General features: G+C 52.2%; 3 protein-coding genes and 1 pseudogene across 5 annotated transcripts; 2 read left to right on the top strand and 2 right to left on the bottom strand.

Annotated features, from left to right (window-relative positions):
- Positions 1-551: 551 nt before the first annotated feature.
- On the top strand, positions 552-70,569 carry PARD6G (par-6 family cell polarity regulator gamma; the record flags this gene model as incomplete). The annotated part of the gene is made up of 4 exons (XM_032311107.1): positions 552-671; positions 1,409-1,522; positions 12,695-12,917; positions 68,134-70,569. Coding segments are annotated over 4 exons (1,254 nt in total), but the record flags the coding sequence as incomplete, so codon positions are not given.
- On the bottom strand, positions 53,718-60,349 carry LOC116572486. The gene is made up of 2 exons (XM_032311601.1): positions 58,367-60,349; positions 53,718-58,327 (listed from the first exon to the last, which is right to left on the bottom strand). Exons 1-2 carry the CDS (start codon positions 58,720-58,722, stop codon positions 57,658-57,660), a joined length of 1,026 nt encoding a protein of 341 aa, XP_032167492.1. The 5' UTR covers positions 58,723-60,349; the 3' UTR covers positions 53,718-57,657.
- Positions 70,570-93,500: 22,931 nt separating the features above from the next.
- ADNP2 (ADNP homeobox 2) lies at positions 93,501-119,764 on the bottom strand. Of its 3 annotated transcripts, none has more exons than XM_032311599.1 (4): positions 119,702-119,764; positions 113,843-113,964; positions 101,343-101,432; positions 93,501-97,004 (listed from the first exon to the last, which is right to left on the bottom strand). In XM_032311599.1, exons 2-4 carry the CDS (start codon positions 113,948-113,950, stop codon positions 93,765-93,767), a joined length of 3,438 nt encoding a protein of 1,145 aa, XP_032167490.1. In that variant the 5' UTR covers positions 113,951-113,964; positions 119,702-119,764; the 3' UTR covers positions 93,501-93,764. The 3 variants fall into 3 exon arrangements, with proteins under 3 accessions (XP_032167490.1, XP_032167489.1, XP_032167491.1); XM_032311598.1 differs by lacking the exon at positions 119,702-119,764 and adding an exon at positions 117,721-118,979; XM_032311600.1 differs by lacking the exons at positions 113,843-113,964; positions 119,702-119,764 and adding an exon at positions 97,719-97,853 and having other exon boundaries at positions 101,343-101,430.
- On the top strand, positions 106,375-108,021 carry LOC116572487 (annotated as a pseudogene).
- Positions 119,765-141,930: the final 22,166 nt, after the last annotated feature.

Raw genomic sequence — 141,930 nt, forward strand, 5'->3', positions numbered from 1 at the left:
TTCTCCCCACGAGCTTAGCGTCTCCGGCCCTGTCTCTCCACCACACAGGCTGGGAGCAGTCTCCCCGGGGCGTGGCCCCATGGCTTGTCGGTCAGTGATGCCTCTCCTCAGCCCAGGCAGCGGAGGACTAGTCACGGCACGGCCCGGAGAGTGGCCCAGGGCTGTGCCACCGTGGACGCCCCACACTTGGCCTTGATTGTGTTTCTGGGAGGCACGTAGTCTCTGGGCTCCCTCCCAGCCCTGGGAGCCTCCACTAGCCCGGTGGGAGCAGCTGCCACTCGGTCACCACCCGGAGGAGAGTCCAGGCAGTGTGACCTGTGTTGAGCTACAGTGAGGTCTCGCGGTTACGGCCCCCTTTCCTGGAGCACCGGCTGTGTGCGGCTTCCTGCCAGCATGTGCACGGGCTGGGGAGAAGAGGACCCCGGGGACTCGCCCAGCCTGTCAGGTCACCTGACCAAGGGCCCGCCTTTAAGTGGCAAAACCAGGTCTTAAACCCTCAGTTGCTTCCGATGTCTTTCATGTCATTCCCTGACTCCACCTCTGGAAAACAGACACCACCTGCCTGCCCGGCCGCACTCGCAAGTCATATCCTCCACCCTGCACCCCCGGCCCCGCACCTCCTGGACACTGGCTGGGGGCTGTGCGACGCCCTCAGCGTCCAGCGCGGACCTGTGAGATCCCCTCTCCCAGGCGGCCCTGTGGGTTCCGACTTGTGCTGCGGAGACAGCAGGGACGGGGTGAACCTGACCAGCTCTCCCACGTCCTCCTCTTTGGGGCTGTGAGCAGAGTAGCGTGGCGACTCCCCTGCTCCCTGGCACACCCGGACATGTCCCTCAGCAGATGCCCCTTGAGTGGTATGACTACGGGTGCACAGTGAAAGGGCTGCCTTACTGTGTTGGCAAGTTTTGGTCTTTGAGAAGGGCTGAGACCACAGCCCTGTGAACGCCCATGTGTGATGCGTGTCTCCAGGCACTCTGGTGAGCAGCGGCCCCTCTGCTTGGGACCGCACTCGCTCAGCATGCACATTTTTGAGTCTCACAAAAACCCTATGAAAAATGTGTTTTTGTCCCTTTTTTTTTTGAAGGAGGAAATATGCTCAGAGAAGTTTAAATTATCCAGAGGCACAGAGCCAGAAAGGGACAGTTGGGAATTTGCCCCTGCAGGGCCTTGTGCCTCCTGACTCTGTTCTCCCATCTCTGTGGGTGAGACATCACTGGTCCAGACCACATCCCACCTCAGCCCATCCCCGTCCCTGGAAACGGCCCCGTTTTGTAACTCTTGAGGTCATACTAGGATGTCACCTCACTTCCGTAAGGGGCTTCCACTGGAGTGGATTTCCGCATCCAATAAGTCCCATGGAGGCAGGGACAGGTGAGAAACCTGGCCTTCCCCTCCTCCGTGCCTCCAGCCTGCCAGCTCCACCTCTCAAAGCTGCCAGGTCTCCTGCACCGTGACCCTCAGCTCCGGAGCAGCCAGACCCGCCCTCACGGTTCGCACCTGCCGGCAGCCCTTCTTCGGCCTGGTGGGCTCAGGCACCGCTTCCTACCTGGGGAGTCTGCTCCCAGTGGGGTGTCCCGGGGCTTGACTTCCGCCATGGAGTCCTCAGCTTACCACTGGAGCTCGGTAGCTCTTACTGCATTCTCTCCGGCATCAGCCCCAGTTCTTCTGTTCACTCCCCTTGTGACTGTGGTCAGGGACCAAATCCTTCCAGGTCTCAGTCTCCTGGCCTTTAAAATGGGACCAGCGACACTCCTGGACGGCGGTTAGGGTTAAAGAGAGCTTGCACAGAAGGCATGGCACTGACCACGCCTGCTCGACCATACTGGAAGTCCCTGCCGGACAGAAACCATGGACCCTGTCCCTAGATCTCTGTGTCTTCCACTCACAGCCCTGCCCCACATCTCTGTTACGCAGGGCTGGGTCCATAGACACAGATCATGTGTGTGAGCAGAGGAGCACACGTGTGACCTGTAGCACACACACGTGCTCACTGAGGTGACCCAGGGGCATTGGGTTCTCCGTCCCCAGCGCCCTCACAGGGATATTCCCCTGAGCCGTCCTGTGGCTACCGGCAGCTGGGCCATCATCCCTGCAGGTTGGGGTAGGTGGATGGGGCCCAGGAAGGGGCCAGGCTCTGCTGTCGGCTACACCCCATCTGACTCACAGGTCTGTGGCCTGATTTTAAACTGTTCCAACACGTCAGCTCAGGAAGTCATCCCACGGGAGGTCCCACGCTCCAACAACTGCCACATGAGAATAACAGCCTTTGCTTCCGGATCATTTTGTGAATGGAAGTCTTCCACCATTTTCTCTGGGGCAGACGCACGCACTCCTGCTCCCTGGCCCTGTCCCCAGCGGCCTGCTACGGCTGCGTCACTGTACAGACAGGCGTCTGAGGTCTGTGGCGTCTGGGGCTGCCTGTGCTCTTTCCACCTGTGCTGCAGCCAAGCCGCTCCGTGCCTCTCTTCACCTGGGTGTTTCTTTTCCTGAGACACACAGTTCGAATCAGGGCCTGCATCCTATAGTTTCCTTGTGTGCATTTCTCAGTTTGTAACTACACATCCACATGTGTGATCACCGCCCAGCACTGGGCTCTCAAACAGCCGTCAGCCCCATGAAGGCCCTCGGCCCTGGCACCAGGTACCACGCACACCTGGCATTCAGTAAGGGTTTGTTCAGGGCACCAACCCTAAACAGCAGCCCCTAGCAGTGACTGGCGAGATGCCCCCTGGGATGGGTACAGCCCTGCTTTCCAGACTGATGTGTGCCTGAGTCACTGGGAGTCTAGTGACTCCCTTCTTAAGCCTGGGGCCTGAGGTCACGCATCTGCAGCCGTTCCCAGGTGGCAATGATGCTGCTGGCTCAGGCACACATGTTGGGGAGGTCCAGCCCCAGAGAGCCTGGCTTCACTGGCGACAGGTAGGCCCGGAGTGCTTGGCTCCCTGGGCTCTCTTGGCTTAGGCAGGAGTCACAGCTCTGGGCTGGGCCTTGTGGCTTTGCTCCATGCTGCGCCCTAAGGATCACGCTAGATTCAGCAGGGCTGGAACTCAGGACCCTGGGATCCTGACCTGAGCTGAAGGCAGAGGCTTCACGGACTGAGACACCCAGGCGCCCCTCTAAGACAGCATTTCTGTTGGCTTAATTACATTTCATCCTGGGAAGGTGCTTCCTCTGGTGAAAATTTAACATTTTTGACAACTAAATATTTTGGTGAATGTTTTCCCTGAACATCTTTCTGATGGCTTCCCCCTTTGCTCTCACCTGAGGGGCCTGGAGGCGGGGCCTCCAGGGTGTGGTGGGGGCGGGGCCTCACTGGTCACCGCGGGGAGTCTCCGTTGGTGTTGGGGGGGAGGTGCGGTGCTGGCCTAGGTCACCGGGTCCCTAACGCTGGGCCGGGAGGTGCCCCGCGGAGAGAGCTCGGGCGCCGCGGGGGGAACGGGGTGGATAACCAGGGAGGCGGCGGTGCGTCAGCTTAAGTCTGCGCTTGTCGTGCGCCAGAGGACAAAGAAGTGTCTTTTACCCAAGACCGCACGTCCCTCCGGGAAACGACCCTAGGGACCCTGGGGCTTCGGCCTCGGGCCCTGGTCAGCGGGAGCGGGGGTCCGAATGAGGCTCAGTGTCCAGGACCCTCCCGGACCCCTCAAGGTGACAGCAGTTTCAGGGTAACTGAGGCGTCTAGGCCTGGAGGGCATTTTTTAGGTAAAGCAAGTCCTCGTTGGTCAGTGCCGCGATCAGGAGCGGAGCGGGTGTGCGGGAGCCTCCCCGCGCGCTGCTTCCTACAGCCTCCCAGCGGCCGGTCCTGCGGGCTGCGGGGGTCGCCCTGTCCCCAAGCCCGGCCGCAGCGGTGCGGCCGCCCCCTCCCCGGGCTGTGTGCGGGAGACTCCGCGGTGACCCGCCGGGGCCGCGGGGAGACAGCAGGGGTGACCCGCGGGGGCCGCGGGGAGACAGCAGGGGTGACCCGCCGGGGCCGTGGGGAGAGACCCGCCGGCTGCCTTCCCCGGGTGCGTGGCACCGACCGACGCGGGCGCTCCGGCAGGTACCACGCGCCCCGGCTCCCTGCGGCCGGTCCTCCCGCCCGCGCGGTTTCGGGGCCTCTTCTGGGCTGGGCTCCCCCGCCGCCTGGTGCCCAGAGCCGCCCCGCGAGCACGGACCCGCCGGGACGCTTGTTACTCCGTAGGTGGGTCTGGGGCTGCGGGACTGCGGGACCTGGGGGCGGCGCGGCACCACCACAGACCCGGTTCTTTGCCTGGCGTGAGGCCCAGTGCAGGAGCGCGTCTGCGACGGGGACACCAGCCGCTTCCGCGCGCGCCTTCGGGCGAGCCCCGGGTCTCCAGCACCGGCGCGGACCGCGGCACCGTGGGACGTGGGGTCACAGGCTGCTTCCCGCACAGACGGCCCACATGGTTGGGGACCCTTCCGGGTCGCCTGTCCCCCGCCTGCGTGCAGATAGTCGTCGGGACACCGCCTCCTTGGGTCTGAAGGTGACCACGCCGCTTCGCAGTGACACCCGGCGTGGGGAAGGGGCGCGTGATGCTGCGGTTCGGCCTCAGATCTAACCCGCAGGCCTGGGCATGGGACCCGGCTTATGACTTCATGCTACCTCTCCTCCTGTGCTCCTGTTTTGATTTAATTAAAACTCTAGAATTTTATTTTAAAACCAGTTAATAGAGGTTTAATTCCTCAACTGAGTGAAGACTTGCGTGCAGGAGCAATACTGGTCTAGAACAACCAGGCCTGCTCTGGGGCTGGTACCCCAGGCCGGAGCGGTGCTAGTTTGCTGCTTTCACTCGAGGGTAATTACAGATCGGTGGCTGCATCGGGTTTGGGAGGCATCTTAGAAGTGACTCGGTTACTAAACAAACTTCAGCTGGTAAGGACTCTACCTTAATGCCTGGCTCCCATGGCCTTGCGGGGTGAGTCTGACGACACCCCATCATGTCCCTGTGGGCCCAGTGACTTACCCTTCCTCACTCAGGGGCCTCTGACAGCTGGAGATACCTCCTCCACAAGACCGCAAGCATCCAGAGAAGGAATGTTTTCAGATAAGTGAAAAAAAGCACAGAGAGGGCCAGTGTAGAGCGTGTATTACTGTTTGTTTAGAAAAGGACTGTGGATAGAGTTCACATACAATGCCTTCACATGGCTTTGAAGGGCACAGACAGCTGAAATCACTGGTTCCTGTAGGGAGGGGGCTGGGTGGCTGGGAGACTTTTTACTGAAAACCTTTTGAATTTTGAGCTATGTGGTTCTATCCCTATTCAAACCATAAAGAAAAACATACCAAGCAGTGTGGTTCCAATTCTTACTTAAAGCATGCGTGTTGGAAGTATGCAAGTACACATCCTCACACACGGCTCAGGTCTCAGTCAGATGTCCCTACAAGGGCTCTCACGAGCCGGCCCGGGTGCTGGACCAGCCCCAGAGTGGGTGAGCTGCGGGCTCCAGCTGGCACCCCATGCCTCATACCAGATGCTAGACCCCGATTTTCCTCCTTTTTTTTTTTTTTTTTTTTGGTCTTGCATGAATCTTGCTGGTTTCCCCATGGTGACTGTGTTCACAGGCATGTATGGCCAACTTCTGTGCTATTTCAGAGCAAAGACTATCTTGCTTAAAATGCATAAGAAGGAAGAATGCTTTTTTTAAAAAAAAACAGCCAGTTTTTTAAGGAAATGACGAAAGAGAGTAGACCTTGAGAACTAGAGAACTTGCCCTTCGATTCCCGTTTCTGTGAAAACCACCTGAAGAGGGAGACGAGCCGGGGGCAATCGAGTCGGACGCTGTGGCAAAGAGAGACCATGAACCCGCAATCGCACCCCCAGGATTTGAGCTGCCTGCCTCCGCGAAGGGATAAGACCTCTCTCCCAGGCGGCTGGAGATTAAAAATGGTGTATGCGCCTCCCCACGAAACTGTTAGAAGCACAAATATGTGTGAGGCTTTAGTCTTCGAGTGAAGGAAACAGAGATGAGTCAGCCCTCCCCGTCCTCGCTGAGCATGCAGGGACCTCACGCGGGGTTCAAGCCCCTAAACACTGCCCGGAGCTGGAAAGACAGCCGTGGAGACGGCCTCAGTGAGAAGATGGTGCTCAGCTTGGTTTTCCTCCTCTTCCCTGTGACTTCAGCCCTCGCAGGAGGGATGACAATGAGCCAGAGCTGCCTCTCAGTCATCAAAAAATGTGCCATTTTAGAGTTTTAAGGGAAACAGCACCTGAGCGAGTTTAAGAGGAAACCTGGGGACCATGTTTTCCATCGTAGGAAGAATGACTTTTCGGTTAGCTTGGAGTGGTAGCCGCTTAGTGCTGCAGATGTGAACTGAATCAGAGTCAGGAAATGGAGTCTTTTTTCCAGCCTGGAATCCAGGTGCTCCGTGACCTTGGGCAGACGTCTCACCCTCTCTGAGGCCCTCAGTATGGAAGTTGGAGGGACACTTCCAGTGGGGAAGCTTAAAATTTAATTGTGCACGTGAAGACAGGCAATGCCAACATGTGCTCCGCCATGTTCTACAGAAACAGATTTTTCTGTAACATACAGAAAGTGTACAGAGATCTCATTAGCTATCAAGAAAAAGAAAATTTTACATTTTTAGTATTTTTAACCTGGAAAATAAGAAATAATCCTGGTAGCGCTCCTGGAGTCCCGTGACACTGAACCATGAGAACAGACTGGTACTGTCTCTTGTGACTCCAGAAGTACCATCTGAACGGAGTTTTAGTTTCCGAAGAGAAGAGGGACTGAGGGCCCTTTGCAGTTTGGAGCAAGGGAGGAGACGGGTGTGAAGGAAGGCAAGTTCTACCCTGCTCCGAATGCCCGCCCTCTGTCCTTACCAGTTCAACACCGCGGGACCGATCCAAACTGGAAAATCCTGCCCTACCAGCTTGGACTGTGTCTCACATCCTGTTTCTGTTCTGCAAACCCAGCAATGATGGGGAGGGGGCTTCTCTGAGTTCTTAAGTCTTTATTTTCTAAACTGGTGTAGGCTGACAACACATGCCTGGACACTTGGTCCCTTAGGGTTTCCTGTGTGCCAAGAGCAAAAGCAGGGTCCGCATTGAACCCGTCTGATGTCACTCTCTGGGCTTTCTGTGTTTCCGAATACAGCTTCCAATCAGCCTTCAATTGGCTATTTTAAAAAATCATTCTTTGAGGTGAAACTTAAAAAAAAAAGGCTCTATAAGCTATAACTCACGTGAAATAAAATTCACAACTTCAAAGTATAAATTTAGAAGTTTTTAGTATATTGACAGAGTTGTGCAGTCATTACCACTATCTAATTTGGGAACATTTTCCTCACCCCAAAAATAACCCTCCTACCCATTGGCAGCCATTCTCAATCCCGTCTCTCCCCAGCCCCGGGCAACCAGGAGTCAGTTTGCTCTCTGACTCTGCCTATCCGGTACCTTGCACGTAAACAGGCTCATACGTGAAAACACCTGTATCTGGTCTTTTGTGTCTGGCATCTTTCACTTAGCATGTTTTCAGGGTTCATCTTTATTGTAGGACATGTCAGTACTGCGTTTTGGGGGACAGTGTAAGGCCAGGAGAGCCTGGCACTGTCCAGGGAAAGCCTGCGGCCCCATACCAAATGTCACTGCTTCAGACCCTAGTCTTGCTGCAGGGTCAGCGTGCCTGGTGTAGACCATAGAGGCTCGCAGCAGGTAGGAAAGCTGACTGCCTCTGGAGTTGTCTTTTAATCAGAAGAAACAAGTTACAAGCAAGCAAAAATACACTCGGACTCCCATTTATGTCCACCTCCGTAGTTCCATTCAGCAGTGCTCCTTGTTTTTACCGTGGATTCAAGTTCACGGGTAGTGTGCTCCTATTGCAGCCTGAAACACAGCTTTAGTATTCTTACAAGACAAGTCTGCTGGTGGCAAATTCTCTATTTTTGTGTGTTTCAGACTATCTCATTTCTCCCTCATTTGTGAAGGACGGTGTTGCTGGGTACAGAGTTCTCACTTGACATTCTCTCCCCCAACCCCCAACGTGACATCCCACAACAGTTTAGCCTCCATGATTTCAGACAGGACGTCATTCATACACTTGCGGACCCTTTCTATGTAATGAATTGTTTTCCTGCTTTTAAGATTCTCTCTCGGACTTTGGATTTTGACAGTTTGCCTATGGTACATCCAGGTGTGATCACATTGAGTTTATCTTAATTATAGATTGGACTTTTCGGTATGTAGATTAAATCAGATTTGGGAAGTTATGGACTTTGTTTCTTCAAATATTCCTTCTGCCTTTTTCACTCTAGGTAACCATCCAAAGTAAAGACTTAAAAAATCTTTCACTGAATGAAAACTGTTTAACACTCCACGAGGCAAGTGTGGCGTTGGCTCTTTCGCTCCTTCTTGCCATGAATGTCCACACTGGGAAGGCTTCCCTGGGCAGTGAGTTGATGCAACTGAGGGCTCTGAAGGCACACCAGACCCCAGCTCTTGGACTCTTACCAGGTCGTGTCTTCCTTGGGATGCATGGTAGCCGGCCACAGATCTCTGAGACTCTGTTCATTTTTCTCTTTCTGCTCTGTAGACAGTACAGTCTCAAACGACCCATCCTCACATTTGCCAATTCTTTCTTCAGCCGCGTCTAACAGTCTGTTGAGTCCCTCTAGGGAATGTCTTCACTTCAGTTATTATATTCTTCAATTCCAGAATTTCCATCCGGTTCTCTTTTTTTTAATGATTTTCATCTCTTTGTTTATAACGTGTTCCTTGCTTTCATGGTTTCTGTGAGCTCTGTAGACGTGGTTTCCTTCAGTTATTTGAACATAATTATAATAACTGATCTCAGACCTCTGTCTTGTGAGCACAGCCTCTGGGACCCTAAATGACTGTTTGCTGCTCACTTTCCTCTGCATGGAGGCCATTTTTTTCTGTCTCTTTATAGATCACATAAATTTGTTGAAAACTCAACATTTTAAATAATATGATGTGGAAATCAAACCCTTTCCTCTGAAGGATTTGTGTTTGTTGCTACTTTTTATTTAATGACTTCCCTAGAGTAATTCTGTAAAGTATATTATTGTCATGTGTGACCACTGTTAGGATCCTGGTCAGCTGGTAATTGAACCAAGATTTCATGGAAGGATTTGAACTAGAGGCTGTGCTCTGAGGCTCTTGGGGCACACCTTTAACACTGCAGCTGCTTACAATTCGCCTTAAAAGCCTTCACTCCTGACTCACAGAACCCCAAGATCGGAGAGATTAGAGCCTTCTCGGGGCTTTCCTGATCACACTGACAGCCCTGCCTATGTGAGTGGCTGTCCGTATCATAGGGATGAATCAGAGCTTGTCACAGCCTCCTGCAGAAATCTCATCCCCCTCCATTTCTTTTACTGTAGTAAAACACACATCACATAAGATTTGCCACCCAATCATTTTATGCATGCAGTTCAGTGTCCCTAAGTACATTCACGATGCCGCGCAGCTGTCCCCACCATCTCCAGAACTCCTTTGTCCTGTGAAACCCAAAGTCTGCCAGTTAAGCAGTGACTTTCCAGTTCTTTGCGCCCACCACCTGCTTTCTGTCTCCGGGATCTGACGGGTCCAGTGACCTCATCCGCGAGGATCACACGGCCTGGAGTGCTCCAGGCTCGTCTGTGCAGTAGCAGGGCCAGAACAGCCCTCCTGTTTGAGGCTCAGTAACATGTGTTAACCCGCTGTGTGGGCGCATGCCGCGTCACACTTAGCAGTTCCATACATTCTGAGCATTCTCCCTTTTTACAGGTTTTTATACTCCGTGGATCGTGTCCTTTTTTTTTTTTTCTTAAGACTTTATTTATGAGAGAGCGAGCAAGTTGCAGGAAGGAGCAGAGGGAGAGGGACAAGCAGACTCCATGCTGAGAGCAGAGCCCGATGTGGGCATGACCTCAGGACCCTGAGATCATGACCTGAGCTAGAACCAAGAGTTGGACGCTTCACTGACTGAGCCCCCCTCTGTGGACAATGTCTTTTGATGCAGGAAAGGCAGATTTCCCTAAGTACAATGTCTGTTTCTTCTTTTGCTACCTGTGCCTTTGGTGTCATATCCAAGAAACCATTGCCAGACCCAGTGTCCTAAAGCTTTTGCCCTAAGTTTTCATCTAACCATTTATAGTTTTAGGTCCTACATTTAGGTCATTTATCCATTTTGAAAGACTTCTGGTAATGGTGTTGCCCAAGAATCCAACTTCATTGTGATAAAAGCATCTTATTTAAAAAACTAAACGCATGGAGTACAAATCTTATATTTTTCCTTGCCATTTATATCAGATCACACAGGTTTCCTCTAGACGTAATAATTAGCAGGTAGGATTCATTGTTATGTAATTCTTGGTGTCCTTACCAGAAATTGAGAAAGTGAATTGTACCAAGGGTTTGGATAAGAAATCATACAAGCCAGTTTTTTCTAGTGCTTTGCTTCTAGCAGCATTCAAAGTTGTCCTAATTAAATTGTCAGCTAATAGATTATCAAAAGTAACTTTAATGATAGAGCACTCTGTGATTATTTATCTTTGGCACACGACCTGGTGAGAGTCCGAGGGCTGGGGTCTGGCGTACCTTCGGAGCCCTCAGTGCCATCTCCTGGCACAGATGGTCAGTTTTATGTTATGTGTATTTTGCCACAATAAAAATGTAGGGGAAATGCTAATATCCCATTTCATACCTCTTTTTGTTAAACTTGGAGGTTCGTTCCACATGTGAAGCATGTTTGCCATTCTGCGGGACCAACAAAGCCTCGTTATCAAACAGGTCAGAGTAGCTTTATCTGCAGTTTCATTTCACGTCAGCACAGTAGGAAGTATTTTGAAGGAAACTACTAGAAGTGAGAAGCAGCTTAGCTGTGTCTAGACCACACGGGCTTGTCCAACGTGCTGACTCTCCCTGCTCACGCTGGGATGTGGCCTGGGCCCCACAGGGGTGACAGGAGGAGAGGCAGCCCGAGTGGCTCAGAGCACGTGCGTGGCATCCGGTCTGGGGATGAGGCGCGAACGTCGCAGGTGCTCACTGCTCTCATCAGACGGAAGCCAACTCCCTTGACGTGTTTACTGAACGGGGGCGCATAGGGTTTCGGGCCGCTCTGCAAGTTAACTGGTGTCGGGCCCCGAGGTGGCACGCGGGGGCAACTGCTGTTCAGACACACGTTCGTGATGGGACGGCATAACCCAAGCTGAGAAGGACCCCCCGCAGCGCACGTCATAGGCTCGGCCCTGGGTGTCCTGATGAGTCTCGTGGCCGCCGGCTGCTGTCCCCATGTGCAGAGGCCAGCCCGTGCAGCGTGCGGGGACAAATACGAAATCACACCTGTCTTTAAAGAACGCGGGGTGGGACTTTCAGGTTTGCTGGGCTGTGCACCCCGTGGCAGCAAGGGGGGAGCCCCGCCGCACCCGCTTCGCCCCGCGTGTGGGAGGCAGACCGGAGGAGCCGTGCTTCCTCACGGAGGGTGGCCGTTCCCAGACCGACGTTTTCCGATGTCCCGCTGTTGTGTGCCTGGAAGTGTTTTATTCCTGGGGCAGTGCGGGGTGGGTGAGGACCTTGTTTCCTTTGGTTTTTTGCTTTTGCTTTGATTCTCAGAGATCTGTGGGTGGGGAGATTGGGAGACGGACTCCCCTAAAATCGTGGGTTCCGTGTGTGCAGTCCCCAGCCCGACAGCACCCGCTTCTCCCGGGAACTTGTTAAAAATGCAGGTCTTGGGCTGGCCTCCAGGTCAGCACAGTCGTGACCTCGGGGGGCCTCCAGATGGTTCTGACGCCCACCCGGTTTGAGAGCCACACAGACCCATGCGGTGGGAGCGATTTGCCCTGATGGCTTGACATAATGTCTAGATGACGTAACGACTCGTTCAGTCTAAACTTCATTGACCGTTTTGTTTATGTGTATTTTGGAATCACTGTAATGAGTTTTCAGTTACGTTGGAGAGCACTCGTCTGTCCTGCCTGATGAATAAAGGCCTCTGTGGCCAAGTGAGGGACAGCAACCCACCCTAATCCGGAAAACCGTGGGCCCGACTGGCGGTGTCCTCAGAGGCCAACACGGTGCATCTGTGGGAGGTGACCTGCGGTCCTCTCCCCCGAGAGCTGCGTGGGCACCTGAGCCAAGGCCAGGGACAGTCAGGTGTTCCCCAGAGCACACGGCGAATACCAGCGTTTCTGGGGACAGACCTGCTCTGTCCTTCTGGCCAGTGCCAGGCCCCCCTCCCGAGACTTCTGAACCCTTTTTACCACCTTCCTCCCTCCCTTCACCTTGGCTTCCGGCCTAACCCTTTTGAGGCACAGTCATTTGGTCCTTTAGAAATGCAAACCCTATCTAGTCTGTTCCTAGCCTAAAGTCCTTGCAGGACTACCCGCTGCCCTCAGGCGAATGCAGAGCTTCCAGGGGGCTCTTGCTTCCCTCCTGCCCCGAGGGTCTGACCCTGCCTCAGGGCTGTCCAGACCCTACCCTGGGCCTGCAGGGCAGCCGTGGGTGGAGGCCCTCACCGAGGCTCCTGTCACTTCAGCCACCGTCCTGTGATTAGTTTTGACGTTGCTCTTCCCGTCAAGACGGAGCCCCAGCGCCCATCCTGCCCACAGCGCTGGTGGAGCTGCTCCCCACACTCTTGTCTTTGCGCAAGCTCCGTGAGGACAGGGATACTGTCACGTGCTTGTCTTCCAGGGAACAAGCCTTATTTCGGGCACCCTTCCCCACCACTCATTTACTCCCTGTCTCTCGCGCTGTAGTTTGGGGCTGAGTTCCGGAGGTTCTCCTTGGACCGCCACAAGCCGGGGAAGTTTGAAGACTTCTACAAGCTGGTCGTGCACACACACCACATCTCCAACACGGACGTGACCATCGGCTACGCAGACGTGCACGGGGACCTGCTGCCCATCAACAACGACGACAACTTCTGCAAGGCCGTGTCCAGTGCAAACCCTCTGCTCCGGGTCTTCATCCAGAAACGAGGTACGGGGCGGGGGTGCTGCCTACAGCACCTACACCTACACCTACACTGGTGCAGCACCCACTGTCGTCTGTCAGGACAGAACCACATGCTTCTCGTGTCTAGCCCCTGGGCAGTTGAAAGAAAGTGATGTTTGTTTGGTCAATGTTAATTTGTTACACAATTCAAAGATTTTTTTTTTAAGATTTTATTTATTTATTTGACAAAGATCACAAGTAGGCAGAGGCAGACAGAGAGAGAGAGGAAGGGAAGCAGGCTCCCCGCTGAGCAGAGAGCCTGATGTGGGGCTCGATCCCAGGACCCTGAGATCATGACCTGAGTCGAAGGCAGAGGCTTTAACCCACTGAGCCACCCAGGTGCCCCTTGTTAGACAATTTAAAATGCATTTTCCGTCTTCACTAGTGTTGACTTCTGACGTCCAAATACTGAGGAAGGAATAATATTGACGCTGTCATATTTAACTGGAAGCAAGGAGTTCACTAACAAACAGGCTTTAGCCGTAGCGCGAGAGTGAAGCTGTGGCTGCCGGTGTGTTCTCCACCGTCTTCTCAGAGTGGGAAAATGATGCGAGCTGTAAATTGTAACTTTGGTTAACTTTTCGGGCTCAGGGCCTAGCTTTGCTGTAACAGTATCATTTTATGGGAAAACAGCTGCTCGTGTAGGTTTCTGGTTGGGAGGGAGGAGCCCCTCGGCCGAGTCCCAGCGCGTCCCTGAGCCACTCCCAGCTGCATTTTAGATGTTTGTTTCCATCTCAAACCTGGGAGAAACTTCCCATTTCCCAGTGAAATACTGAGGAGAACCCCTGCAGGTGAGGCTCGACATTTGGAAAACGGTGCTTCCTGGGCGACTTGGTCATGACCGGACCTTCTGTGCCCCCAGCGAGCACCTCGGGGACCCCGCTGGCCGCCTGCACAGGGCAGAGCACCTCGGGGACCCTTGCAGGGGGACAATAGCAGCTCGCAGTGGGGACGGGGGCTGGGCACACCCTGTAGCCGTCACAGGGTTGGGGGCAGGAGGAGGCCGGGACCCTGGGCCGTGTGTGGGGCCAGGAGCCCGGCTCTGAAGGCAGGCAGGGTCCCCGCGGCGCGGACGGCCGTCAGGACATAGGTGCCGTCAAGCGGCCACACATCCAGGTGCCTGAGTGTGCTGGCCGGCAGCCCGTGCTCCGTGAGGACTCGCTGGGGCCGACTGGTTTGTGGGCTGGAAGGGAGCACACAGAGGGGGAACCACAGGAGATCTGCCGACCTCCCTTTCCTACGGGCCCTCTGGCATGAGATCACACAGCTTTGCCTCTGCCGTCTTGCTGAGCTGAGCGTCCTGCTGATGGTTCCCAGAAGCCCTCACAACTGTCACTTCCTCATGATGATGTCAGCTCCGTCCCAGCCCCCAGCGTGCTGGGCCCCCAGCTCAGCCGCAGCCTCCGGGGTCCTCCTGCTCTCATCCCCTTCCCTGGGACCACACCTGCCCCCCCCCCCCCCCCCCCCGCCTGGCAGCCTGTGCCGCCCGTGTTGCCCTGCGGCTCCCTCACGCCACCCTCTGCCAGCGGCCCGAGCTGCTCTGCCTCATTCCCGCACGTCCCCCAGCTTCCCTGTGTGGCGGGTGGCGTCGGTCAGCTGTTCTCTGAAGGCCACACTCCACACCCCACGGCTCTGCCCTGGCCGCCCCAGGTCAGGGTGGGTGTGCGAGCTGCAGATCTGCACACGGCCCCGTCAGCCACCACACAGGCTGCCCTCCAGCGCGCGCGGGCCTGGGGACCGAGGCCCCGCAGAGAGTACCCTTCTGGGCTGAGGGCTGGTGGCGCCCGGCGCCCCGTGCTGCTGATTCACTGAGGCTGAGATGACGCGGGAAGCCCCGGGGCTTGTGTGTTTGCAGCTGGGCACGCGTCCGCTTCCCGAGGGAAGCTCCTATTTCTTTGAGGCCCTCCATCCTGTCTTAATTGTTTACTGTTCCTTCTCCACTGTCCTCGGACAAATAGCCCAAAGTTTAACCCCGCTGGCTTCAGGTTTCTGAGCCCCTGGGTTTGCAGTGTGAGCACGTTCCCTGCAAGCCTGACTTCCTCTGTCGGGTGACAGCAAGGAGCATGGGGGACCTCAGTTCAGACCCTTGTCACCGGCTCTGTGACTAACTGGTCCTCAATGTTGTTTCTGGTCTGTAAACTGGACAGCTGTGCCCACCTCACATAGCTGTCAGACTTGAGTAGGAACGTGCCCCTAACATTCACTCAGCCCAGCCTCGTGGTCCCGTCTGTGGGGACACTAGGGCTCCATTCTTACCATCCTCAGTGGACGGTCACTGTGAGCACTGTGTCCCGGTGGGAGAGGCAGGGAGCTTGGGTTTTTGTGAACGGCAGGAAGCAGGAGCCATCTTCATGCCCTGCGTGTTCAGGATGGACTTGATGACCGGGGGAGTGTCCATCCGTGGGCAGGGCCTTGCTGAGGCTACCCTGCGAGGGACATCCAAGTCCCCTGTCCTTTCCCTGCAGCAAGGGTTCCAAGATGTCCGTCACATACGCTGTTCTCATGGCTGGGCTGTGGCCACACACTCTGTCCGTCACATCCTGACCTTATGAACCTGGATGCGTCCTGTAAGAAAAAGCTCATTACTGTCCCGCGTGAAAAGTCCTCAGTTTTCCAACAGGTGTTGAAGTGAACCCACAGTTCGGTTTGGGAAAACTGCTTTGCCACTTAATAATCTCTTCCCCCAAACCTACACAGATGTCACAGTAAAACTCCAGACCCGTGTCCCTTCACCAAAGCCCCAGGGTGTGGGACTCACCTTCCCACACCAGAACTTGTGGGGGGCTGCTCACGGCAGCTGTGAGTGGACAGCCTGGATGTGCCATGGGACAGGACAGAGGGGCCGAGGGGTCACGGACACAACACACAGGCACCTTGGAGAGAACGGGAGGCGAGAGCAGCCGGGCGTCCAGGCTGCTGTCCTGGGGCTCTCCCACCCTCCTCCCGGTGAGTTCGCCCACATTCAGCACTCAGGGCACCCGTGGGGCCGTTCGCAGACGTGCAGAGCAGGGAGCAGTCGGCGGCCGACGCGGCTGACGTCGGAAGGGCTCCGCTCGACCTTCCTGCATCTGCTCTCAGGCGGGAAAACGTCCTCCCGTGGTCCACGCAGTGTCCTCTTTGTCACTTTCTTCTGCGTTTTCTCTTCTCTAATTGTGGCAAAATCCATATGACGTAAAATTTGCCATCGACCCGTTCAGGGACTTTAAAACATTCCCAGTGATGTACAACCATCGCCGCCCTCTGTCTCCATGATTTCCATCTTGTAGGACTGAGTCAGTCTGTCTTCTAACGAACTCCCCAAGCTGCCCTCCCTCAACCCCCAGCACCCGCCACCCTGCTTTGTGTCTGTACGGTTGTGACCCTCCGAGAACCTCGTAGAAGTGGAATCCCACAGCATTTGTCTCTGCGACTGGCTCATGTCGCTGAACACAGTGTCCTCAAGATTCATCCACATTGTGTCATGTTGCACAATTTCCTTCCTTTGTGAGGTTGGGTACCGTTCTTCCGTGCGGACAGAGCACATTTCGTTCGTCAGTCATCCGTCAGCAAACGTGGGCTTTCCTCAGTGTTCTGGCTTTGTGAATAATGCAGCTATGAATGTGACACAACATCTCTTTGAGACCCTCCTTTCGATCCTTCTGGGAACACACTCTGTACTACGTATGCTGCTGCTTCGTGTGGTAGCTCTAGTTCTGATATTTTGAGGAACTGCCCTACGGTTCTCCACAGGGGCTGCCCCAACTTGCATTCCCACCAGCAGTGCACAGGGGTCCAGTTTATCCACATCCTCTCCAATACCTCTTGTTTTTAGGATTTTCTTTTTATCTTTTTTCTCCCCCCCTCCCCCACAATGCTGGGCTTGAACTCACAACCCCCAGATCAAGACCTGAGCTGAGATCAAGAGTGAGCCACCTAACCGACTGAGCCACCCAGGTGCCCCTCCGATTTCTCAAGAGCAGCCATCCCAATGGGTATGAGGTGGGATCTCGTACTTTTGACTCCTAAGTCCCCATTATTTAGGGATGTTGAGTATATTTTCAGTGCCTAATGGCCACTTGTCCATCTTCTTTGGAGAGATGTCTGTTCAGGTCCTTTGCCCATTTTTGCACCAGATTCTCTTTGGTTGGCGAGCTTCAGGCGTTGTTCATATTCTGGATGATCATCCCTTATCAGATGTATAACTGGCAAGTATTTTCTCTCATTCTGTGGGCTGCCTCTTTCCCCTGTGGGATTATGTCTTTTGATGTACGACATTTGTAATTTGTACGAAGTCAAATTTGTCAATTTTTTCTTTCAGTAACTGTGCCTTTGCTGTCAAATCCAAGAAATCACTGCCAAATCCAACGTTCTAAGGCATTTGTCCTAAGTATTCTTCCAAGACTTTTACAGTTTTAGGTCTTACATTTAGGTTTTTAGCTTTTATAACTGGCCACGTGTTAGCCTTCCCTGAGACCTTCCTCCATGCACAGCTTCCCAGGACTGTCTCCTGTCCTTCCCTTGCGCCCGTCCGACTCCCAGGAGCAGCTCTTGTAGGAGAGGCTCAGTGGGCACCCGACAGCCACTGCTTTGTCTGTCTGGCCACATCTTGGTTTCTCTCTCACTTTGCTGCATGGTTTTGCTGGATAGAGGGTTCTCTGCTGACCGGTTTTTCTTCTTACAGCTTTGACCATATTGGTACACCTTCGCTGAAACCGAAGTTTCTGATGAAAGGTCTGCAGATAATCTTACTGGGTGTCCTCTCTTAGATGTGAGGACTCTGTTGTCTCTCGCTGCTTTCACGGCTCTCTCTTTGTCTTGAAAGTCTGGGTGTAAAGTATCTCCAAGTGGGTCTCTCTGACTTCATCTGACTTGGAATTTGCTGACCATCTGGAATTTTATATACATGTCTTTCTGACAGTTAGGAAGGCTTTCTGCAGCCATTATTTCTTCAAATACTCTCTCTGCCCTTTTCTCCTCCTTAGATTCCCACAGTGTGTACACTGGTCCTCTTGATGGTGTCCCATGGGTCCCTTGGGCTCTGTTTAGTGTTTTTTTTACATGGACTTTCCATTCCACAGTGTTAATCATTTCCACTGTCCCCAAAGATGTCCTGTCTTCGAGTTCACTGATATTTCTTCCGTCAGCTCAAATCTGTTCTGCGTCCCTCTAGTGAGCTTTTCATCTCAGTTACTATACAGCTCCAGACCTTTTTTTTATGTTCATTCAGCCAGCATATGGTACATCATTAGTTTTTGATGTAGTTTCGTTAATTTCTTATAACACCCAGACTTGTTTGGGTTTCTTTTCTGATTTTTCAACTTCTTTATTTATATTTCCATTTTGTTCATACTTTTTCTTTAATGATTTTACCTACATCTTCCTTTAGTTCTTTGAACATCTTGAAGACGGTTGTTTTAAAGCCTGTCTAGTAGATCTGACTCAGGTCTTTTTCAGGGACCGATTCTGTTGACTTCTCCTTTTCCTTTCAGTGGGCCAGACTCTCCTGTTGCCTTGTGTGTCCTGTGATTTCTTGGCTGACTGACCACTGGACGTTCAAGTCTCATGATGTGGTGACTCTGGAAATCAGATTCTCCCCCTTCCCCAGGGTTTGCTGTTTTGCTCTCGAAGTTCTCTGGATTGTCGGTGGGCTGTCTCTGTGCCGAGAACCAGCCTGAGGTGTAAGCTGCTGTCTCCTCGGGTCTCGTCTGAGCCTTTCCGTGGGCACGCACAGTCCCTCCTGATTCCCACCTGTGCAGCTGTTTCTGAATGTCCTAATGTGTGGCTCCCAAAAGGGGGCCAAGGGGGCCCTTGCCCTTTCAATGCCCTTGGCGTCGCTGGAGCTGGAGCTGGAGGGGTGACAGCGATGGCCGCCAGGCTCGGTGTCGGCACCTGTGTGATGGGAAGCCACCGTCCGTGTCAGAGCGTAGACCCTGCTACTGGGAGGACAGGTCCTTGCCCACCTGGCGTCTGCAGGCTGTTCCAGAAATACGTGCACAGCTGCCTGCGGCGTGGCTGGGTGGCTGCGACCGTGCTGAGAGCTCGGAGAGACCCACACTGACGACTTCCCCTGGACAGTTGCAGGCCTTCGGCAGACCCCACAGTCCCCAAAGAGTCCCATCAGACAGTCTGCCCCTGGGGTCGTTGCCTGGGTGGGGAGAGATTCCTGGTGCTCCCTGCTCTGCCCTCTTCCCAGCATCCTCCTGTACTTTTCTTATGATGTCCCTGTTGAAAATGACCCCAGGCATAGTGCAGGAGTGCTGTTGAGTCTTCCTCAGTGCAAGAGGGATAGCGTGTTCTCTATGTAGAAAGTGCTCTTGGCTGTGAGCTCAGCATTGTGAGTTGGTGACATACAATGAATTTGTGTCTTTAAACAGACACACACATAGCACAAGGATTTGTGTTGCTCAGTGGATAAAGACATGATCAAGAGGTTCACAGGAACCTACCCCTGTATTTTCCCAGGAGTCATGGTTCCATGTTCCAGAGACTTTATAGAACATAACTACCGTGAATAATGAGAATCAACTCTATACGAGAAGTCCAGAACGGGACGATCCACAGAGACAGACACAGATTCGTGGTGCTGGCGGAAGGGGTATTGGGAAGGTTAGGGTTTCTTTACTGGACACTGGAAATATTCTGGAATTCAGCAGTGATGTTGACTGCTGGGCTTGTAAATATACTCAGGACCATTGAATTTTACTCTTTAAGTGGGTAGATATATGGTACATAAATTAAGCTTCAATAAATATATCTCAGTATCTCTGTTTGAAAAGTATGAGATTTAAACCAGACTCTCCTGGGTCTGAGCTTGGACCCTGGGTGATGTCTTTAGCCTTTGTTTCCAAAATTCAGCCATTTTCAATAGGTGTGAATACTTGCACTTTGTGATTAATTTCTGTGGCATCAAAACTCAAGACAGTGCTCAGGACCCTCCAGTTGGCTCCTGAGGGGCATGTGTTTTGGGCCCATTGGTAAACTTAATAGGAACGTGACCAACCCTGGGCAAGGTCAGCCAGACCTGCCATGGTTGCCCGTAGAAATCTTGTTCGTTGTAGCCGATGTCTGAATGTGACTTGCAGTGATTGTCATTTTGAAGGAGTGGTACAGGTTGTTATTTAACACATTAAATAAGTAAGAAGGCACATATAGTGTTGTATCACCTATTTGCTGTCGGATTTTTATCATCTTCAAAATAACTTATTTCCTTTGTAAATACATGTGTTTTACTTACTGCTTTTAAGAACGTGATTCTGAGAAGCAGTTTCCCAGCACTGTCAGATTCCTGAGGGCCCATGGAGCGCTCAGGGTTTAGAACCCAGTTGTGCATAGTCTGCCCTTGGGAGCTCAAATGACAGGCCAGGAATGACTCGGACTTTGCCCCCCTGGGACTGAGTTGGGGACATCTTCCTTAGGGTGTGAGATGGCGTTTCTACCCTGCCTGCGAAACCTGCCTGTGGCCTTCACGTGCACAGGCTTCTCTCTCCCAGTATTTACCAGACGTCTGCAGTCCTCTGTGTGGGGCTGGACTCCTGCTAGAAACTGGGGCTTCTCCCCATGGGTATATAACAGATGTCCTTACGACTTTCACTTGAACGCTTTGCCCATTAAATCGGTTACAGAATCAAGAGGGCACAGTGGGAGAATCTGAGCTCAGGTTTGGGTAGCACACTCAATGTTGAGGAGCCACTTTCTCTGTCCCTGTGTGCTCCTCTGGCCCTCCCTGAGGTCGCAGGAACATTTTGGAAAGCTGGCCCAAACCAGAGAACACGGACAAAACCCGCAGAGATCCTCAGAGTATCTCTATTTTTAGCAGAACAAACAGGAAGTGCAAACACTAACTTTTTACCACTTTCCATCACATAAACCCCCAACACCAGCATTCCTAGCACTCTCATTATTTGAGAGATGGGCCTTTTGCCTCCCAGGCCCCAGCCCAGATCTAGAGCTGGAAGCCTTGTTGGATTTGGGGGCTCCTTTGTGCCGCAGGTGACTAGCTTCTGCAGACGCCACGGGAGGCTTGTGCAGACTCCATCGTGCCACAAGATTTTCAGCATGATTGGAGTGTTCTGAAATATCTACTTTTAAAGTACACGTAAACACTGCACATTTCCATGTGTCTGGTAACTGTATCTGGCCTTCTGGCCTTCTCCTCGGTTTCTGGAATGCGGAAGACATGCACGTCTCATCTGTCAGAAGTCGCACACATGGGGGTGGCGGGAGGTACTTGCTCATGATTTCGCTTAAGTGAGTTGCTGGAGAAAGGACCTACAGGATGTTCTTCAAAGTAAGATGTATTTAATCATTGCGCATTCGGTTATACGCACTGGCAGAATCTTAAAGTGTTGGGCATAGGAGTCCTGCTTGGGATTGCTTCTCTCCACTTCTTCGTGAAGTAGTAGGAGGCACGTGCGGTTTCTCGGCTGCGGCTCACGGCTCAGCAGGAGGCACTCAGTGTCTCCCGCTTTTTCCGATGCTGTAGTTCTCCTTCCGCAGACACTGCCCAGGGTTTGAGGCTGTACGTGGTGAGGGCAAGTGTGGTTTTGCTGAGTTAACGTCATCATGTCCTTGTGCTCCTAGGAAGGGACTGACACGCTCCCACTGTGGAAGCTTTCTCATGAGACACATTTGCTTCTTTAATTGCCACTGATTTCTCCAAGTTTGCATATTTGGAGAATTTCCTTTTTTTTCTTTTCTTTTTTCTTTTTTTTAACTAAAAGAGGGCACACACTCTCCCACTGCTCCACCGTGGGAACATGCAGAAAACAAAATGCCTGGAGCCCGCATTCACCCCCGGAGTGGGAGGGGGTGGGGGAGAGAATGTGCTGATGTAGCTCATTAAAAAGAAAACAAAGCCAGAGCCACCCACCATCCAGAAGAATCCAGGGCTGGTCCTGGCAAGGCTAACCGTCCATGCAGGGAGTCAGAGAGCATGCGGTCGTCGGCGTCCCCAGACGCGGCCGGCGGGGAGCACCTGGGCCCTGGGCCCGCCTCTCCCCCAGCTGAGCCTTGGGAGAGAGGCGGACGCCCTGTCCCAGAGAACCTTGTACGTGAATGGTGAGAGGGAACCGGATTCCGCTCTCTTGTTTGTTGTCTGGTCCCGTTTACTTTTACACACTCAAGCCCACGGTGTGCTTGTGATTTGGACTCATGCGTTTAAAACTCTAAGATGTCATAAGCGTACCCTCTCATTAAACTCTTTGTAAGCCTTTTTGTTTTTAAAAAGACTTTTCTGCTTATAACACACTTGTAAAAGATATGTCAGACAAGGTGGAAACAAACACCACCGGCACCCCCAAGGAACCTGCAGTATGTTCCGGTGAGACCCTTCCAGACTGCTACATCTAGCTAAACCAGCGCGTTTGTCTCATAAATCAGCTCGTAATACACAAATGCTTTTAAAGTAATTTCAATGTTTAAATACTATTTTAAGGTAGTGTTGTATTTTTTACTTTTTTGTGGGTGTGTGTAGATACACACTAGCCTTTTAACAGGAGATATCAGCTATATAAATATAACAAAACATAACCAGTCCCTTATTTTATATTTAAACTGTTCCAACTTTCTATTCTTAGAAACTGTGTTGTGCATTTTTACTTTGTGCTGAATTCTCTCTGTGGGGTAAATTAGGGGAAATGTCTCACCAGGTTAAAGGCGTGCATACTCTGAACAAAGGTACCTCATGCCTGCGGTCTTCTTGTTAGCAGGGCGTTCGATGGACATGTGAATGGAATCTTTTCATACACATCTTTAAAAACTGTCCTTTTGTGGCATGAAAACTCGTGAGCTTTGACTCTACCCTCTTGAAGGCTACAGTGAAGGCCAGTGAGGGTCTGGCCAAAAGTGTGGGCTGTGGGCTGCTCTCCCATTAGGACAGCACCCAGGTGGGGACCCTGCAAGTCTGGGACCTCAGCTGGGACCTCGTGGGGCAGTTACCCTACTCCACACACCTGGTGTGCCCCTCTCAGCCTGGCCTTGCTGGGTGGGAGTGGCAGACCCCTGGGCCTGGCGCTGAAAGTGGAGAGCGTGGTAGGTGCTCGGGCCCCACCGTGCCTGCTAGAGCCTCCGTGCCCAAGTGGGGTCTGGCCGAGGGAGACTGTCTCCCTGGTTCTGATCTGTCATATCCCAGGGCTGGTCAGAGGATGACCAACATGTTTATATCTCAGCCAGTTCTCAAAGAGGGCGAGCTCACAGATGGCCCACGTGAGGCGGGAACGGCCAACCGTGGAGGCACAGCATGGGGCTTTCTTTGCAGGGTTAGGCTGACAGGCCTGAGCCGAGTGACTGGCTGCCTATGTTAGCAGGATTTCTCTTTGAAACAGATCTTTTTAAACAAAAAGCAGCAAACTCCTCAATTAATAGAGCAAGACTATTTCTGTTTCCAGGGTGGCACAAGGTTCTGTGCCATCGTCTAGGGTTAGAAGAAAGGGGTTCTTTGGCACTTTGGATGGCCTCCCGCTAAGCTGCACACCCTGACCCAGCCCTGTCTGGGTGCCTTTTTGGAAGTTGTCAAAGCTAGGAACTTAAGCACTTCCCATGGGAGGTGCCCCCGACCACAAAGGCCCACACTCCAGTCTCCCCAACCTGGATTCACCAGATCTCAGGCTTCCCTCTAGCCCCGTGGCAAGCAAACTGGAGACTCTTCCCAGTGGCTGAGGGCAGGTGTCTCCTGGAGCCTGTGGGCCGTGTAACAGAGCCCGAGAAAAAGGCCTGGCCCCGTGGCAGCCTGCAGGTTGTGTTGGGTGATGGAGAGCCGAGGGAAGGGTCAGCAGGGCCTCTGTGGGGCCGGACCCAGGTGTTGCTCTCGGGGGTGGTTTACGGGAAATCTGCCTAGCTGCCTTCTCCGAAGCTCGGGGATAACCACACGCACCTGCTTGTCTTGGACCACACACACTCTGGGAGACAGAGGTGTTCTGGGAAGTGTCTCCCACATTAGGACCTAAGTTCACTTGGAACCTGCTTGTCTGGAATGGATAGAATCGAAACCTGATGGACTGTGTTAGGAAACGTAGCCAAAGGCTGACCGAATGAACTGCCAACTCCCTCGAGGCTTTGTGAGCAAGGGGTTAAGTCTGAGCTTTCTCGTCCGTGTTCAGGGGTTGGCTACCGAGGGATAACCTGGCCTCTAGTCCCTCCTGAAAGTGAGGTCCTTGCTACTCCCCTTTGACCATGACAACGGTACCGGGGGAAGTCAGCCAGCCCCAAGTTTTCAGCATGACTTACAGAGCCTTGCACTGAAGACTCACTTCCCGAACGTCACTCACAGCATCCCAGAACGACCAGCCCTTTCCAGCTAGCCGGTGTACGGACAGGCTCACCTCACTTATGGGCTTCTGCAACCCCACGTCCTGTCCAGGGACACAGGGACCACTCAGGGGAGCGTGCTGCGCAAGCCGGAACAGAAGGTCCAGGGGCTACGCGAGGAGGTGGTGACAGGCCAGGCATCGGTGGGCACACCGAAAAGTCTTTGTGCAGCCCCGGGAGAAGCACGAGGCTGGGGCTCGGTCCAGAAGTGCCAGGCTCAGTGAGCAATGGAAGAGAGGGTGGGAGGGCCCCAGGGGCTGACGTGCCCCCAGAGAGCCTGGTGATAGTTTCCTCACCTGCACACACACTAAGGAGCTGGGGAGCCCCCGGCAGAGGGCACCGTCGGCCACGAGGCCCTGCCCAGGACGGGCGGGCAGGCGTGGAGGACACACAGGGAGAGCACCCAAAGTGATGGGCAAATTCTGTGACCAGCGGCACGTCCCACGGGGACTCGGTGCCCGGATTACCGTGAGCTGAGACGTGTTTCAGCGTGTTTACGAAGTGGCTGCCCCGAGCATCTTGCATAAGCGAGCGGATGCTGGTGTCCGTGTTAACTTGTCTTCTCTTCAGCACTTTGCATTTTGCACTGGAAGCATCTTTGCTGGAAAAAGGCACCAGGGTACTGAACACAGTGAAGCTCTTCTTCGTAGCCAAAGGCCAGCCCGGTGGGTCTGCCCCCAGATTGTGGTCTGATGCTCACAGCCCTGTACAAGTCCTTTTGAACCCAACCAAATGCCGTCCATTGGGACAAAACCTTCTTGGGAAGGAGTGAAGTTCCTGAAGGGAGTCGCTGTTGGCCCCGGAGGGCCCCAAGGAAGGGACCAGACCGGGACGTGGTCCGCCCAGAGGTGCGCACGGACGCTCTGGGGACTGGCAGCCCCCACTCGGGGTCACGGTGTCTTTTTCCAGGGTTTTCTCCTCGCGGGGGCAGGTGTGGGAGGCCAGGAGCCGGTGGAAATCCAGGTGGGCTTGTCAAAGCCACACTCCCACTGAGATGTGGCCTCGGCAAGGTTCGCACGGGAGAAGAGGGAGTAGTCTCCCATCGGTGGTTAAACAGGGAAGGTTGTGTTTTTAAAAATGGTTTCCAAAGCCCGGAATGAAACGACAGGGACCCGCCGCCCAGGCCCTTGGACTCCCAGCTTGGAGCGGGCTGCCTGCTTCATTCCTTTCTTACTTTCCTCTCTTTGTTACTCTTTCTGAACGCTGGCCTGTTTCCCTGCTTCCCACACCGGCAAGTGGCCTCAGCCCTTCTGTGTCCGCAGCCCCGCTGGACGGGCCGTCAAGCAACAACTTACCTGCCCTGGCTGCGACGCCAGAGATAAAAATTTCCACTGTGAACTTTTCTCTCCCAGAAGCGTAAGCAAGACTTGGATTTCCTCCTGCACAGTGGTCTGTCTTCCTGTTTTTGCCCGGTATCTCTATTTTCCAGCTCGTCCTGTGGGAAGGTGACTCAGCATGGAGGCCAGCAGCCCCAGGGCACCCCCGGCACCCCAGTCTCACTCCGGGCCCCGAGCCGTTTCATGGCACCTGACCCTTGCAGACAGAGCTGGGGCGAGGCTGGTGGTTGGACTGGGGAGCGCCGGAGCAGAAGAGCCCCTCGGGCTGCCCAGCCCGTCCCCTGCCAGGCCGCGCCTCGTTAGACCAGGAAGGGGCTGATACCACAGCACATGCTGACCGATGACAAAGGCTAATCTTTTATTCTGGAAAAACATACATAAAATAAAATTGACCATTTTAACCACGTGTAAGTGGGCAGTGCAGTGGAGTCCAGGGTGTTCCCACTGCTGTGGTCACCGCCCGCCCCCCGAGCTCCCCAGCCCCCGCTGAAACTACACCCGTCAGAGCCTCATGTGTTGGCCAAGTTCAGCTCACACTCTGCCAGGGTACATTCCTGTAACACGTCCACGGATGTCTGATGTCTGTCTGTCATCTGGTCAGAAATTTCAGGTCACAGGCCGAGAAAGGATACTTTTACCAAAGCAGCTTGCCACGTGCTGCTGGGCCACCACATCCTGCAGAGGCCCAGGGCCTTCCCAGGCCAGTGTCTGGGGCCCACCCTCCTCACACCTGGGTCTCAGGCACAGACATGCCAGGACCGGAGGCCGGCAGGGACAGCCGTGTTTCTTGGACTCTCAATGGCATGTTGTGAGTCTCAAGTCCCCCCAGGAGGAAGCACCTCCCGGACTCCCCGGACATACGGGGCATCGCAGGTCACTCAGAAGGGTTGGTCATCCTATCCCCGTCGGCTACCTGCTCGCGACCCCAACGGCGCTGGGCTTTCTCTGCCTCCTCCAACAACACGCTGCCCGCGTGCTTCCCTCCGGACATGTGTCCTTCCGCCTCCCAGACGCGGGGGCAGGGACCTCGAGGCGGCCAGCTCCCTCCCTGCCCCTAACAAGCCCAGAGGCTGTGCTGACAGACATCAGTGCAGGAAAACGGTGTGGTTTGGGACCAGAGACCGTCCTTGCCTCCATCCTGCCTCCTGCCCAGCCTCCTGCCATCCATCCAGCCTCCTGCCCTGGCATTGCTGACCGCCGTTTGTCCGAGCAGCTTGGGTCTGCTCTCCCCTTGGTCCTGACCCACTCCGGGCTCCAGGTAGGTCCTCTCTGTGGGCCTCGGCCCACCCCTGTGTGACCTCAGCGGAGAGGTCAGCTTCTTCGGCCACCGGGAAAGCATGTGTTAATGCCCCTTGCCGGCAGGAGCACCTGGCCTGGGACAAGGCGCGTCATCCTCTCTGTGCTTAGAGGGCCATCTCCCCTGGGACCCGAACCCCTCCTAGGAACCCTGTCTTCCCCCAGCAATTGCACAGAGGGGCTCGGTCCCAGAAAATGCACTTTCAGGTTCTGAGTCAGCAGCAAAAGCGGACAGCTTTGACCACCTTTAGGGTTCGGGCTTTGGGTGCTGGTTTCTCAGCATGAGGAGGGGACCCTGCCTGGAGCAAGGGGTCCAGTGTAAACTGTGCCTCCGGCGAACGACTCTTCCGGTGACCTAGCGAGCACTCACAGAGCACTCACAGGGCTTCGACATTGCCGTGGGCCCCGGGGCGGGTGGTCCAGCCCCTGACCTCCGGGTGAAGACACACAGCCCCGTTATGCTGCGGGTCCTACAGAGCCGATTCCGCAGAAGAGTTCTTGAGGGGACAAGTCTCCTGCAGATGCCCAGGTGCTTCTGGAGTTAGAGTATGTCCTCTCTACCCTCTGTTGCTGCAGACCCAACCGGATGTCCCCGTGCTGCCAGGCCTGCGTGGGGCCTGGTAAGTACTCCCAGGACGGCGGGACAGGGCCTGCAGAATGCCACGTGGTTCACGGGAATCAGGGGTCTCTGATCGGCGGCACAGTATGCACACCCGGGCCCTGGTTCCCGCACGCGGATGGCGTTTTTGGTGGGTGGGCTGCAGGGGACAATGAGCGTCCCAGAGTTGTGCTGCTGTCACAGAAGCATCGGGCTGTCCTGGTCCACAGACCCTACAGCACCCTGTCCCCCTGCCCGCTGCCCCCCAAGCCCAGGAAGGCAGGGATGGACTGTCCCTTTCACAGAGGACAAACCTGAGCCCCAGGGAGCCACCAGGGTCAGGGTCCAGCCTGTGCCCAAGTCTGCCGCCAACGTCTTTGTGCTGGCGCGTCCACCCACAGCCCGAGTTGTGGGTGAAGCCGAGGGATGGCCTGCGGGTCAGAGTTCCCTCTCGCCCGAGGCGGAAACATCAGGAAGTGGCCAGGGCAGCACACTCCTTCAGACGGTGACGTCTGGATGGCCAGCGGACGCACAGGGTGGTTCCGGCCTGCAGAGCTCTGCCCACCGTGGGTGACCTACCCGGGACCCAAGGAGTGTCCCGGCCCCAGTGGCTGTTCCTGTGCTGGGACAGTGTCTCGGAAATGCCAGGAAGATGACGAGTTCTGTGCTTAAAATCCAGGGTCTTCAAGACGTCGTAAGTGGAAGACACTGGATATGGAGGAGCATGTGTGCCCCATTCCCGTCTGGGGTAGAACGAGAGGGCGAGAGCCTGCATCCGCATTTGCTCATTTTTCCATAAAGAGACTCTAGACACATAACCTACATGAAACAGCGCAAACCACAACCTTGGGTGGAGAGGGAGAGTGGCTCTGGGTTTGGGGTTTCCTTTCGGGTGACGGAATGTTCTGGAATTCGGCAGTAGTGGTGCTGGTCACACAGCTAGGCGAAGGCACCGGGAGCTGTCGATTTGCCCACGGGGAGCACTCTGGGAGATACACCGCGCCGCGAGTGATGTCAGTCCGGCCGTTGGAAACGTCTCCGGAAGCAGCAGAGCGTCTGGCTCAGAGCCAGGGGCAGTCATTTAACTCCAGCTGGGTTCTTGGTGCTTTGTCCCCCCAGAAGGAGACAGAGGTGAGAGGCGAGCCCCAGGATAGAGGGGACCCCCGGGAAGCCGCGTCTCTGCGGGAAAGGGTGCGGGCAGGGGCTGTACCCTGAGCACAGTGAGGACGGGGTGCCGAGCGGGGGTGCTGGGGTCCTGCTAGTATTTGCGTGCGGGGGCGGGGGGGGACTCCAGGGACTGTCTCGGAGGAACGGAGGCGTTGGCGCAGGGGCTGTATTGAGGAGGGCTGGGCCTTGGTGGGGGCTTTGCCCACTGGCCTCCCTGGGGTTCCTGTCAGCTTCTCCGAGCGGAAGGAGGTTGGTCGGCCGGCGCGCCAGCCAAGCCTGGGCCGTGGGACCCCGGCCACGAGACGCACAGAGGAGGTCCGCCCTAAGTACAGGCTTCCCTGCCAGTGGCTATTCTGGGCCCTTTGGATTATAGCTCTTGTCTCTGGTAACTGCCACCGTGTCCTGTAAATACAGCAGCCAGGCCCAGAGGGAGGACGCGGGGACAGCCCCACCCCTCCATGGACATGGTGACCCTGTGAGGCTTTTGGTGGCATCTCAGAGAAGGTGGAGGGGAGCGCTTGGCGCAGCGCAGCAGAGCGCCTGACACGGATCCCCGCCCCTCCCCCGCTCCACGATCTGTGGGTGCGCCGCGGCACGCAGCCCTGACTCCCAGGACAGCCCCGCCAGGCCTGGACGGGCGTCCGATAAGCAGGCTCTCAGCCCTGGCGGTCCCAGCATGGACGCCATTCTCCTCCTGAGCCGGGCTCGGAGAGGCTGTAGGAAGCCTGTCCCGCCCTCTCGCTGGAGACGGGTTTCTTCTTTCCTTTCGGTTTTCCCAGCTCCTTTCTCCGCCACCACAAACCAGATTTCAGCGTGAGGGGTGGAAAACAGGGTGCTCCTTCTTGGAGAGGGGCGGGGGCCAGACGGGAGCCACTTCAGCCCCCAGCAGGGTTTGGTGGTCCTGGGGGGCCAGACCATGCTCTCGGTCCCTATCCCCACTGACCACAGGCCAGCGGCCCTTTACCTGCCCTGGTTGGAACGGAGCTCCGGAGGGTGGTGTCCCAGCCGGGCTGGGGGTCACATGTCCAGCTCTGTGTCCTGGTGCCCCCAAGTTGTGCCAGTCCAGCCGGGCCCCCAGAGGCCGTGGGAGCCCGCACACCCACTTCTCTGTGGGTTCTGAGTCTGGGTCGGGTGTAGGATCAGACAGTGCGCTGTGAGACAGCAGCCCTCTGCAGGGGGAGGGACAGACGGAGTCCAGGATACCCGCTTCGGGTTCTCGTACCTTTTGTGAGGTCTCTTGTCTGAGGTCAGCTGCCAGAACGCGAGTTTTTCTGAGTCTCGCTCCCTGGGAACGCCTGTCCTCCACCTCCTGGCCCAGCCGTGGTCCTCGGAGGCGAAGGGGAGCCCCAGCCTCTCAGCCCGGAGCCACGCAACCCTGGGTGGCTCTCGTTTCTCCCATACCTTAGCGTCCTCACCCATCTGACCTCACAGGACAGCGCACCGGGGGGCGTCATGAGGGGCAGCCACGCTCCTTCCTCTCCCCGTGGCCTCTCGGGCAGTTGGGGCAGGGCTGTGGGTGCAGGAGGAGGGGTGCAGGCACCCCAGGACCTCCCTGAGTACAAGCAAGCCACACCCCTGCCACAGCTGGTCCCCGGGCCTGCAACATGTGCCCTGTTGGGACCCAGGGTCTCTGGTTGTGTCTGGAGTGACTGCGTCAGGATGGCCCGACGTTCAGGTAACTAGCTGTACGTTCAGCAAGATAGGAAAGACAAAGTTCGTTTACTTTAATTAATATTTGTTTTTAAATCACTCCTTCCTAACTTCTGACTTCTCAAATCCTAACTTCCTGTTGGAAGTTAAAACACCTTCTGGGACTGTCCCTGGCCCCGTGAGTAGAAACTCCATGCGTTTGCCCCTTTGGGCCCGAGGGAACTCCCTAGCCCAGGTCATTGCCGGAAGCTGTCGGCTGCGCAGCGGAAGCAGGCAGGACCTTCCAGCCGGGTGATTTTCTAGTGACAGTTCGGAAGCAGCCGTTTCCTTGGGTCCGAGCAGCCCCTGGGAGGGAGTGAGCTGGCCTGGTGTAGGCTCCCGTGCAGCCTGCGCTGGGTCCTGTGGTGTGACTCAGTAGCAGTGACTGTTGTCCACTTGGGAAGGACCAGAGATGACCACTCGGGGAGCGTCAGCATCACTGGCAATCTCGTATGGCCAGGAGGCGCCCTGCCCAGGCCGCAGCGGGGGAGGACGCCCTGTTAGGCCAGTGGGGCCTGCGGTCCCCGGAGCAGGAAGGGACCGTCTCATCTCTCAGTACAGGTTGTTGAATAAAGACGCTACTGAGGTGTAACTTATGTATCACAGAACTTACCGCTTTCAAAGGTGCAAGTCAGCGGCTTTCAGGGTGTTCACAGAGCGGGGCGACCTCGAGCAGGTCAGCAAGACGCCTCTTCTCACCCCAAAACAGGCTCTGCAGCTGTTCTGTCGTCCTGCCAGCCCCAGGAGCCCCAGCCCGCGCTCTACGGGTTGGCCTGTCCTGGGCGGAGCACGTTACTGGAGTCCTGCACCCTGTGGGCTTTCGTGACGGCGGCTTCCCCTCCCCACCGTGTTCCTCCAGGGGAGCCGCATGGCCCTGCATGTCCGTGCCACGGTCCTTCTGTGGCGGGTACGTTCCGTTCCGTACGTTCCGTTGTGTGGATGGGCCAGTCTGTTTGTCCATTCCTTAGCTGATGGACACGTGGGGGGTCCCACCTTCCAGCTGCCGTGAACATTTGCGAACAAGCGTCTGCGGACGTGTGGGTTCCGTTCATTCCGGCTGCTCTCAGACGGGTAGACCCGCACTCTCCACGTGGCCCAGAAGCCCAGCTTGAGGGTTAGGGTCACTTTTCTGTCCCATGCTGCTTCGGTCCTTTTCTCAGCTACCCGCCTGCTAGAAACCCCCGTGGGGCATCCTTGTTCTGTTCTGAGCTGGAGTGGGGGGCACTGTGGGCTCATCTGGCTGCACACCTAGCGTTTCTTCCTTATTCGGGGGCTAAATGCCCTGGGGGCAGTCTCTTGATTTCATCTTGTTTGAGAAATAAAATGACCAAGGAAGACAGAGCTACAGGCACTAATGTTTACCCAAAACATGACCATAAAAGCAGGAGTTAAAGCTCTGAGTGTTGACGCCCCTGGTGTTAGAGCTTGAATCCGAGTCTGCACCTGTGGTGCTGTCCTCTGTGTGCTCAGCTCAGACCAGGATGTGTGAGCGGATTTCCTGACTTGGAGAACTTTAACTTTATGCCATAGCTTTATTTACAGGAGTTTGATTTGGGGGGGGCGGTATTTTCTTTTCTTTTTTACTTAAAAGTTATGTAAGGAGTCATCGAGGCTGGTTTTGATACAGAAAGCTCACTGTGACTGGTTTGCTAAATTCGGCTTCTGCGGCCTGGGCACCAGCAGGAGCTAAGCCAAAGGAATGTCTGCGGAAGAGCGCGGGTTCCTGTGTGTGATTCACAGCACGGGGACGGGGCACAGGATCTCAGGGTTTGTGTGTGAGTGGGGCTTCCCTGGGGTCGCTGTCCCATGTCCGCAGCCCCATGAGAATTGTCCAAAGGATGCTGGCTCTTGTTCGCCTTAGTTTTTATGGGAACCTTTGGGGACCCATGGCTTTGCCCCACGCTCATTCACATCTGGTTTCCCAGAAAGTCCTCAGCGCCACATCTTACCGACTGCCTGTCCTGCCAACAAATCCATGTGTATATTATGTCCAAGTGTGGATCCGGAGCCCATAGCTCCAGAGGCAGAGGCCCCTGGCCCTTTCCTCCAGGGCAAGCGGGAATGGGAAGCAGGGCTGCTATTTCTCGGAGCTGCTCTGCACGGGCTCCGAGGGGCCCAGGCGTTGCGGGAGGGACGCAGCCATGCAGGGTCAAGGGCAGTGTCGCGGTGTGGACGCAGAAGGACCTCCCGCCTCAGTTTCCCTCCTAGCGTGGGTGAGGATGAGGGAGGCGCACAGGGGTGTGTGAGAGCTCCGGGCTGCATGTGGGCCTCCCCCCTGCAGCGTGCACACGGCCTGCTTAGATGGCAGGTCCCCCTCCCTGGACAGCTTCACAGACGGGCACACCCAGCACAACCCCAGTGCTCCCCCAGGGCTTGCTTCGCGCATTTGTTCCACCCGGGGTGGGGGAGACCAGACAGGCAGGAAGGCCAAGGGCAGAAGGCAGCTCCCAATAGAGGCCACACCAGAACAAGGAGAACGGCCCAACCTCCTGCCCTGTCCTGCTGTGGGCCTGGGCCCTGGTCCGACCCCAGTGAGAACACCAGGGTGAGAGAAGGGAGCCTCTCCGGGATGCTCAGCAGGTGCTCTGGGACCCCCGTCAGAAGTAGGGTGGCTGGGGGTCCATGCTCACAGAGGCTCCAGGCTCCGGGCTGTCCTGAAGGCGGCCTCCTGCCCAGGTGTGCGTGTCCCACTGTGTGTCATGGGACTCCCACAGGCCAGCCAGGGCAGAGGCCAGCCACGCCCGCACCTGTCCCTGGCCGAAGCCGGCCCATGCTTCGCGGACCGCATGCAGGCCGGCCCATTTCTGGCCGAGCTCACACGTATCCTGTGGTGGCAACGCTGTCGCAGGTTCCACCATCATGGGGACGTCCTGTCTCAGGGGAGGACTGTCAGGACAGGCTGCCTGCTTCCCACCTCCCACCCCACAACTTGGTATCTCCAGCGTCCGCGGTAACCTGTCCGATCTTCTGGCCCTGGCCGGGCGTGTGGCCTGCAGTTCCTGCCCAGCCTGAGACGGGCCTCCGCGCCAGCCGCCAGAGGCGGTGCTGGGCGTGCAGGGGGAGGAGGGAGCATCTCCAGGTGTGGTTCAGGTCGGACACTGTGGAACTTAGGGAAAGGGGGTGTGCTCACGTACTCTTTGGGAGCAGAGAGAGGTAGTGGAGACCTTCCGCGGCGGCCTGCGGGCTCCCTGGGGCTCACGGCAGCATTTCACCCAGTTCCCTGGGGCCCTGGCAGGCCATCCTCCTTGGGTACATGCAGGACATAGCCAGGGTGAGGACTTGAGCCCGTGACACCCCAAAGCTGAAGCCCACACCAAGTCCCGGAGGGGCTGCCCCTGCAGGACCCAGAGTGCCCGCCTGCATGGGGCCCTCAGAGCGGCCCAGCCCCACGTGGGTGCTGTGGGCCCACGCCATCCCCGCAGGGCCCTGGTGCACATAGCAGCACCTCCCCCGGGTTCAGGCCAGCCTCTGGGCAGCTGTGTCTGCGGGGGCCGCACTCTAGCCCCAGGAGTGTGTGTGTTAGGCACTGCCCCCTGAGTACTCCTGACTCCTGAGGAGGCACAGTTCTGTGCCTTATGGTCTGTTGGTCGGCACCCCTCACTGTGACAACCACGGGTGTCCCCTCTTCACATGTCCCCTGGATGTCATTCTGCGTGCTGTGGGGAGGCTAGGGCTAGGCTGGCTGCCGAGGGGCTTGCTTCCCCAGGAGAGGCCCGGCCCCGGGTCTCAGGCACATGCCGCTGTGCTGGGGGACAGGCCAGAGCTAAAACTAGCCCGGTCTTGCTCTTACAGAGACCAAGAGTCCCCACCACACAGCACCCGTCAGTGCAGCGCGGCGGAGGCAGGAGGCTACAGAAATGAGGTGGAACCTCGGCCGCAGGCTCTGCTGCACGTGAGCCTCACAGGGCCGCTGGAGGAGGACAGGGACCTCGTGTGCTGGGGAGGCTGGCCCACTCAGTGTCCCAAGGGCCCAGCGTCTGTGTCTCTGGAGAGCGCCCGGCCAGGCCTGGGTGGCCCTGGAACAGACGGTGGTGTGGCACAGGGGTTCCTCCCACTCTCTGGACCCCTGGGGAGCCCATGTGAGGCCAGAGCCCTGTTCCCCGGGTAGAGAGCTGAGCAGGGCCCAGGCAGCCTGCTGCCCCTGTACCTCCCTGCAGGTCCGCCCCACACCCCACCAGGGGCTCCCTGCACAGGAGCAGGAGGCCAGTGGGCCAGCTGGGACCATACCTCCCAAAGCCCAGATTGTGGGACCACCACCCTGGGCCTTCGGGTCCCTTACGCATGGGCTCTGCACTCTCCCTTCTCAAGCATGACATCTGTCCCTGCCGAAGTCACAGCAGGCACTGTGCTCAGACATCGGCCCCCATCCACAGGGAGACAGCCAGCCCCGCCCTGACCTGGTTTGTCCCAGGGTTGTTAGGTGGGGGCCAGGAAACCTGCCTCCACTCTGACCGTGGGAGCATCTGCGTCAGAGCCGCATTCCTAACCCTAACTCGCCGTGTGTAACATTGTTTCAGAATCTGTGTTGTCCCAGGCGTGGGCTCTAACGGGGTAGCACCTGGGCTTGGCAGGCTCCCAAAGGCGTACACCTTGTGGTAGCAAGACCACCGGACTTCCGCCACTGAACACGCAGGGCGACCCTGCGTTGGTGTTTGACCCTGGACTTGTTTACCCAGTGGGAAAGCGTGGCCTTGAGGGGGAAGCAGAGGCCGCCCTTTGGGGCCGCAGCTGCGTTGAACCCCAAGCCCCTGGGGCGCCCTGCGCTCCTCTCCAGCCACACCACAACCAACCCAGGCTCTGCTCCCTGCTGCTGGCTGGCTTCCCCCTAGATCTAAGCCCTGCTGGGAGCTGTGGCCAGCACAGCCACTGAGGAGACCAGAGCCATACCTGTCTCTGTGGACAGTGGAGGGGAAGCACAGGGCCTGTGGCCCTTGGCAGGGGGTGTTGGGGCTACGACCCACTAACAGCAGGACACAGCCCTGGCGAGGAGAGGAATCCCCCTGCGCCGGGCGACCGGGCTGGGGCGTGTTGCTGCAGCTTGAGGCCTGTGCCTGAATGATGTCATCCCGCCCCAGCCCAGCTGTGGTCTCGGCTGCTTCCCTGAGACACACCTGAGTGCCGCCAGCTCCCAGGGATTACCGTGTCAACACGTTCCCCTCTACTTAACAAACATGGCCCTAGTCCTCCTGCAGGCCTCCCTTTCAGAGGCCCGTGGGCTGCATGCCTCGAGGTTTGGCGAGAAATTCTCCCACATGGGCTTGAGGCGGGAACAGCCAGTTCCAAGTGGGGCTTTGTAATCAGCCTTTGTGGCTTCTGCAAAAATGTAGGAAATTGGGTGGTTGACTCTTTCCCTTGACTCTGCATGTTCTTACCGAACAGTCGGCCCAGACTGGACTCTTCCTTTGGCCTCTGGGTCTACCACACCTTCCCAGGGGGAGGGCAAGCAATGTGAACCTTGAAGGCTCTTTGGGGACCTGAGAGAAGACACTGCCCTGTTCGCGGCATTGGCAGGCCTGGCTCAGGGAAAGACGCTGAAGGAAAGCATGGTGAACGCCCAGAAGGCCCCGGAACCGGTGCCCCTCACCCCCTTGGTCTCAGATCCATGTCCCTCTGAGCAGCACAGAGAAGCCAGTCCCCAGCACCTTCCCACAGACACCTCTCTCCAAGGCCAGCTTCTGTTTTCTGCCATGAGCTCCCTGTAAATAAAGACCCTTGGGTTTTCCAGAAGGGCGTGACCAGAGAGCCCCACTCCTGGAGCAGCGCTGGCTGGGGCCTGTGTGTCCCTGCCGTGGGAGAGGCCCCAGGGCCGCCTGTAGGGCCAGTGGGGAATCTGTGTGTGGGCTTACCAGTATCCCTGGAACCCAAGGCTCTGGAGTCTTCCTGCCTAAATGCAGCCCCAGGGAGGGGTGGGGCCCCCAGACCACGGAGCTTGCAGACAGGCTCTACCACCCTGACTCCGGGGCAGGCCCGGGGACTCTGCAATGTTGGGGTTTGTACCCACATGAGCAGTAACGTGGAGGAGATCGCCTGTGCTCAGCCCAGGCTCCCCAGCGGGGACGTCCTAGGGGACTGCAGCAGGACAGGACACCTTAACGCTGTCTGCCCACCTTGCTCAGCCCCTGACTCCACTCACAAGTGTGTGCCCTGTGGTTTCTTACTGCAAGTCTCAGTGCTATCTGGTCAGATCCCACACACAGAAAAATCACCGTTGACCCTCAGTGGCGAAACGTGCTGTGGCCTTGGACGGTGACTTACCCTGTGCCGGCTTCCTGGGCTCCTGGACCCCGGGGCAGGGCCGCATGCTTAGATCATGGTTCGCCTACGGCCTGTATCTGACACCTGTCAACACTTGCTCCGCCCTGGGGAGCTACTCTGGGGCCTGGCTCCCCCAGTGAGTGGGATCCGCCTACCCAAGGGAAGTGTCAGCCTGGGCCGCGGGCCTGTGCTTCCCTGCCAGTCTCCTGCCAGTCTCCTCCCGTTTCCTCCCGCCCAGGCCCCTGGAACCGGCCCTCTTCAGGCCGCAGCCCAGACCAGCCGCGGCGTGTGCTCTGGGGCTTTGCCGCCTTGTGCTCTCAGTGTCGATGGGAGCGGCAAATACACTTTATACGGAGGATAACTGCTTCTGGAGAATTCTTCCATTTTCTGCATTCAGACTTAACCTATCGGGTGTGTCCATGAGTGTCTTCTCGGTTTGTGGGATTTTTCCAGGTGGAGATGTTAGGAAAAACTTGATGTATTTAGGCACACACTTCACTTTTTTATTATTATTGATTAAATCATCAGCCATTGGTGATTATACTCAATCTCCAGGCCTGCTGCCCTCACTGGGTGGGGGTTGGGAGACGGTCCAACCTGCTGGGCACATGGTTGGCTTCCCTGGCAACCAGTCCCCACCTTTACAATACCTAAAGGCTTTCTTACCTTTCTTTTTTCATTTTCATTTTTTTTTTACATTTTTTAAATTGAGCTGGTTAACGTATAATGTATTGTTCGTTTCAAGGGCACGGGTCCGTGATTCCCAGGGCTCATTACAACACAAACCCGCCCCCTCCGTCCCCCCGGTTCCCCCAGTTCCCCACACCCTCCCCTCAACAGCCCTCAGGTTGTTTCCTAAGACTAAGAGTCCCTATGGTTCATCTCCTCCTCTGGTTTCCTCGATGATGCTTTTCCTCTTTTCCCATATGATCGTCCGCCTTGTTTCTTAAATCCCACGTATCGGTGAGCCCGTATGGTAATCGATTTCTCTGACTGACTTATCTCGCTCCGTAAATGTCCTGTAGCTCCATCCACATCGGTGCATACGGAAGACTGCTTTCTGACAGCGCATGCACACACTTTCAGTCTAGTCAGCCGCCTGCTCTCATATCCGCTTCTCCTGTCCCTTTGGCCTTTCCCTCCTGCTTCCCGAACTTCTCTCTGTTAGATTCTTTCCAGGTGAACTGTGAGTTCCAACACTTGTAAGACGTGTCTCTTGGGCCCCCACGTCCCTCTCCCCCAACCTTCTGTCTTCGTCATGACATGTGGCCCCTCTGTGTCCTCCAGCTTTTAGGCCATTCCTTCCCACAGACCCTCAGGGTAAAACAACAACAACCTGTCCTTCCCGAACACCTCCTCCAGGAAGCCTGTTGGGATATGCTGTCCTCTTATCAGAACAACATCACAGCAGGCTGCTGGTGCGGCTGGGCTGTGGGGACACTGGAATCAGGTACATGGACTGTGGAGCCTTCAGGGAAACAGGCTGGAGAGCAGCGTACCGTCTGCGGGCTCAGAGCTCAGCTTCACCCCCTTCTAGGTAAACATGGATGCTCAGGGGAGAGCGGTTTTAGGGTCAAACGGAGAAACAGAGGCACATCCCTTCTAAGTGAGGTCGAAACCGCTATGGAGTTAAGAGGGGTCTGTCCCAGGCAGACGGCAGAATAAGGGAGCCAGCTGTGGCCATGGGCATGGGCCGGGACGGCACTGCACCCCAGCTCCACACAGTGAAGACCTAAGCCCAGCGGGTGGGACTGTAGGAGGCAGTTAAGGCAAACTGTGGTTGGGGGCGGTCCTGGTCCTCACGGGATGAGGGGGAGCGCCATCTCCCTGACCAGAGCCCCTCCTCTGCACGAGCATCTCGGGCAATCTCCAGAACAGACCAGCAGGTGTGTCAGCGGACCCAGGGCACAGATGCCCTCCCCGTGGGTGGGCATCGATTCTTCTCTCTCTGTGAGCTGGAGTGACCCTCTCTTCCCTTCAGACGTCAGAGCTCCTGCTTCTCGGGCCTTCAGACTTAGACTGAATCTCCCCACCCTCTACCCTGGGTCTCCAGCTCCCCTGTGGTCAAGGCTAGAGCCAGTTCCCAAGTGAAGCTCCACTTCCCCATGAGAACCCGTTCCTGGGGTCTGTTTTTCTGGGATCACAGACTCTTGACACACAGGCTCCCTGCACCAGACAGTCTGGGGAACCAGGCACTGGACTGTGACAGGGGCTGGGTGACAGAGTGTGACGGGGCAGGATGACGTCCCCTTTGTGTACATGACCCCTGACCCGTTCTGAGAGCACATGGTTGAGCTCTCCCTCTGCAGGTTGGTTGTTTGTTTTCATGAGCAAACAGCAGAGCGGAAGGTAAGGGATTTTCAGCGAGGTCTTCTCTCTAGCACAGGCGCAGGTCTGACCCGGTGCTGGTGGCCTCAGTCGAAGGAGGCGGTCACTGGCTCCAAGGGCAAGGAGGACCCTGGAGAAAAGCTTAGGAATCTCTTGTTTGGGCCCAACTTTCAGGAAGGGGTGTTCTTGGCCAGTGTGGCCCGTGGAGGCCTCAGGAGAGTCCCCCAGGTGTGGCTGCCTGGCCCACCGAGTCTGCCCTTTGTCTATGGCCCTCAGGGATGCCGGGTTTGAGGGACTGGCCCTAGCACAAGGCCAGGCAACCCCAGCAGGCATGAGGACAGCCTTGGCACTGAACTGCCTTCAGGCACGGTGTGTGCAGCCCTCTTTGTGTCCCCTGCTCAGGGTCCCGGGGAGATGTGGGCCAGGGCTCAGGAAGGGAAGATAACGCGCCCTCGGTTCCCAGGGCTGGGCTGTGGGCCGGCGACTCTCCCTGTACCCTGAAGCCATGAAATGGAATCAGACCCAGCGATGCACTCGTTACCCACTCCATGGCCGCATTAGTAACCAGGACCCTGAAATCACCAGAGGGTGTCGGGGGCTGCCCAGAACTAAGGAAACAGGGGCTTCAGCATCCCTCACTAGGGGCTTTGAAAGTCCAGAAACCCCCCCAAAATGTAGACGTGGCAAGTTATTTCAGAGCTGACTTAACTTTTACTTTGAGATGCTTTCCAGAATGATCTGTTGTTTGAGGAAACTTTTAGCAGGGAAAAAAAAGTTGCTTCGTGCTTTCCCTCCCCACTTTTCTTTTTTAATTTCATTTGTTTATTTGAGAGAGAGCATGAGCAAGGAGGGAGGGCCAGGGGTCAGGGTCCTTGCTGAGCAGGGAGCCTGATGTGGGACTCGATCCGAGGACCCCAGGATCATGACCTGAACCGAAGGCAGACGCTTCACTGAGCTCCCCAGTCACCCCACTTTCTCTCCCTTTTGCTCTGGGCATCTGCCAGAGCCAGGCCACCTTTTTCCAGGCAGGTCCAGTTCTTGTTAGTCTGGTCTGCGTCTTCTGCTCTCCTCCATGATAGAATTCTCCAGCATCTCAGAGCAATGCATTTCCTGGCACACATCACATTCCTGTGAACTTGGGGAACCTGGTAGCTGAGCTCAATGGTACTTAATTCCTTAAATGAGGACTGAGCACACCGCATAGCTGGTTGGTTCATTTCTACATCGTGCCGGTTCCAGACAGCTGCTCTAACAGCCTGGTGTCCGGGGTTGGACCTCCGCTCCAGGGCAGACGGAAAGAGCTTGTAAGACCAGACCCCAAGCACAGGGCTTTATCTGTGTTTCTGTTCGTCTGAACTAGGGCCCTAGCTGCCTTGCTTAGAAGTGACCTGGGGAGGGATGCCTGGGTGGCTCAGTTGGTTAAGCGGCTGCCTTCGGCTCAGGTCATGATCCCAGCGTCCTGGGATCAAGTCTCACATCGGGCTCCTTGCTCAGCGAGGAGCCTGCTTCTCCCTCTGCCTTTGCTGCCACTCTGTCTGCCTGTGCTCGCGCGCTCTCTCTCTCTCTCTCTCTCTAACAAATAAATAAAATATTTAAAAAAAAAAAAAGAAGAAGAAGAAGAAGAAGAAGAAGAAGAAGTGACCTGGGGAGCAAAGAGGGACATGACTTTGGATTAAGTGATGACTTCCTAAATAGGACACCAAAAATGACCAAAAAATAGGTAAAATGGATTTCATCAGAATTTGAAACTTTTGCATCAGAAGGTACTACCAAGAAAACGAAAACAGCCAGCAGAGTGGAGGAAGATATTTCCGAGTCACATATCAGAGACTTCTATCTAGACACATAGCGAACACTCACATGAGTATAAAAAGGCAGTCCAAGTGGAAATGGGCGAGAGGTCTGGATCGACATTTCTCCAGAGAAGACATATGGATGGTCCACAAGCCCAGGGAAAGGGGAAAGGCCGGTGAAGGCCGAGGAGGAGAAATGCCAAGACGGTGCAGCCCCTGGGGAGAAGAGTCTGGACTTTCAGACGTGACACACGGAGCTTCCATCTGACCGGTGACTCCGTCCTGGGGAAACACCTGAGAAAAGCGAACACACAGCCCCACACCGATGTCCACGCAGCGTTCTTCACCATCGCCGCGAAGTGGGAACAACCCAGCCCGTGGTGCCACGGGGTGAAACGTGGAACGTGGCCCGTCCACGCGGCAGGCGCGGTCACTACAGCGTAGATGAGTCGTGGGGACACGGCACCGAGAGGTCAGACGCGAGAGCCCCGAGTGGTGTGAATATTCAGTGGGCAAAGCTGTCGAGACAGGAAGTGGTGTTTGCTCGGGGACGGAGAGAGGAGGGTGTGTAACACGTGGGTGTCTTTTGGGGATGGTGGAGGTGATTATTGTGACGGTCCCACAACGTTGCTAATGCATTAAAGACCGGAGCTTCTGCGGGGCTCAGTTGTCAAGCGTCTGCCTTCAGCTCGGGTCATGACCGTGGGGTCCTGGGGTCAGGGGCTGTGATGGGCTCTGCACTCAGGGGGAGCCAGCTTGAGATTGTCTCTTCCCCTGCCCCTCCCTGGCCTGCGCACGTGTCCTCTCTCTCTAAAAATGAATTTATTTATATATATATGTGTTTGTATGTATACACACACACCAAAAACCATTGAACCATACAGTTTAAAATCGTGTGAATGGTGAATTTTACGTTGCGTGAATTTTATCTCAGTAAGTCTTGAAGGCAGATGCAGGAGGGTGCATGTGGGCTGGTGTGCTGACCTCCCCCCTGGCTAGGGCCGGGAGGGGGCCTGCACGTCCTCTGCCACAGTGGTCTTCTGGGGAGCTGGAGACTCACACTTTCCAGCAGGGGAACTGGGAGGAGGGGGCGGGAGCAGGGGGGCGGGGGGGGGGGGCGTGATCTTCCCGGGGAACCCAGCGTGAAGGGATAGAGCAAAACGCTGATGGTGGTAACCTTGGGTGCAGCTTTTAGATATTCTAATTTGTTTTTGTAGTAAATATGGATCCACAGGAAGTGGGGATCCTTTGAGTTAACTTTTTTAATAGAGGGAAATAATAGAGGATCAGAACCAAAACAAGTTGCTTCTTAAATGCTCCGCTTCCTTCCCTATGTGTCCTTGCCTCGGGCTGGGGGGGGCGGGGGCGCATTCCAGAAAGAGCACCCAGGGGCTATAGCTCAGGACTAGAGCATTTGATTGCAGGAACAGGACCCTAATGTAAGTCAGGAATTTCGTGCCCTGAAATAAAGTGTTCTTTAGAAGTTACAGAAAACACTCTCTAGGTGAAAACTGGTATTGTGTGGGTTTTGTTTTCTTTTGTCAAAAGGAAAGCTTGTCCTCAGGCCCCAGCCGTGAGGAGAGTTTATCTTGAAAGACTGTGTTTGAAAGTGAGTGGGAAGGAAGGCTCCAGGACGGGATCTCAGTGGTGGGTTCACCCTTTGTGACAACAGGGGCAGAGCTGCCTCCCCTCCGTCCAGCTTGGGGACGATCTCAGTGGTGGGTTCACCCTTTGTGACAACAGGGGCAGAGCTGCCTCCCCTCCGTCCAGCTTGGGAGTCCCCGGAGCACACCTGCATCCCAGCCTGGGGTCAGGTGCCCTTTGCTGTTTGGGCAGACAGGTGTGTCTCAGCCCAGCTGCCGAGCCGTTCCCTGCTGAGTCCCGCCTGGCACCCTGCGTTCCACCCGCTGGGCACACGGCAGACCCCGGGCCCCCGTCCACTGCGACATCACAGCTGCTAGTAGTAAAGAACTAAAGGTTGTGATGATACCATGCACCCAGAAGGGGGACCTCAGAGAAGCTCGTAAGCGCTCACTTGCTCCTGGCCAGCCCCTGGGGAGGAGGCACACTGCCTGAGGCCGCTGGCCTTCTCACTGCCCAGGCTGGGGCAGAGTCAGCAGCCCTGCCCGGCCAGTGCCGCCCCCTCCCGGGCTGACTGGGCCCCGCTGCAGGCCAGGGGGAGCACTCGGGACCACACCCCGCTCACCGGCCTGAGCTTCCTTGTCCACCCAGAACCAGCCTCTGGGTGGGATGTGCTGCCAGGACCAGCGAGAGTCTGTCTGGAAGGTGCTGGGGAGGCGGGACCCAGAGGAAGGCCGGGAGAGGGAGGAGGAGTAAAAGAGCACCTGGAAACAGAGACCAGTTCGGAAGCTCGCAGGGGGTGGTCCCAACCAGCTCTGGTCATCTGAGAAGTAGAAGCCCCAAGAGGCAAGTCCAGGGAGCCTGTCCAGGGACGCACCCCGCCCACCCCGGGGACACAGGCGCTCACGGCCAAGGCACCCCGCCTCCAGGGAGCTCTGCGGGTGTCCGCGGGCCCTGGCCTCTGGGCACTGTCCTTCAGGGTCTGTGACACCCGCAGGCCCGCCCTGGGCTCAGAGTGGACCCGCCTCCCCTCACCCCACAGGCGGGCCTTGGTGACCCAGAGCCACCTGCTCCCTCCCAGATGGGGGTGGTGAGCTGACGGACTTTCACGTCTGCTGAGCGGCCCTCTGGGGCCCTGTGGCTGTGCCGCCGAGGGCAGCAGGTGTCCTGGGCTGAGAGCCCTCCGTGTCCAGCCTGTGGCGCACACCCTGAAGCCTTGTGTTTGCCTTCAGCAATGGCCTCCATCACTCTGGACAGGGTCCTGGGACCACAGCGACAAGGACCCCGGTGGGCCTGCATCACAGGACCTGAGGGAGAGGTAGGCTAAGGGGTGTGCAGGGAGAAGTAGGCTGCCCTGTGAGCGCCAGGCCCCCAGCTCCCGGCTGCCGCCACCGCACATCTCCTTCACTTTGAGTTGTTTTGTGAAAATGAATCTGGCTCCGAGCGCAGGGCCAGCCCTGACGAAGACCAGCACCGGGCCGGGACAGGTGCCAGAGCACACAGGCCACTGGGGGCAACGCGGCACCCGGACCCTTCTGGCAGCCCGGGCTGGGGGCTGGGAGAGGACACAGCTGGCAGGAGGACCCTGTGCCCCGGGGCTGGGAGGGCGAGGGACTGACCCCAGGAGCAGGGCGGTCCCCTGGAGCACAGGGTAAGCTGGGGGGGACCGGAGTCCAAGTCGGGCCCAGAGCCTCAAGGGGAAGTCTGGAGAAGGAGCCCTGCTGGGAGTCGTGGGTTCCTCTGTAACGTGGGCCACGTTTGTTTGGCAACTTAGGTAGCAGACGTTAACAATGCTGACGTTTCCGGTACCTTCAAGCATGAAGCCTTGTTCTCACTTGTTTCTTGATCCAGTGGCGCAGTTCTCCGGAGTGTTTTTTGTGTCTGCATGTTTGTTTCATTATGGAAAGGGGAGCTCTTTGGTCTTAGCTACCCTTGGGCAAGCGGGGACCGGAAGAGCTGTTTGCGCACAGCTGTGCGATGGCTGGTTAAAGTCACCCCCGCGTGTGCGTCTGTCCCCACCCAGAGCGAGAATCCCTCGTCCTGCCCCCGCCTCCCCTCCTTCACCGTTTATTTCTAGAAGCTTTCACCCTGAAGCCAGCAGTGCTTGTGCCTCCTCCATGACAAGTGGGGTTAGGGTTGGTGGCTTGTCCTGTGATCCTGGTATCAAGTCAGGCTGGTCAGTGAGCGCTTCGGGAAAGAGCTTGTAGGGACTCCGAGCCAGCAGCAGCACAAGGTTCAGCTGCGGTAGGAAAAGCCTTGGTTTCTGCGTCTGTCTGAGCATGGCTGGAGGCCCCATGGGCCCAACCCCAGCCCTCACCCTGGCCGGTCCGTGCTTGCCCACGGCGTCCGTCCTGCTGCACGAGACCCTGAAGACATTCACTGCCCGGGGGCTGCTTGGCAGTGAGGCCTGTGCATAGGCCACAACCCTAACTGCTGCCGGCAGCTGCCCTGGGGCGTTGGCCCACGTTTCTGTGCCTGTGTTTGGCTGTGAGACCTGAGTGAGTAGGGTTATGCTGGGCACAGACACAGTCTCCGGCCCCTGACCCCACAGGCCCTTGAGACGCGCCCACCCTGTAGGTCCAGCGCGGGAATCTGCCTTGAGGAACAGAGATGCGCGCCGTGTCTCCTCCCCCCCCCACCCCCGGCCATTTGTGAGACCGGGAAGGAAGAGCAGACGTCCGCCTGCAAGGGAGTGGCTTCAGTGAACTCCGTAACGTCTTGCGTTGAACCTTCTGTCATCTTGAAAAGTATCTCAAAGCAGCGTATTCACTGCAGATGTTTCTAAGCCATGACGTTAAGGAGAAAACCATCACCCCAGACCCAAGGTGTGAGCCCCCCCACACACACAGAAGGCAAACAACAAAGGTCAGAAAAATCACCCCAAATTGTGGGGCAGATGATCTCGTGAGGTCATGTACCCACCCAGCGTGGAAACCCAGCAGCGAGCCCGCGCTGCCTGCCCTCAGGAGGAGACGTGCCCCCCGAGAAGCAAGGCCTCATGCCAGTGGGGGAGACGTGCCCCCGAGAAGCAAGGCCTCACGCCAGTGGGGGAGATGTGCCCCCCGAGAAGCAAGGTCTCACACCAGTGGGGGAGACGTGCCCCCGAGAAGCAAGGCCTCACGCCAGTGGGGGAGACGTGCCCCCTGAGAAGCAAGGCCTCACGCCAGTGGGGAGACGTGCCCCCCGAGAAGCAAGGCCTCACGCCCTTCGTGCGGCTGGAGCCGGGCGTGTGACCTGCCAGCTGCTCCCCTCAGGCGTCCTTCCACGTGATGGGGGGGCTCACACGGTGACAGCACCGGGCAGCTGTGGGGGTGCAGGGCGCGCACGGGCGTGGGAGCCCAGCCCCAGGTCCCCTGTACACCAACAGCGCTCGGGCTGTCCGAGCCCGGCTCTGACGGGGGGACACGGCCACTCAGAGGCCTTTCTGGGTGCCAACACCCAGGCCCTGCTCTTGGCCGCTGTGTCATCCCGACGGGGGGCTCTTCTGGACCACACATCCCCCTGGGGCCGCGGGAATGGCTGAGGTACCTTCTGAGGGCACCAGGCTCTTCCTCCTCAAGTGCAGGAGAGCCCAGCTGCTTTGCCCTGTTATCTCCTTCCTCTAGATTGTGGGCGTCCCTGCTTCTAGGGACGCCCAGAGCAGCCGAAGCTGAGTGGGTCGCACACGTGCTGGTTACGTGGAGCGTGGCTTTATTTTTGAGGATGACCAGCAAGACTGGTCACATTCACTTTGTCTGGCAGCCTTTCCGCCACTGCCTGCTGCCGGGGCCGACGACAGATGGGAGGCCCGTGTGGGTCCTCCGGGGAGCGGGTGCAAAGGGTAGGACTGCCCGGGGGCCGTGGCCGCGGCCCCACCATCATCTGGGGCTGGGAGGCAGGTGGACGGGCCCTGCGGTCCCAGGCAGGGTGGAGGGTGGGCAGGACGCTAAGGTAAGAAGCTGCCTGGCTGGACCCGGGCCGGTCTGCGCCCCAGGCCTGCTGCCCCGGAGGCTGTCCCTGTTTGCAGGGACACCCTGTGCCCACCGTGTCCTGTCCACACCTCCAGGCTCTTCCCACCCTGGCACTGACCCTTGCTCAGCTTCTCTGCCCCCTGCAGACCCTAAAATCACCTTGTGGGGCCTGAACAGGTGGCCAGGATGCGAACGGCATGTTTTATCGTTCTAGGCTCACAGATTTATTGATGGGGATTCAACAAGCGATTACTCTGTTTTGTAAAGTTCAAACTTTGACTTTCCAGTGAGGTCCTGCTGTCGCTGATTATGAGATAAATTAATTAAGCGTGCCCAAAGGGGCTGTATGACGGATAGCTGGAGAGGTGGGTCTCCAGGTTCTGTGGTGGCTGAAGGGTGTATTGAGGGCCGAGGGCCCCCGGCAGACAGCTGTCCCTGCCCTCGGGGGACGAGCTCAAGGCAACTCCTTCCTGGGCCCCAAGGTAGCTGCTTCGTGGGTGAGGGGAGCAAGGTGCTTTCCCTGGACACCCCCCAGCTGTCCCGTGTGTGCCCGTGTGTGCGGAGTCCGCCGTGCTGGGCAGAGGGAAACACGGAGTGGCGGGAGCAGCTGGGAACTCTTCAGGGGCCCAGGGACTGAGCCACCTGGGAGGGAAGGCCACCAGGATGCACTGCTGGGGAGGGGCTGGGCGCAGGGTAGTGACGGGACAAGATTCAGGGGCTCCCTCGAGGGACCGTAAAAAGTGTATGGTGACTTCTGGGCCCTCCCAGAGTCTCTGTCTGTCTGTCCCCTGCCCTCCCACATCCTGGAGGACCACTGCGTGTTACGGAAGGAGGAAGACAGGCCGTTGGGTTGGCCTGTCTCCAGAAGCACTGAAGTGTATTCGTCTCGCGGTGCTGCCGGGCCCTCGGCTGTTCCCCGTCCGCTCCTGGCACGTGGGAGCTCTGGTCCCTCCCCAGGGCACGGGCTGCTCACTGCTGCTGCTGGCTGCGGGTCTGAGGCGGAGGCCCCGCCTGTCCCGGGCACGGTGGCCACAGAGGGGCAGGTGCTGGTGTGAGTGACCATCCTCGGGCCTCTGGAGCGCCCTACAGCCCCCAGACAAGTCCCTGAGGTCCTGAGAGCCCGCACCCGGCCTGCTGCTTCCCGGCTCCTGTGTGGGGAGCTCGCCGGCATGGGCGGGTGTGCAGGGTGACACGTGGGGGCTGCGGAGACCTTCCTGCGGTTCCTCCCGCCGCTCTAGGGTGTGTGGCCGTTGGCGCCGCGTTAGTTACACTAAGGGGATCGTTTGTTGTGTGTTCGTACCGTTTCGTGATCTTAGCCTTTTATGTTTTCAGGTATTTTAAAATTCTGTAGACTTAACTTTTTCAGCGCAGTTTTAATTTTATAGAAAAAATTGAGCAGAAATCACAGCAGGCCCAGTTCACCCCCGTCCTGCGCACACGCTGCTGCTCTCCTGCGACATCTCGCGTCCGTGTGTGACCTCCTTGAGTCGATGAGCCCACACTGATGCATTAACTAAAGTTCGTCGGTGCTGCGCGTGCGTGCGGGCTTTCCCGAGTGCACGAGGTCACGCGTGCCCCGTAACTCTGCGGACGGCCCTGGAGACTGTCCGTGCTCGGCCCGCGCGGCCCCCCTTCCCCTCCAGCTCCCGGCCACCACGGGTCCCCACGGACTCCATGGCTCCGTCTTCCCCACAACGTCTTAGAGCTGGAGTCCTGGAGGACGTCGCCTCGTCAGACCGGTCCCTGCACTTACGCTACGCGTGCAAGCTTTCGGTGGCTGGCACTCGTTTCTGCTCGGTGCCGAGCGACACCCCGTCGTCTGGGTGGAGCCCCGTGCGTGACCCCCGCCTTCCGGGGGACCTGTGGGGTGCTTCCGGGGTCTGGCAATTAGGAACAAAGTGGCTGTAAACATCCCTCTGCAGGTTTCTGTGTGGACGTGGGTTTTCAGTTATTTGGGTAAAACCAGGAAACGGGCTTGCTGGACCGTACGGCGACAGTCTGTCTAGCCTCACCAGAAACCGCGAGCAGTCTCCACCGAAAACGGTCTCCCTTCCTCGGCCTCTCTGTTCGCCGTCTCATGGCTCTAGGTGACTGCGCGCACCGGGACATCCCTGCCACGCGTTTCCCAGCACACGTGTCCCTTGTCCCCTGGGAGGGTGCACCCCTACCACAGCGCTGCTTCAGGATACATCTCAGTTGAATGGAAAGGACCCCCCCTCCGCCCTGCCGGTCCAGGGGATGCCTCCTCTCGCAGGTGCCCCGGACAGGGTCCTAAGCCGACCTGCATCCTCCTTGCGAGGTCCCCAGGGTCTGCAGAAAAAGGGATCCCCACACTCTGCTGCTGCCTTTCCACCCCCTGTGACCAGGGAGGGGGCGGGGGACACTGACTCAAACAGCATTTTTGCAATAGTCTTTCTGTAATAGCAAGGAGAGAGCGAGTCTGCTTGTCGGCCAGTGATTCTCAGGCGGGCGTCTGACTTCATCTCCTGGATGCAGCAGGGAGCTCCTTCCCCGCGGCCAGTGGCTCGCCCAGCGGCTCCAGGTTGTATCCTGGTCGTGGTGTCGGCGTGTGTCTGTGGCCATGCTGGGCTTCCTTGGCCACGGCTGCTGGGCTCACCTGCCTGATGTGCCTCCCAGGAGTCAGGCCCTGGCAGGAGCGAGTGCGTGCCTCTCGGCTTGCCTCACTTGCACTCATCCCTCAAAAGCTGTGACATCAGGGCTCTTGTCCACCTGCGGGGCTCAGTGGGTTAAGCCTCTGCCTTCAGCTCAGGTCATGGTCTCAGGGTCCTGGGATCGAGCCCCGCATCGGGCTCTCTGCTCAGCGGGGAGCCTGCTTCCTCCTCTCTCTGCCTGCCTCTCTGCCTACTTGTGATCTCTGTCTGACAAATAAATTTTAAAAAATAATAAAATCTTAAAAAAAAAAAAGCAGTGACATCAGACATTTTCAAACTAAAGATGATTTCTGAGAAGCCTCTTCTCCCAGAGGAGTCCCCATGTGTGATGTATGTGTGTTCCACGTGGGTTGAAGCAATCCTGGCTCTGAGCTTGTCTCCTCGCCTGCGAGGGGGGCTGGGAAGTGGCGAAAACCTGACTCTTCCAAGGTTTTTGGTGCCGTCCTCACGACAGAACCTGTCGAGCCAGCCCTGGGCAGCGGGAGAGAGACGGGCAGGAAGGAAAGCCAGCACCTGCGCCCATCTTCCCGCTCTGGCCTGCTCGGGAGATCAGGGCCAACGTCTCTTTCTCCTTCTGCCGAAGATCTCTGGAAATAGAAGTAGACAAAAGAGTGTAGTTTTGGTGGAAACGTGGATTACAATGGCGGGGTGGACATTTACCTGAATCTGTGGACGCCCTTCGTTGTCGCTTTGTGGAAACCGGACGAGATACTGCTTGACAGAAAGAAGCTGTGGCACTTCTGCTCTTGGAAGAGGAGTTTCAGGGACGGGGTATTCTTTGTAATGAATTCTGTTCTTAAGATCCTGGGAATTCTTGACCAATGAAGTGCAGATGCGATGGTCTTTGTGTGAAAAGGGGACGTCCGCACGGAGCTGGACGCCTCCTGACCGCGGCTCGTTGGAAAGCGGACGGACAGTCTGTCCCTTGGTGCTGAGAAAGGGGCCCAGGAGAAGCTGCAACCGGCCCACCCCTCGATCCCGCGCTCTGTCCCCCCCTCTTCTCCAGAGGCCGCCTGCATGTTTGCACCGTAGGACCCTCACTCTCTGACCAACGCCCAGAGGCTCATCAGCTCTCGGTTTTAACCATGGTTTGCCTACCGTGGAGGCACTCCTGACGGCATCAGCTCCCTTGTTACTCCGAATCAGCCAGTGAACTGAGAGCCGCAGCCACCCGAGGGCTGAGGGCTGCATCCCAGACCCTGTGGGCAGACTTGCACGAGGCCCAGGCTCAGTGGGAAACACTGCATCGGCCCATTTACAAAGCAGGTGCTTGAAAATGCTCTGAACAGCCTCATCCTGGGCCACACGCCGGTACTCCTCACCTCTGCATCCAGGTCGCAAATGAGCCGCATCCTGAGAAAGAAGGTGGGAGCCCCTGAGCCCCAGGAGCCTTGTGGCGGCTGACCGACTGCCTGAGCGGCCTCCGATGCAGGCAGCTGCAAAGCACCTTTCTGGGCATGTGTGCCAGGGTGCTTCTGGAAGACCGAGTCGAGCAGACGTCCCTCTCCCGTGCGCGTCGCCTCACCGGTCCCCGTCCGCCGGGGACCTGAATGAACAGGAAGACGGAGGAAGGGCACACTCCCTTTCCGCGTGCCCTGGGACATCAGTGCCCCGGTTCTTGGGTTTTGGGGCTTGGTCCGCTGTTGGCTCTGCCCGGTCCGCAGCGCACCAGCGCAACTTGTGCGTGACCCGGTGCTTGGTAAACCTGTGTATCTGTGACCTCCCCGCGACGCACTTGGGGCCCTGCCCCCGACACGTGCTTAGGGAGAGATGCCTCCCTTCCAGAGGGGGGCTCACGCTGGGTGAGGTGTGCAGGTGGCCACCACCCATCGTGGGGGCCGCTCTCGGGGTGCTGTCCCACCGCAAGGAGCATTCCCAGGTCTCTGGACCCGTGCTCGCTGCTCACACATGTTTCCCGGGCAACGGGGCACTCCTGGAAGGGGAACCATAGCAGAGAACCCACAACACGGTAAGGGCCGCTGCTGGATCTGGGTCTTGCCAGCGTGATCAAGGTCAGAGGTAAGGAGGCCACCATGTGTCAGGAAAGAACCCCCGTCCGCCACTCTGCATATGTGACCAGGAGGATCAGTCTGGCTGGAGCGAGCACAGCCTCTGGCTGAGAGTTTTCAAGCCTGGCGCCCGCGTCCCAGACCTGCGCTTGTGCACAGCCCTGCTCCCCGAAGGTCACTGAGGACAGAGACGCGTTTTGTAAATGGGCAGGTGCCTGGGGGGCTGCAAGAAGCAGACACAGGCTGAAACGGGCAGGAGTCTTCCCCAGTCCTGGGCAACCTCCACTGAGGACATTTAACAGAACGTTTGGTTTTTAATTACTAAGCTGGCGCTGAGCCGTTGTGTTTTCTCGTCCAGCAGCTAATGACATCTCGTGATCAAGGGGCGGGGACCAGGGTCCCGCCTGGAACAGGGGGGCTCTAATTAATCGCTTACTGTAGGAACCCACTGGTCTTCAGACTGGAACGGAGGAGCAAGTATGTGTAAGTGCGCGTGTAATTGGATAATTAATACCAACGTTCAGTTTGAACATTCACCTGGTGGGGCTGGAGGACGTCACCATTGAAAACAGGTTAAAACACTGCAGTGTACGAGAAGCTGTTCAAGGAAAAGTGTCAAAACCAAAATTGTGCCTAAAGAAGGATTAGAAACTGCCAACTTCATGCTGATTAATAGTATTCTGAACAAAAAACTATGTGTATTATTTGGAAGTACAAGTTGGGTTTTGTGAAAGTAACTTTCTGACTGGCAGTCAGGTGAATATGAGAAATGGTTGGTATTTCTGTGCAGGAAGTGCTAGAAAGAGCAGCTCTCACCGACGGGCAAGTCTCCCGCTGATGGACAACGCCACATGGCTCCAGACCGTGGACACGCTAGTGACTGCCCGTGCTGAGACCGCACGGTGCCCTCGGCCTTCCTGCCCATCTCAATAAAACCCAATGCCAGAACTTCCCACCGAGATGAGGAGTCGTCCGGGTGCCCCCCAGGCTGAGGGGTGGGTCCGTTCAGCAGCATCTGCCACACTCAGGTCCCCCAGACAGCGCTGTCTCAACGGCAGAAGGAAGCAGGGTTTCCCACACTCGGGGCAGGGACCGCCGGGCGCACGTCACTTGAGTGGGGGAGTGCGGCGGGTGGCAGAAGCACAGGAGTTAGTGACCAGGGCCAAATGAGCAGATGGCCTCGGGGAGCCGGGCAGGGCCTTGTGGGAGCACTGTCGGCAGGTCTGTCTTCATTTCAGAGCAGAAACACACCAGAAGACTCAGGATTTGTTTACAAGTCCAGATGGTGACAGGGCGGTGGCTCTGTCACTCAGGAAGTAAGTGGGAATAAATGGTCATGTTTTCTGGCAGCTTCCTAGAGGGTTAGCAGTTCAACACCACTTTTTAAAAAGCACTTATTAAAATGTGAAGTTGGCTGGCGTTATACTTCGTATTGTTGTCAGGTGCATAAGCAGCTCCCACCCAGTCACCTGTTAGCATCCAAGAAGGCCCAGGGCTCCCCACTCAGGCACAAGGCTAGTGAAGGACAATATGGACCCAAAAGTATCCAAATACGGAAGTTCCATAAGCTGTATAGCCCTTGAGACGAGGAAACATCATGGAGGGGATGCCGCTTGACGTTTGACAGGTGTCCACTCCCAGGACGAGAGAACACGTGTCAGCAGTCTCGGACGTCATGCGGCAGGGAGTTGGGGTGGCTCCGTGAGCGCGTAAGGCAGATGGGGAGGAGAAGCCCCGGTGGAGCCGGAAGACGCGCCTTGCAGGGTTAGTGCTGGAGCAGCAGAGATGGTGCGCCCCAGTGGGCCAGGGGCACAGATGGAAGCACAGCAGAGCAGCAGGGGCCCAGGACTCAGGGGAGGGACCAGGGGCCCAGGACTCAGGGGAGGACCAGGGGCCCAGGACTCAGGGGAGGGACCAGGGGCCCAGGACTCAGGGGAGGGACCAGGGGCCCAGGACTCAGGGGAGGGACCAGGGGCCCAGGACTCAGTGGAGGGACCAGGGGCCCAGGACTCAGGGGAGGGACCAGGGGCCCAGGACTCAGGGAAGGGACCAGGGGCCCAGAACTCAGGGGAGGGACCAGGGGCCCAGGACTCAGGGGAGGGACCAGGGGCCCAGGACTCAGGGGAGGGACCAGGGGCCCAGGACTCAGGGGAGGGACCAGGGGCCCAGGACTCAGGGAAGGACCAGGGGCCCAGGACTCAGGGGAGGGACCAGGGGCCCAGGAATCAGGGGAAGCACCAGGGGCCCAGGACTCAGGGGAGGGACCAGGGGCCCAGGACTCAGGGGAAGCACCAGGGGCCCAGGACTCAGGGGAGGGACCAGGGGCCCAGGACTCAGGGGAGGGACCAGGGGCCCAGGACTCAGGGGAAGGACCAGGGGCCCAGGACTCAGGGAAGGACCAGGGGCCCAGGACTCAGGGGAAGCACCAGGGGCCCAGGACTCAGGGGAGGGACCAGGGGCCCAGGACTCAGGGAAGGACCAGGGGCCCAGGACTCAGGGGAGGGACCAGGGGCCCAGGACTCAGGGAAGGACCAGGGGCCCAGGACTCAGGGGAAGCACCAGGGGCCCAGGACTCAGGGGAGGGACCAGGGGCCCAGGACTCAGGGGAGGGACCAGGGGCCACTGGAGAAGGACCAGGGGCCAACGACCCAATGGAAAAGGACCATGGACCCAGTGGAGAAGGACCACGGACCCAGTGGAGAAGGAGCAGGGGCCATGGACCCCGTGAAGACAGACCCAGTGGAGAAGGATGAGGGGCCATGCACCACTGGAGAAGGACCAGGGGCCGTGGACCCAGTGGAGAAGGACCAGGGACCAAGGGCCAAGGACCCGGTGGAGAACGGCCACGGGATGACTGCGCCCCCATGAGACTGTAACAGGAAGACCAAGGTCTTAATTTCACTGATTTTTTTTCTGTTGTTTCCCTTTCACGGAATCACTTCCTGTCTGTATTATTTCCTCCTTTCTGTCTCTCCTGGGCCTGCTCTGCTCTCTGGGCCAGCGAGGCGAGATGATCGCACCTGGGACACTGCCCCCCGCAAGGGTGTCCCACACCCTGTCTAGTGCTGTTTCATTCTCACGCTGGTCAGTGGGGGTCTTTCCCTTGGAGATCATGTAGAAGAGTGTTATTTTCCACGTGTCCGGAGAGTCTCCTGTGGTCTCTCCGTATGGATCTCGCGTTTGAGCTCAGGAATCCGAAACGCAGTCAGAAAACAGCACAATTTCGGTTTGCAGGCGTGTGTTGCTGTGCGCCAGGGTGGGAGCGGGTCTGCCCTGGCGTGTGTCCTGCAGGCACTTAGGAGGAGCCCCACTCCTTGGCTGCTCTGGAAATGCCTGCCCCGTCGGCCAGTGGCCCTGTGGGGTCACACCATGTGGCTGGTCTGCTGCGGACTCGGGACGTCAGCCGCACATGAGGGTGGCGGTGTTCCCCCGACTCTCCTTCTGGCGCTGGCGCGTTTGCTTGGTCGTTAACTGGGTTGTGCGGCTCTGCGGTGCACGCGTCCAGCCCGTCCCGGGGGGTTGCCATTCGGGGGTGGGCCGCCCTCTGCACGACTCCTCTCTCTGACATCAGCGCAGCTTCCCCTGCCTGCTCGTGCCAAACGGCCGTGTGGTCTCACCTCTGCACTGTTACTCTTGTGACCAAGGCCTCGTGACCACCGGCCAGAAGGGGGCTCCCATGGGTCCAGGGAACTTTCCCATCACGGCCTTCACTGACCCCACAGGGGTCCTCCCGCAGCCTCTGCTGTGGAGCGTGGCTGTGGCTGTTTCTCCGCTGCATCTGGATGGCAGGGGTGCGCGGGGTCGGAAAGTCTCCCTTTCCAGATGCCCTTTCCTGGCCTCTGAGAGCAGGCTCGTGTGGGTTCTCGTCTGCAGCGGCTGGTACCCACGCCCAGAAGCCGGGGCTTGGGCTCTGCAGGGCTCCCCGGGCCCCCCCAGCCTGCCGTCCTGTCCCTGGGCGTCTTCTCACACTGGAGTCCTATGTGCAGCCCAGGGTTTCGGTGGAACTCAGCAGCAGGGGTGGGGAGATACACCCCCTCTTCTGGGAGCAGAGGTCCACGCTGGCTTTTTGCTGTCAGGAGGCCTTGTCTGCCTAAGTGGGGAGCCCTGTTTGCCCCCCTCTGTACCCCGACATCCATGCTGGCGCTGGACGTACAGGTGAGGGGTCTGCGAGCCTCAGTCTGGTCAGCCACACACCACACCCAGAGTGTCCACACGCCATGGGCCCAGCCCTGGTGACAGACCCTGAGCAGGCCACATAGGGGGGATGTGCCCGTCCATGGGAGTCGGGTCAGCAGGGGCCCAAAGACAAGCAGCTTTGAGGGAGTGGGGGCTGCTACAGCTCTCACTCTGCCCGTGTTTGTGCTTAAACCCTCCACACACACAGATGCAGAGCTGTCGGGTGTCCTGGTCAGAGCTGGCCGCTCCTCCCTGCAGCTGGGGCCGGCCAGCATCCCAGCGAGGGCTTGGCCTCCAGTGCCAGGGTCCTGGGCAGCACCGGGGTCCTGGGCAACACCAGGCCCTGCTCCCAGCTCCCCAGCAGCTGGGGCCCCCACAGGAAGGGACGCGGGCCAGTGAGCCTGGGCAGCACGCAGCCCCCCAGAAGTGTTTCTGGAGCCCCCCCACCGGCAAGATGCTCTGATCCGTTGTCCATGGAGATGCAGTCCGAGCCCCCGTCCATGGGAGCTGCTGTGTCCGCTGCGTGGTCGCCAGGAGCTGCCGTGAGGGTGAGCTGAGGCCCGCACTGGGGCTCAGGTCTTAGTCTGGGGGAGCACACCCTGTCCCAGGCCCGGAGCCACACCCCAGCAGCAGCTTCGGGGCCCCCTGTGCTCCCAGCTGCATGTCCACCCCTACATCCCCCCAACCCCACCCGCCGCTGCCCTGGGAGCCGTGGCCGGGCTCTTCTCAGGCGCTTATGGAGCAGTTGTGCGTGGGGTCCCGCCGGCCTCACTAGTTCCACGGTTTCCTCAGGGCAAGCAGTTCCCTGAGCATCTGCTGACAGCGTCAGGTTCAGACAGGCCAGGTGCCAGTGGGGACACACGCTGCCCGTGAGAGCAGCCGAGACCCTGCCACACGACGACAGAGTCCAGGGCAGTGTGTGCAGCGGGACCCTTTCTATCAGACCCCAACCGCACAGACGGCACAGGTGTGCCCCTGCGATGGGGGCCCCAGCCGTCGGTCCCGTCTGCAGCGGACAGCACTACAGATCCAGCCTTTACAAATATGACTGCAAACTCTCCTTTTCTCGGAAATCCTGGCCCTTGGCATATCAGTGTGGGTAAGAAATGACAGTAACTCGAGTGACTGACGGACTTGGCCATCCAGCTGGTGCCTGCCATGGCCTGGCGGAGGGCTGTCCCTGCTCAGAGGGCCCGGGCCTGTCCCTGCCCAGGTCCTGTGCCTGCAGCTCCGTGAGGGGCGCCGTGCCTGCCGACCACTGGGGTCCAGCTTGGAAGAACTGTCCCAAGCCGTCCGCCAGTGTCCGTGGCCCCCGGAAGATGTCACAGGGTGCGTGCGGGCACTCAGCAGAGCCACCGTGAGGACCGTGCGGACCATGTGGGCCTGTGAGCAGGCAGCCGAGCATGAGGGGGCCTGCCGTATGCTCTGGGGCACCTGGCAAGGGGTGTGGTGGGCTCCTGTAAATTAAGAGAAGAACTGCCCATGAAGAGAAGCGGTTTGACAGGCACGTACAGGCGCTCTGCTGTCAGCTCCCACGGCTGATGCTGCCCCTTCCTCGGTTTCTCTGACCCGGCTTTTCCACTCAGGTTCCTGGGCTGATTTCCTTCTGATCGGTCCGTATTCTGTTTCGCAGCCACGTGCAGGAGGAAGGGCCCGGGTTGACGTGCGGACTGTTGCGTGGGTGCCGTTGAGAGTCCTCACCACCACGGCGGGGAGGGGGCACCCAGCGGGGGAAGCAGCGGCCTTCTGCCAGGGGAGGGGTGTGGAGACGTTAGGGGAGCAGTGGCGCCCGCCCCCAGCCTGAGCGGCCGGACTGTCGGGTGCCGCAGAGCCCCGGGGATCAGGGTGCCCAGCGCGGACACAGCTGTGTGGACAACAGCTGGGAAGAGATACCACTTCCCTCTGGTCCCAGAAACACTTGCCTTGTGGAGCCCCACGTCAGAAACAGAGAGGCCTGGTGTGTGTGTCCGCGTGTGTGTAAGAGAGAAAGAAAAAGCAAATGAACCAAGCTGTCTGACAGGAGGAAACACTTCCTTCAGGGTTTCCGAATGCCACCTGCCTGCTTCCTTCCTGTTCTTTCCACTTCTAGAACCTTTCCTGGCGGGTGAGCCCCTTACTGCATCTCCCTGGCTGAGGAACCACCCCTCGGCCTTCGCCGTGGCTGCCACGACCTCCTTAGGGTAAAGCACGACCCTACTCGGGCCGACCCGGCAGGTGCGTGCGGCCAGGTGGCCCCGGGGGGCCTGACCGCACACGCAGCCCTGGGGGCCGCGGGAAGGAGTGAGGCAGAGCACCCGGGCGGGCAGGAATCTGCCTCCACCTCCACGCAGGCCTGCAGGACTGCCGAGAGGAACAGACTTTTCCTGCTGGTGCTGCTCCCTCTGCCCCCACCTCGCCCGTCAGTCAGTCCCCGGAGCGAGGAAGGGCGGGTCACGGGCTCTGCCGACTGCGGACTCCATCTGCAGTCCCACCGAGCTGCTGGCTGGCCAACGCCTCCGTCCTTGGGTGCTTGTTTCTGACACCCCAGAAAGAGGACGGAGTCTCTGATTCCCAGGTGAAAGACAGGACGGACATAGAATGTTTTCAGGGACTCAACTGGGTAAGTTCAGGGAGTCCTCGGGGCCAGCCTCCTGCCCCCGCGGCGGAAGCTCCTGGTGCCAGAAGCCCTGCTGGGGTCGACGCCGTCCTCTGCGGGAGCAGTGGGAACCCGGAGGCTTGAGTGGGGTCCGTTCAGAGCGTCCCTGCGCCCCAGAGGCCCCCCACCCCGCCCCAGACGCTCCTGGACGTGCTCCTGCAGCCAGGCCTGGGGGACGCCTCACAGCACAGACAGCCGCAGGGCTCCCCGTTCCCGGCACACGTGGCTCACGGCACAGACAGAGCCCTTCCCGGGTCGTGTGCAACCAGTGATAAAAACCCATACTGCGTAAGAGCAAAGGGAGTCGTGGCCACTGGCTGCCCCCCTGTAAGCCCACCCAGGGGACTCTAGGGGCCCAGGCTGGAAAGCAGTGACATGTACCGCTGCCATGCAGGAGAATTTTGTGGATTTTATTCAGGTTTTCTTGTTGTGGTAAAATGCCCAGAAAATTTACCATCTTCACCGTCTTTTGGTGCAGGAGGGAGTGGACTCCTGATTGTGCCACTGTCGTCACCACACCCCTGCTCTTTTCCTCTGGAAAAACTAAAACTCCGTCCCCGTGAAGCCCTAAGCCGCCTGCCCCAGCACCCCCTCCTGGCTGTCTGTGTGACTTGGACTCTCCTCCACCCCCTCCTGGCTGTCTGTGTGACTTGGACTCTCCTCCAAGGGCTTCATCCACGTGGTACCTGCCATCTCTGTCTTTCTGTGACGGGCTCGTTGCCCAGAGCACAGGGTCCTCCAGGCTCAGCCGCGGTGTAACAGGTGTCAGAATGGCCGTCCTTGTACAGGCTGAGGGCTTGTCCCTCTCCTGGCTGCAGCACAGGTCAGGGTGCTTCCACTCTTTGGCTATTGTGAACAATGACACAAGGAACATTTCCCTAATTATTAGTGATGTTGCGTGCTTTGTGGCCATTGGTGTGTCCTGTTTGGAGAAGTGTATTTCCCAACCCTTTGCCTTTTGTTGTTCCTGCCGTAGCCACGGCTGTGTCTTTCCGAGTCTGGAGTGCTCACCGTGACACATGGAACTGCCGCAGCTGTGCTTTTCATTGAGCAACAGTCGACATACGTTTTATTAGTTCAGTTATACAGCTGGTGCACCATATGTGCATACTAGGTATACAAGAGTTCTTTGGTATTTGTACAGATTACAAACTTTGCTTATTCCTGAATTGGGACCCTGTGACTGAGTTTTAGGAGTTTTCTGTATTCTGGATATAGATCCTGGTCACACGTGCGATTTGCAAACGTTACCTCCCATTCTGCAGGTTACCTTTTTTTACTCTGTTAATCGCACTTTCGATGCACAGAATTTTAAAAATTTTTGTGGTGTTCAGTTTGTCTTCTTACTCTTGTTACATGTGCCTTTGGTGTCGCATTCAGGAAACCACCGCCAAATCCAGTGTCCTGAAGCTTTTCTGTGCATTTTCTCTTGAGTTTCAGAGTTCCAGGTCCTACATTTAGGTTGAGAGTTTCGATCCATTTTGAGCTAAGTTTCGTGTGTGGCATCAAGTGGGCGTCCAACTTCACTTTTTGCCTGGGGATACCCAGTTTTCCTGGCACTGTTAATTGAGAAGGTGCTCCTCTCCCCGCTGACCACAGCCGTGAGGGCTTCCCTGTGGGCTCTCCGTCCCCTTCCACTGGCGAGTCTGGCTCTACCCCGAGGGTCTGCTGTGTTGATTAACAGAGATTCGTGGTTAGTTCTAAAACCAGGAAGTGTAAGTCCTCCAGTGTTTCTCTTCATCTAGGGAATTATTTTGCCTGTTTTGAGTTTTCTCGAGATTCAGTATGAATTTTAGGGTGGGTTTTACTGTTTCTACAAAAAAAAAAAAAAAGTCATTGGATTTTGATGAGGTTCCCCTGAATCTGCAGGCAATTAGGGTAGTCCTGATGCAGAGCCATGTAAGTCTCCAATCTCGGGCCATAGGATGTTTCCACTTATTCATGTCTTAATTTCTTTCAGCTCTGCTCTGTAGCTCTCCTGGCACAAGCCTTCACCTCCTTGCTTGAGTTCATTCCTGAGTCTTCTGTTCTTTTTGGTGATATCTTAAATGGAATTATTTTTGTGATTTCTTTTTCAGATAATTCTGTTCCTAGTGTGTCGGCTTTGTACCCTGCTGCTCTGCAGAATTCATTTATTGGATCTAACACCTTTTTTATGGGGTCTTTAGCATTTTCTACATGTAAGATCATATCACCTACAAACAGAAATGATGATTTTACTTCTTCCTTTCCAGTTTCAATGTGTTTTATTTCTTTTCCTTGCCTAATGGCTCTGGCTAGGAATTCCAGTACTGTGTTGAGTAGATGTCATAAAAGGAAGAGTCTGTGTCTTCTTTCTGCTCGTAGAGGAGAAGCTTTTTTTCACCATCGAGTATTGTGTTTGCTACATATGTTTCATACGTAGATGTAGATTTTTAATGTGGAGATAGTTTCCTTCTACTCCTATTTTGTTGAGTGTTTTTATAATGAAAGGGTGTTGTATTTTGTCAAATGCTTTTTCTGCATCAATTGAGATGGTCGTGTGTTTTTCCCTTCATATTGTTGATGTGGTGTGTCACCTTGATTTTCACATTTAGAACCATCCTTGCTTTCCGGGGGGACATCCCACTTGGTCACATCCTTTTAATATACAGCTAAACGCTAAGTATTTTTTTTTTAAAGATTTTATTTATTTATTTGACAGAGAGAAATCACAAGTAGATGGAGAGGCAGGCAGAGAGAGAGAGAGAGGGAAGCAGGCTCCCTGCCAAGCAGAAAGCCCGATGTGGGACTCGATCCCAGGACCCTGAGATCATGACCTGAGCCGAAGGCAGCGGCTTAACCCACTGAGCCACCCAGGCGCCCCTTCGCTAAGTATTTTGTTGAGTATTTATGCATCAGTGATCAAAGGAATATTGGTCTGTGGCGTTTTCTCCCTTGTGGGATCTTTGTCTGGCTTTGGGATCCGGGTAATGCTGGCCTTAGAATTAATTAGAAAGTGCTCTCTCTTCCTTGAATTTTTGGAAAAGTCTGGGAAGGATTGGTATTATTTCTTCTTTAAATGTTTGGTTAAATTCACAGTGAAGCCCTCAGTCTAGGGTTGTTCTTTGTTAAGAGACTACTGATCACGGATTCAATCTCCTCACTAGTCACAGAGCTATCCAGTTTTTCACTTCTTCGTGAATAGGTGGTGGTAGGTTTTGTGCTTCTAAAAATTTGTCCATTTCATCTAGATTATCCAATTTATTGGCATGCAGCTATACATAGTGCTTTCTTAAAATCCATTTTATTTGTGTAGAAATGGTAGTGATGTCCCCACTTTTATTTTTGATATTATTAACTTGCGTCTTCTCTTTTTCTTAGTTCATTTAGTTAAAGGTTTGTCAATACTGTTGATCTTTTTTGAAGAACCAACTTTTTGTGTCACTGATTTTTCTCTACTGCTTTTCTGTTCTGTTCTTCATATATCTCTGGCCTAATCTTCACTATCCCCTTCCTTATGGGAGCTTTTACTTTAGTTTGTTCTTATTTTTCTAGTTCCTTAAGTTGTAAAGTTGGGTTGTTGATTTGATCTTTCTTGGTTTTAATGCAAGCACGTATCACTGTAAATTTCCTTCTTAGGACTGCTTTTGCTCCATTCCCTAAGTTTTGGTATGTTGTGATTTTGTTTCATTCATCTTTCAGTATTTTCTGATTTCCCTGTGACCGCTTCTTTGATCCACTCATGACAAAGTTGTGTTCGGTTCTCACATTTTATTTTTTTTTTTTAAGATTTTATTTATTTATTTGACAGAGATCACAGTAGGCAGAGAGGCAGGCAGAGAGAGAGGAAGGGAAGCAGGCCCCCTGCTGAGCAGAGAGCCCGATGCGGGACTCGATCCCAGGACCCTGAGATCATGACCTGAGCCGAAGGCAGCGGCTTAACCCACTGAGCCACCCAGGCGCCCCGGTTCTCACATTTTAGAGAATTTTCCAGTTCTGCTCATGCTCCTTATCTCTACCTCATCATGTTGTGGACCAAGAAGATACTTTGCATATAAGATATCTAGCTGTTAACGTCTGTTGAGGCTTAATTTGTGGCCTAACATTCGGTCTATTTTGGAGCATGTCCCATGTGCCCTTGAGAAGATCACGCGTGCTCGTCTGGCTGCGTGCACTGTTCTGTATTTCTCTACTAAATCTACTTGGCTTTACTGTGTGAAGCCCTCCTTCTGCCGACTTCTCTTGTCTGGTCTTTCTCTCCATTCCTGGGAGAGGAGTACTAAAGTCCCAGCTGTTACTGTAGAACCATTTCTGCCTCCAGTTCTGACAGGTTCTCCTTCGTATATTTTAATGGTCTGTCACTAGGTGTGTCAATGTTTGTAACTGTTCGATCTTGCTCTGTTGAACACTTTGTTAATCTATAATTCCTTTGTTTCTTGTCTCACGTGAGGGTTTGTTTGGAGTCTGTTTCGTCTGGCGCTAGCGGAGCCGGCTGTCGTTGGCGTGGAGCCTCTTTCCATCTGTCACTTTCCACCTGCCTGTGTCATTGGGTCAGAGGTGAGCCTCTGGTTGATAGCATATTGTTGGCTCCTGTGTTTTTACTCATTCTGCCAATCTGTTCTTTGATTTGAGAGTAAAATTCATTTACATATAAAGTAACTGCTGATAAGAAGGGACTGACTTCTGTCCCTGTGCCTTTTGGTCTCTATATGCCCTGCAGCTTTTTTGTCCCTGAGTGACTGCATTTCTCTCTTCTTTCCCGTTAAATCTTCTGCAGTGTTAAGTCCCTTCCTAATCTCCTTCCTCTCTGTTCTGTAACTGTTTTCTGGTTACCAAGGGGATTCCATCTCACTTCCCATGGAAATAACATTTGAATATTAATTTATAACAGCAGAACTTCAGTAACAAAATAAAACAGTTCTACCCCTTCTCTTTGAGTTGTTGGTGTCCCAGAATTACATCTTTATACATTGTGTGACCAAGAACATAAACTGATAATTCTGGTAAATGCGTGAGTCTTTGACATTATGTAGAAGACAAGATTTGAAGTCACAAACCAAAGTCACAGTAATGCCAGCTTTGAGACGATGTTTCTCCTTAAATGTGTGAGACTCGAAGTCATGGAGAAGGAAGGAGGGCAGACTGGCCGGTTATTAGTGCAGAGAAACAAATAGATTCCTGCATATTAGTTTTGTTCCTTGCACTTTTATTGACTTCATTTATTCTAATAGTTTTTTGGTGGGGTCTTTTGGGTTTTCTATATATATGATCTTGTGATCTGCAAACTGTGACCGTTTTACGTCTTGCTTCACTACTTGGATGTCCCTTACTTCATCTTCTCGTCCGAATGCTCCATCTGGGGCTTCCAGTACCGTGTTGAATGAAACTGGTAACTGGACATCCTTGACTTGTCTCCTACCTTACAGGGAAAGTGAAAATGGGACGTGAGCTGTGGGTTGTCATATCTAACCTTCATTAGCTTAAGGTATATCCCCTCTCCGCCCACTTGGTTGAGTTTTTATCATAAGCAGAAGTTGAATTTTGTCAGATGCTCTTTCTGCATCCATTAAGGTGATCATATGGCTTTTCTCCTTCATGTTGTTAATGCGGCCATCACACGGATTGATTTGCAGATACTGAACCTTCCATGCATCCCTGAAACAAAACTTGATCCTTTTCATGTATTGTTGAATTTGGTTTGCTAATATTTTGTTGAAGACTCTCACATCTATGTTCGTCAGAGACATCTGTCTCTAATATTTTTGTTTGTAGTGTCTTTGATTTTGGTATTAGGGTAATGCTGGCCTCAAGAATGAATTTTGAAGTTTTCCTTCCTTTTCCGTTTTTTGGAAGAGATTGCAAAGGACAGGTATTCACTCTTCCTTAAATGCTTAGTAGAATTCACCTGTGCCATCTGGTCCTGGACTTACCTGTTTGTCAGGAGTTTGGTCATCAATTCAATTTCATTACTAGTAATCTTTCTGTTCAGATTTTCTATTTCTTCCTGATTCAGTCTTAGAAGATTACATGTTTCTAGGAATTTATCCATTTCTTCTAGGTTTTCCAATTTGTTGAAATATAATTTTTCATAACAATCTCTTATAATCTTCTGGATTTCTGTGATGTCAGTTTTAAATTCTCTCATTTACGATATTATGTATTTGAGTCTCTTTTTTTCTTGAAGAGTTTGACTAAAGGTTTGTCGATTTTGTTTATCTTATCAAAGAACCAGATCATAGTTTATTGATCTTTTCTATTGTCTTTTTGGTGTCTAATTCATTTATTTTCACTCTGATCTTTATTACTTCCTTCCTTATACTAACTTTGGGCTTTTTTTTAATAGTTCTTTTGGTTTTGGGTGGTTTTTTTTTGTTTTGTTTTGTTTTGTTTTGTTTTTTGGTGTACATTTAGATTATTTGAGACTTTTCTTGTTTCTTGAGGTAGGGACTTCCCACATAGAACTGCGGGAACAGGGGCGCCTGAGTGGCTCAGTGGGTTAAAGCCTCTGCCTTTGGCTCAGGTCATGGTCTCAGGGTCCTGGGATCGAGCCCCGCATCGGGCTCTCTGCTCAGTGGGGAGCCTGCTTCCTCCCTCTCCCTCTGCCTGCCTCTGCCTGCTTGTGATCTCTGTCTGTCAGACATTTCTCATTAGACCAGTTTAGTGATTAGGAACTCTTACTTCTCCTTTGTCTGGGAAACTCTCTCTCTCCTTTAGTTCTGAATGATAACCTTGCTGGATGGAGTATTCTTGTTGTAGGTTTCTTTTTTTTCCCTTTCAGCACTCTTACTCTGTCATGTTACTCCCTTCTGACCTACAAAGTTTCTGCAGAAATATCCCTTGTATGTAGCCAGTAGTTTTTCTCTTGCTACTATTAAGATTCTCTCTTCAACACTGTCATTTTAATTATCACATGTCCTGGTGTGCACCTCCTTGGGCCCATCTTGTCTGGGGCTCCCTGTGCTTTCTGGACCTGGATCTCTTTCCTTCCTAATTAGGGAAGTGTTTTGTACTATTTCTTCAGATAGGTTTTCCGTCCCTTTCTCTAGCTCCTCTCCCTCTAAGACCCCATACTGTGAATTTTAACGTTGTTGCAGAGGTCCCTTAACCAGTCTTATCTTTGTTTGTTTATTTATTTAAAATTATTTTTATTAACATATAATGTATTATTTGTCCCAGGGGTACAGGTCCATGAACCATCAGGCTTACACATTTCACAGCACTCACCATAGTACATACCCTCCCCAATGTCCATCACCCAGCCACCCTATCCCAACCCTCTCCAGCAACCCTGTTTGTTTTATGAGATTAAGAATCTTTTATGGTTTATCTCCCTCCCGATCCCATCTTGTTTAATTTTTTCTTCCCTACCCTCCATGACCCTTCCTGATATGAGGAATCTGAGAGGCCCCGCCGGCCTCCCAGATTCCTCATATCAGAGAGATCATATGACAGTTGTCTTTCTCTGACTTATTTCGCTCAGCATAATACCTTCTAATTCCATCCACGTTGTTGAAAATGGCAAGATTTCATTTCTTTTGATGGCTGCATAGTATTCCATTGTGTATATGGATCACATTTTTTTTATTTTTATTATTTTTAATTTTTTTTATTTTTTTATCTTTTATCTTTTATTTTTTACTTATCTTTGACCAGTCTCATCTTCCAGTTCTTTATTCTTGTTGTTTTTCAGCATGGGTACTTTCCATGTCTGTCTTCCAGACCAGTGAACCATTCTGCATCCTCTAATCTCATTCATTTTCTGTGATATCATTTTCATTATACTTTTCATATTCATTATATGATGTAATTTTCTATCTCATTATTGAAGTTCTCAGAGCTTATCCACTCTTCTTTAAAGTCTAGTGAGTATCTTTATGACAATTACTTTGAATTCTTTATCAGGCAGGTTCTTTATCGCCATTTCTTTAGGTCTTTTTCTTTTTCTTTTTTTTTAAGATTTTATTTATTTATTTGACAGAAATCACAAGCAGGCGGAGAGGCAGGCAGAGAGAGAGAGAGAGGAGGAAGCAGGCTCCCCGCAGAGAGCCCGATGCAGGGCTCGATCCCAGAACTCTGGGATCATGACCTGAGCCAAAGGCAGAGGCTTTAACCGGCTGAGCCACCCAGACGCCCCTCTTTAGGTCTTTTTCTAAGGCTTTGTCTGATTCTGTGTTTATTTCTATGTGTTGGGGTCCACCAGCTACATCTTCTGGTCTTGAAAGTAGTAGCCTCACATAAAATGCATCCTTTAGGGCCACAGTCCCCTCTGGTCACCAGAACCATGTGCTTCAAGGCTGTCCCCCGTGTGGCCTGCGTACCCCCTCCTGTTTCGATGGGGCCCTGACTGCTGGGAGTCTGCTGGTAGGTGGAGCTGAACCCCCTCCTTGGGGCAAGAGTCCCTCTGGAGGGCTGTCAGTTCCAGCTGGTGACTCCCCCTGAGGTGTAGCAGGTGGGGGCTGCTTGGTGGGGCAGGGGGGCCTGCCAGGGCAGAGGAGACAGAGCCGGCAGGTTAGACGGAGAGTGCTGGAAGTGGTGCCTGGCAAGCCATGTGGAAGGAGGCAAGCACAGTGGGGCCCGTCAGCACGTCCGTTCCCAGAGCAAGCACCCGCAGATCCCCGCCCCTGCGGTACATGCCCTAGAACTCGTCCATGAAGCTCCTTCATGTGTGCTCCATGCACTTTTCAAACTGCTGTCTCTGCGCTGGCACCCAGTGACCTAGGGCACTAACCCTTTCAGGGCAGTGGCTCGGCATCCTCTAGCTCTTGTTCTCCTGGAATGAGGCCCCACTTGTTTTCAAAGCTCCCAGGGCAGGGTTAAGCCTCGCTGGTTTTCAGAGCTGGGCATTATGGGGCCTTCCTTCCTAGTGCAGGTCCCTAGTGCCAGGGGTGCCCCTGGGGCTTGATGCCCTCCGTCCTCAGAGACGAACCCTTCCGCCATGCTCTTCCTCACATTGGTGGGTCACGTGCCAGGAATCGGTTTCCTGGTCTGCCCTTCTTGGTGTGTCTTCTTCCTTCCGTCCTTGGCTATGGAAGAGCCCTTCTGTCAGCCTCCAGTGGTTCTCAGGGTGAGTCGCCGTCTGTGTGGTGGATGCTCTGGTGTGTCCCTGGGAGGAGGTGAGCTCAGGGTCCTCCTACTCTACCGTCTTACCCCATTGTCCCAGGGCATTTGTGTTAGAATCTGTCTAGTAGATCTGACTCAGGTCTTTTTCAGGGACCGATTCTGTTGACTTCTCCTTTTCCTTTCAGTGGGCCAGACTCTCCTGTTGCCTTGTGTGTCCTGTGATTTCTTGGCTGACTGACCACTGGACGTTCAAGTCTCATGATGTGGTGACTCTGGAAATCAGATTCTCCCCCTTCCCCAGGGTTTGCTGTTTTGCTCTCGAAGTTCTCTGGATTGTCGGTGGGCTGTCTCTGTGCCGAGAACCAGCCTGAGGTGTAAGCTGCTGTCTCCTCGGGTCTCGTCTGAGCCTTTCCGTGGGCACGCACAGTCCCTCCTGATTCCCACCTGTGCAGCTGTTTCTGAATGTCCTAATGTGTGGCTCCCAAAAGGGGGCCAAGGGGGCCCTTGCCCTTTCAATGCCCTTGGCGTCGCTGGAGCTGGAGCTGGAGGGGTGACAGCGATGGCCGCCAGGCTCGGTGTCGGCACCTGTGTGATGGGAAGCCACCGTCCGTGTCAGAGCGTAGACCCTGCTACTGGGAGGACAGGTCCTTGCCCACCTGGCGTCTGCAGGCTGTTCCAGAAATACGTGCACAGCTGCCTGCGGCGTGGCTGGGTGGCTGCGACCGTGCTGAGAGCTCGGAGAGACCCACACTGACGACTTCCCCTGGACAGTTGCAGGCCTTCGGCAGACCCCACAGTCCCCAAAGAGTCCCATCAGACAGTCTGCCCCTGGGGTCGTTGCCTGGGTGGGGAGAGATTCCTGGTGCTCCCTGCTCTGCCCTCTTCCCAGCATCCAATCGGGCACCTTTAAGCTTCCATCTATTGTCAGTTCTCCTGACTGCAGTTTCTTATTTCTGCTTCTAAGCCTTTCAGTCATTTTGTTGGTTTCCTGTGGGTGGTTTTGGAGAGTTCCAGAGAGCTAACTGTAGGGAGGCGATGGGACTTGAACCCTTGGGGCCAGCTCAGCAGATGCCAGGATTATTTGTGGACTCCGTGAAACAACTCAAAACATGACCCCAGCGTACCATCCTGGAGGTTGAGGCTTCCCCAAAAAGTGAGGTTTGGTGACACAAACTGGCACCCCGTAGGCAGGGGTTGAGCACCGCAGGGAGTTAGCAGACGGGACCGGATTGTGGCACGCTCCGCTCAGCGCTCGGCGGGGCCACAAGGCCGGTGCGGGAGCCGCCGTCGGGTCCGCGGCGGAGGCCGGCCCTGCCGGGCACAGGCGGCCCCTGCGCGCAGGCGTCGCGGTGGCCCTGGGGGCTTCCCCACCCCTGTGGCCCCGTCCTGACCGCCCCGTCCGCCGTTGCAGAGGAGGCCGAGCACGGCAGCTTCGGGGCTGGCTCGCTGTCCCGCAGGAGGAAGGCGCTGGCGCTGCGCGAGGACGGCCCCCGCCGGCGCGCGCACCTGCACATCGGCCTGCCGCACGACTTCCGCCCCGTGTCGTCCATCATCGACGTGGACATCCTGCCCGAGACGCACCGCCGCGTGAGGCTGTACCGGCACGGCTGCCAGAAGCCGCTGGGCTTCTACATCCGCGACGGCACGAGCGTGCGCGTCGCCCCGCAGGGGCTGGAGAAGGTGCCGGGCATCTTCATCTCGCGCATGGTGCCGGGCGGCCTGGCCGAGAGCACGGGGCTGCTGGCCGTGGACGACGAGGTCCTGGAGGTGAACGGCATCGAGGTGGCCGGGAAGACGCTGGACCAGGTCACGGACATGATGATCGCCAACAGCCACAACCTCATCGTCACGGTCAAGCCGGCCAACCAGCGCAACAACGTGGTGCGCGGCAGCCGCGCGTCGGGCAGCTCGGGCCGCTCATCGGACAGCGCGGCCAGCCGCCACAGCCTGCCCGCCACCCCCGCGCTGCTGCCCCTGCAGCCGGACGACGCCGACAGCGACGACGAGCCCGACGTGGTGCTCGAGGGCGTCCTGGAGCCGCCGCGGCCGGCGCCCCGGCCCCCGGTCAACGGCGCAGGCCCGGCGTCCGCGCGGGACGGCCCCGCGCACCGGCTGCTCAGCTCCCTGCGCGCCGACCCGCGCCACAGCCTGGCGCTGCCGCTGCCCCCGGGCGCCGTGGAGGAGCATGGCCCGGCCGTGACGCTGTAGGCCCCGGACGGGCTCGGGGCGCGCGCGGCCGCTGTGCTCCAGGGGCGGGATCCGGACCCGACCGCAGGCCGCGGCGCTTCTCCCGCAGCCGGCGCGGCCCCAACCCCTGCAGAGAACCGACAAAGGCTGTTTTCCTGCGGTTTCTCCGCAGACCACGGGAGGCCAGAGGCGGGGCCCGGCTCCCCTGGCCGCACGCAGGAGGGATTTCAGCGGAAGCTGTCGAGCGACTTTCATAAATGAAGCTTTAAAATGACCTTTTTTAAAGAAGAGTAAATCCGCGGTTTCCGTGTGACTCTGCAGACACAGCCCGGAGGTCAGCCCTGGGGGCCCGGAGCAGGCCGGTGCGTGTGGGTGGTCGCAGGCGGCCGGTGTCCAGCCTCGGGCCGCGCCAGCACCGCAGGACGAAAACGCTTGTGTGGCCTTTCCCTGCGCCCCGACGGAGCCTGAGGCCGTTGTGAGGTGTTGGCCGCGGGCAGGACGGACGCGCCCCCACGCGCCTCCAGGAGCCCGGGAAGCTCGCGGTCATCTGGATGTACAGTCTCTGTTGTCTCTGTTTTTAAATAACAAGCCGCTTAGAACCTGATTTTTACGCAGATTAAATTCATTGTCACTTCGCTTTGATCTTCAGCAATATTTATAAATTTAGTCATTGTAAAGGTTTCCTCATTTGATCTAGTTTTATACGAACTCGGTTTGTTCGAGTCCAATGTCCAGGAAGAAACAGGACACCTTCACTTGGAGAACCGGGCTCGGGCCCAAGAAAGCTTTCCTACAGATAACGTGTTTTTCTAGGAGCCTCCGGGTGGAGACGCAGCGGCTCCTCCTGTGGTCCGGCACCACCTGCTGCTCGGTGGCAACTGTCCTGCCTCGGGAGGCTCAGGCCACCAACTGGAAAACACAATCTCACCATCTTCATTTCTGCTGAATCCATTAAGTGTAAAAGCCAATTATTTTTCTTTTGGAAACTATTTATTGGGCAGAAATACTTTTTATTGAGTAATTTTGGTCTGCCACGCCTATATTTGATTTTGCTATTTGTGCGCTTTTGTTCCTAAACCCAGGAAAGACCAAAGGTGCTCTCTCTTTGTGGTCTGGGGCAAGAGCTCAGATACACCCAGATTGATGGGCGCCAGTGAACGTGGGAGCATCTTTCCTGGCACCCAAGCAGTCAGAAGTGTTTTTGTGGTTTTGGTTGTTTTGTTCTTTTGGTTTTGGTTTTTTGTTTTTTGTTTTTTGTTTTTTTACTACAGTAAGTATTATAGAACCAAAAACCTAATGCTACTTACTATCACAATGAAATGTTCTTTTACTAAGTTATTGCTGGTTATTGAATATCTTGTTGAGTACTGGGATCTGTTACCAAGAAGGAAATTACGTTTCTTACCATGTTTGAGCTAAGCAAATGTGAATAATTTTTTAAAGAAAGAAAAAAAAAGAAGCCTCCTCTGAGACTTGTATTCTGCTGTTCATAATTTTAGGAGTTCTGAATTTCTTGGAACAGCTGCTTGAGTGTATTTTTGTACCCATATCTTCACTTCTGCCTTTTTCTTCTTAAATAAAAAAAAAAACTATGATGTATTACACATTAAAGTTTTCTTGGTTTTATATATCAAAGAATAAAAACTTTTTCATTACATTTAATATTTTTCACTTGTGTTCTAAGTACTGGAGAGATTATTAGTGTTAGTGATGAGGAGATACTTGCCCCTCAGAATGGAATTCCTCTAGTATTTACCAAGTGCCTGTCATGTGCCCTCACATGTGCTTCATGAGCCAAGCAGCATTACAGATGAGAACATGAGCTCAAGCTCACACAGGTAGTAGGTCATTCCAAAGAACTAAATTGTAATTGTATTTGATAGGAGATGGATGTGTCTTAGGTCTAGAAACTTCTTAAGTCTTTTTGAAAATTGTTTCTAAATATTTATTATCAGCTCTTCCTAAACACACCCAGGCTTGCAAAATGGCCATTCAAGCTTTTTCGCTCTGACATCAGTAAACATACAGCGCATAGCATCATGATGTACTCATTCAATCATCCGATGCTATGGTGAGAGCAGCAAGCATCAGGAATTCCGGGAAGAAATGTGCTTTCTACAGGCATTCATCAATTTAACCCTTTCAGTGCCTTCTCTAGTTTACAGTTGGGGAACCTCCAAAAGCTGGCCCGTCCCCCCGCACATTCTGAGGAGATGGAGCTGCCGGTGCGGGGGGAGTGGACGCAGGGCTTGCCTATGTGTGAGGCGCACACCCTGGGTACACGGCGGGAGTGCAGGTCTCCCTGACCCAGCAGTCCACAAGGCCAACCCTGGGGCGTATGGTGCTGTCCAGAGGAGCCCACCTGGCAGCGGGTGATGAAGCTGTCCAGGAATCAGAAGTTAGGTGGCATCTTGCAGAATGACACAAAGTGATCACGCGGGGGGGGGGGGGGGGGGGTTCATGGCAAGCTGCAAAGGTACCTGGAAAGTACTGATTGTTTCAAAATCCAGTTGAGCTGAAGTCTGAGACAAGTCTTCCAAAAGAAGGCCGTTACGTTATTTTCATGTCCCCATCAAATGTTTTTTGAAAGCTCTGATGCACCTCCGGGGTCCTTATTTCCAAGATGACCAAGAAAAGGAGGCATCGCTGTCATGCTCGAAAGGGCCAGGGCTGCACATGGTCCCCCTGCGGCACCAGCTGCACCCGAGGACGCGGGAGGAAGTTGGCCGCCGTCGGCAGCGTTTCTGGGACGAGCAGGTACCCCCAGCCCCGTGAGCCTGCTTTGCTGTGGGAGCCTGCACCACAGTGAGGTGGTCAGCCCTGCCCCTCAAAGCACTGAAGGACCCGACACCCCGCTCCAAATTTCCACCTGCAGATGCTGCCGCAGCACCTCCACCAAAGCCCACGCAAGGAGCGAGGTCCTCAGGGACTGAAGGAAAAGTGTTCTCTGGAAGCAGGTGAAATGGAGATTGGACTTCAAAAAATATGTAAATGAATGAAATCTCTGATGCAAGTATGAACCAAACAAGCACTAGGCTTTGCTCCAGTGTGTTCTATGCTGGCATGGAGACCATTATGTGACGCCAGGTGACCTGCATGTGTCCTTCCCACTATGCAGAAACATTTCCTCTTCCCACCATGCTCTACCCTCCATCTTGCCCCAGTGTCTGATTCCCAGGTGTCCTAAGGATGCCTCATTCCAGAAGATGCCCGAAGCCGACATACAAGTTCTTTTTCCCTTTTTCCGTCTCCTCTCTCCTTGCCTTGTTTTCTTCCCCTTTATCTTCACAAAAAGAGGACTTCCGGGGACTGAGAACTGTTCGTTACTGAGCCAATTTCCCAAAGAGTGGAATAAAGTCTAATTATGTTACTAAAAAGCAAACAAATGATTCAACGTTGGTCTCTCCAGCCCAGGAAATGACTGCCACCTTCTAAATGCCTTTCCCCAGGGAGATTTGAAACTGAACACATTATTTCTTGACCCAAACCCTCTTAGCCTCAAGCAATCATCCAGGGCAGTAAGGGACCCCTCATGGCTCTCATGGCTGAGCCAAATCCGGTCACTCACTCCTATGTGGCTGAGACAAACACAGGGCTTTCTGACTCAAAGTTCACATCCCTGCACTGCACAGAACTGACAGGGTACCCTAGAAAAAGTCTACCCGACACCCGATTTCTCCAGGGCCTCCAGGTGTTCGGCGGGAGCCTGGGGACACCATGAGAAATCAGAACCACGTACAGAGCTGACATCAAGTATCTTCATGTACCAAAACAGAATCTCCACCCTCAGAGCCTGTTTATGGCCCCTCGTCTTCCCGGATACCCGTCCCAGCTACCCACAGAGTGCTCCAGAAGCGCAACTCACAGACACACAGTTCCTGAGGAGGGACAGCTGTGTGGACATCCACATGGGTCGACACTGAAACAGTGTTAGGCAGTGTGATGTACAGAGCACAAAATATGGGCCGGAACCAGCTGTCTGGGAATGGGGCCGCAGACTTTTCCTTTCTGACTCTTGGAGTTTTTCAGAAAAATGCAAGCAATCCATTCTGAAGTCAGAAAAAGTGCAGAATCTCTCACTTAACAGGAAAAGTAAAGTAAGTGAAGCAGATGAGAATCGTCGATAAATCCTAGGACTGTGGTATGCTTGGGGGACCATGAGGGCTCTCCTTTGAAAGGCTCCTGGGAGACAGTGGGATTGTGTGGGGATTTTTTAAACCATTTCCTCTGATTATAAATAAGTATATACACACACACACACACTCACACACACATACATACGTGTATATATATATACATGTATATGTATATATGCTCATTCTGGAAAATCTGAAAAATAGCACGTACATGAAGAAGAAAACCACCCACAGTGATCCCAGCAGACAAAATCACGCTGACATTTGAAGGTGCTTCCTTGGATAACTCAAGAGACGCTAGATAAACGAGAGACCCCCCAGCACGTTGCATTTGACTTTTTCCTGAAGCAATAAAAATTGTTCGAAGGCAGTATTTTTAATAGCTGCAAAATAGGAACTAAACCTAAGTTGGCCATTTTCCTGATAGATACTACATTACTGACAGAGCTTAAATCACAAAAAGTATGTAAGCATAATACATAAATTTTAGGTTGGGTTTCTGATTATTTCCTTAGGGCAGGTGGCTAGAAATGAAATCATAGTGTCAAAGGTTATGAACAGGGATGCCTGGGAGCCTCAGTCTGCTGGATAACTGCCTTCAGCTCAGGTCATGATCTCGATCCTGAGAACGAGCCCCACATAGGGCTCCCTGCTTTGGGGACCCTGCTTCTCCCTTCCTCTCTGTCTCTCCCCCATTTGTGCACTTTCTCACTTTCTCTCTTTCCCTCTCTCTCTCAAATAAATAAACTCTTTTTTTTTAAGTGGGGGAGGATATGAACACTTTTGAAGTTAAAAAAAAAAACCTCACAGAAAAATTACAGCAAAATCACTGAAGAGTAAACTGCCAGACCCCTGTAAACCCTCCTAGAGAACTTAGAAGGTGGCTTCTGTCTTCATGCTCTCTCTCTGCCATGCTCCAGGGTGCCAGCGTCTCTAGAGGGGAGCTCTTACACAGCTCTGACATCCTAGTTCTTCCATCTAGTGTCCCAGTTTTTGTGGCTGCCACCCTGGGACATCCCCATGAATGACTGGCTCTGGCGGCCAGGGAGCTTGCATTCCTGGGTCCCATGGAGCCATAACAGAAACAGTCCTTGGTAGGCTACCATGCGCAGGGCCCTACAGGCAGCAGACTGGCACGTACCCTGAGTCTCTCTGTAGAAGAGGCCTATCTGCTTGTCCTGGAGCTTCAGCCTTAGGGCAAACTTCAGGCTTGCCACACGTCTAGAAGCTACAGAGGTGCCCTCAAGGAACATGGGCCAGGAGACCTCCAGATCACCTGTTCTGGTGGCCAGCAGGGCTTATGTTTGTGGCCCCCACAGGACTGTACAGATTTGTATATTTTTAAAGCTGTTGCCTGAGTGTCTGGCTTCCAGTCAACCTGGATCTAGGTGCTGACTGAGATCTTGCCCACTGGGACACTGATGAGCCTTGGCACACCCTCAGCAACTTGGAGCCATGAAAATAGGCTGCACGGATAATCACAAGGTACTAGACACAACAAAGAACTAGGGCAAGTTTGAATGATAATGTTCATCTCCCACAGAAGGCCACTCCTCAAAACTGAGACAGATGGCTGTTTCATCTAATACATAGAAACACGTGGAGAGAATCAAGGAAAATGAGGAAACAGAGGAATATATCCCCCAAAAAAGAACAAGATAACACCTCAGAAAATAACCTTAATGAAACTGAGACAGGTAGTTAACCTGATGAAGAAGTCGAAGTAATGCTCACAAAGATGCTCACCAAACTTGAGAGAAGTGTGATGAACACAGTGAGAATGTCAACAAAGAGAGAGAAAATATTAAAAAGTACCAAATAGAAGTCACAGGCTAAAGAATGAAGTAACTGAACATAAAAATACATTGTCTGGGTTCAGTAGTCGGCTAGATGAAGCAGAAGAAAGGATCAATGAACTCAAGCACAGGGCAGTGGAGCTCACCCAATCAGAGCAACAAAAAGAAAAAAGAATGAAAAAAGTGAAGACAGCTTAAGGGACTTAAAGGATAACATCAATGGAATAACAGTCACATAATAGAGCTCCCAGAAGGAGGAGAGAGAGATTATGGGGCAGAAAATCATTTGAAGGAATAGTGGCTGAAAACTCTCCTAAACTGGGGAAGGAAACACATCCAGGTCCAGAGCCTAGAGAGCTCCAAATAAGACAAACACAAAGAGACCAACACTGAGATACTGAGACACATTATAATTAAAATGTCAAAAGTTAAAGACAGAATCGTTAAAGCAACAAGAGAAAACTTGTTATATACAAGGGAACCTCCACAAGACTATCAGCAGATTTGCAGTAAAAACTCTGCAGGTCAAGGGGGGATGACACAACATATTGAAAATACTGAAAGAAAAAACTCCCAACCAAGATTACTCTACCCAACAAAATTATCATTCAGAATTGAAGATAAGACAAAGAGTCTTCCAGACAGCAAAAAAACTAAAGGAGTTCATCACCACTAAACCATCCCTACATGAAATGTTAAAGGGACTTCTTTAAGCTTAAAAGAAGGGGTGCTCATTAATAACAAGAAAATATATGAAAGTATAAAACTGACTGTAAAGGTAAATATATAGTAATAGTAGTTAATCACTTATAGCTGGTATGAAGGTTAGAAGACAAAAGTAGTGGGATGCCTGTGTGGCTCAGTTAGTTAAGCATCTGCCTTTGGCTCAAGTCATGATCCCAGGGTCCTGGGATCAAGACCCCCATCAGGGAGCCAGCTTTTCCCTCTCCCACCTCCCTCTCATGCTCTCTCTCACGCGCTCTCTCTCTCTCTCAAATAAATAAAATCTTTTCAAAGGAGACAAAAGTAATAAAAATTACTATAACTACAGTAATTAAAGAATACACAAGATAAAAAGATGTAAAATGTGATATCAAAAACAAAACGTGAAAAAGATTCATGATCATCTTAATAGAATGAAGTTAAGAAAATTAAGTTTTTAAAGTTTCTAAAAAACAAAATTTGGTAGGGACTAAATATGTACAGCTTTAGAACATGTGTAAACAAATTATTTTCAACTTAAATTGTTATAAATATAGGTGATAATTGTTATAAATATATGTAAGCTTCATGGTAACCACAAAGCAAAGACCTGTAATAGGTAAAGAAAAGAGAAAGAGAAAGAAATATAAACATACCACTGCAGAAAAAAATCATCAAACCACAAAGAGAGAAAGAGAAGAAGAAACAGAGAACAACAAAACAGCCAGAAAACAATTAAAATGGCTGTAATTACATACCTATAGATAAATACTTTCACTGTAAAGGGACTAAATTCTCCAAAAGATATAGAGTGGCTGAATTCAAAAAATTTTCACTTGACAGAAATGTGGGTTCAAGTGCAACACAAGTCATGCACAAGAATGTTTATAGCAGCCATTGCTAATGGTCCAAAACCAAAAGCACAAAATGCTCATCAACAGTAGAATAGACAAATAAATATATTTTACACATCTATGTATCTATCTTTTATCTATATTTATATGTCAATGTATAAGAACAATATATTCTTATGATGGGAATTTTTACAGGAGTGAAAACGAACCACAGCTATCTACTGCAACCCAGATGAATCTCCAACCATAATGTTGACCAAAAAGAGCTAAACACAAGGAAACATATGGACATATTCCATCTACACGAGGGTCAGCAGCACTCACTGCTGTGTCGGGAGGCAGAACAGTACAACCACCGAGGGGCAGGGTCGGGAGAGGTCTGGGAGGCAGCGTGAGGACTTCTGGGGACTCGTGTTCTCTTTCCTGTTCTTGGTGTATTTGCTTTGTAAAGAACCCACTGCACTGTGCATTTGTGATTTGTGTACTTTTCTGTATTTGAGTTCGACTTCAATAAACAGATTAAAAGTGATTTTAATGGTTAAAAAAACCAAGATCTATTCATAGGCTACCTATAAGAGACTCACATCAGATGTAAGGACACACACAGACTGAAAATGAAGGGATGGAGGAGTGCAAATGGAAACCAAAAGAAAGCTCGGGTAGCTCTGCCTCTATCAGAAAAAATAGACTTTACAGGTGGCCTGGGTGGCTCAGTCAGTTAAGCATCTGCCTTTGTCTCCGGTCATGAACCAGGGGTCCTGGGATCCAGCCCTATGTCCGGCTCCCTGTTCAGCAAGAAGTCTGTTTCCCCCTCTCCCCTTGCCCCGTCCCCTCCCGCTGGTGCTCTCTCAAATAAATAAGTAAAAAAAATAAATATTTTTTAAAAATAAAAAATGGACTTTAAAGCACACTAATAAGAGACAAAGAAGAGCACTACATAATGATAAAGGGGTCAATCTAACAAAAGATTATGTTTGTAAATATTTATGTACCCAACATAAAGGCTCCTAAATATATAACACAAATATTAACAGACTTAAAGGGAGAAATAGACAGTAATGCAAGAATAGTGGAGATATTTAATACCAAACTTTAATCAATGAATAGATCATCCAGACAGAAAATCAAATAAGGAAACATCAGTCTTAGATGAAACATGAGACCAGAAGGATTTAACAGATCTATACGAAACATTCCATCTGAAAGCAGCAAAATACACATTCTTCACATATCTTTTCTGACCACAGTGGTACAAAACTGGCAATCAATCACAAAATGAAACCAGAAAATTCACAAATGCTACTGAATAACCTAACAGTCAATGAAGAAATCAACAACTTGAGACAAATGAAAATGGAAATATAACATATCAAAATTTATAGGATGCAGCAAAAGCAGTTCTAAGAAGGAGGTTCATAGCAAGATATGACTGCCTCAAGAAACAAGAAACATCTCAGACAACCTAACTTTACACCTCAAGGAACTAGAAAGAGAACAAGCGTTGGAAGACTTCGTAGAAGGAGACAAAGTACAAAGATCAGTGCAGAGACCGACGAAATGGACTAACAAGACAAGAGAAAAGATCAATGAAACTGAGAACTGGATATTTGAAAAGATAAATTTGACAAACCTTTAGCTAGACTTCCCCAAGGAAAAGAGAGAGAGCTCAAGTAGATGAAATCAGAAATAGGAAAAGTTAAGATGGCCAAGGATTGAGGGGACCTAAGCTTGTCTTTTCCCTCAAACATAGCTAGATACTTATCAAATCGTTCTGAACACCCGAGAAACCAATCTCAAAGAATAAAACCTGCAAGTCTACCAGTAGAAAAGCAACCACATTTTGGAAGGTAGCGGTGCGGAGAGTTGAGCTGGGGGAGATGTAGCTGTGCATACAGAAGCAGGGAGGGGCCTGCTTATGGAGGCTACAGTGAAGTGTTATAAGCAGCAACGCACAGAATCAGAACGTTTAGATGTCTACTACAGTGGGGCACAAGCCTGGCTTAAAGGCACTCAGCTGGCGAAGTGGGGCAGAATCCCAGGTATGACAGCACGGCCTCAGGATCCCCAGGGTTGCAAGAACGGGTGATGCCTAAGTGCCACACTGTCCCCAGGCACAGGTGCAGGGAAGCCACTGAGAGCAGTGGATCTAGGAGGGGCTTTCTCTTCTGTTTTGCCATAAAGTATGAACCACTGCACAGGCATGTGACCACTTTCTGGGGACTCCCCAGCAAATGGCAAAAGTACAGCAAGACACACCCCACCCCAGGAGGAACAGCAGGGGTCCTCACCAGGAGAGTCCCTAAAATTTGCATTTTTGAAATTCATGTGCCTGAGATAAAAAAAAAGTTCAGATAAGGCAGGGTGAATGCAGGGTTCTCATGGAAACCAGGGACACAGAGTGATTGGCTGCTCTTCTGTGAGGGCTCACTGAAGAGTGGAGGGGGTGCATTTTCAGCTCCAAGGCTAGAGGACAGGTACAGCCATATTCATCCCACCTACCCATGCTGAAAGGCTTCAGTGAGCAAAACACTGCCACCTAGTAGAATCTGGAGCCATGTACACCAAGGCCTGGTTCTCTGTGTCCTGGAGGCACATTTCTACTAGGGCAAGTCCACCTGAGAATCAGCTCAGCCAGCCCCAACCCCAGAAGACCAGCATGAACAACTAGCTCGCACCAAGTTTGCTGATCATAGAGTACTGCAAAGCTTCAGCTCTAGAGGAAATAGGATCTAGCTTCCCTTTATCCTTTGCTTTCCTTTTTTTTTCTTATTCAATTCCTTTTCTTATTTTTATTAATCTTATTTAATTTGTATATATAGTTTATTTTTATTTTCATTTTATTCTTTTATTTGGGGACCAATATTCTTTTTATAAAGATTTTACTTATTTTAGAGAGAGAGAGAATGCAAGCGAGGGGAGGAGCAGAGGAAATAGAATTTCAAGCAGACTCCATGCTGCACATGGAGCCTGATACAGGGCTCAGTCCCACAACCCTGAGATCATGACCTGAGCCAAAATCAAGAGTTGGATGTTTAACCTACTGAGCCACCCAGGTGCCCCTGTGATCTAGATTCTTTTAACAAGGAGACCAAAATACACCCAGGATCCAGGTTTTGTTTTGTTTTGTTTTGTGGTTTGTGGGGTTTTTTTCCTTCTTCTTTTCTCTTCTGGACAAAATGACATGACAGAGAAATTCACCCCAAAAGCAAAGCAGGAAGTAGAACTCAGTAGGAATCCCAGACAAACAAAAACTAAAGGAGATTTCCCACCAAACCAGCCCTGTAAAAAATTTTAAGGAGAACTCTGAGTGGAGAAAAAAAGACAAGAGCAACAAAGACTACAAAGGACCAGACAGCATCATCGGAAACACCAATTCTACAGGTAACACAATGGCACTAAATTCATATCTTTCAACAATCACTCTGAATATAAATGGACTAAATACTCCAATCAAAAGACATAGGGTATCAAAATGGATAAAAAAACAAGATCCGTCTATATGCTGCCTATAAGAGACTCATTTTAGACCTAAAAACACCTGAAGATTTGAAAGTGACTGGATGGAGAGCCATCCGCCATGCTAATGGACATCCAAAGAAAGCCATACCTATATCCAGCAAACTAGATTTTATTATTTACTGTTAATATTTTTGCATTTATTTATTTATTGAGAGAGAGAGAGAGAGAGAGAGACAGCACATGAAGGGGAAGGAGCAGAAGGGGAACAGAGAGAAAGAACCCCAAATAGGCTCCACATCAAGCACAGAGCAGGGTACAGGGCTCAGTCCCATGACGCTGAGACCACAACCTGAGCCAAAATCAGCAGTTGGGAGCTTAAGCAACTAAGCCCCCAGGTGCCCCAAGCAAACTAGACTTTAAAACAGACTATAACAAGGGATGAAGAAGGGCATTATATCATCATTATGGGGTCTGTTTACCAAGAAGACCTAACAATTGTAAATATACATGCCCCCAACTGGGACCACCCAAATATAGAAGTCAACTAATTTTAAACAAAGAAACTCATTGATAATAATAAAATAATAGGGAACTTTAACACTCCACATACAGCAATGGACAGATCATCTAAGCATAAAATCAACAAGGAAACAATGACTTTGAATGACACACTGGACCAGATTGACTTAACAAATATGTTAACAACATTAACATTAACAACAACAACATTCCATTCTAAAGCAGCAGAATATGCACTCTTTTCAAGTGCACAGGGGACACTTTCCAGAATAGATCACATACTGGGTCACAAATCAGCCATCAACAAAGTACAAAAATACTGAGATCATAACATGAATATTTTCAGACCACAACATTATGAAACTTGAAGTCAACCACAAGAAAAATTTACAAAGAACACAAATACATGGAGGTTAAAGAACATCTACTAAAGAATGAAGGGGTCAACCACAAAATTAAAAAAAAAATAAAAATAAAAAAATACATAGAAACAAATGAAAATGAAAATATGTTTGTCTAAACCTTCGGGATACAGCAAAGGCAGTCCTAAGAGGGAAGTATATAGCAATATAGGCCTACCTCAAGAAGCAATAAAAGTCTCACACAACCTAACCTAAGACCTAAAGGAACTAGAAGAGGAGCAGCAAAGAAAGCCTAAAGCCAGCAGAAGCTGGGAAATAATAAAGATTAGAGCAGAAAAAATGATATAAAAACAACGATATAAACCAGGAGAACAGATTAATGAAACGAAGAGCTGGTTCTTTCAAAGAATTAATAAAGTTGTTAAGTTTTATTCAGCCAGAGTTATCAAAAAGAAAACAGAAAGGACCCAAATAGATTAAATCATGAATGAAAGAGGAGATATTATTACCAACACTACAGAAATACAATTATAAGGAAATATTATGAAAAACTACATGCTAACAAACTGGGCAATCTGGAAGAAATGGACAAGTTCCTAGAAACCTATAAAATGCCAAATTTGAAACTGGAAGAAACAGAAAAATCTGATCATACCCATAGCCAGCAAAGAAATCCAATGAGTAATCAAAAATCTCCCAACAAACAAAAACCCAGGGCCAGTTGGATTCCCAGGGGAATACTACCAGCCATTTAAAGAAGAGTTAATACCTATTCTCAAACCATTCCAAAAAAATAGAAATAGAAGGAATACTTGTAAACTCATTCTATGAAGCCAGCATCACCTTGATTCCTAAACCAGACAAAGACCCCACTAAAGGGGAGAATTACAGGCCAATAACCCTGATGATTATCAGGGTGATTATCAAAAATTCTCAATAAAACACTAGCAAATCAAATCCAACAGGACATTAAAAGAATCATTCACCATGATCAAGTGGGATTTATTCCTGGGCTGCAAGGGACTTTCAATATTCATAAATCAATCAATATGGTATACCACATGGATAAAAGACAGGATAAAAACCATATAATCCTGTCAATAGATGCAGAAAAAGCATTTGACAAAATACAGCGTCCTCTCGTGATAAAAATCCTCAACAAAGTACTGATAGAAGAAACATACGTCATCATAATAAAGGCCATATATGAAAATCCCAGAGTTAATACCATCCACAGTGGAGAAAAACTGAGAGCCTTTCCCTATGGTCGGGAACAAGACAAGAATGTCCACTTTCACCATTACCATTTAATACAGTACTGGGAGTCTGAGCCTCAGCAATCACACAACAGAAAGAAGTAAAAGGCATCCAAATCAGCAAGGAAGAAGTCAAGCTTACACTGTCTGCAAATGACACGATACTCTGTAGAAAACCTGAAAGACTCCACAAAACAAAACAAAACAAATCACTAGAACTAAAGCATGAATTCAACAAAGTTGCAGGATGTAAAATCAATGTGCAGAGATACGCTGCATTTCTCTGCACCAATAATGAAGCAGCAGAAAAGCAGAAGGGAAACCAAGGAGTTGATCCCATTTGCAATTTCACCAAAAACAGTAAGATACCTAGAACTAAGCCTAACCACGGAAGTTTACCTGTCCTCTGAAAACTATAAAACTCTTACGGAAGCAACTGAAGAGGACACAAAGAAATGGAAAAGCATTCCATGCTCAGGGACTAGAAAAGCAAATATTGCTAAAATGTCTATGCTGCCCAGAGCAACCTACACGTTTAATGCAATCCTTGTCAAAGTACCACCAGCACTTTTCGCAGAGCTACAACAAGCAATCCTAAAATTTGTGTGGAATCAGAAAAGACCCCGAATTGCCAAAGCAATTCTGAAAAAGAAAAGCAAAGCTGGAAGCATCACAATTCTGGACTTCAAGCTGTATTACAAAGCTGTGACGACCAAGACAGCATGGTACTGGCACAAAAACAGAAACACAGATCAGTGGAACAGAGTACAAAACCCAGAAATGGACCCACAAATATATGACCAACTAATCTTCAACAAAGCAGCAAAGAATGTCCAATGGAAAACAGACCAGCTCTTCAACAAGTGGCGCTGGGAAAACCGGACAGCGACATACAGAAGAATGAAGCTGGACCGCTTTCTTACACCACACACAGAAATAAAATCGAAACGGATGGAAGACCTAAATGTCAGACAGAAATCCATCAGAATCCTACGGGAGAACACAGGCAACAACCTCCTTGATATTGGCCACGGCAGCTTCTTACTAGACATGTCTCCCAAGGCAAGCGAATCAAAACCAAAAATGAACTGTTAGGATTTCATCAAGATCAAAAGCTTCTGCACAGCCAAAGAAACCGTCAACAAAACTAAAAGGCAGCCTATGGGGTAGGAAAAGATATTTACAAATGATGTATCTGATAAAGGGTTAGTATCCAAAATCTATAAAGAATTTATCAAACTCAACACCCAAAAAACAAATAACCCTGTTAAAAATAACCAAACCAAAACAACAACAACAAAACCCCCGGCAGAAAACAGGAGCAGACATTTTCCCAAAGAAGACATACAGGGGGCCAACGGACACATGAAAGATGCTAAAAGTCAGTCATCACTAGGGAAATACAAACCACAACCACGATGAGATCCCTGCTCACACCTGCCGGGCTGGCTCCAATGAACAGCACAAGAAACAACAGGTGCTGGCGAGGATGCGGAGAGAGGGGGACCCTCTGACACTGCTGGTGGGAGTGCAAGCTGGGGCAGCCCCTGTGGAGAACAGCGCGGAGGTTCCTCAAGAAGTCAGAGCTACCCTCGACCCCGCGACTGCGCTCCTGGGTACTTGCCCGAAGGGTACAAAGTGCGATTTGAAAGGGCACCTGTACCCCAGTGCTTACAGCAGCAATGCCCATGAGAGCCAACCTGTGGACAGAGCCCAGACCGCGTGGACCGATGACCGATGACCGCTGGAGAAGAGGCGGTGTCCCCACCACGGGATACTGCGCCGCCGTCAGAAATGAAATCTCGCCATCTGCAGCGGCGCGGATGGAGCTGGGCCGTAGGACACGGGTCAGGGAAAGACAAATTTCCGATGGTTTCACGCGTAGTGGAAATTAAGAGACGAAACAGATGAACCTGGGGGAAGGAACAAAGAGAGGCAAACCCTAGACAGACTCCAGGACAGACACAAACCGAGGGTGGATGGGGAGGAGGAGGCCGGGGGCGGGCACGAGGGAGGCGCTTGTGGCGAGCACCCGGGGTCGTACGGAGCGACGGACCGTGAATTCTCCTCCTGGAACCACGGGGGCATCGGAGTGTCAACGAACACTGGAAACCGAGAAAGCGCAGACGCGCGAACCGGGGCGGCGAGCACTGGAGCGGCTCGGGGGACCCCGGCGCGGCGTCCGCGGACAGGCCCGTCCCGCTGCCCCGCGGCCCGGGAGCCCGTCGACCCCGTGCTTCTGCGGGGCGTCTGTGGGGTCTGTGCTCGAAGGGCCCCGGACGGCTGTCACTAGCCACGCTGGTGTCCCCACAACGTGCCAGGCTGCGCCTTCGCCGACCCGAGCGCGGTCCGGAGCGCGTCGGAGGGGCGGGGGGCGCAGGGACCTTGACGCGGACTTCGGACCCCAGGGGAGCAGCGCAGACAGGACCCGGCCCTTCCCGCGGACGCAGAACCTGTGCGGCCTTCGGGGCGCAAGCCCAGCCGGCCCTCGCGTCACCCACCTCGCAGGACCGCAGGGTCGCGGGACGGAGGCGCCCTGGGGCTCGGTGCCCCCGCGGAGACGCGCGTCCGCGGACACGGCCGGCCCCGCCTCCGCGCCCCGGCTCAGCCGCGCGCCCTCCGGGCCGGCCCGACCGTGCGCAACGCAGACGCCCGCCCCGGTGGACGTGGGGACCGGCCTCCGCGCTCACAGGGGCAACCGCTGGGGGTGCGCGGGCTTCCCACGGCGCCAGCGGGACCCCGAGTGCCGCGTCCGCGACCGCAGCCCTGCCGCGCCGCCTTCCTTCTGCCGGGCCGCGGGCGCACGAGGACCCCGTCTTCCTCCGCGGGGTCGCCGGGCTTTGAAGCCGCAGGCCCGAGCCCGGGTTAGGGTCCGCTCCCGGCGCCGCCGCGGTTCTCCTCGGGGAGGGCGTCGTCGTTTCGGTGGGCAGAGGCCAGACTCTGATTTCAGGGCAGGGCGGTGGCCCCCGCGCTCACCGCGCAGCCTGCGGGTCCCGGTCGCCCCCGCACCGTCTGAGCGAGTGAGCGGAGACCCGCCCGCCTCGTGACCAGCCGCTGCCCTGCCCGGCGACAGGCCGGCCGCTCCCGGCTGCGTGCGGCTCCCGCCACGGCCCCGCAGGAAAGCCCCGGAGCCCTGCGCGCCCGCCGGCTCGTTCGTGCGGACAAAGCGGCGCCGCTTGCCCCGGACGGACGAGGCCCCGCTGGGCGCGCACGGGCCGCACTGGCGGCAACAGCGAGCACCGCACCGACTTCTCGCGGCGGCTCTCGGGAGTCGTCCTGGGCGTTTCCCTGCGCCGCGGTGCCCCCGGCCGGGTGGTGCGTGTCCTCCCTCCGCCCCGGCGGCGATGCAGGCGCGCGCGGAGCCCTGTCTGTCCCCCCGGCTGTCGCCCGCCCGCTCTGCCGGCGCTCCCGAGGCGGCCGCGGGAGAGACACGGGGGTGGCTGCGCCGTCCACACGGCCCGCGCCGGGCACTCGTACAGGCCGGCCGCACGCAGCCCGGCACGCGGCGGAGGCTCGTGATCCGCGCTTGGAAATGAGCGCGTGACGGGGGCGCCTGGGGGGCTCCGTGGGGTGAAGCCTCTGCCCCCCGCCCGGGTCGTGGTCCCGGGGTCCTGGGATCGAGCCCCTCATCGGGCTCTCTGCTCGCCGCTTCCCTTCCTCTCCCCCTGCCCCATCTCGGCCTACTTGTGATCTCTGTCCGATAAATCATAAATAAACCCTTTCAAAAGAGCCCGTGATGGAGAGCACCCCAGCCCCTGCTCCCCCGTCCCCCCGAGGTCGCACACATGGCAGTAACGAGGAACAAGAAAGGAGCGAACCTAGTGGTCACTTCTGTGAAGCAACTTCTGTGCCCAGCTCTGCTCTTGGAATTACCAAGCTAGTAACCGACGCCCTTTCTCTCCGGTCATCACAAGCTTTTCAGCAATTCTATTCACTAACCAAACGCACAGCTTCAGTTAACCCTGAAGTAGTTTATTTCAGACCAAAGCTCGAGACGGTCTGGAAGCTCTTCGGAGAGAGGCGACGGGAGTGCGGCTCGGCAGACGGTGGACCCGGCCCCACCTCCCGCGCTGCCGGATTTAAACACGAAGACCTGGCCGTGTATTTGAATTACAGGCTATATGGAATCCAAGCTGTCTCCGTATTCACGCTCCAGCTGAATTTTCAAGGTGAGGAAAAACCTGTTTGCTCTATTTACTTTCGTCCCGTCTCAGGCTAGGAGCACCTGGCCACAAACCACGGTTAGAATGTAAATCTCTAGGAGCCTCCAAGTGGGTGGGTTGAGTCTCTGCAAGTTTTTCAGTCCAGCATTGACTGATTCTCACATATTTTAGAAGCCCACGTCATGCAGTAATGAAAACCTCGTTCAGCCAAACTTACATAGTCAGAGTGACTTCTTCTGGCCCAATCCTTTCGGATACTGGACCTGCAGCAGCTGCCGGTCTTGTAAATGGAAGCGCACCCGAGTGAATGAAGCAGACAAGGAGAAGCCGGGCGCCCGATGTCCGGAAAGAGCCTGTGGGAAACCCACACGGAGTGTGTTCAGCAGCCGAAGCCCTTCGTCTTGTTTTACTGGGCTTCAAGCCACCCTTGGCTTCTTTCTTAGCATCTTGCTCCGCCCAGACATGTCATCTAAGTCAACATAAGCCTTGGGAGGCAGACACACGTATACAGCATAGACCCAGGGACATTTGGTCCAAATTTGCTTTAGGAAGAAGAGATGCGATATTATGCCTATAGTGAAATATTTACAAAATACTGTAACATTGCTGATAATCTCAGAGGATGCCCACAAAGTTTAAATGAGAAAACACCATTGGAAGAATAGAACATTATCACATTAAGGGTAGCAGCATAATTTTTAAAGTAAATATTAAATTTTAATTATTTTTTAAAAGACTTTCTCTCTCTCTCTTTCAAGGTAGAGAGTGGAGGTGGGAGGGAGGAGCAGAGGCTCAGACACCGAGCTGAGCCCAGAGCCCAACTCTGGGCTTGACCTCACAACCTGAGCTCATGACCTATCCGAAACCAGGAGTCAGACACTTCGTCACCTGAGCTGCCCAGGTCCCCCCTAAATATTAAATCTTGAAGGAAGGAAAATTAACCATTCTGACCCTCTTCCTGCACACTGTTACCGCCATAGGCGGACAGACCTGGTCAGTGAAGGGGTGCAGAGAGGAGCAGGGAGAGAAATCTCCTTGATTTTTATGATTTTTCCAAGATTTTTATGCTAATCCAAGTGGTTTGATTTATGCAACGCAACCCGACAACCTGGACTGAGGCAGACTTGATGTCAGAGAGCAAGACGACTGTTACGGGGCCGTCTGGCTGGCTTGAGGGGAGAGCATGTGACTCTTGATCTTGGCGTCCTGAGTTTAAGCTCCACGTTGGGCACAGAGCCTGCTTTAAAAAAAGCAAAGCCACAAACATGGTTATGGAGAATATGCCATGTTCCCAACTCTTTGCATCTGCCTGTCTAGTCTATTATATTTTGTATATAATATATAATTTTTAATACTTTATTTGAGGGAGAGAGTACACACAAGCAGGGGGAGGGGCATCTGAAGCGGACGGCACAGAGCGCAGAGCCAGACGCGGGCTCCACCCCACCACCGAGACCATGATCTGAGCTGAAATCCGGAGCTGGACGCACAACTGACTGAGCGCCCCCCCGCCTCGTGCCCTGTGTCCAGTCTTTTTGTGCAGCCCCTGGCAATCCTGTGGGAAAGCAAGTTACAGGCTGATTTATCCTTGCGCAGGGCACTGCAAGTAAGCAGCTTGCTAATGAAGGTTTAGGAAGTGACAAAGACCCATTTGCTATTTCTAGTGCATGGAAAATAACTAGGATTATACAGAGACCATTTCTGAAGAAACACAGAAGGAATCACTGTCCCTTCCCTTGCCATTTTGTAAATGGAAAATCCAACATACGGGACAAGAACTTGGCATCCGTTCTCACATACAATATGATTAAAATAAGTTCATTTTCAGAACTTCTTAAATATGGAGAAATTAGACAGGGGATATTGTTTAAGTTATACTAAGTCCCTCAGACATTATGGTGAGTATTTGGGATCCAGTTCTAAATGTACATTTAAGGATTTCTTTCTAAGTGGGAATCAAACAGATTAGAACTTACACACAGGGTAATGTCCCAAAATCATTAAACTTTTATTACCGAGTAGGTCTCACACTGAATTTACCAAGTTTTTCATTTTAGTTTTTAAAACACTGAATTGACTCATTTAATATTTCGGTAACAATAAATCTATTCTTAGTATCTCCCACTGTATCTCTAGTCATCAGATCAGTCGGCACAGACTGTGCGCAGACACCAGAACAGCAGGAGCTCGGCTAGGAGGCGGTGGGAGCGTGTGCCGGCGTGTGACTCGCGCTTCCTGCTCACCTCGGGGTCAGAACCTTCCTGGGTGAAACGGCCACGACCACCACATGCAAATAAAAATGAAGTCCACAGTGAAATAGACTGAGCCCCGGCGACAGAACCCTCGAGCCGCTGTAGAAGCAATGTCAGTTCATACAAGGTTCTTAATTTTCCTTAAGATTTGGTTTATTCATTTGACAGAGAGAGTGAGGGCGAGCACACAAGCAGAGAGAGAGGGAAGCAGGCTCCCCGCCAAGCAGGGAGCCCCATGTGGGGCTCGATCCTGGGACCCTGAGACCATGACCTGAGCTGAAGGCAGACGCTTCACCGACGGAGCCCCCCAGGCGCCCAGCGTTCTCGGTTTTCTAAGTCACTACAAGAGCACCTTGGGACTGAATGTAGCTGAAAGGCCTTTGTGGGTGCAACATGGTGTCGTGTGACCGGAGTGGGGCGGCCTGTCCCAGGCTGGGACTGACCAGGGGCCCCTCCAGTAGGTCCGAAGCTCCCGCGTCCATTAGCAGGCTTCCACTTGTGCGAGCTACCTTACTGACACATCTTCGCTGCACTCAGTCCTCTGAGAGCACGTGCAGTGTGTGCGAGGGCACAAGCTGTGCAGAGGGAGTCCGACCGGGGCTGGATCCCAAAACCCTGGGATCGTGACCTGAGCTGAAGGCAGGCGCCCAAGCCACTGAGCCACCCAGGCGCCCCAAAGTTAGTTTTCAAAAATCACCAGAAATCAGCTCCCTTCCAAAGTGCGTAATTCCCTTCAAATGCCCTCTTCTGAATACCCCATTTTCAGAAGTTCTCTTCCACAGACAGCCAACTTTAGATGTCTCCTGCCCTTTTTAGGACCGAAGACACTTTCCTCTAACAAGACCCTAAACCAAATCTGCTTGGAAGCTCTCTCCCACGCCCACGGACACCGTCTGGGGCGGTCACACTAACACACGCGTGTGGGTGCTGGGAGCGTGGGCGTTCCTGCTTATTCTCCGAAGCTTTTCTCTGAGCCACTGTTTCATAGACAGTGCAGGAAATTCCGTGTCTTCAATCTCCATTTCTGAAAGCTGCTTCGGAGGAGGCTGGGAAGCAAAATGAGACAACTTATCTGTAAACCGGCAAACTTTTCCTGGATTTTATAACTAACTAATATTCTCTTTACAGCTAGAACTACATACCTATACGCAAAAGTTGTCCTAAGAAAAACTGAGCCATTAAAACCTTACTATCCGTTGCTATTAGTCATTCAATTTTCTCTAGCTTACTTGTAGGTAAATGGTAAATTATTTAACATTATATCAAACTTCCCAGGTCATGGATTGTAAGCTATAAACAACCAATTTCTGAAAAAACATATTCATTCATGACAAAGAATTCTGAATTTGTATTTGAACAGAAGACCACACAATCTTAGTTTACTTGTAGTAAATATGCTTATATGGTTGCCGAAGTTTGGTTTATAATTTCAATTTTAATAAAATTTTAAATTTTTATTGGAAAACTTCCCTCCTGAAAAGGATTCCGTGTATTTCTTTTCTTTACAAATAAACATAAAACTCACGATTTTGAGTAGGACAGAGAGGAGCGGTCAGGGAACACCTTTAAAGGCTACAAAAAGCTCCCCTGAGCTACTACTTAGCACCTTCTAGACAGTCGACCCTCAAAATGTGTCCGCAGATCACCTGAACGAACGAATGGCTGGTATCAGCGTTTGTTCTCAGTATGACAATACGGTGGACACACACAACATGTTTTTAGTCTGATTTTGGTCAATTTTCTAAGGTTTTTCTACTTTACCAGGATGCCCTATAGATCTCGGGACACGAAGAGCCAGGCCTGCGTCTGCAGACAGTAGGCAGAGTATGAGGCAATGTGGCACTACTGTTAGGGACGGGGCACCCTGGGGAGTAAATAGGCCTTCAGTGGGGTGACCAGCTTGTCCGTGCTTGCCCGGAAGGGACGTCCAGAGCAAACTGGGCCAGCCGGTGCCTCCACCTCTGACCCCACTTCTTGGCTGTAAAATGCAGATGAAGTAAGAGGCGACAGTCTCACCTCCCAGCACGACGGCTGCCCTTCCACCATCTGGCTCCCTCCCTACGCGTGGCCCCCCATAGGCGCCCGTCTCCGCGTAAGACGCAGGGGTTGCCGTGAGGACCAACCGTTTAGGGCGCAGAGTGCCCTCCAGCAGAGCCCAACACAGTGGCGCTATCATGGGCGCTACCATTCAAGAGTTCAGCCCATTTCCTAGCGATAGCAACAGCTGACAAGTGTCTAGAAACACGGCTTAAAAACTAGAATAAAAACCAGGCTGGAGGGGCACCTGGGTGGCTCAGTGGGTTAAGCCTCTGTCTTCAGCTCAGGTCATGGTCCCAGGGTCCTGGGATCGAGCCCCGCATCGGGCTCTCTGCTCAGCAGGGAGCCTGCTTCCCCCTCTCTCTCTGCCTGCCTGTCTGCCCACTTGTGATTTCTCTCTCTCTCTTTCAAATAAATAATTAAAATCTTTGAAAAAAAAAAAAAAACCAGGCTGGAGTTTGAGGCCTCGTTTCTCTTCTTTTTCTAAGAGTTCTGTGTCGCTTTGTCTAGTGAGCGATTAAGAATCTAGACCCACGCACGCGGTAATCGTCGGGCGCACAAGGGGCTGTCGGAGGAGGGCGGAAGAGCAGGCGGGCGGCTGCCCCACGGCCGCCCTCGCCCGGGAGCCTGCCAGGGCCCTCGCCCGGGCCGCTGCCTCTGGGAGCAAGACAAGGTCGGTGAAGGACCAGCTGCGGCCCAGCATTTCCAGAAGTCGCACCTCAGAGCTTGACAAAGAACAAGAACCGCGCGCACCTCTGCAGGGAGACTGAACTGGCCTGGATTTGAGGAAAGGAGGCGTGCACCCAACACCCACGAGGCCGGTGGCACCAGCCCTTTCCTGAAGCAACGTCCTAGGAGAGCTCTGGGAAACCATCTCTGCCCAGAAACGCCAGTCCAGTGTGGCGGCACAGCAGCTCTGCAGGGTCTCTGTTTCTGGGGTTATCTGCTGGCGTGTGGACAAGGGTCTTCCGGCTCCCCACTGGCTTTCTGGGACCAGACCGGCTTCTTCACCCCTCATCTCTGCTTGGTCTCCGTGATGGGGGTGAAGGGCTGGCGTCCGTGCCACGGGCCAGCTCCTCCTCTGCAACTGCGGCACCGGTGCAGGGACCGTCCCTGGGCGCCGCCCTGGGCTCCTGCCCGCCTGGGCTGTCGGGCCCAGCCCTGCACGCTCCCAGCACAGTGCCTGCCGTCAGAGGTTCGCCCCGGGGCCCGTGTCACAGAAGCAGCTAAGGGCAGCCCCTCCCCACAACCCCGTGGCCGTCGCCCTGCCTTCTGCGCTGGCAGCCCTGGGGGGGCTGCCGTGCCGCAGTGCTCTGGGCCTCCTCCAGCCCCCCGCTGCGTTCCAGCCCACGCGTCTGCCCTTCCCAGGCCGTCCACTCGCGGCTTTTTGACGAGAACGTTCGTGAGCCTTCAGGTGAGGCTGAGACCCAAGACATCGCGTCCAGTTCCCTCAGCTGCGTGAGAAGCCGGGAAGCGGACCGACGGGCCTCCCGAGAGGGTCTGACCGGGAGGCACACAGTCCCTGGGGGAGGCGGCATGCTGATGACGGGGGGCGGCGGGGGGAGTGATCAAAGGCGCGTCCACCAGCGAAGCGACCGGCACAACACCCAGCACACGGACCCCACCCGGCGCAGCCTCGACACAGCCACGCTCGTGGCTCCCCGCCATCCGCTTCGACCGCTGGAGGCCAACATTACAGAAGCATCAAGAATCTCTAGCCACGTCTCTTGTGGGGACAGAGGTGGCTCACTGGCCCTTCTGGGCTATGCTTTCACAGTGACAAGTAATGTTTTTAGCCAATCAATGTGGTGTCCTTTTCCACATTCAGATTGCTCTTGAGTCACAGTGACGTACCTGCTGAAAGAATAAAACGGTTCTGTTTGCAGTGATATAACAAATTTTAATTCAAAATAGACACTCTGAAACAATAGGTTAAAAAAAAAATAAACTTCGACAAGCTCTTTTTGGATTTACAACAGAGCACACCAACAATCACAGACCAGTTTCACAACTGCCTCAAAAATGCACATTATAGCAATTACATGCAAGTATTCTATGTTTTAAAATCCATATGGTGACATCATCTTATTTCCCAGAGACTGTCACATCCTCTGAGTATGCTGGACAGGTGCCTCTGCCGGGTGTGACCAGGAATAGGACTTAAGGTCCACGCTGGCTGGTCTCGACTGCTGGTTCTGGGCCTTTCAGTTCTTCTGCGTGGGGAGGGAAAACCCCGGCGGCTTGACCGCGCAAAGGACAGCAGCACCGCGGAGATCCTGAATGACGCCGCATCCCGTCGGGCCGGACCCCTGGGCTACAGGAAAGCCCATTTCTCCGGAACAAACGTGTTCGCCTCTAGGAAACGGTCCCAAGATGTAATACACCAACACGGAGACAGCCCTCCCTCTACTCATTTCGCTTTGTCCCCCGAAAACCTATGTCTGCATTTCAGTTAGTAGCACGCTCAGGGGTAAAACTGGATTCCTGAGTAACGCGGTCCTTCCCTCCACTGGTCCTGTCCACGTCCCGGTCAGGAGGAGCGTGTGTTCAGCATTTATGCTAAAGGCACTAAATTTATTGTCTTACTTTTGAATGGAAAAATGACTCATCACCATATAAAAAGGGGGAGAAGTCTACACCAAAAAGCATTTCTGCACCCACCGAATTGCTTTATTTGTAAAATTACTCTTATGAGCTGAATAGCGGGCTTCAGATTCGGCACAATCTTAACAAAGGAAACATTTGGTTTTCTAGGATTTATAACAAAACGACAGCTGCTAGGACAACCCTGAAGAAGTGTAAATCAACATCACCACCTAGGAGCTAGCCAGTACCTCGCCAAGAAGCAACCAGCGTAAGTTACTGCGTCTCAGGGAACCCCACGCATCAGCGGGTGTGAACTCGCTTCTCAGCACGGACGCTCGCCACTGGCCGCGGCGTGAAGCTCACGGAGGCAGCTCCAGGCGGTTCCTCAAGTCCCTTCAACGGAGACACAGACACAGATTTCCGCTCTCATCCTACCATACTGACACTACTGGGAAACAAGACGTGCATGAAAGATCCAAGGATTTAATTTACATGACGGGGAAGAACTAAAAATACTTGTTACAAAATCCAACTGCAGGAAACAACAAATCTGAAAGAACTATTGGCTTCTCTTACGCAGAAGTCTTTCCGAGCACCTGAAATAAATCTACGGAGCAGCATAAAGACCACTGAAGTTGATTAATTTGACATACAGTGAAGAAAATAACATTTTAAATCTCGATTGAGAAAAACCACTAATTATCTAGTACTTTAGATTGCCTAATTTGTTTTTTTACAGGTTTTGTGGCTCATACTCAAAGTTCAACCTGTGTTTAACATTTTTAAGTTCAGACATATCAAAGCCTAAAAGTACAGAAGGCTTGTGACTTTTTATTGCTTTCATGCAAATGTATCTTCTTTTTCCAAAAAACGAAGCCACGTCGATTTTCCACACCCACAAGAGTGAAGAAAGAAGTTCGATTTCCTTTTTACTAGGATATGGTCTCTTGTGGAAATAGTCTCTAAGAAACTGCTTTTTTTCTTCATAGGAACGGTCTTCGTATTTCTTGGGGTTTAAAGCTAAAATCTGGAGCGCGTCTTCGCTAACGAGCGGCCCCTCTGTCCTCACCTCACTCCTTTGTCTTTTCAAAGGCACCGCACTCGCCACCTTCTCGGGGGCCGGGGCCGCGTCGGTGCTGACGACGGGAGGTCGCTCCTCCGCCCCCCTCTGCTCTTCCGCCCCAGAGTGGCCGTCGGGCAGCTTTCTCTTCACGGAGAAACTGGAGTCGTGGACCACCTCGCCGTTGACTAAGAGCACTTGGCTGTTCTCGATGAAGCTGGGCTGGACCTGCAGGTCCGAGCTGCTGTCCTTCGGGGCGCTCCGGCAGCGCAGCAGGTGGATGGCGATGGCGGCCAGGGTCATGTTGCCGGTGTAGACCCCACAGCAGTGGATGCACTTGAACGCCGGAGACTTCAGGATGGTGTGGACCGTTGGTGTGATGTGGTGCCTCTCCTTCAAGTGCAATTCATACGCCTCGGTCGTCACCAAGGTGCCAAAGCAAAAGGGACAAGTCAGCGCCTGTTTGCCGGGGCTCCCGGCGGCGGCCTCCGTCTGGGGCCTCACTTTTATATACACGGGCACAAGGGACTTGGAGTGTATCCCCGCCAGCACGGCCAAGTAGACTTCCCGCTCCCCAAGCTCTTCCTTCGGCAATATGGTAATGAAATCAAGATGGGGGAACATCAGGTTGCCATTAGCGTCGAGATCCAACTGGAAACCTCGGTTGCTGTAATCCACAGGTAGCTTCTTCTTCCCTCGGTGCACAGTCCGACTGTGCTCAGAAAGGCCTTTGATGTCATGGAAAGTGCAGGGACAGAACAAGCAGCCCAGGCCATGCATTAGCAAGTGATGGATGAGCTCTTCCTCGGACACCAAGCACTTACAAGAGAGACACCGGACCGCCCTCTCTCTCATCCACTTTAAAAACGGGGCACACGCGGCCAGCTTTTCAGGCTCCAGTTTCTCCACAGCCTTGGACTCGCTGTGCTTGTGGGCCACCTCCATGTGAACCTGGTAGACGTTGGAGGGGAAGAGCTCGTTGCAAACCGGACAGGTTTTCCACTGCTTCGCCTGTTTGAGCGCCTGGCTCGCTTCTGCCGCCGACGGAGAGGCCTGAACGAACATACTCTGGGTGGCGCTGACCACCACCGGAGGAGACGGCATGCTGGCCATGGAGCTGGCCATCTGGGCAGCCGTGCCCGACTGCAGGAGCTGGAGGGGCACCTGGGGCGGGGGGACAGTGGCAACGCCTCCCGGAGGCACAGGCAAAGTGACAGACACGGGGGCAAGCGTGTACGTGGGAATCCCATTCACCTGTTTCCCTGTAGGAATGAGCTGTCTGAGGATAGAGCCCGACGTGAGGAACGTGGTGTTCTGAGAAGCACCCGGTCTCACGGGCTGGTTTGCAGGCAGAATGCTGGTGCTCACAGACTGGTTAAGCTGGAGGACCCCAGGTCTCACCGGCTGGGCCACAGGGAGCACACCCGACACGACCGGCTGACTAAGCTGAAGAACCCCAGAATTGACACCCGGGCTCACAGGCAAAACACCTGACGAGACTGTCTGGCTGGGAGAAAGGAGCCCAGGAGGGACCACCTGGCCTGCAGGCAGCACCCTCAGCGGGACCGTCTGGCCGGGAGGGAGAACCCGTGACGGGACGGTCAGCCCAGTGGGGAGAACCCCTGAGGGGGCCGTCTGGCCAATGGGAAGAACCCCTGACTGGACCACCTGGCCAGCTGGAAGAACCCCAGAAGTGGCCGTCTGTCCCGAAGGGATCACTCCAGCAGGGGTCATCTGGCCTGCAGGAAGGACCCCCGATGGGACCGTCCGGCTCACGGAAATCACTCCTGGTGACACTGCCTGAAGAACGCCGGGGGTGACAGACGGACTGACAGGAAGGACGCCGGGCCCGGCAGGCCTGCTGACGGAAAGAACTCCAGGCCCAACAGGCGGGCTCAGGGGTAAAGCCCCGGGGCGGATGGTCTGGCTTACCGGGAGGACGCCAGCTCCAACACGCTTATTGACAGGCCCCACTGGCGGACTCAAGGGCAACACAGGAGGGTTTGCTGACTGAGTGAGCGGGACTCCACGAGAAAGAAAGACGGGCCGCGGGGCGGAGGGAGGCAGGGGACTGGACACCAGAGTCACGTGGGACTGAGCCGCGGCAGGCGGAGAATGGGGGAGGCTCGCCGAAGTGCCCACGGCCACCGTCCCTGGCGGGACCGGGCCCGGCACGGGCTGGACCACGGGCTGGACCACGGGCTGGCTCTGGCTGCTCCGAGGCACGGAGAGGCGGAAACAAGGGGATGAGGCCGCAAGGCCCGGAGCGCTGCCGTTTGGTGGCACAGCCAAAGGGGCCACTGGTTTGGGAGCGATGTGCATTTGCTTCAGAAGTCCAGGCTTCTTAATATGCTCGGAAATCACAGATCTAAGCTTATTCTCCAAATCCCTGTGTGTGTCCGCTGTCAAGATATGATACATCAAAGCGTCCTGGCTGCTGGCCTTGGCGCAGCACTTTTTACAATAATACTTGTCGGACGGGGGCACCTTCTCGGCAGCAAGGCTGTCCTCAGCTTTCGGCTGATCGCCCGTTTCCTCGGTCCGCAGGCCGAAGTAGGAGCTAATTAAGTAGTGGAAGTGAGCCACCAGCACGTGCTTCTTCATGCTGTAGTACAAGGTGTTCGAAAAGTTACATTTTAAACATGTAAAACTTATCACATCACTCCTCGAAGATTTCGTTTCCCCTAAAATGTTCACTGTGTAGTTCTGGACTTTCCGAACAGGTGCATGGAACATTCTGAAGTGCCGTCCCACGGTTTTGGGTTGAGAAGAGAATACGCAGTTCGGGCAGGGGATCACCAGCTCCTGGTCGATGTCATCCTCGTGGCACCGATGTAAGTGGGTCTTGAACGAGGCAAGCACTTTCGTGGAGTATTTACAGAGGCTGCAGCAGTACGGCTTCGTGCGGTATCTCTGTTTAAACAAAAAAGACAGTCAAGCAGACGTCAATAAAAGTCAGGTCCTACACCCTCCAGAGGTCAAAGCCTAGGGTTCTTCTTCACTGACTGTGCTGCGTAACACGACACCATCACCCCTCCGGGAAGAGTGCTTCTGTGAAACCAGGGCAAGCTCTTTCTTCAAGGACCAGAGAGTAAACACCGCCTCTATGCCAACTCCTTGGTGTTGCCATCGTGACCCCAAAACTCCCACAGACGACACGCCAACCTAGGAGCGTGGCTCTGTGCCAATAAAGCCACAGACACGAATTCCAATTTCATGGAGTTTTCACGTCACAAAACTATTCACTTCTTTCTTCTCGAGCATCTAAAAACGCACCAGCTATTCCCGGCTGCCGACCGTACACACAGGACCCGGCCCCCCGAGCCTGGCTCCGGACCCCTTCCATGCCATCTCCTGAGCCACAGCCTCGTCATCCCAGGACAAGAAACCCACTCCGTTCTCCGGGAGAGAAAGTTCATTTCTCCCCTTCTCATCCCCTTCCCACAGTTCCAATGTTGTTTTTACTCCCAACTCTAAAACCTTTAGAATTCACCTGCAAGTAACCTAACGTGCCAATGGTTAAACCTGTCATTACCTTTACTTCGCTCACTCCCAGACGAGGTAAGAGCCAACCACATGCAGGTGTCCAGTAAACTACGTGACGAGTGGGAAGGAACAGGGCTGTACCTAAGGCACCACGACAGTCCTGAGCGAGTTCCAGGCTGGAACACAGACCACGAAGGCCGAAGTCCTCTCTAGGGCGAACGGGGGATTCCACAAGCTTGGGGTATGAGGACACACGTCTGGACAAGAGCCGGCCAGCTAAGAAATGGGAAGTTAAACAGCCAAACATTTGCACGTTTGTGAAGGTTTGAGAGTCACAAAGTCTTTGGTCTCGAGGCTCCAGACCCTAGAGCTGGTGAACCACAGAACGCCTGGCTCTGGCTTCATGGAGCAGAAAGGGAAGACCTGGGCTCACGGAACGCTTCACCTAAGGTCCCGCCATCGGTGGGGAGAAAGACCTCCTGCGACACCGCTGCTTGCGAGCACAGCGACTCTCCCCTCCTGCCTAGGCCTGTGCTTCAAGGCCCCTGCCCAGTGGACCTCGGCGGTTTCTGTCTCTCTCTTTGCTATTCATGCGGGTTTCCCTCTTGCCACAAGTCAAGAAATCACCCAAACGTGTTCAGACAACATGGAATCACCACTTCATTCCAGCATTTCTCACAGGGTCTAGAATAAACCTACGGTAACGGCGGACGCTAGACCACAAACCAAAACAAACAATAACCCATATTTCACTGTTTCTAAAAGACCTTTTTTCCATATTTTTCCAGTATCTTACTATCTCAGATATCTGAATACACTTTACAACTAATACTTCAGTGTTACCAGAGTAACACAGCTTAAATGAAGTATCGCTTTAGCTTTATTAGAAGTTCGTTAGAAAATGGTGTCTCAGAACATGGTCAATAATTTAGTAGTAACGCATGGCAGCAGACGGTAATCAAACTGATCGTGGACAGCACTGAGTTCCTGAATCACAGCTGTACATCTGAAACTAATACAGCACTGTATGTCAACTATACTTGAATTACGCATTTTTAAGGGTTATTTATTATTTAAGTTATCTCAACACCCAAGGTGAGGCCCAAATTTACAACCCAGAATGAAGAGCGGCTCCACCAACCCGGCCAGCCAGGCCCCCATGATACCTTTTTCTAAATGGTGTGTTTTACACTCAATGAAATACTAGAGTGAAAAACCAGTCAGTCAATGAAAATTACACTCCATGAAAGAGCCAACAGAAATTACTAACAGGTGTATGTTACTGTTAACGTTGAACAGATCTTTGGGTGAGGGAAAGAGGTTTCAAATATGAAAACATCAACATGATCTACACAAGAAAAAAATCGATAAACTGGGCCTCATCTAAGAAAGCTTCCACTCTGTGAAAGACACTGTTTAAAAAATAGACAAGCCACCAGCTAGGAGACCGTATTTGCAAACATCACACCTAATAAAGTATCCAGATATATGTAGGCATGTTCAAGTCTCAACACGAGAAAAAGAACCCGATTTTTAGCAAATGGGCCAACGATCTGAACCTTTACCGAAGAGGGCCTCTAGAGGCCAAATAAACAGGAAAAGATGCTCAACATCCTTAGTCACCAGGGAAACGGACACCAGAGAAGGGGCCACTACACACCTACTAAAATGGAAATGAAGCGGGTGAACCCATAAGCACCACAACCCAGCAGAGCCGAGTCCAGCCGGGCCCTGGAGGCAGAGTAACCAGGCCTCCCTCATCACGGAGGGAAAAGCAAACCGGTAAAGCTGCTCTGGAAAACAGCTGGCAGTCTGTTCTGAAGGTAAACGTGTACTTACTTACCACGGGCCTTCCAGCACGTTCAAGCCCAGGCACTCACCGACGAGAAGTGACAGCCTGTACTCCCCTAAGAGCGCGCTGGGAAAGCTCGGGGATGAGCGGAGCGGGGCGATGCGGGCAACAGGGGAAGCACAGCCCGCGGCGGACCGGCAGGGCGAGGAGGACCGGGTGCTGCCAGCAATCCTGCCCCGGACGCAGCGCCAGCCCCCACACCAGCCCCCGCCTGCCTGTCCGGCCGCTTCCTCAGGTCCACACTAACAGAGCTCCACAACCATCTCTGTCCCCAGAACCCAAACGTCTAACGAACGTCTGCTCTCCTGAGCCCTGGAGGACCTCGCTGCGGCACGAGAACCCGCACTTCAGCCTGCGGCGCTTCCGCCGTCCAGGAACAGCGGGGAAGTGAGGCACGGTCTCCGCCACACCGGGCAGCGGTGCTCTTCCTGAGCACAGCACCCGATCAACAAATTCAATCTCTACCGTTTCAAACGGTTATGCCCGCGCCCTCTTCACCCCAACACAAGCAACCTCCTTAAGCGAACTACCTGACCTGTACCATCTGCTCAGGCGCACAGAAAGCTTCACCTGGCTTGTCGCAGGTACTCCAGAGGTGCTTCTTGGTGAAAAGCTTATAATCGTATATCATACTGCGTTTTACTTTATAGGATCTTCTGAGAATTCAGAAGAGAAACATCAGTGAGACATGAAAGATTCAAGAAGTCAAGGTCTTCAAAGCAAGGTTAACGGAGCAGCCACGTGCTGAGTCAAGCGGAACAACCGAATCCGTGGCGGGACACAACACAAAGGCAGAAGCGGAACTCGGGAGGGCGGCTGGCAATAGAAATGTGACGGGGCGCCTGGGTGGCTCAGTTGGTTAAGTGTCTGCCTTGGGCTCAGGTCATGATCCCAGGGTCCTGGGATGGAGTCTGGCGTCCGCCTGTCTGCTCAGCGGGGAGCCTGCTTCCTCCCTCTGCCCCTCCCCTGCTTATGTTCCCTCTCTCGCTCTGTCAAATAAATATATAAAATCTTTTTTTTTAAGTGTTTTTAAAGAAAACTGTGACAGAAGAATGACTGACTAGTAACAGGAAAAATGTTTTTAAAGCCAAAAGTTCCACAGCCAACACGGCTTGAACAAATGGAGGGGAGAGGGGAGAGGGGCGGTGTGGTGGAGACTGGACAGTTACGTCAAATCTGGGACATGCTGAGCTTGATACTGAGGGGCTCATGTTACGGCGGCTGGGTGGTAGAAAAGGTTTTCTAGAAGAAAACACTTTAATAAGGAGAATTTAGCTTCAATCTGCTCAGGTTTGAAGTCTCAAATTATTATAAATTGTGTTCCTCATCTCGAAGAGCCATTCTTTTTTTTAAAGATTTTATTTGAAAGGGAGAGAGCGAGCGAGCACATGTGCACATGAGAAGGGGGAGGGGCAGAGGGAGAAGCAGCGGACTCCCCACTGAGCAGGGAGCCTGATGCGGGGCTCGATCCCAGGACCCGGAGATCATGACCGGAGCTTAAGGCAGATGCTTCACTGGCTGAGGCCCCCAGGCGCCCCACCAGAGATCCGCATTTTGAATGCGCTTTCCGAAACCAGGATGAACCCTCAGCGCATATGACACGGCAATCCCTTTTACTCAGAACAGTCATGAATCCAAGGCCCTTCTTACATGAGTGGCATCTTATGATCAAGGACAAACAGCAGTTTCACTCCATCACATTATTAACTTTGTACACAGAAAACTCTCAAAGTAACAACTTTATACTATACAGCGTTTAACTTTGTTTTTCTTTCTCTTTCCCTGAATGTTTGCATGACAAGCCTCCCCCGTGTTCATCAGTGACCCCAGTGTGCGTGATGCTCCTCAGAACTGGAGTGACACGTAACCCCAACTTCTGAGGAAATATAAAAATCAAATACAAAAATACGTACCACTTTCTTTCCAGAAGGTTCCCAAAGAGAAATATCTCCCCATGATGTGTTAAAAAAGTACTTCTCTCCTGGATCAAAGCCTTTAAGGTCCTTTTTAAAAACGGAGAAAAAGAGAGATCATTAAGCAATTTCAGAAGGTGATATTTAATAACCCGAAGGGATCACTTGGCACCTATGAAACCCGCGTGGGAAACTCAAGTGAGGACGCAGCCCAGGAGCAGACTGTGGCGGAGCTCCCAGAAAGCAAGAGAAAGGGGGAAATGGCGGAAACAACCCAATTACAAATTCAAGTTTTAAATTATAGTTAAATATTATAGTTTTATAAGAAATAGAAGAGATTTCCCACCCATAATTTTTATTTACTTATTTATTTTATAAAGGTTTTATATATTTGACAGAGAGCGACACGGCAAGAGCGGGCACACAAGCAGGAGTGGGCAAGGAGAAGCAGGCTTCCCAGTGGGCAGGGAGCCCGATGCAGGGCTTGAACCCAGGACCCCGGGACCTTGACTTGAGCCGAAGGTAGATCCTTAAGGACTGAGCCAGCCGGGTACCCCTCCCAACAATAATTTGTAAAAGAGCAAAGCTGCAAGAGTGAACGCCATCTTCTATCCGTGGTGAGCACACGGGAAGATCTGCCAGCGAGAGTATGAAGTGGGTGCTCCCGGTGTGTGCCCGACCGAGGACACCTGAAGTCCACCCTGCAGAGGACGGCGTGGACAAGGGTGTGGCTAACCCAACAGAAAGGGGGTGAGAAGGGGGGTGTTGGACACCGAGAACCGAACAACCAGATGCAACGGGGTTCACGCTGAACCCTGGGTTAGACAAACCAAGTATAAGACATCTGGCGGCAACTGGGGCTACGAGCATGGACTGGGTGTTAGATAAGGACGAACATTTAATGGACAGAGAAAGATGAAAGTAACTGAAAAGGCAGTAAAAAAGCATGACGGATATGAGCTGTGCAGACCACACACACGCCCACGCGCAAGCAGCTGCTGAACAACGAGATGTTAATAGCGGTGATCTCTGATCGGCAGGAACGTGACTTTTTAGATTTTATTTTCTAAAGAAATGACTACCTGTATTTTCTAACTTTCACAGTTTATATTGCTGTTTAAAGATTTATAATATAAAAAGGAATTAGTTAAGCCAGATAATAATACAATTGCCTTCAAATATACCTACGCTAATACACTGCTTAACAAGTCAATTCAGAACCAGAGAAACGTACAATTATAAGGACTTAATTTGCAAATAACGTATTCTGAGGTTCGTAGCATACATAGAAATAAACTGCACGGTAACAGTAACTCAAAGGCTGGAAAGGGAAACAAAAGCCTAGTATTGTAAGGTTTTCTTTTTTTTTTTTTTAATTTTGTTTTTTAAGTAATCTCTACACCCCACATTAGGCCCAAAGTCATAACCCCAAGATCAAGAGTCGCACGCTCCACCAACTGAGCCAGCCGGGAGCCCCTTGGAAGGGTCTTCTACGTGAAGCCGTACATTAGAAAGGCAAACAAAAGCAGATAGCTAATAAGTAAAACGGAATCATAAAAAATATTCACTATTTTTATGTAGTTTTTAAGTAGAGAAAGAATAAAAAAAAGAAACAGAAAAGACAAGTAAAAACAAACAGCAAGGGGAGATTTAATAGCCATTAATTAATAGTAAGTAACAGGGGCTGGAATCTCCTCAAGTAAAGGCCAGAGAAGAACTAGTTAGGGCTTTGCCAGCCGTTCAGGCTCTCACACAACTCAAAGCCACCAGCATGCATAAAAGCAGCCATAAACACAAACAAGCATGGCTACATTCCAAGAAAGTTTATTTACAAAATAGACAGCAAGCCAGGTTTGGCCACAACCAGTCTGCCTACCCCTGGTCCAAACATTCAAATTAAGAGGCACAGGCTAGCAGACTGGGCAAACAAAAGGTCCAATTACATGCTGCCTACAAAACTGTAAATATAAAGACAGGTGAGCGGTAAGAAGACAGAGGTGTGTCATGCTATCCCTGATCAAAAGAAGGCTGGAGGAACTACATTAGCACACAAAGTAGATTTCAGGGGTAAGAAAAGAATACTACCGTGGACAGAAATTCACTTCCTAACGGTAACAGTGTCAATTCATTAGCAGAACAAAACAATCCAAACACGTATGCACTTTAGAAAGAGAAAGTACATGAGGCAAAAACTGAACTGAAAAGAGAAAAGTCAAATTTAAATGTATAGCTGGAGACGTCAACACACCCTCCTCTTGCAGTGAGTGGCAGAACGCGCACAAGAATCAGGAAGGGCAGAAAGGACCAAACACAATCAACCAACCTGACCCACCCCTGACAGCCTCTCCACCCAGAAGAGCAAATACACAGGAAATACTCACGAAGACCGAGCTTCTAAGTCCCAATAAATTTACAAGGACTAAATACGGTCTCTAACTAAAGCAAAATTGAACAGAAATCTGTAACAAAAGCTATCTAGAAAATTCCCAAATCCTAGGAATGAGACAACATACTTCTAATCCCTGGCTCAAAGAAATCAGGAGCAAAATCAGACAGTATTTCAAAACTGAATGAAAGTGGAAACTTAGGAAATAAAATCGGTGGGACACTTCTAAAGCAAAGCAGAAGTACTGAGAAAACGAAGACCTAAAAAACAAGATCACTACAGCTCCTACAGAAAAGGAAATAGTATGAACTTTATGCCAATGAATACTACAGCTTAAGTTGAAGTGGTTGAATTCCTCAAAAGACAAACTACCAAAGCCCCAAAATAATTAGGTAACATGATAGCCGATATCTAGTCAAGAAACTGAATTCATTCTTAAAATCCTCCCGCAAAGTAAGACACGTGGGTGGCTCAGTCAGTTAAGTGTCTGACTCTCTATCTCCGCTCAGGTCAAGATCAGGGTCATGAGATCGAGTCCCCACACACGGGACTCCAAGCTCAGAGGGGAATCTGCTTGAGATTCACTCTCTGCCCCTCCCCTACCTCCTACCCCAGCCTTGCTCATGCTCTCCCTACATACATAAAACATAAAACTAAAAAACAAAAGCAAACCCTTCCCACAAAGCAAGTAAGAACCATTATCGGGGCGCCTGGGTGGTTCAGCCGTTTAAGCGGCTGCCTCTGGCTCAGGTCATGGTCCCAGGGTTCTAGGATCGAGCCCCGCATCAGGCTCCCTGCTCAGCGGGGAGCCTGCTTCTCCCTCTGCTGCTGCTCCACTTGCTTATATTCTGTCAAATAAATAAATAAAATCTTTAAAAAAAAAAAAAAAAGAAGAACAAACATTATCAATTTATGAACTTTGTTAAAATAAAGAGGAAGAAGCAACTCCCAGTTCATTCCACGAGGCCAGAATGACCCCGACACCAAACCTAGACAAAGAGATTACAAAAAATTAAAACTTCAGACTACATCACTTAAGAATACAGATGCGAAGATCCCTAATGGAAATTGTACAAATCAATCCAACATATAAAAAGAACCAAGTAGCACTTCTGCCACAGATACAGACTGCTTTAAGAGTTTATTTTTTAAAAAAGAAAATCAAACCACGTTGTTCACTATATTAGACTTAAGAAAGACAATTATCCTGATACAGAAAAATCACGTTCACAAAATTCAACACCCAGTCATAATTTCTGCTCTCAGCAAGGCAGGAATAAGGGACTTGCTCAATCTGGAAAAGCGACCTGCAGAGAACACACAGCTGGTAACACACCGTATGGTAACATAATGACTCTGCTACTGTAATACAGCTTTTTTCCAAAAAATTTTTTAAAGATTCTATTTATTTATTTGACAAGAGAGAGCACAAGTAGGCAGAGTGGCAGGCAGAGAGAGAGGGAGAAGCAGGCTCCTTGCCGAGCAGAGAGCCCGAAGTGGGGCTCGATCCCAGGATCCAGGGATCATGACCTGAGCCGAAGGCAGACACTTAACCAAGCCACCCAGGTGCCCCGTTATTTCAAAATTTTTTAGAAAACCAATTCCAGGGGCGCCTGGGTGGCTCAGCAGGTTGAGCCTCTGTCTTCAGCTCGGATCATGATCTCTGGGTCCTGGGATCGAGCCCCACATTGGGCTCTCTGCTCGGCGGGGGGCCTGCTTCCCTCTCTCTCTCTGCCGGCCCCTCTGCCTACCTGTGATCTCTGTCAAATAAATAAATAAAATTTTAAAAAAAGAAAAGAGAAAACCAATTCCACAAATGGTAAGGGTACAACTGAAACCCTTACACAGTACCGACAGGAGTATAGAATCCTACATCAGCCATTTCCTATAAAACTAAACAGATGTTCACAAAAATTCTTTTATAAGGAGTAACTTACTCATAATAACCAAAAGCTGGGAACAGCCAAGGTGTCCACCATCAGAAGAAAGGACCAATAAACGAACCTATCCATGTAACAGAACACTGTAACCACAGAGAATAATCTTCCACAGGAGCACATAAAATTCCACTTACATAAAACTGTAAAACAGGCAAATCTAATTTATAGTACAAAATTTCACAACAGTGGTAGCCAGTGGGGTGGGGACAAGGACTGACAAAACAGGGCTTGAGGAAAGCTTTCCAAAGCAATGAACAGTCCTCTACTCCTCATTTTTAAGATTGTATTTATTTGTTTACTTGACACAGCAGGAGGGAGAGGGAGAAGCTGACTCCCCGCCGAGCAGGGAGCCCAATGTGGGGCTCGACCCCAGGACTCTGGGATCACGACCCAAGACAAAGGTAGATGCTCAACCCAATGAGCCACCCAGGTGCCTAAGAACTGTCCTGTATCTCTACGGGAGACTTGTATTACTGGAGGACACGCACATCAAAAATCATCATTTGGGGAAACTTAAGTGCATTTCACAGCATATAAGTGTCTTTCCCCGGGGTCACCTGGGTGGCTCAGTGGGTTAAGCCTCTGCCTCCTGCTCAGGTCATGATCTCAGGGCCCCGGGATCGAGCCCCACATCGGGCTCTCTGCTCAGGAGGGAGCCTCCTTCCTCCTCTCTCTGCCTGCCTCTCTGCCTATTATGATCTCTGTCTCTCTCTCTGTCAAATAAATAAAAAAGAAAGAAAATCTTTTTCAAAAAGTCAAGAGGCTCTGCCGGAAGGGCGTGGCAGTGACCCCGAGGGTTAGGGCGGCTGCATGGTCAGGGACTCTGTCCCCGGAGGCAGGGACACCAGTGCCCTGGCACAGGCCGCCTTTCCCAGCAGTTCCCCTACAGAGGAGCAGCGGTCCAGGGTCGCAGAGTCCGATAGAACCACCCGTCAGAGACCCTTGGGGAGGAAGAGCCTCGGGCGGAGACAGAGTAAGCCCCCAGGGTGGGTTCTGCGACCACTGCTAGCCCCGCTCACAGGAGGGACGAGCCTGAGACCGCCGGCGTTGGGGTGACGAACAGAGAGGAGGAAGGTGTGGAAGTTACCGCCAGCTTCACGAGGAAAACTCTGGAAGTCCTGCACTGTGGACTGGCATCGTCCCCGGCGAACAAGCCGACCCAGAAGGCATGACGGACCCGCAGAAAGATGCTAGACGCAGACCTCACTATAAACTGATTTTAGGTTCTGGCAATACCTTAGACTACTTCAGTGGTTATGAAGATTTAAAAAATAAGAAAGTCAGATTTGCTGGGCATGCTAAACGGAGGCTACAGGAACTTTCTCTTCAACTTTTACAATATTCCTGGTTTCATGGGACAATGACAGACAAACCTGGTGACCACGACCCCAAGACTCTGGAAGCAATCGCAGCAAATGCAAAAGGCTTGGTGGGACTGTCGGGAGAGAGGGTTTGGGAGGACCTGGACAAACTTACTGGTAACCACGCGGATCACTGCATTCAGCTCATCTATGATCTTGTCGTGGCTCCTTACACAGGCTAACCTACTAAGCCAAATTAGAAGAGTTTCACAACGTCAGGAAAACGTTGCTGGTTCTTCACCAAAGCCAATGACTCTCTTGGCCTGGTTATTCAAAGTACAGGCTGAGGTCACCAAATTGGATTTGAGGCTAAGACTTCAAAAGACGAGAAGAACTTTGGTATATTCATAGTTAAAAACAGGAAAGACTGAGTTAAAGCAACAGACAATTCAGAGCCGCTGAAACCCATCAAGACGGCATCGCAGGTGCGAGGGAACCTGACGCAAGGACCCGCACGTGGGAGCTCCTGAGGTACCAGGGACAGCACGGTCTTCCGCAGCAGACGCAGCAGTGGCGCATCCCTCCACCTCCTGTAAGTGGCCATGACATCAGCAACGTGGGCATTTCTTCAGGAAAAGAAACTAAGCCTGTTGCAGCAGTTGCGAGAACCGGGGAAAAAAGCAGCTACCAAATGGAGAAAGCTGAACTCCTAAGTTACCTAAGAAGAGTGAAAACTGACGAGGGCTGGCACTCAGCAGCAGAAAATCTGGGGTTAGGTCAAGCTTTCTTCTCTCCCTCTCAGTGAGGTTTAAGAGACTTCAATACACAGCGGAACGCAAGCTCAGAGAACCTTCCCAGACAACAGGGCTCTTCCATGGTGAGTTTCGGGCAGGAAACTCAAGTCTACCTCCTCTTAATCGCACGTACACACTTGCAACCTTGGGATTCTTCCGGGATAGTTCTGCTGTGAACGGTCTAATTGGCTTCCCCCGTCTTCATCTGGGTAGGCATCCCCCGCTACCCACGGCGCAGTGATCTACTGATCTTAAAAAGTGATAACTGTCTTAAGAAAATAAAGTACACGCCTGGGTGGCTCAGTCATTAAGTGTCTGCCTTTGGCTCAGGTCAGGATCCCAGGCTCCTGGAACCGAGGCCCGCATCCGACTCCCTGCTCTGCGGGAAGCCTGCTTCTCCTTCTACCCCTCCCACCCCCCACCCCGCCTGTGTTCCCTCTCTTGCTATCTCTCTGTCACTCACTCTCTGTCAAATAAATAAATAAAATCTTAAAAAAAAAAAAAAAAGAACTGTTTAATGTTTGCAATTGGGTAAAAAAGAAAAGTAAGTGAAATAAGCCAGACACAAAAAAATTCCACTTCCATGAGACATCTACAGTAGGCAAACCCACAGAGCGAGGGAAGATTGTAGGTTACCAAGGGCAGGGTAGAGAGGATAGAGTTACTGTCTCATGCTCAGAGGCGATGAAAATGTTGGAAACACAGTGGACCCTGAAACAACACAGGTTTGAACTGCACAGGTCCACTTAAACACAGATTTCTTTTTTTTCTCCAAAAAGAAAAAATGACTATAAATGCATTTTCTTATTGTTTTTTCTCTTATGATTTCTTAACATTTTCTTTTCTCTAGCTTACTTTAAGAACACAGTCAGTATAGAACACATATACTTTTGTTGACTACTGATGCTGTCAGTAGGATTCTGCGCAACAGTGGGCTATCAGTAGCGAAGTTTGTGGGGAGTCAAAAGTTATACCCAGGTTTGACTGTGCAAAGGAAGGGGGGTCGGGGCCCCAACCCACCATCATATTCAGGGTCAACTGCAAATAGAGCAGACAGTTGCAAAACAGTGTGAATATTATTAATGCTAATGAACTGTGCACTTAAAAATGGGAAAGATGACAAATTCTTTATTATATATTTTATCATAATAAATATCTTTCAATATGCTTGGAACATTTAAGAGAAAAAAGTGCAAAATATTTCATTACTTACTTTATATTGACTGCATACTGAAATAGTTTTAATGTAGGAGGTTAAAGGAACTAAATTATTAAATATTTTTAAAAACCTGGGGGCGCCTGGCTGGCTCAGTCGCTTTAGCATCTGCCTTGGGCTGCGCTCATGACCCCTGGGGTGTGGGTTCGGGGGTCCGCTCATCGCTCTCCCTCTGCCCCTCCCCGGCTCGCTGGTCCTCGCTCTCAAACCGCTCTCTCCCATACGCACGCACATCCGCACACACCCTCTCAAATAAAGAAAGTCTTAAAACAGCCTGAGAAGGTCTTAGAAAATACCAGCGAGGGCTTCTCCAGAGGCACCAGACTAGTGAAGCCACACAGAGCCCTGTGCTCAGAAAGGCCAGTGCTGGGGTTTAACGCTCCCTTGTCACCGTATTGAAACTGTTAATAATTTTAAGTGTGAATTTGTATTTTAGAATAGTAGTCTGATAGGACAGTGGGCCACAGGTCAGGAGCCTGGAGCTTCAGCTCACACAGGGTCCTACCTCCAGTGTTCCTGGGAAAGATTCTGCCCTGGCTCTCCATCTCCATTCACCCCAACCTCTCTCTCTGCCCTCATCCTGAAACCCCTCCCTCTCCCCTGCACCCCTTGCCACGGTAACCAAGCTGTCACACTCCGTCACCACCTCCACTGGAAGCCGAGCACAGACTGAGGGAGAGAAGAGGGCAAGGTGGGGACCTCGACCCCGCGTGGGTCCAGGCACCACGAGCACAGGACAGGTACCACAGGTCCCAGAGCACCCCAGCACGGAGGTGCTGTCCCTTGGGACTCCCCACATGCTGTGGGTGGGGACGGGAAAACAGGCCTGGGGGCCAGCCCAGGTCCACATTTTCACTGTGCACAGTGCCGTACAAATTCCATAGCCAGTCCCTACTTGAACTGGTCAAATGTTAGCTTTCAAAAAATCACTCTAAAAAAATTACTCTAATGAGTAAGCAGGGTTTAAATCTACTTTTAGAAAAGAAGAGTCTTCTTTGCAAGAGTCTGTCTTCCCAAAAGTTCAATTTTTTCTCAGACAGGCTTTCAACAAGAACTCTATAGCCTAAAATTTGAGGTCGTAACACTGGGGACAAAGAGAGTCCCGGACACTTTGGAAACTGGAGAAGGCAGAGTGACACCTCGCTGAAATCTGACTCGCTGGGTGAGGAAGTGGACAGGACCGTGGACAGGACCACGGACAGACGTTCCCTCAGCTCCTTCAGGCTCCAGGGAAGGCTCCAGAGGCCTTGGGTTTCCAGTAAATTCCCTTTTGCTTAAGTTGGTCTAGTGTCGGTTTCTGTTGCTTGAAACCAAGAAATTCTAAGTACTATGGGGGATTAAGAATAAACGCATCTGACGTGGGAAAGAATTCTTAATATGAGAGTCATGAAAAGACAAAACAAAGCTAGTCGAGTATCTCATACTCTCCCACTTAAAAAAATCTAGAAAGACACACAACAATGTTAACAATGGGTATTTTGGGTAACGGCTTACAAATGAGTCTTCTTGTATCTATGTTTCTGCATATATTTTCTAATTTTTCTAAACTGAACTTCACCACTGCTTGAATTTTAAACAATTTTATAAAATAGAGAACTACAGATTTTAAAAAACAAAACTTTTCCCCCAAAAGAATCAGTAACATTTAACCCAATAGTTAAACTAACTTAATAGTTGTAAACCATTCAAATCTCTCAATTTTCCGTTGAGAAGTATGTACGTATCTGTGTCAGCACAGTCCAAGCAAATAAATCTTGAACAAATTCAGATGAATAGACACATTCTTAGGCTGACTAAGGAAGCGGAAGTTAGTGAGGACACTGCTCTATACAGAGTCAAAAACAAGGGCTACCAGGATGAAAACTTTCAGTTATTACTCATGTTTTATCTAAGAATAAAACAAAACGAATTTTGGAACAGAATTCCATTTAAAAAGTCAATTCACCTTCAAGAGATGAAAGCAAGCGAGAGGACAACTGAACGCCATGCCTGGTCCTAGACTGGGTCCCTCCCAGACAGAGCAGAGCTATAAAGGATCAGACAAGATAAAAGTACCAGCTCACCTCAGCTGAGAACCATTCCGAGGTGATGTAAGAGACCATCCTTACTCTTTGAAAACACACACTTGAAGTATCTCTCTCTCTCTCACACACACACACACACACACACGAAGTGAGAAAATGTTACAGCAAAGAGAATAAAATAAGAATGATTGGTTAATCTTGTTAAAGGGTAATGTGTTCCTGAAATCACTCAGCCTGGTTGGATGAGGGTTAACCAACTGGGTTGTGGTTTTAAATTCCATGTTCCTGGAATACCCTTTCTAATTCTTTCTACTGGGTAAACCTACCCAATTCTTTATAAACAAACAAAACACGGTTCAAATCTCGTCTCCGTAAAGGCTACTCTAGGGGTGCCTGGGTGGCTCTGATGGTTGGGTCATGATCTCTAGGTCCTGAGAACGAGCCCCGTGTCATCTCAATCCCACTGCAGAGGCGGGGGCATCCCCAGCTCAGAGGGCAGCCTGCTTCTCCGTCTCCCTCTGCCTCTCCCCCTGCTTGAGCTCTGTCTCTGTATCTCTCTCAAATGTATAAATTTTTTTTAAAAACCTTAAAAAAAAAAAAAAGGCTACTCTAGCTTCCCCAGCTAGAAGTGATCTTTCCCCATTTCTCACTAGTATTAAGTCTGTCTCTCAGCTCCTGCTAAACTGTCACCTCTCTAGCGGGAGAGGATCCTCGGACCCTAATTCTCTCTATTTCTTCGCTATAATAAGGACGCACGCCCAAAGATAAACTGGTCTGTCTAAAAGCACATAATTAGCTAAGAGCCAAGATTAAGATAAAAGGCATCTCTTTACCCCCCCCCCCGTCCCCCATGACCCACGAACATTCTCCGTCTGTCTACTGAGGGGCAGTGTGATACCTTCGGGGGTCATTTTTGGAGCATCTACCACACGCCAGGCATCACTGTAGGGGGCTCCCATATATTACCACTTGAAATACCCTGTATCTACATACATACACTTGGGTTCTTAGCTTATTTATAAATATTCTCTACAAATACTACTTAAACACATGTACTTACTGTAAGAAAATGATTTATAAGAAAGTTGTAAGAAATGATCTATTTATAAGGTCATTCAGATGACCTGATATGTATTTCTCAGATAAATCTGGTCTTCATTCACAGTTTCTGAAAATGCTTCAAAGCCATACAGGTGCAGTGGAGGTCTTGTTATTCATGACGGTGACTTGTAGATCCCACCCAAGAGCACAAGTGGTTCCCAGGAGGACCAATCATGTGATGAGAGGGCTGGAACCTTCAGGCCTACCCCAACTCCTGGGGAGGTACGGGGGACTGCAGGCTGGATCAGTGAAGGACTTCATCAACCTTGACTATGTAAGGAAAGCTCCATAAGAACTTTATTCCCCACTTTGGAGAACTCCCACACATGGGAAACCAGGACTCCTCTTGTCGTGACAGAACTGGGTCCAGGAACTTTGCAAGAGTTAGCTCTTACTGATGGACTATGTCTATACCCACCTGCCCAATCTTATCTCCAAATAACTACCTTGCTTTCATTCTCATGCATCAACTATGACTTCTAAACAGATGCAAAGAACTCTGCGGCTCTTTTGCTTCCAGACTGTTCCTGAGCAGGAGGGCCTACCAAGAGCTTCCACTCTGGGATATCCCCACCCTTTTATTTGCAAAGGACTTTCAGTAATAGTCTGTTATTAAAAGTACTGCTCTACTTGGGTTTCTACTTTTGTTCATTCATTCAAAACTTACCTGTTTAAATATATATATATATTTAATACAAATATTAAAATATTGATATACGTATATATATTACATATCTATGTGCCAGACCTCAGCTCTGATCACAGGTAATACAGTGGATTAACAAAACAAAGAGGTCCTTGTCTTCCTACATTGTAGGGGGGCGGTTTGGAGACTGAAAATAAATAATGTGAGGTACTAGGAGAGCTTTGAAGCAAAACAGAGTAGTTAGGACAGCAGAGAGCGGAGAAGGAAGAGCTCTCTGAGGCGGCAGTGTCTGAACAGAGAATTACCTAAGAAACTGGTACTTGTCCACTTGAGCACAAACATCAATCCTGGCCATTAATGAGGACCGTGGTAAGTACGAGCCTTTCAGTATTAGACCACCTTTTCATAAATAAAATCAATCTGGATGAAAGTCTGATATTTGAAAATTAAGAAACTGAACCTTCCCAGGCCAATACTATGAACTGAACTGTTCACAAGTCTAAAAAAAATTTCAAAGCAGACATGGTCCTAAACATGTAAAGAATCACCAATGGCTTTAAAAATGCACACCAAGCCTTACTTAACAATTTCTGACTCTTTACTATAGATGCCAGCCATATATTCTCAAGTTATAAGGGAAAAAAATTATGAGAACACAACTTATCAGAGTATGTGAGTGTGACCTTAATTTTAAATCTTGTTAGAACTGCATATATTAAGTTCACAAGTCACACCACATGGGCACCCCCACTGGGTAACTACTCCCAACAACCCGGGGGTCACGTTAGGGTCTTCTTTTGACAAAATAACAAATACGACACATTCCCTTTGAAGAACAAAAACAAATATATCTGATAAATAAGAACTATAAAAAGACCCACCTAAAAGTAACTTTGAAAATTTGAACAGCTTCAAATAGCTCATTTAAGTCAGAAAGACATAAATAAGAACGAATTATGCTCTCATGCCCTCATCTGAAATATTAGCAATCTCCACCCTGAGGAGCACGCCCAGCTCAGCTCTCACCTCCACAAAGCCAACCCTGCATCTCCAGTGTCAGGGTCTTCTCCCATCTCACACGTGTATTCTTACCTTCAGCAACTCCTTGCAGCTGTCAAGCCCAATATCCACAAGAATGCCTTTCACCTTTTTTCGTACCTTCCTGATGTTGTCAAGATTTTCCACAGGAATTTGAAACATTTTTGAATTTTTTCCTGAAAAAAAAAAAAGAAAAAAGAAAACAAAATTGAGTACCTACACTGACATCTAAATATTTAGCTGAGCCGGTAAAACACTAAGAACAGAGTAATTTTCAGGGCGCCTAGGTGGCACAGTCAGTTGGGCGTCTGACTTCGTTCCGGCTCAGGTCATGATCTTGGGGCCATGAGATCAAGTCCATCACACGCCACACTCCACACGGGGTCTGCTTGAGACTCTCTCTCCCTCTACTCTGGCCCTCCCCACTTCCCACTCGCCCTCAAATAAAGAAATCTTAAAAAAAAAAAAAAAAAGAGAGAGAGGGAGAGAGAACAGAGTAATTTCCAACAAATTATGCTAGGACAACTGTGTATCAACATGCCAAAGAATGCAGTTGGACTCTTTCCTTCCATCACACACAAAAAATAACTCAAAATGGATCACACACCTCTCTACATAAGAGTTTAAACTTTTAATCTCTTAAAAGGAAACAGACATAAATCTTCATGACCTTGGATTTGGCAATGCACCCTTAGATAAGACACCAAAAATCACTAACAACTAAAGAAAAAGAGAACTGGAGTTCACCAAAATAAAAACTTGATATTTTTATTTATTGATTTGAGGGAGAGAGTGCAGAGAAAGCCAGCGCGCACACACATGAGCAGGGGGAGCAGCAGCAGGAGAGGGAGAAGCAGGAGCCAGATGCGGGGCTCAATCCCAGGACCCCGGGGATCGTGACCTGAATTGAAGGCAGACACTTAACCAACTAAGCCACCCAGGCACCTCCAATAAAATACTTTTATGCTTCAAAGGAAATCATCAAAAAAGCAAAAAGAGAACCCACAAAATGGGAGGAAACATGTGCAAATCTCATTTTTGATAAGGAACTAATACCTAGAATGTATAAAGAACAGAACTCTTGTAACTCAATAATTAAAAGACAAATAACCCAACAAGACGACAAATAACCCACCTTAAGCAAATTCCCGCAACCCAAGCATGGGACAATTCGGGCATCAAATAAATGACAGTAATAGACTACAACCTGTGGCACTGCGTTTTCCAAACACAATGCCACAGTACCTCCCACCTCACACGCTCTTTTATAAAAGAACAGAATAGGTACGTGATCTCCAAGCACCTCCCTAAAAATTACTTAATAATAACCAAAGGAAAGGGGAGCCTGGGTGGCTCAGTCAGTTAAGCACCCAACTCACGATCTGGGTCCTGGTTATGATCTCCAGGCCGTGGGATCGAGCCTCGCGTCATGCTCCACATGCACCACTGTCCAGAACAGACAAACTTACAAAGACAGAAAGTAGAATACTAGTTGCCTAGGGCTGTGGAGGAATGAAGGGGCTGGCTAAGGGGAACAGGATTGCTTTCTGAAACAATCACAATGTTCTAAAAGTCAACTGTGAATATACTAAACACCAGTGAACCATATACTTTAAACAGGTGAACTGTATGGTATGTAAATTTCACCTCCAAAAAGCTGTTTTTAAAATATCTAAAAAGGCATAAAATTAAACTAAACCCTGTGGTACTTGACCAGAATGGGAGGTACAGGGGTGACCTCGCTGTTTTTAATACATGCATATACAAAGACCCAGTTGTCAGTGTGCGGGTATGTATTCCACAGCTTTGTTCACGAACAGAGTCCAGAAGCACTTACACCACCCTGGGCACCGAGTCTGCTTCAGGTTCTCTCTCCCTCTCCCTCTGCCCCTCCCCACCCACTCTCTAAATAAATAAATAAATAAATAAGCGAAGAAAAAGTAATTCACAGAAGTCTGGTAGACTTCTTAGCCCAAATTAACAGACACTCTACACAATAACGAGCCTGTAACATTCAAGGGTCCCGACCATACAAGGTAGCACTATCCGTAGCAGCCAAACATGGAACAAACATGGAACATCCTTCGAATGGTAGACGGGAAGACAACACGGTGAACCCTTACAAACGACCGCTACCTGGCACGAAGCACGAGGGAGTGATGCACCCACAACACGAATGAACCTCAAACCATTAGGCTCTGCCAAAGAACGCAGATGCAGCAGCTCTCTCTCTCTCGGACTCCGTGCATGGGAGACGCTCAGGAGAGACAACTCCGCAGACACAGAAGCTAGGTTAGCAGTTGGCTGGGAGTGGAAACGGGTTTTCTGGAGTGTGCCAGAAATGTTGTGTCATTAGACTGTGGTGATGGCTACACAACTCTACGTGAATTACACACTTTTGAAAAAAAGATCATGGAAGGAACACTAAGGAACTAATTCCCACTGGAAGAGACTAAAATAAATGCCATGTGAAATTTTAAGTTCGCTCTTTCACCAGAAGTGTTACTGGAGCCCTGGCAAAACTTCAGTGGGACCTGAGGATTTGATGATGACGACGTGCTGATTTCCTGATTCTGACAACTGCCCTCTGGATATGCGGGGGACGCTCTTATCGTTGGAAACAGTATTTGGGGTAACGTGGCATCTTGTTTGGCAAGTTACTCTCAGATGTTTCGGGGGAAAGTTCTTCCCATTATACTTGCAATTTCCATGAATCTGCAACTATTTCCAAGTTTTTTTAACGTGTAAGCTACCAAAGCTACAAAACCGTCAAATCAGATTAAAGAACACCAGGTTAAAGTAACGAATGCCAACCTTTTATTATCAGAATGATAACCTGTAAAGACTGATCATCACTGGCTGTGAAACTAAGTAGAAAAATCATAATTTCTACATGCGTAGAGGGAAGTTTAGCCCTATCTCCCCAGATTTTAAATGACAACATCTGTGAGTCAGCACTTCCATTTCTGCAGCCTCTAGCGGCCCCTCCTCCCCCAGCATACACCTGGTGCCCCTCCCAGTTTATGCTGCCTGCATGGCACCGTGTTCCAATGATCTATTTACGTATCTAGTTCTGCTATTAGACTTAACCCTTTTAGGGTAGGAATCATGTTTTCTTTGGACGTCTGGGACCCATCACAGAGTGTCATATACACCAAGTGTTCACAACAAGGGAACAAAAGCGATAAAATGAAACAGGGTAGAAATCGTAAGGCATGCAGAAAGTGATGGGGCGCCTGCTGCCTTTGGCTCAGGTCATGATCCCAGGGTCCTGGGACCGAGCCCGACATCAGGCTCTCTGGTCCGCGGGAAGCCTGCTTCTCCCTCTCCCACTCACCCTGCTTGTGTTTCCTCTCTCACTGTGTCTCTCTCCGTCAAATAATTATTTTTTTTAAAAAGTGCTAAAAGGTTCAAAACGGCTACGGGACCATTAGAGTTGGAGCCCGAAACAGTCTAGGCAAACAGATAAGCATCAAAAAATTACTGAGGTAAAGGAAAAGTCTCCCTATATTCGGCCAAAAGCAAGCAAAACGGAAAAAGGTGTACTGGAATCCAACGGGCGGCGCTGGAGGGAGGAAGGGTCAACAGGAGAGAGAGAGGAATCCCCGCCGGCACAAAGGAAACACAGAATTTCTGAGCAGCTCGTTCGGAAGGAGTTTTCCGAATCTCGTTCTATGTCAAAAGTAGATCTTGGGCTCAGGAGAAGGAGAGACTGAAGGATCGTTTAGAGAGTTGTAACTGCAGAGTATTAAATCCTAGTAAATAAAGTAAAAAATTAATAAAATTACTAAAAATGAAATGCACCGAATTAGGTTCTGGCCTTCAAAAGCCCCACCGAGGGGGCCCTGGGCGCTCAGTGGGTTGGGCCTTTGACTCTTGACCTCAGCTCAGGTCTCCACACAGGGTCACGAGTTCAAGCCCCAAAGCCTCACCTAACCGCGGAGCTGCCAAGACCCTCCTGAGGGCGTTCCCAAGGTCACCCTCCAGCTCACACTGGCTTCTCCCGCCGAGGAAGCCTCGGTGAAAACTACTGCGGGCCGCCTTCCGCTCCACTCGACCCGGCTCGCTTTCCTGACCTCCCCGCAGCCCCATGACCCTCTCTGCGCTCTGGGTTCTTCCTGCCCAGGGGGCGGTTACACAGAAGCGTCCAAGGTCACGACCATCACCCTCCTGCTCCGCAGCAAGGGGCTGCATCCGCGGCTTGCAGACCACAACGGGGCACGGGCCGGGCCGCGCTCTGGGGACCGCGACCTGAGCGGCCGGGCACGCGGGGCCTGGGGCACGCACAAGGAGCGGTCCGGGGCGGGCTGCCGGGCGAGGCCGGCCCCCGCGGCCGACGCAGGCTGCCCGGCTCTCGGGCGGGCACTGACGGGCGCCGTCCGCGGCGGGGCAAGCGGCCAGCGGCCCGGAGCCCCTTGTCCGGGGCTTGGGCCCGGGCCGAGGAAAGGTCGGTCCTCCTTCCCGAGGCCGGAGAGCGGGGCCGTCCTGGTCTGGGGCGTGAGCGCGCGCTCGCCCTCGCCGCTGTCCCTGCGGCCCCGCACGCGCCGCTGCAGGCGAGCCTCCGGCGCTCGGGCACCGCCGACCGCCCGGCCGCCCTCGCCCAGCAGCCTCGGCCCGCAGCCCGCGCGTGGCTCACGCGGACCGTGCGACGCGCGGGGACGACCCCGCGGGCCCCGCCGGGCACGGCGCCGCACTCCGCAGAGGCCCGCACGGCGACGGCTCCCGCGACGTCGAAGCCGCCCCAGGGGCTCCCGCGCGCCACCGCCGCGTCACGCCGCCGGCAGGAACGGGTCAGCGCCGGCCCGTCCCGGGTGGCGTCCGCCCCACAGCGTCCGAGCCGCGCACCGTCGGGCGGGTCACAGGGCGGCCGCGGGGCCTGCGGGGGCCGAGCGCGCGTGCAGAGCGGCCCGGCGGTGCCCGAGAGCGCTCCGGCCCCGACCTCGGGGAACGCCCCGACCCAGGCCCGCAGCTCGGCGGCTGAAGAACAGCCGGGGCTCGCGGCGTCGACGCGCGTCCCGGACCGTCACCCGGACACGGCCTCGGGCCTGCCGCGTGCGGCAGCGGCGCGGACACCGCGACAGGCAGCGCGGAGGGGCCGCCCGCAAAACGCGCGCCGCACCCCGGGGTCCAAGGCGCGCGGGATCTCACGCCGCTCCTGCCCCGAGTGCGCCGTCGCGGCCGGGAGCCGGCCCCGCGCTGACCCGACGCCGCTCTGGGTCACCCAGCGCGACAGGTGCTGCCCGCGGTCCCGGCCGGCCCCAACCCAGCGCCGGTGACGCGCATCCCCGACCTCCGACCCGGGAGCGGGCGGACCCCGAGGCGCAGCCCCGCCGCCCCCCGCCCCCCGCGCCCCGCTGACAGCGCCGCTCGCGCCCCGAGAAAGCCCGCAGACGGCCGCCCCGCAGCTCCCGCCGTGACGGCCCAGGCACAGCCGCGTCCGGGGCGCCCGGAGACAAGCTCGCCGGCGTCGGCGCCGCACACCCCCCCGGCCCGCGCGCGCCGCCCTCCCCGGCCCTGCCCCGGCCCCGCCCCGGCCCTGCCCCACCGGAGCCCCGCGCCCGGCGTCGGCGGCCACTCCCGGCTGCTCCCCGCACAGGCTCCGGGGGCCCGGCCGCGGGGAGACGCGCCCGGGGCCGCCCTGGCCGCCGCCCGCCCCGCGCCCCGCCGCCCCTCCCCGCGCGGCCCGCCCCACCCCCCGCCCGGCGACCACCCCCGACGCCCACGTGACGCGGACGGTGACGGGCGCCGGCCGGGCCGCCAACCCCGCGCCCGGAGAGCGTCGCGGGCTTCGCGAGCGGCCGCGGGCCGCGGGCTGTGGGCGGGGCGGGGCGGGGCCGCCGTCGGGACTCCGCGGGCCTGGGCCGGGCAGGGCCGGTGGGCGTCGCCGCGGGACTGGGCCGGGGTCGTACCTACCGCTGGGCGCCCGGAGCGCCGCCGCCGCGTCCCCCGCCGCCTCTCGCCGCGCCGCTGCGGCCCGCCGGGGCCCCGCGCCTGCGCCCGCCTCCGCCCCGCTCGGCGGGACCCCCGCCTCGGCGCGCGCCCACCCCCGCGCGACCCCGTCCCCTCCTCCCAGCACGGCCAGAAAGAGAAAATGGCGCTCGATTTGCCTCCGGAAGTGACGCGCGCCCTCATTTGCATGCCAGTACAGCCAGCCAATGGGAGGAGACGGTGCATGGGGCCCCTCCCCCGGGCACTGCCCCACAGGACCCTTGGGGCCCCTGTCTGAAGCTGGACAGGAGGCTCTGGAGTGGGAGTGGGGAGGGTCCCCTGTTGTAGACCCCGCTCCTAACCCCCTTCCCACCACACTGGGCGGGGATGGCAGCCTCTCCCTCTTATCCCTGCAAACTCTCGAGAGAGTTTGAGTAGGTGATGACGTCATTGGAAGGGGCGGAGCAAGGGCGTCGTTCACCACGTGACCAATCACGTGGGCTCACCACCGCTTTGACTTCATTTGCATGGCATGGGGGTGGAGCTAGTGGCCGCGGCAGGACAGGGTGGCCCCGCCCACATCTCAGAGCCAATAGGAAGGCGGCTGCGAGGAGCACCCCGCGCTGCCATTGGACAGCGCATCCCGGGCTCCGGGAGGCCGGGCAAGTGCGCCCTCGGAATTGACGCCTCTTGGGGTAGGCCTGGCGGGGGCCCCGACCTCCCAGCCCCTTCCCGAGGAAGCTGGCCCGCTGTCCGGAGAAGTCTGTGTCCGGCGGGAGCCGCGGCCCGTCGCGGGGGAGGAGGAGAGCCGCGCGCCGGTCACCCGCCGCGGGCCCCAGCGCGCACAGCCGCTCCGGCCGCCGGGGCGCCCGCGACGCGCGCACGTGGCCTGGGCCTCCCCGCGGGGTCGGCCTCGCGCCGCCGGCACTCGTGCACCGAGACGGGGTCGGGCGCGCGGCCCCTGCAGACCCTGCCCTCCGCGTGCGCGCGCCCCGGCGACGCCTGCGCTCCGCGGCCCACCTCGCCCGGGGGCACCGGGACCAGCGCCGTGGGCTTCCCCAGCCTCGCCGCGCGCCCGGCACCCCCGCTTGCGCCGCCGCCGCGCTGACCTTGGAGCGGCTCCGGGGACGCGTCTGCCGGTGCTGCCCCGGCGCGGCCTCCCCCGGCGCGGCCCCTCGTGTTCGGTCGTCGGCCTGGCACAGCGGCAGCCTGTCCGCCCCTCCCGCGACCTCCTCCCCAGCACGGCCCGTGACCCGGAACGCGGCAGGCCCTGGAGAACCGGGTGAACCGGAGACGTGCCGGACTCCGGACTGGCCGCCGCGCTGGGCTCCGCCGTGGGGACACAGGTCGCCGCTGGAGGACAGCTCGGTCCTTCCGTGGAGTCGGGAGTTGCATTCAGTGGGAAGCCCAGCCAACGGCGCGAGGACCCCATGTACCACCCTGACGCCGTGGCTGGGCTCAGAAGTAAAGCTGAAGCCTTCGGGGGCCTCTCGGTCGGATGCAGGTGCTCCCAGCAGAGCAGCGGGTCGCCGTTCTCCGCGGTTGCTTGCCCTCCCGGACTGCCCAGCCTCCTGCGCTCAGCCATGGCCCTCACCACTCTGTAGAAACTCCTGGGTCACCAGCGACCCCAGAACAGCGGGCAGTCCTCACCCCTCGTCTGTAATCCGTCTCCCCGTCCGGAAGCCCTGCCCTCCCGACCGCTCCCGGACGTGCCCTTTCACCTCCAAGCGCTGACTGGGCCTCACCTCTTCCCCAGCTTCTCTCCCTCGGCCCACGCTGGACTGCGGGTCTCCAGGAGGACGCCCGCTTTCACTCCGTTCTCAGCACATACTCACCCGCATCCTATGTGCCAGGCACTGTGCCAGCCCAGGAAATGCAGTGTCACTCTGCTCTCCCTTCTGAATGGCAGTAGTAGATTCAAATGGCATCATTTCAATTCCAAGTCACTGTGTGCACCTCTTTCGTAAGCTTCACTTTTCTTTTTCTAGCTGCCAGTGGGGCAGCCCCACTTGGGTTTCCCACGGGCACCTCAGATGTAGAATGTCCCAAACAGCCCATCAACCGTCTTTGTATTACAGTAGGCGGCAGGCTTAAGTGTCCTTCATGCTGCCATCTACAGTTTTCCAGTTTTACATCCTAAACATTCCTTAAATCTGTTGTCTCACCAGCACCTTGGAATTCAGGTCACCCCCTGACGAACCAGCCACCTTATCTCCAGCTTCGGCTCCTCAGGTTCATTCTCTAGGCAGCCATCCCGGAGACGTACCTAAGACTAACTGAACCCCGCCAACCCCTTCCTATCTTCAGCCATTCCACGTCCTCCCAGGATCAAGCCCAGTGGTCAGCATGGCACCCAAGCTCTCCAAGCTTGACCAGTCCCAGCCCATCTCCTGCCATCAAAAATACCACACAGTGTCCATGGAGTGCCTGCCCTCCCCAACACCTGAACCAATTTTCATTCCACTGCCATGCGAAGCTGAGTTCTGCTGCCCTCTTTTCCAGGAAGATCTCCCTGACCGCCAGCACTCCACACAGAAACATCAGAAAATGTGCCAGGCACTTCTCCTTGGTGTTCCGGAACATTCTGTGTGTCTGTCACTGTATTTACTGGGTTGTCCCATCACCATCTGCTAATGTGTTTGTGTCTCAGGAAGTCTCTGCCAGCAGGAACCGTGTCTTCTTCTTCGCCATTGTACTCCTGATGCCTAGGTTACCTGAAGAAATAACGTAAGTAAATATTTTAATAAATACAAGGCAACTTTAATAAATGTTGAACAAAAGTTTTCTCCCAGCTTATTATTAAAAAATTTAAACATATTGAAAAGTTGAAATAAGTATACAGTGAGCACCATCACCAAGATCTTATCATTAACATTTTGCTCTATTTGCTTTACTTCGCGGCTACGTACCTCCTGATCCATCCTCTCTTTTCTTACATTCAAAAAAATTGCCAACATCAGTCCACTACATCCCTAAATACCTCAGCATGGGTGTGTAATGAATGGTGTTTCCAACTACAGTCCACAGCTGTGAGGTTGAGAGGACTGTCCCTCCCCACCACAGAAGGAATGAGCAACGAGACCCAGTGGGACTGGTCGAGATGATGTCCAAAGAGTCGGGAAAGTGCCCAGCGGAGATGACAGCGACTCATTTCCCAGCACACGCATGTTTGCTCTGCTTTTCCTTCTCCCACTTGCCATCAGTACAAGGACAGATGCTTTGATTTTCGCTCTTTAAAAGTGAAGGCGCTATGCTGAGTCCTTCCTACTCTCTTATCTCGTGCACCCCATAAGCTGAATCAGCATTTGTGATGTAATTGTCCAGCATGACGAGAGCAGTCTGGGTAACCAGAGAAGAGAGGAGAATCGTGAACTAGCCCCAGAGCCTGTGCTGCCCTTGTGCACATTTAGAAGCAGGGTTAGGGAAGCCCTTGGGTCTTGTGCTGCCCAGAAGGTCCTAACCTGGGGACAGAAGTGTCACTATAAAGTGGCTTTGTATGCAAAGAGAGGAGGGGAAGCATCCTTTCCTCTGAGACACAGACCCAGGTGAAGACAGTGGGCTTGATCTCAGCCGCACCCGCTCCCGAGGCGGCTTGTCCCCACGTGGAGTCCGCTCGTTGCCCAGCCACACCCGGCACCACTGGCTGATCTACGAACACGCTGTAGACAAGCTCATCTACGATAAAATATATTGCTGCGGTTCATCCAAAACCACTGGAATTTCTACAGAAAAGAGGGCAAGTTACACTTTGTGAACAACTTACATCTAATTATGCTTTTCTTGCCTATGTTCTATGTATACTTTTTATGTGTCTACTGGGTGCCAAGGAGACAGTGATGAGCCGAAAACAAAAGCTTGGAGTCCCGTGGAGGAGAACATCACTAGTGAAATCACTACAGAGTGAGACTTTAATTATACACTGAGGGAGGGGCGCCTGCGGGGCTCAGTTGTTTAAGCGTCTGCCTTCGGCTCAGGTCACAATCCCAGGGTCCTGGGACTGAGCCCTACATCGGGCTCCCTGCTCAGCAGGGAGCCTGCTCCTCCCTCTCCCACTCCCCCTGCTTGTGTTGTCTCTCTCGCTGTCTCTCTCTCTCTGTCAAATCAGTAAATAAAATCTTTAAAAAAATAAGATAAAATAAGTGGAGGTGAACACTCCTGCAGCAGGTAAGCTCTCCACGAGTCTGCAATGCAGAAACCTGACCTAGAGTAGCAGCCTTGCGGGGGCAACAGCCTGAGGTCAGAAGGATGAGAAAACATTAGTGGATCAAGGCAGCGAGACATGGTGAGCGGAGGCTACTCCAGCAGCAGGAACAGCCCCTGCAAAGGCCCTGTGCCCGGGCAGACACGCTCCAGGCATGCTGATGAGAGAATCCAGAACGAGCAAAGTGCAGAGCCTGGGAAGAAAAACACTACGAGAGTAGGTGAGGGACCAGATCATGAAGCCACTGGTCCTAAGACCAGTGAGAAGCCCATTAAGGGTTTTCACCCGATGGGTTGATAGAATGAGATTTGGATCTGAAAAGTACCGGTGGCTACAGCGGAAAGACTCGAGATGGGAAGATGTGGGAACAAGAGCCAGGAGCTTGCTGGACGGGCCCAGGTGGGAGAGCTGAGACTAGGGGAGGAGGAAGACGAAGAGAAGCAGACAGCTGTGAGAGATATTTAGGAGGCGAAGTGAGGAAGACATGGTGGTAGTTTGGACCCTGCTGTGAGTGAAGAGTCAGGAAAGATAGCACCGAATAACTTCACACTAATCAGCCTGAATGAGTATGGGCAGAGGACCTGACCAGACATTTCTCCCAAGAAGACATCGCAACAGCCAACGGACACATGAAAAGATGCTCAGCTTCACAAATGATCAGGGAAATGCAAATCAAAACCACAATGAGCTATCACCTCACACCTGTCAGAATGGCTAGAATCAAAAAGACAAGAAATAACCAGTGTTGGTGAAGACATGGGGAAAGGGGAAACCCCATGCACTGCTGGTGGGAATGCAGACTGGGGCAGCCCCTGTGGAGAACAGCATGGAGGGTCCTCAAAGTGTACAAATTAGAAATACCACATGACCCAGTAATTCTACTGCTGGGTATTTACCCAAAGAAAACAAAAACACGAACTTAAAAAGATATATGCACCCCTAGGCTTACAGCAGCATTATCTACAATAGCCAAGATCCGGAAGCAGCCCATGAGCCCACCCACTGACGAACGGAGAGAGAACATGTGTATATTTGCCTGCAGTAGACGTCAGCATAAGAAGGAATGAGATGGTGCCGGCTGTAACACGGATGGACCTAGAGGGTATGCTCAGGGAAGTAAGTCAGACAGAGAAACACAAATACTATATGGTTCTCTTACACCTGAATCTAAAAAGCAAAACAAATGAACACATCCATAAACACAGAGAACAAACCGATAGTTGCCAGAGGGAAGGAGGGGAGGGAAATGAGCAAAATGGGTGAAGGGGAGTGGAGACACAGGGCTTCCATTACGGAATGAATAAACCACAGGAATAAAAGGTACGGCACAGGGAATACGGTCAGTGTGTCATAGCGCTGCATGGTGACAGACGGTAGCTATTCCTGCAGTGAGCACAGCCCACTGGAGAGGTGGTCCGTCATTACCGCTGGAGAGGTGGTCCGTCATTACCTCTGGAGAGGTGGTCCGTCTTTACCGCTGGAGAGGTGGTCCGTCATTACTACGGGAGAAATGGTCCGTCATTACCGCTAGAGAGGTGGTTCGTCATTACCGCACACCTGCAACTAAACCGTGTGCCAACTGTGCTCAAATAAGAAAAGTAAGTACATATTTTTTAACGCAAAACCTCCAAAGAGAGGGAAACAGACCATGGAAACAGGAAAGAGAAGGAGGGATCACAGATTGGTCTTGACCGTGTTGGGTGTGGCTGTGAAGACCTCGAGGTGTCTGGATCTGAAAGCCTGGGGGAGAAATATAAATTTAAAGTCACCATAATGTAGTTGGTAATTAAGTTATAAACATGGAGGAGGGAGCAAAGAACGGACACAAAGATTCTAGTACAGAAAAGGCACTGGTGGAAGGTTGCCTCTTGGAGTCACTTCTACCCTGGGATTCTATATTTTAACACAATAATGAAGGTAAAATACAAATCACTTTGTAGACACCCACCTTCCCAGGTTTATTATGACAATATAACAATAGGATAAACTTATAAATTACATGGTTGGTGTTGGTGGGGCTTTAGGGGGTGAAAAATCAGGATTTAAGGTTAGATTTCGCTGGATGGACTCAGTTTGGATGATCCCAAGTTTGCTGGCAATATGCAAAGCTTCACAGTCAGGAGCCGGGAGACACCTGCCTTCTTCTCTCCATCATCCCTGACGGGGTGCAGACCTTGGCCACGTCAGTGTCACAGAGCTTCCTCACAGCCTGTTTGATGAGGGCCTGGTTGGCCTTGACATCTGCAGTGAACACCAGGGTGTTGTGGTCTCCAGTTTTCTTCACAGCTGACTCAGTATGGCATAGTGATCCAGCTTGGTTCTCACGTGGGCTCTTTGGAGAATATCTGTGCTGCTTTCAGAGATGCTGCATCTTGGGTCGTGGGAATGTAGGGAACACGCAGACCTTTTGTGCGTGTGACTGTGGATGCCTTTCAGCAGTGAGTTTTTGGACTTCAAAGCTCCTTTTCTTTGGCTCTGGCTTTGGAAGGGGCAGGGGGTTCCTTCCTTGCCTTCCATGCCGTCTTCCTGAGAGGCTGATGATGGTATTATTGTGCAATCGGTAAAGCACTAGATCCCATGCCAATGGGAAGTCATCCCATCATAATTATTTCTAGAAATCATTTCCTCCTAAGAAAGTTTTCAGATATGTTAATACAAATTATATACATGAACTACTGTAACCCTACAGGGAGGGTTGACAGGGTCAAGACTGGTGTGCTGCATGACCGGTAGGATTCAGCTGCCAGTGGTCTGGAAAACATAACCAAGTAATCAATGGGGTAATAACCAGTGGAATGGTGGTGTGGTCTGGTAACAACAGCAGGAGCAGCTTCCCCTCCATTGGGAGGAACTGGAGGGGAAGTCATGTCTATACTGAAGATGCAATCCAGTGAAGAGAGAAACAGATTGTTCCAGGTAGAAGAAATGGCCTGTCCCAAAGCCCAAAAGGAAAAGAGAGCAAGACGTGTTCCTAAAAAAAAAAAAAAAAAAAAAAAAAAAAAAAAGGTCCGTTTGGTTACCGATGCCAGAGAGAGAAGGCTGGAAGGCAAATCAGGGGTAGGTCACGTCCAGTTACAAAGAGGAGATTTACGCCAAGGGCAGTGGGGAGCCATGGAAGGTTTTAAAGCAAGGGGTGACCTAAACTAGCGTCTGCTTTGGGAGGTCACTCCGGTTTCAGGTTTTAGCACCCATTTGTCGCACACGCTCTCATAATCGACATAAATCCAGCTCGTCATGTGACATGCATGAATGTCTCCCAAGTGAGAACGCACAGCTGCTTTTCTACCAGATCCTCCACTGACGAGCGAGTCCGCCACCACCGCTTGCGTCTGGTAGAAACTCAGTAGTGGGCAGGAAAGGATGCTCCGGCTGAAGGCTGTTGGCACAGGGAGGCTGGAAGGGGCTAAGCAGAGCTGTGACAACTTGTGTCTGGGGCATACAGGTGTGGGGAGAATACGTTCTCCAGTGGCCCTAATTTGGAAGGGGAGAAAGAAGGGGATGCTGGCGGCCATTGACCAGGTCCTGCTCCTTCTGGGCTGATGGCTGCAGAGGCGATTTTCAGTGTCCATTTGTATGTTCAGTCTCCCAGTTCCCCTGCCCCCTGGGTCTTTCTGACACCTGTGAGAGGCTGACCAGTTCATGGGGGGCTGGGGACCTTCACAGCTTGGGGACTGTCTCAGAACCCCCACAGCTAGTCGCATCATGAGACGTGCTCTCTCTGTCACTGAGTCATCACGGCAACCGTCTAACCTGAGAGAGCAGCTGCCCAGAATCGTTCAAGGCCAGATAGGGTGCGACAGATCAGCATCATGACCACCAGGATAAAGACAAGAACAATTTATTGCCTTTTTTGCCTTTTTTTTTTTAAGAGGCAGTGGAGGGACAGAAGGAGAGGGACAGAGAGAATCTCAAGTAGTCTCCACACCCAGCATGAGCCGGACACGGGGCTCAATCCTATGACCCCAAGATCATGACTGAAATCAAGAATCAGACACTTAACTGACTGAGCCCCCAAGCGCCCCCAATTCATAGTCTTGTAGGCTGCTTTTGGAGCTAGGAACCCCATGTGCCCAAGCCAGACGAGAGAAAAAAATCCCATAGGCCATGAGGATTAACGTTGAAGAGACAAGTGGCTTTTCCTTATGGCAAGGCACGGTCTGTTCTGCTTCACACACTTCAGTGATGCCGGTAGAGCAAGGAGGACCGGCATGCACAGACACTGCCCTGACCAGCCGGCAGGGATGCTAGAGCAAGCCCCACCACCCATCACCACCTATGCCAGTCTGCAGCTCTTCAGGACAATGGTGGTCACAGCTCCTCTAGGGGAAACAGTAGCCTCCTTCTCTTTGTAGAGTTCCCACCTTCGAGAAGACTGCTCTGGTTGTTGACATCACTGTGAATCAGAAAGCCATCCAGGGAAAGTGCCTGAATAATCAAGGCACTCAATTAAGTGCCTCATTTGGATAAAGCCTCATTTTGGAGCTCATGTCTGAGTTAGGGTTTCCAGCCTGGTGGTCTCTAAAATTAGGGCCTCGGTGCACAGACAAGCCGCAGAGTACTTTTCCTAAAGTGAATAAGTTATTAGTCTGAGGAAAGCAACACCAACTGTCCTGGACACCCCCCAAAAAGTAGTATCTAGCCAGGGCACATGGAGATCCAGGGACAGAGGGCTTGCCTGTGACATGGGGGGGTCTAGGGACAGAGGGCTTGCCCGTGACATGGGGGATTATATACTATGAAGGCTACTGAATTAAAATTTAGAATTAGCTGGAGTTTGATCAACAGAGTTTAAATGATTCTTTATCTGGGCGAGAGGGACATGGGCAAAGTCACAGGCTAGGATGATTTATGATAAGGAACTAACTGATTCTCACCATTAAGGAAGCTGAGAAGTCCCACAGTCTGTTGAGTGAGCTGAAGACCCAGAAAGCCAGCGGCGCAATGCCAGTCCACATTCTGTTGGGAGGAATCCTGGTCTGAGGCTGGAGAAGACTGTGTCCACCTCACACAGGCAGGCAAGAAGGAAAAGGAACTAATCTTCCCTTCCTTTTGTTCTACTCAGACCCTCAGCACCCTGGATGGTGCTCACCCGTCCTGGGGAGGGCATTCTGCTTTACAGAGCACACCAATTCAGGAGCTAATCTTATCTGGAAGTACACTCACAGACACACACAGAACCCATGCTTGGTCTGCATACCCCATAATCTCCAGACATAAAATTAATCATCGCATTGGAACATCACCTGGAACCAAAGCCTCAAGGGCCTTTTAAATATCTTCAATGGGTTTTATCTGGCTTCCACCCTCTATGGGATCTGAATATGTTTTAGTTATTATTTGCATATTTGCAGGATGGGTGGAACTATTTCCTTGCCGAGAAGTTGTAGCCCTTTACAGTGGCTAAAAACTTTGATTTTGTTTCCAACCAGGGGCATCCCAACTTTTATATCAAGTGATCAAGTCACACACTATAGGAACCATCATGAAAGAACTCTGCAAAGAGATACTACTTGCTCAAAAACTATATGGTCTCTGCTATCCGCAGTATTCTGGAAAGGCTGAAAGAGTCAAAGGCATCCTTAAATTAAAACTAGCAAAATTTTTGAAGCCCTGACTGCCTTTGGCCAAAAGTATCCCACTAGTCCTTACAGCCACACAGGTTAGTCCCTCAAGGACACATCTCTCACCCTATGATCTGGCAATAGGGAAAGTCCAGACAGTTAGGGTCTTCACCTCAACACCAAGTCCTGCCCTGCTCCACACACACACAGCACAATAGTGCAAGGGTCCCACATACTGGCGTTTCTGTCACTGGCAGGTGAAGGATGCCTTCCCACCAAATCTTTCTCAACAGCATCTTCATGACCCTAACCCAGAGGTTCTGTCCATGGGAAGACACATCTGAGTAAACTGCTCCTGAACTCCACTGGGGCGCCCTTACCATCGGTCACTAACAGCAAATCCAGCAGTAAAACTCAAGAAAGTCCAATTTCACAACTTGGTTCATGATTCACAGCTAAAGAAGCAATCCAGAATTCCATCCAGCTAGAAGACTCTCTCAGTAAGGGACCTTGAACTTCACGGTGTCCCTAGAAGCAGCCTATTTTCAGAAGCAGGCAGTGGACCAGAAACCATTAGAGCAAGCTGATGACCTCACAGAGGGGAGGACTTCCACCCAAGGCTGTAGTAAGTGTTGGGCTTTGCTGGAAGTTGAGTTAAAATGCCAATGGCTTGTCTGGATTGCTCTTCCGTGAAGAGAGGATGGGGAATTTCATAGTCAGGGATGCCAGGGAATTAGGCTGGTGAAGAACCTTCCTCAGGTTCCAGAATGCCTGATCAGTTTTAAGCTCTAGAAGAAAAGGTCCCTCAGTCCCTCCCTGAGAACATAGTCAATTCATAAAGGAGGCATCACAATATCCGATAAAAATGGCCCCCATTGTCTGTCATATCCAGTTATACCTGGAATCCTCCCAAATGTCATTTCGTGAGGGGCCTGCGTTAAGATTGGCTAGTCTTTAGTCTATCAGAAGAGTGTCTTTTCCCTCCTGAGACAGGTCATGCTCTAAATAATGGACTCTGTTTTTCCAGATTTTAATTTATCTTTTGAAACTTTATGTCCCTTTTCTCGCAGGGCCTTTGGGAGAGGGAGCAGAGGAGAATGGAGGCCTTTTCACAGCGTTCTCTGAGCAAATGTAGATGATCATCTACATATAGTGTCAGCAGTGACTCATGAGAGTGTGACTTAGATCCTTTGAGTCTTGATTAAGGACCTGAGCACAATAGGAGGAAAGTCAATACATAACTGGAGGAGGAACCCCCAACACATAACTGTTCAGGGGTACTGTTGTGCTCCCCAGGTAAAAGTGAAAGGCACTGCATGTCTTCATCAAGGGGCACACTGGAAAGGGCAAAGACCCACCACATTGAACAAGTGGCTTCAGGAGGAACTGACAACAGGATGGTATTTGGGTTGGTGGGAAGGGGAAATGACAACTTTATTGATGCCCAAAAGCCTTGAGCATGTTGATATCCTCACCCATTTTGTTTCTTTACTGAAAGAACAGGAGTATACTCGGGCAAGTGTTTGGCACAAGAAGCCCATGGATGAGAGGACTTCAGCAAGAGGCAGGATAATTCCTTAGCTTCTGGCTTCAAGGAATATGAGGGAAGTTCAGATAATGGTTCTAGTCGAGGTAGGAGCTAGTTGAACTTTAATAGGTTCTGGTCCAATTATTTTTCCTATGTCCATGTCCATGGAATCTTCACACTTGTCAGGTACAGCATCAAAATCCTTCTCAGGGTCTGCATCATATATCACAGAGAAGGCAGACACAGCTTGGTGAGGAAGACAAGAGTTGTCTGGGATTCAAGGAACAGTCCCTATAGTGTGCATTTATGGTCCAATTTTTACAGGAGATGTTTCAAGTATGGCTTTCAGGAGATGTCAGCCTACTTTTCTGACTATCTTTGGACTGATTTATCATGTAAAGGGGGATCCTGTAGGTCCCTTTCCAGGTTAGTCCCATTGGCTTTTGCCATATAGGGTCTAGAATATGAAATTCTGTTGATATAGGTCAGACAACCCTGTCTGGATCAAAAGAATTCTAAATCCCATGAATATTTTCTGGTCTTACTTGGGTTCAGAGAAATCCTTAATTATAGTTTTTAACTTGTCTTAGGTCCAAGGATTAATTCCATGGTTTCCTACATATCTGGCTTATGGAAGGAAAAATCTCTAGAGGCAACTGGTAATTTGGGGTTGTAAGAGAACTGTTGGGGAAGTGTAGGTGATCTGGATAACAGGAAGAAGAGGGCAGAGTCAATGGAGATGCAAATGGAGAGCAACCAGGGACAAGAGGGGACCTGGGCATAGGAGGTACTCCCCAGGGTGACAAATTAGCTGGTTGTTGCTAAAGTGTGTCAAGTTGTTCATTAGCTTTGGTTAGATAATCTTCTAGTGAAGTAATTTTCTATTCAAAATATAATTTGGAGGGCACTGCATACTAATCAAGCAAGGCCGCCCATTTGGGCCTAAGGAAACTTACCTCTTTTATTTTATAAATACTTCTCAAAAGCACAATTTTTTTTCAAGCCATATGTTCCTCAGGCTGCCCCAAATCAGCCTTGGTGAAGTTACATCATTGAGAAAGACAGGCAGGTTATAAACAAGAGTACCTATAAGAAGTAGGAGTTGTCCTAGAGGAGAGGCTCTAGACTCAGCACCTGAGACCTAGTGAAGGCTGGTAGGTACGTGATGGCCGTGCACCCTGAGTTTCAGCCCCCAACCTAACAGTCGACCTGGCAGGTAGAAAACCAGAGAAGACACTCTCTGAATCAAAGCCAGGCTCTCAGGACACAAGGTTGGCAGAAGGACAACCTCATTTGGTTTCATTGGTGACCCACAGCAGTCTATCCAAGAAGACACCAGTCCATGGGAACTACAGACCAGTGTGGTCAGTGAGGCTGGCTCAGACCACAGTCGCATGGGCCTATCCTGGAGTTCCACTCTGCAATTCTTATCATTATGACCAAAACACTTTTAGACAGCACAACACAAAGCCAGAATGCAGGGGCACATGGCTGTCTCAAATAGTTGAACACCTAATTCTTGATCTCTGGGTTGTGAGTTCGAGCCCTACTTTGGGTGTAGAGCTTACTTAAATATAAGATCTTTAAAAAATAAAAAAGAAGAATGCATGGGGTGCCTGGGTGGCTCAGTGGGTTAAGCCTCTGCCTTCGGCTCAGGTCGTGATCTCAGGGTCCTGGGATCGAGTCCCGCGTTGGGTTCTCTGCTCAGCAGGGAGCCTGCTTCCCTCTCTTTCTCTCTCTGCCTGCCTCTCTGCCTCCTTGTGATCTCTGCCTGTCAAATAAATAAATAAAATCTTTAAAAATAAATAAATAAATAAATAAGAAGAATGCAAAGACAACAAAAGGGAAGGAAAAGAATGGTCTGATCCCACCAAGGATGCCACACAAATAGGAATAAATAACAAGATTTGGGAAGAAACATGAGGCTAGCTTAGAAATTCCAGTCAAAGATTGCAGAGTTCAGACCCTCCGCCAGCTTACCACAGGGGCCTCTGTGGGGACTACACTTGGTCAGAGGTGGGGACTGCAGTGACCGTCAGGGCAGACTGGACCCTTGCAGAGCCTGCATAACTGTGGAAGTAAATGGAGACCAGGCGAATGGGAACACACAGAGGTTATTCATTCAAAGCTTGCTATGGCCAAGGGGTCAACCACCATCACTCGGTTTATCAGAGACTTAGTGTGGAACAAAGGACACCTCAGGTATGTCCCAATGGAGTCTGTGGACCTGGGGATGCTGTAAGTGGCTTCTGGAAGTGAGGCATCCAATGTCATGGTTTTGGGGAGGAAATCTGGCTTTCTCTGAGCCAGAAGCAGGCATGGAAAATGGGGCAGATGTAGTCACTGACCAAGTCCTATTGTCATATATGCTCTGGCCACCATCATTTGTGTGTATAGTCTCTCAGTCAGGATCTATAGCCATTGTTTCTGTTGATGTTGTTGTTGTTGTTGTTGTTAAAGATTTTATTTATTTATTTGAGAGAGAGAGAGCATGAGCAGGAGGGAGCCAATGTGGGACTCAATTCTAGGACCCTGCGATCATGACCTGAGCCAAAGGCAGATGCTAAACCAACTGAGCCACCGAGGTGCCCTACAGCCACTGGTAAAAGGACAAAATAAGCAATTTCTCAGAAGCACATAAAATCTCAGCAGCATGCGTGAGGAGGATACAGAATAATGTGAAGCAAATGAAGATGTTGGAGCACATGCTCCCCTTCCTCTCTCAAAGGCCCTCAAGTCCACGGGCTCCTTCCCACACCGCCAGCACCATCCATCTCACTTCTGATCTTTGCTTTCCCCTAATCTGGGCTCAGGTAGCAGATGGTGAGTGAGGGTGAGTGAGAATGACCCAGGTATTAGTTAATCACACTTCTTCTTGAGGTCTTTACATTCTAACCCAGGGAAGTCTCTAAGACAAAAAGAATGAAGTGATAATGGCGGTCTAATAGCTTGAGATCTGCTTGTCTGAAATAAGGGGTTATATCTCCTCCCCCGAAGGCGGTTCCAACCTTCCTGACTGCTCACTAACATCCAGGAGCCCAGCAGCACTGTGCCTCTTCTGTCATGGACCTGAGCTGGGCAGTAACTGCTTGTGAGCTTGTGACTGCCATGTGCCAACTCTGCATCCTAGAGAGGGAGCAGCGGAAGGCTTGGCACACCTGCCGTTACCACAGAACCTCTTCTCAAAGTGATGGACCTGCAGATTTAGAAGTTACTAATGCCAGTGCATTTCCCACAATTGAAGAGGACCAACTGTAAAACAAAGTTTTTGTCATTAAAAAAACTTTGTCAGTAAAAACAAACACCACATTTTAAAAAATCTATTCACCCATTGATGAACATTTGAGCTGTTTCCATATTTTGGCTATTACAGACAATGCTGTTTTAAACATTCATGTACAAGTTTCTATGAGGATATATGTTTCATATTGTTTGGAGATGTATGTAGGAGGGAAACTGCTGAATCACATGGTAATTATGACCTTTTTTAATTTTTTTTAAGATTTTATTTATTTATTTGTCAGAGAGAGAGAGAGAGAGAGACAGTGTGCACAAGCAGGCAGAGTGGCAGGCAGAGGCAGAGAAAGAAGCAGACTCCCCACTGAGCAAGGACCCCAGGATCATGACCTGAGCTGAAGGCAGCAGCTCAACCCACTGAGCCACTCGGGTGTCTCTCTCTTTTTTTTTTTTAAGACTTTATTTATTTGACAGAGAGAGAGAGAGATCATGAGTAGGCAGAGAGAAAGAAGAAGCAGGCCCCGTGCTGAGCAGAGAGCCCAATATTGGGCTCAATTCCAGGACCCTGAGATCATGACCTGAGAGGAAGGCAGAGGCTCAACCCGCTGAGCCACCCAGGCACCCCATGTGTTTCCCTTCTTGAGGAACCCCCAAACTATTTTCCATAGCAGCTGCACTGATTTACAGCAATATATGAAAGTTCTGATTTATTCATATCCTGGCCAATGCTTGTTATTTTTCATTGCAATAATAATAATAATAATAATAATAATAGCCCATAGCAATATTCTAAATGTCCAGTACCAGTTTTTGATGGAAATTTACAAAGCATACAAAGAAACAAGAATATATAATACATTCAGAGAGGGAAAAAAGAAATTGACAGTAAACATCCCTGAGGAAACCAAGGCACTAGATTTACTACATATAGACTTTAATTGTCTTAAGTGGGCTCAGGGAGCTTAAGGAAACCATGAACAAGGAACTAAGGGCAATCAGGAGAATGATGCATGAACAGTAGGAACTATAAACAAAGGGACAGAACGTACAAAAGGAACCAAATAAAAATTCTGGATCTGAAAATACAGTAGCTCAAATTAAAAAAATTCACTAGCAAAGTCCAGCAGCAGATTGGTTCAGATCCTTCTGAAAGGATCAGCATACTTGACTACAGGGCAATTGAAATGATCCAGTCAGAGGAACAGAAAGAAAAAAAGAATGAAGAAAAATGAACACAGTCTAACAAATTTATAAGACATTACCAGCTGTACCAATATACAAATTATGGGCATCCCAAAGAGCAGAAAGAGATAGGGAGCAGAAAATATTTGAAGAAATAATGGCCCCAAACGTCCCAGGTGTGATGAAAGACATGAATCTATACATCCAAGAAGGTCAATGAACTCCAAGCAGTATAAACTAAGAAACATACAATGGAACATGTTATAAACTATTAAAAGACAGAGAGAATCTTGAAAGCGGAATGAGAGAAACAAACCACAAAATACAAGTGGTCTTCATTAAGACTAACACCCAATTTCTCATCAGACACCACGGAAGCCCCAAGGCAGTGGGATAACATATTTAAATAATGTCAACTAAGAACTTTATATCCAGCAAACTTACCCTTCAAGAATGAAAGAGAACTTAAGACATTCCCAAATAAACAAAAGCCAAGTGAATTCATTAGTTGTCCTACAAGGGAACGCCACAAGGAATTCAGGGTGAAACAGGAGGAGCTAGGGTGGTGACACAAACCCATTCAAAGAACTAAAGATCTCTGGTAAGCATACAAATAAATATAAAAGCGGGTACAATTGTACTGTTGGGTTATAACGCCTCTTTTTGTTCCCTATATAACTTAGAACCCACAAGCATAAAACAATAATTATATATCTATGTTAATGGATACACAACATATAAAGATGTAATTAGTGCCAAAAATAGCGTAAAGGGTGAAATGATGCTTGACAGGAGCAGAGCTGGTGCATACCATTGAAACAGTTTATTTCTATTCAATCTAGAGTCATATAAATTTAGGATTTAACTCTAATCCCCATTTAACTAAAAAAAATAACCAAAAAATTACAGAAAAGTAGGTGAAATAAAAATCAATCAAATATAAAAGGAGGCAGTATTGAATTTTTAAAAACACAAAAAACAGGGGCACCTGGGTGGCTTAGTTGACTTAGCATCTGACTTCAGCTCAGGTCATGGTCTGGGGGTCTGGGATGGAGTCCCGTGTCAGACTCTTTGCTCAGCGGGGAACCTGCTTCTCCCTCTGCCTGCTGCTCCCCCTGCTTGTGCACTCATGCTCTCTCACTCTCTCTTTCTGACAAATAAATAAAATATTTAAAAAAAAATTGTTACGAGAAAGAAAAAATGGCATTACACATTGATAAAAGGGTCAATTCATTAGGAAGATATAATAGTTATAAACACATATGCACTAAATAGAGGGAGCCAAAAACATACATAAACATTGATAGAATCGGAGGGAAAATAACTCTACATTAACAGTTAAAGACTCCAATATTCCACTTCAATAATAGAACATCTAGACAAAAGACCAACAAGGAAACAGAATTTGAACAGCATTTAAAAATTAATTAAAGAACAGGTACAGAGAACACACCACTCGCCAACAGCAGAATACACATTCTGAAGTGTATGTGGATCATCACATTTTCAATCAACAATGAATGTTTGCTCTTTGGATAAGTTGGATATTGGTAAGAAAAAAAACCAGAATTACTTATTTGGGTCTTTGGAGCCATGTGCAGGCCTTATTTCTAATACTTCCAATGTGCTTTGAAGACTCAGCATTCAGTCTACTGTTAAGCGCAAACAAGCATTCCCTTGGGTCTACAGTTTCTTGATGTGCATGAAACCCATGTAGAACGAGTGTTAAGTAGAAAATTACATTTGAACTAAAATTACACCGCTGTTTTCCCGGCTGCCGACTTTCCAGGGGGAGAGGTATACCGCTCACATCTGGGATGGGAAAAGTCTTGTCTTTGACAAGTCCACGGTCTCTACTGATACCAGCATATTGAAGAAGCTCAATGTGACATACATCCGCATTGCTCATAAATGTTCTCCTCAAGAGCAAATGTTGATTTTGATATGACTATATTTATTTAGTCTACGTTACTAGAAAGTAGGTCACAGGAGGAAAGCAGATTCGAAGATTTAAAAAGGAACAAAACAGAAGCTCTTTTTATCACCTTTGCAGCCATCCCTGTTTACTAGTTTCCAGTAAACTGTGAAATATATTTCAGAGACTTCACATCTGAATCTTTTACCAAAAGAGTAAAACAACAACAAAAAAGTCCACCATTTGCTGAAATAGTCACCTTTTTGTAATTGAGAGTTTGTTATATCTCGTTAAGCATCCAGAGCACAATTACTGAGCACCAGTAGCCCTTGTCTTTGAGAAGGAAGTCAGCGGGAAGGACAGTCCAGAGAATCCATGTTGACAACACACAATGATAATCTGCTGATAAATCTTTATACTGTATCTTCTGGGAGAAGGGAGCTGTAGGAAAACTTCCTGGAGACTATGAGGTCTGACTCGAATCTAGAAAATCAATGAAGGTTTAGACCACTACCACCAAAACAGGAGGGTAAAAGCCTTCTAAGTAAAGTCTTAGCGTGTGCGAAGGTGGGAGGAGGCTGCTTGTCTGTAACCACTCACAGGGACACACACACACATGCTATCGCCATGGTGTCAATTCTCTAGATTTTTTAGTTCACCTACATCTCAAGAAAACCTTAATTTTTCTCCTTTTCATGTGTGCAGAAAAGCCTTACCACCTTTTTTGGTTATATCCAAAATGAGCATCTTCTCCAGGACTTCTGGTACCCAAGGACAAAGCACTAACTAGGCTTGACTCTGGAATGCTGGATCAGGGATGCCCACCTCAGGACTGGGCAAGAGAGGCACCAAATTGGACATGCCCAGCAGCATTCCACTACCAAGTAGAAAATGGTTTATATAAGTTCTTCAAGGAAACTAGTGTTCTTTTCATTAATATATTTCTCCATACTTCGGTAAAAAGAATGTTTCAGTGCCCCCTTAGCAGAACCAAGAGAGAAAATGCATGAAGGGTATCACTCCATTCCATTATTATCATAAATCTATTCCATCATTTCTAACTTCTTAAGCCTGGAGATTCCTTCCTTTACAATAAATCAAGGAAGTTATGGATCTCAGATTCATTTAATGTGGACACCAAGCTATCAGTCAACCACAAAGCAAACTATACGAGTCACAATCAACTGCTCATGCTAACAATGAATCCCAAGTATTTGCTAAGTACATCTGTATCAGTAAATTCAGCTCAAGCCAACACTCTACTCCTTCTCGTATAATGTCAATAAAATCACTTCCAAATGTTTAATCCAAGATTCTTCTGATAACTACAGAAGAAAATATTCGTCCATGCCTCTTTACCCAGTTTAGATTTTGTCCTCACCTCCCACGGTGCGCGGGGAAGTGGTCTGGAGGCCGCAGAAGGTGGGTGGGGTGGGCCTTGAGAGCGGCATTCTCTTTCAAGCTAATTGCTTCGATTGGAACATTGCAAAGCCTTCAGCAACGGAGGCCGACCTCAGGTGGGGAACAAGCACTGGATTCTAATGGAGAGAGAGGTGCAGTGGAATTGGAAGTTAGGGCTCTCATATTCATCAGAATCCTCTCAAAGATCCCCACTCCAAGCGTAGGGCTCCACGCTTCCCCAGTCAACATCCTAACTTTGGGTAAAATGCCTGGAGAGGCTGGGTGTCAACTTGTGTTGTTCTTCAACAGCTTGAAAGATAAGATTTGGGTCGAACACAAGCAGCTTGGGGTCCAGTCCACTTGCCCTTGACTGTAAATGAGAACAGCTTATGAAGGTGTCAGCAGCTTGGTGTCCTCCGGCCTCCGTGCCCAGGAAATCCCTGCCTGGCCTGCGGAGTCCCTCACCCCTTGGCACTTGCAAGGCTCTGTCTGCGCAGCTCACGTTCCCTTTCGGCCCCTTTCGACAACCCCTGCTTTTATTACTCTGAGCCTCTTGATCTGAAGTCTCCTTTCTAGGTGGTTCCCCTTATTTATGTCCTCCTGTCTCCACCGTACCAGAGAGTCATCTGAGACAAACCTGAAGTTCCCTCACCCTTGAGGGGGTTCCTCATGGGGCTTCTCTTAGAGGTGTGTAAAGAGTTTCTCTCGGAAGCTCAGAGAAAACACACTTTTTTAATGTTGTCAGTTGAAGTGTTAATTTGATTTGCTTTGTTTGATTTCAAAAGCCAGAATAAAGGTCTGACCCTTTTAGGAAGTGAGATAGTAGACAAATTTGAGAAGGGGGGAAATTATGCTTCCCTTTAAAAGGAATTACAGAGCCATTCAGAGAAAAGAGGGAGCAGAGAGGTTCCAAAGTTGTCCAGTGTTTCCGTCATCAGCAGTGACGGTGGCGGGGGGGAGCGGCTAAGCACCAGGTGTGAGGTTCGTAGCTCAGGGACGGGGAGCAGGGGATCAGCTCCCGCCTCACAGTAACAGCAAAGCTGAGCTGGAGCGCACGGGGTAACATTCTTTTTTTTTTTTTTTTAAGATTTTATTTATTTATTTGGCAGACAGAGCTCACAAGTAGGCAGAGCAGCAGGCAGAGAGAGGAGGAAGCAGGCTTCCCACCGAGCGGAGAGCCTGATGCGGGGCTTGAACCCAGGACCCTGGGATCGTGACCTGAGCCGAAGGCAGAGTCTTAACCCACTGAGCCACCCAGGGGCTGTGCTGTGACATTCTTAACAAGCATAGGGCTGAGCCAGGTTTGGAGCAGCAGCAGAGCTAGAGAAGAGCGCAGTCCCTCCGGCTGCTCGCAGCCCGACTTCCGTGGGCATGAACAGAAGCTGAGACCCGCTGCCGTCCACAGAAGCCTTTTAGCAGTGAGGCACGGGACGCTCATGAAGCAGCAGCTCGGAGAGCAGCAGCCCGTGTGTGCCCAAGGGGGCTTAGCCGGCTCCGCAGCCGTCAAGCTCGTCAGCTTCACCCCTCGGCTCCCAGGGGCTCGCTTCTCGGCGCCCACCGGCCGCCGCACTGGGGCCCCGGCCCCGCAGGCGGAGCAGGCGGACTCGGCCTTCCCGGTCCAGCCGCGCTGTGACGTGCTCTCCCTGAGCTCTGATCAGAGCCGTGCTTCTTGTTGCTGTGGTCACGGCATCTCTGTGCCTTTTCGTGGCGTTCTCAGCGTTTAGAAAGTGCCCAGGTATACGCACAGGAAGGCGGCCCCTGCGGGAGAGCGTGTGTGCTCGACGGGCTGCGTTCGGGAGCTTAGGGCCCTGCTGGCTGTGGGTCCTGCGTGGACGAACGGACGACACACGTTACTCCGGCTGTCTCCGAACGAAAATACCACGAGATGGAGTCTGGTGCGGATTGCTTGCCCAACACGCGGGGGCCAGAGGCGTGCGGGAACCTGACACGGCTTCCGAGGAGCAGCGGTGGCGACTCCCTCGTTCAGCGCGGACGGCTGCTTTCGAGTGGCGGCAGCCCAGCATTGCGAGAATCCGGTGTCTCCGTCTCCTCCTCCATCTCCAGAATGATGCCCTCCCCTTTGGCGGGAGAGAAAACGGGAGCCGATGTCCAGCCGCAGGGCAAGCGGGGGTTCACGGAAGCACAGGGCCTCGCGGGCTGTCACCGCGTTTTCTCCAGTGTTTCTAGTCTTTCTTCCAGGGATTCCCTTCCGCGTGGGCTTTCCAGAGTTCAGTCTCCCGGACGCTGTGGACCAGATTCACTTGCCTTAACACAAAAATAACGGAACACCTGGAGTCGCTGGCCTCCTGGTGGTCTTCTTAAGGTTTTCTCAGAAGAGGAATACAAATGTTTTCAGGAGAAGAAGGTCATCGTTTCAAAACTGGTTCAGAGACTCTCAAATCCAGGAAACACACTGAGGGTGCGGGGGGTGGCGGGCAGGACGGAGGCACAGGAGGGAAGAGCCCTGGGAGGTGTGCGACTCATCGGCCTCCGAAACTAGTGATACACTGCGTGTTAATTAGCTGAATTTAAACTAAAAATAAAAATTGGTTTACACTTGGGTTGTCTGGATGGCTCCATTGGTTAAATGACCTTCAGCTCGGGTCACGATCCCTGGGTCGGGTTCAAGCCCCGCATCGGGCTCCCTGCTCAGCGGGCGACTTTCTCTCTCTCTAATAAATACAGAAAATCTTCTTAGAAATCGGTTTACGCTCAGTATATACCTGATCCCCAAAATAAAAAACAAACACATAGTTGTCATATAGTGTAGAGAAAGTAGAAGGAATTAACATTTAATTCTTGTCTGATTTTACAGACGAGGAGCGGGCACCTCCGACCCGACGGCCCTGGGCCTCCGCACGCCCCGTCTTCCCACCGTTCCCGGAGAACTGCCCTTCCTCGCTGGGCTTGGGCCCCAGAACCGAGCCCGGCGCGGCGGAGAGCAGCAGGACTGCGGGCAGACCATGCACCGGGCACCGAAGGAGCAGCCACCCGACAGCCCAGAGCCCACAGGCTCACGTCGCGCACTCTCGGTCTCCGGTTACTGTGTCTTCCTCCCCCGCATCCAACAGCGCCTCGTTTCCTGGGTTTCGGACACGTTCTGAGCCACCACCGAATGGCGCTGGGACTTTCTCACCACACCCATGCTCTCTTCCCTCCTGCCACACGCAGTTTTACATCATGACGTCG

Source organism: Mustela erminea, chromosome 13 (assembly GCF_009829155.1).
Source record: "Mustela erminea isolate mMusErm1 chromosome 13, mMusErm1.Pri, whole genome shotgun sequence".
Taxonomy (NCBI): Eukaryota; Metazoa; Chordata; class Mammalia; order Carnivora; family Mustelidae; genus Mustela; species Mustela erminea.

Coding starts and splice junctions, on each gene's coding strand:
- LOC116572486 (XM_032311601.1), bottom strand. CDS start 58,722: ATGTGTCACGGTGAGCACTCCAGACTCGGAAAGACACAGCCGTGGCTA. Junction 58,328..58,366: donor TACCACGTGGATGAAGCCCT/TGGAGGAGAGTC, acceptor GCCAGGAGGGGG/TGGAGGAGAGTCCAAGTCAC.
- ADNP2 (XM_032311598.1), bottom strand. CDS start 117,982: ATGCAGCCCCTTGCTGCGGAGCAGGAGGGTGATGGTCGTGACCTTGGA. Junction 113,965..117,720: donor CTTGGCAGCTCCGCGGTTAG/GTGAGGCTTTGG, acceptor TTTTTTTTTCAG/GAAAAAATTCAAAAATGTTT. Junction 97,005..101,342: donor AACCTTCTGGAAAGAAAGTG/GTACGTATTTTT, acceptor TTGTTTAAACAG/AGATACCGCACGAAGCCGTA.